Source organism: Diaphorina citri, unplaced genomic scaffold, assembly GCF_000475195.1.
Source record: "Diaphorina citri unplaced genomic scaffold, Diaci psyllid genome assembly version 1.1 scaffold357, whole genome shotgun sequence".
Classification (NCBI taxonomy): Eukaryota; Metazoa; Arthropoda; class Insecta; order Hemiptera; family Psyllidae; genus Diaphorina; species Diaphorina citri.
Window position 1 is genome coordinate 68379 of NW_007377792.1, and position 135783 is coordinate 204161.

At 35.9% G+C, this 135783-nt stretch overlaps 9 protein-coding genes across 15 annotated transcripts; 4 read left to right on the forward strand and 5 right to left on the reverse strand.

Moving 5' to 3' along the window:
* Nucleotides 1-40646: 40646 nt before the first annotated feature.
* Nucleotides 40647-48528, reverse strand: LOC103507990. Of its 3 annotated transcripts, XM_026822710.1 has the most exons (6): nt 48365-48528; nt 47750-47984; nt 44862-44971; nt 44377-44598; nt 43162-43674; nt 40647-42601 (listed from the first exon to the last, which is right to left on the reverse strand). In XM_026822710.1, exons 3-6 carry the CDS (start codon nt 44946-44948, stop codon nt 42371-42373), a joined length of 1053 nt encoding a protein of 350 aa, XP_026678511.1. In that variant the 5' UTR covers nt 44949-44971; nt 47750-47984; nt 48365-48528; the 3' UTR covers nt 40647-42370. The 3 variants fall into 3 exon arrangements, with proteins under 3 accessions (XP_026678511.1, XP_026678510.1, XP_026678512.1); XM_026822709.1 differs by lacking the exon at nt 47750-47984 and having other exon boundaries at nt 48365-48527; XM_026822711.1 differs by lacking the exons at nt 47750-47984; nt 48365-48528 and adding an exon at nt 47721-47742.
* A 1127-nt stretch (nt 48529-49655) lies between these two features.
* Nucleotides 49656-53814, forward strand: LOC103507993 (uncharacterized F-box/LRR-repeat protein C02F5.7). Its single transcript, XM_008472516.3, has 4 exons — nt 49656-50028; nt 50662-50854; nt 51686-51700; nt 52150-53814. Exons 2-4 carry the CDS (start codon nt 50708-50710, stop codon nt 52636-52638), a joined length of 651 nt encoding a protein of 216 aa, XP_008470738.1. The 5' UTR covers nt 49656-50028; nt 50662-50707; the 3' UTR covers nt 52639-53814.
* A 1116-nt stretch (nt 53815-54930) lies between these two features.
* On the reverse strand, nt 54931-59254 carry LOC103507989 (chondroitin sulfate synthase 2). The gene is made up of 3 exons (XM_008472511.3): nt 59050-59254; nt 58844-58938; nt 54931-57798 (listed from the first exon to the last, which is right to left on the reverse strand). Exon 3 carries the CDS (start codon nt 57562-57564, stop codon nt 55219-55221), a length of 2346 nt encoding a protein of 781 aa, XP_008470733.1. The 5' UTR covers nt 57565-57798; nt 58844-58938; nt 59050-59254; the 3' UTR covers nt 54931-55218.
* A 756-nt stretch (nt 59255-60010) lies between these two features.
* LOC103507988 (uncharacterized protein C9orf85 homolog) lies at nt 60011-61319 on the forward strand. The gene has a single exon (XM_008472510.3). It carries the CDS (start codon nt 60368-60370, stop codon nt 60863-60865), a length of 498 nt encoding a protein of 165 aa, XP_008470732.1. The 5' UTR covers nt 60011-60367; the 3' UTR covers nt 60866-61319.
* Nucleotides 61320-61516: 197 nt separating this feature from the next.
* LOC113466917 (tRNA-splicing endonuclease subunit Sen2-like) lies at nt 61517-65478 on the reverse strand. The gene is made up of 4 exons (XM_026822708.1): nt 65264-65478; nt 64372-65059; nt 63957-64093; nt 61517-61789 (listed from the first exon to the last, which is right to left on the reverse strand). Exons 1-4 carry the CDS (start codon nt 65474-65476, stop codon nt 61655-61657), a joined length of 1173 nt encoding a protein of 390 aa, XP_026678509.1. The 5' UTR covers nt 65477-65478; the 3' UTR covers nt 61517-61654.
* LOC103507987 (facilitated trehalose transporter Tret1-like) lies at nt 61984-71098 on the forward strand. 2 transcript variants are annotated; one of them, XM_008472508.3, is made up of 9 exons: nt 61984-62190; nt 62569-62629; nt 65863-65977; nt 67354-67545; nt 68028-68335; nt 68713-68869; nt 69171-69344; nt 69715-70000; nt 70299-71098. In XM_008472508.3, the coding sequence occupies exons 1-9, from the start codon at nt 62144-62146 to the stop codon at nt 70642-70644; spliced, it is 1686 nt and encodes a 561-aa protein (XP_008470730.1). In that variant the 5' UTR covers nt 61984-62143; the 3' UTR covers nt 70645-71098. The 2 variants fall into 2 exon arrangements, with proteins under 2 accessions (XP_008470730.1, XP_008470731.1); XM_008472509.3 differs by lacking the exons at nt 61984-62190; nt 62569-62629 and having other exon boundaries at nt 65860-65991.
* Nucleotides 70374-75305, reverse strand: LOC103507994 (2-oxoisovalerate dehydrogenase subunit beta, mitochondrial; the record flags this gene model as incomplete). Its single annotated transcript, XM_026822707.1, has 6 exons — nt 70374-71534; nt 71977-72063; nt 73025-73170; nt 73643-73814; nt 74239-74394; nt 75096-75305. Coding segments are annotated over 6 exons (912 nt in total), but the record flags the coding sequence as incomplete, so codon positions are not given.
* A 3008-nt stretch (nt 75306-78313) lies between these two features.
* LOC103507991 (GTP-binding protein Di-Ras2) lies at nt 78314-89629 on the reverse strand. Of its 4 annotated transcripts, none has more exons than XM_017443561.2 (4): nt 89288-89629; nt 80759-80988; nt 80244-80411; nt 78314-79979 (listed from the first exon to the last, which is right to left on the reverse strand). In XM_017443561.2, exons 2-4 carry the CDS (start codon nt 80894-80896, stop codon nt 79683-79685), a joined length of 603 nt encoding a protein of 200 aa, XP_017299050.1. In that variant the 5' UTR covers nt 80897-80988; nt 89288-89629; the 3' UTR covers nt 78314-79682. The 4 variants fall into 4 exon arrangements, with proteins under 4 accessions (XP_017299050.1, XP_008470736.1, XP_008470735.1 ...); XM_008472514.2 differs by lacking the exon at nt 89288-89629 and adding an exon at nt 84603-84684; XM_008472513.3 differs by lacking the exon at nt 89288-89629 and adding an exon at nt 84141-84586.
* Nucleotides 89622-121021, forward strand: LOC103507992 (zinc finger protein 628). The gene is made up of 4 exons (XM_017443560.2): nt 89622-89631; nt 92057-92673; nt 111262-111415; nt 119859-121021. Exons 2-4 carry the CDS (start codon nt 92057-92059, stop codon nt 120819-120821), a joined length of 1734 nt encoding a protein of 577 aa, XP_017299049.1. The 5' UTR covers nt 89622-89631; the 3' UTR covers nt 120822-121021.
* The last annotated feature ends 14762 nt before the right edge of the window (nt 121022-135783 follow it).

A 135783-nucleotide genomic window follows, 5' to 3' on the forward strand; every position in this document is an offset into this window, starting at 1 on the left:
ATCATTGAACACAATGTTCTTCAAGAAGCTGCTCTACATTCATTCTGTTGTTCATTTCATTCACTACATGCTCATTGAACACAATGTTCTTCAAGAAGCAGTGGCAACTACTTGGCTGTAAGCTTACATGCAAGTACTTGGGGAACTGCATTCACATCCTGTGGTGAGATACAAGATATTCCCAACAGTGCCAATACAGTGATGTGTTTGGAAGATTCATTAGTGTCAGTTGTGTCTAGAACTACGTTGACTATAAATATTACTATCGCGCTATTACTTCCACAGTGACTACTGAATTACAATGACCACTAGTGAAGCCTCTCTCTATGCAAATTTTATGCATAACGGTTGTAACTTTGCGCAATGAATGAAATTTATAGTGAGAACTTTGCTACGCGCGGGGTTTTGTTTCAAAAAAGTCAATGAGCAATAATCAATAATTGCTAGGCTGGTTATAATTGAGAGTAATTGATGTTAAGTCTGGCGTAACGGTGGGAACTCGGACACTTTTTGTGAGGAAAAAACCGTTCGTCATTCTAAAAACTAGTGTGAAAGCAATACTTGACAAGTAGTGCACGGAGCTTTACCATTACTTCAATTTCTTTAAATCCTTTACTAATCCAGTCATAAGCTGTGGGAAGTACCTGCAGAAAAGAGACTGACAAAAATTCAAAAGTTACTTTTCTCAGTTGTAAAGGATTATCTGAGACGTAAGGAAAGCGCTGAAAAATAAGAAGAAAGACATTTTGTATGTCAAAGAAACTATAGTGTGGAAGCAATACTTGACAAGTAGTGCACGGAGTTTTACCATTACTTCAATTTCTTTAAATCCTTTACTAATCCAGTCATAAGCTGTGGGAAGTACCTGCAGAAAAGAGACTGACAAAAATTTTTTTTTTTTTTTAGTTTTAGTTTTTACCTAAGCAGGGGAAAAGCCCCACTTTGGCCAATGGGCCATCTTTTCATCAAATCTTATGAGGAATATTTCGTATTCAATCCCCATAGCGTTCTTTGGACTGAATTCTTTAATTGGAGTAAGCAAAATGCTCATTAAAAATTATTTGTTTTTGGTTTTCGCGGAGTTTTGTATAAGTATAAGCACTCTCATTATTAACACCATACCCATTATGAAGAGCTTCTATTTTGTATTTTCTACATCAGTGCGAGATTTATCCTGTGCGTTGGCTTTCCTTTCCATTGTGGAAATGCAATCATATGTTAAACTCAAGCTCGTATATTATAACTCCCCTATATATGATATTTTACATCTTTAGCTAAATTACGCGATATTAGTGCTTTTTTGCTTCCCATGTCCTCGTTTGTACTAAACTTGATGGCAGCATCATTGGTGCTGAATAGATAAAGTTTCGATGTTCAATCTAGATTTACTTTGGTTTACTTCAAAAGCTGCAATCGAATGATTACATTGAGTCCAATGTTGCTGCTATTCACCACTACTCTCAATAAAAAAACCTTTGAATATCATCCATAACCTGGGGTGAGTGTTTTTATTCAAATGTATATTGCACCATCATAGAGTGGAGGTGCTACCCTTTTATTAAATAAAAATAAAAACATCCCTCCAAATATTTTTATTTCATTATAATTCAGCTTTGAGCCTTGCAGGGGTTGACGTTAGGAAATCCTCTCGTAATCCCCTAAAACTTGAAGTCTTGTATTATATCCTGCTCTCAATTCCCTCGGGTTATGCCTTATGCAGTATGCGTGTTCCTTATTATGACATACATGTGTCAGGAGGCTGCGGGATTCTTCTTATATGGAGGATGTGTCAGTGGTCCCTTACTTTGTTATGCTTTGGGGGAGGCTATTTTCTCTTTGCTTTAAGAAAACGACAAAGTAGCACACGAGCCTAAAATCAGCTTTTTTCCGAAAAATAAGCATAAACAAACTAATAGGCTGAATGGTTGAGAAATGAGGATGGACATACATTTAGGTTGAATATTTTGTTCTGATGTCATTATATCTTGGGCCTTGTTTAATTATGCGTAACAAATTTCATGAAGATCCTAATCATACCAATTAAAACACTTAAGGCGAGTAAAAGAATGTAAGAATATCACATTTGTGGAATGAATCTTGTGGCTCTCATAAATTTAGCTGGTCTAAAAGCTCATTAAAAACATTTAATTAAGCTTTTAAAAGAAACATTGTGATCAATTTAAATTAGAGATTTTAGAGCATCAGCATCGGAATGAAGTTATAAATCAATTTTAATAGGTACTCCTCTACATGTGTTTAAATAGCCACATAAATAATATTGGACAACAATGGAAAACCGTCATCAGCAGATAACGGTTGTTAGTTTATTGTGAAGCAGCCTTAAAAAAAAAATACACAAGGATTTAAAAACAATGCGTGAAATCCCTACCACATTGATCTCATTTTGGTTATCCTGTTTGACTAGAAACTTTGTTCGGCTAGGTATTCTGATAACAATCTTAGTGACAGTTCGATTTCAACTACCTTCATGTGTCTCTTATTGGAATCCTATAAAAATGACACACCTCTATTGAATAAATAGAAACAATTTAAATTAGAGATTTTAGAGCATCGGAATGAAGTTATAAATCAATTTTAATAGGTACTCCTCTACATGTGTTTAAATAGCCACATAAATAATATTGGACAACAATGCAGCACACGAGCCTAAAATCAGCTTTTTTCCGAAAAATAAGCATAAACAAAATAATAGGCTGAATGGTTGAGAAATGAGGATGGACATACATTTAGGTTGAATATTTTGTTCTGTCATTATATCTTGGGCCTTGTTTAATTATGCGTAACAAATTTCATGAAGATCCTAATCATACCAATTAAAACACTTAAAGCGAGTAAAAGAATGTAAGAATATCACATTTATGGAATGAATCTTGTGGCTCTCATAAATTTAGCTGGTCTAAAAGCTCATTAAACACATTTGTTCGGCTAGGTATTCTGATAACAATCTTAGTGACAGTTCGATTTCAACTACCTTCATGTGTCTCTTATTGGAATCCTATAAAAATGACACACCTCTATTGAATAAATAGAAACAAGTAGGTTGGTATATCATTCAAATTGTATATCAAAAGTTGAAAACACAATACACGCGTAACACTGAACATTTCGACTCTTGATTTTTAAAGACAACGGGTTAAAGAAACATTAGAAAATGGAATGGAAAAGATGAACTTGTTAGATAAAGCTTGAAATACTTCGAACTTCTCCTATCTCTTGTATAATATTCTAACTGGATACCTCTTTCTTCAACTTGTTCTTGAAAAGAATCAAACTTGGGACGTATGAAGTCATTAAACAAATGAAATACAAGAGCGAGCTCCAAACTGGAAGATGAAGAACACCAAAGCTATCCGAACCTGCTAGATGTTGGTTTTCTAACTAAAGAGATCAATCAGTATGACGTACTAATGGCTCTTACGTTGTAGTGAATATTTCTCTTGTCCATCAAATTGAAAGTAGTAAAAAAATCTCGAACACAATGCTTTTGAACGAACTGACGATACTGTTGATACTAGAATGCTCCATCTCAGAAGAAGTACCTATAAGAAAACAGACATGAAAGCAATTGATAAGAGAAGAAAAATAGAAATTTCATCAACAAGATGAAGAAAACAGCAAAAAAGAAAAAGAAGGAAGATTTTCCTAATCTTTTTTGTTCACTATAAAGTTTCTTGTTCTTTTTTCCTCATTTTTATCTGTCGAGAAAAGGAATAGGAGAAAATTAAAAATAAGAAACGAAAGAGGATTACGGGAAAATGTTCAGAACATCAAATTGTGTTGTAAAAAAAAAGTAAGTGAGAACTTCAACTTGTGAAGAACGTGACATGTACCTATACGTATCTCCTATCATTGTACTTACATTGTTTTCTTTAAACTGATGATCATTACTGAGTTGAGGACTAGAATATTGCTTGCTAGCATTGTCATACAATAGATTACAACTGTTTCCTCCTATCTTGTGTATTTTCACTTAGCTTACTTACTTTCGGTGTATTTACTTTCCGCTAAGCTAATATCTTCTTTCTTCTCCATATTTTCAGGACTTGCTGCCGAGCTTTTCTACGTCCGTGAAGGATTGGTCAATGAGTATGCTCTCAACTTTATTGTTCCTGTGCCTGCCCAGATTGGCAACCTCCATTTCACCTGGCAAAGTCTGGTTGGACGACCGGTAAGTTTATCAATTTCCAATTTCCACTCCTCAAAAGTTATCAGTATTGTTGTAGCGTACTAAGCCACCTGCAAACTGTCAGTTCTGAAACATAATTATGTATATGGATTTATGGATAACACCTACTTGTACATAAGATATGACCTTCAAAAAAATAAAAAAAGGCCTTAACAGCTACCTATTATTTTCTCAAGGTGCTCTTAATTTTGTCGTGCCAATACCAGGCCAATTTTCAAGCAAAGTGAACGTTAGCCAATGTTTGTAAAGGCCTTCGCTCGATATGAAATTACCTCGTGAGATATGCAAATCACGAAAAGAGCAGAACCCCCCTCCATTTACTCGTTCGTCTCTCCCCCCAAAATCCCCCATATGTATATTGATTTATGGATAACACCTACTTGTACATAAGATATGACCTTCAAAAAAATAAAAAAGGCCTTAACAGCTACCTAATATTTTCTCAAGGTGTTCTTAATTTTGTCGTGCCAATACCAGGCCAATTTTCAAGCAAAGTGAACGTTAGCCAATGTTTGTAAAGGCCTTCGCTCGATACGAAATTACCTCGTGAGATATGCAAATCACGAAAAGAGCAGAACCCCCTCCATTTACTCGTTCGTCTCTCCCCCCAAAATCCCCCATACATCACTGTTTTTGAAACACATTATGAGCGTTTAATGCAAATTTCCTATGTTTGGCAAACAATGGGAGCAGAGATATTCAAGCATACTTGTAAGACACTCGGAGGAGAAAAAAAACTGCAGCATAACAATACATGCCGGCATTGAAATTAACAGCAGCTTGAAGAAAAACGATGACGACAGTACTAGGAGAAACACATGTTTGTACCATACCATATTGCAATTCGTTTGTGACAATGGGCACTTATCTGGAAATCAATATAACTAATGATATCAAGGAAATTCAATGTAGGTATGTAGATTATAGCATTAATTTGATGTTGTTATCGATCATAATCAATTTCTTGATTGACTCTTGATTTTTTAAAGACATCGGGTTAAAAGAAACATTAGAAAATGGAATGGAAAAGATGAACTTGTTAGATAAAGCTTGAAATACTTCGAACTTCTCCTATCTCTTGCATTTTTTAAAGACAACGGGTTAAAAGAAACATTAGAAAATGGAATGGAAAAGATGAACTTGTTAGATAAAGCTTGAAATACTTCGAACTTCTCCTATCTCTTGTATAATATTCTAACTGGATACCTCTTTCTTCAACTTGTTCTTGAAAAGAATCAAACGTGGGACGTATGAAGTCATTAAACAAATGAAATACAAGAGCGAGCTCCAAACTGGAAGATGAAGAACACCAAAGCTATCCGAACCATTCCTGCTAGATGTTGGTTTTCTAACTAAAGAGATCAATCAGTGTGACGTACTAATGGCTCTTACGTTGTAGTGAATATTTCTCTTGTCCATCAAATTGAAAGTAGTAAAAAAATCTCGAACACAATGCTTTCGAAGTCATTAAACAAATGAAATACAAGAGCGAGCTCCAAACTAGAAGATGAAGAACACCAAAGCTATCCGAACCATTCCTGCTAGATGTTGGTTTTCTAACTAAAGAGATCAATCAGTTTGACGTACTAATGGCTCTTACGTTGTAGTGAATATTTCTCTTGTCCATCAAATTGAAAGTAGTAAAAAAATCTCGAACACAATGCTTTTGAACGAACTGACGATACTGTTGATACTAGAATGCTCCATCTCAGTAGAAGTACCTATAAGAAAACAGACATGAAAGCAATTGATAAGAGAAGAAAAATAGAAATTTCATCAACAAGATGAAGAAAACAGCAAAAAAGAAAAAGAAGGAAGATTTTCCTAATCTTTTTTGTTCACTATAAAGTTTCTTGTTCTTTTTTTCCCATTTTTATCTGTCGAGAGAAGGAAAAGGAGAAAATTAAAAATAAGAAAAGAAAGAGGATTACGGGAAAATGTTCAGAACATCAAATTGTGTTGTAAAAAAAAAGTAAGTGAGAACTTCAACTTGTGAAGAACATGATATGTACCTATATCTACGTATCTCCTATCATTGTACTTACATTGTTTTCTTTAAACTAATGATCATTACTGAGTTGAGGACTAGAATATTGCTTGCTAGCATTGTCATACAATAGATAACTAAGGAATAAGTAAATTGATATTTTATTTTATCTGTCGAGAAAAGGAATAGGAGAAAATTAAAAATAAGAAACGAAAGAGGATTACGGGAAAATGTTCAGAACATCAAATTGTGTTGTAAAATAGTAATAGAAAGTAAAAAAAGTAAGTGAGAACTTCAACTTGTGAAGAACGTGACATGTACCTATACGTATCTCCTATCATTGTACTTACATTGTTTTCTTTAAACTGATGATCATTACTGAGTTGAGGACTAGAATATTGCTGTAAGTGAGAACTTCAACTTGTGAAGAATATGATATGTACCTATACGTATCTCCTATCATTGTACTTACATTGTTTTCTTTAAACTGATGATCATTACTGAGTTGAGGACTAGAATATTGCTTGCTAGCATTGTCATACAATAGATAACTAAGGAATAAGTAAATTGATATTTTATTTAAATAAAGTAGGTATTACGTAGCTATTTCATTATTTTGAAATATCCTCTAATGAGAACAAAGAAATGTACTAATGAGTTTGAGGTAAAAATTTAATCAACAACAAAAGATCGATAAAATTTGTACAGACAATTCAAAAATAGAGAAAAATCCCCTTCTGCATCAATACCGTACCTATTTCAGTATTTCGAAATATCCTCTAATGAGAACAAAGAAATGCACTAATGAGTTGGAGGTAAAAATTTAATCAACAACAAAAGATCGATAAAATTTGTACAGACAATTCAAAAATAGAGAAAAATCCCCTTCTGCATCAATACCTAATCAACAACAAAAGATCGATAAAATTTGTAAAGACAATTCAAAAATAGAGAAAAATCCCCTTCTGCATCAATACAACACACAACCTTGATTGAAATCTGACATTCAATATTCTTGTCTATCAGCAGTTTGATATCAAAATAAAACGAAATACGAAACTATTCATTAAAAAACCTATATCTCTACCAAATGCGGTATAAACAGAACCTATGGAGATGGAATGAAAATAATTGTCCAAATCCAAAGGTTCTGTCAAAATAAATTTTATATAAAAATTAAATCCTATGGGTACAAAAAGATCAAAAAAAAAGCCTTGCTGATTTATTTTATTTTTGACAAAAGCGAATGTATAGGAAAAGGTGATACCTTGAAAATCCCCCGTGAATAACACAATTATTCCAACTCAATTGAATTGAATTAATCCGAGAAATCATTACAAACCCTGCCCTAGCAATTGCTTCTGCCTTTGATGTAATCATTTAGGAGCTTATTCATACAATAAAGAAGGAAGTAATTTTTTTCTTCAATATCTTTTGCGGCGATTTTTTACCCACCTTTCTTTTTTGTGCTGCCAAATTCAGCTTTAACATTTAAATGAGAAAAAAACCGTAAGTCTTTAGTGGAATAACTTCAGAACATTTAATAGTGTTAAGTTTCAAGCTGTTATGACAGATTGCTTGTTTGTCCTTAATACCTTGGCTAACTGTAAACTGCATCTTTTGCGGCGATTTTTTACCCACCTTTCTTTTTTGTGCTGCCAAATTCAGCTTTAACATTTAAATCAGAAAAAAGAGACATTACCGTAAGTCTTTTGTGAAATAACTTCAGAACATTAATAGTGTTAAGTTTCAAGCTGTTATGACAGATTGCTTGTTTGTCCTTAACACCTTGGCTAACTGTAAACTGTCATCACAACTAATGAGAAAAAAAGACATTACCGTAAGTCTTTTGTGGAATAACTTCAGAACATTTAATAGTGTTAAGTTTCAAGCTGTTATGACAGATTGCTTGTTTGTCCTTAACACCTTGGCTAACCCTGTTGGCAAAGATCATTTAGAAATGATGAGCAGTTTTGTATTACTTTTTAGTCTTTTGACCTTCATAATATCTAATTTTCTTTTATCAATAAAATCTTGTCAAAGATAATGTAAACTAAACTTTGTTTTCTAGAGATATAGGACTCCTATCACAGGAGAAAACTTCGCTCTGAAAGCATGAGGCAAGAAACCTGTGCAACAGTCCCATACTGAACACACTCAGAAGTTGTTATCAAAACAAAAGACAAAAAAGCTAAACTTTTGAATTAACTCAATGCTCTCTCGAGAAATTAGTTCTGTATTAGTTTCAAGAAGCAACAAAAGAAGATGAAAGACAGAAAACTTCGCTCTGAAAGCATGAGGCAAGAAACTTGTGCAACAGTCCCATGCTGAACACACTCAGAAGTTGTTATCAAAACAAAAGACGAAAAAGCTAAACTTTTGAATTAACTCAATGCTCTCTCGAGAAATTAGTTCTGTATTAGTTTCAAGAAGCAACAAAAGAAGATGAAAGACCTGACAAATAATCTGCATAATTTCTAGTATTTCTACATTCATCTCAGCCTATTCCACCATATCAAGTATCCCATCTTCTCTTATATCTCGTTTACCTTTCTCGAATGATAAATTAATGTTTATTATTATGTTTGTTGGTCTGTCCGCTTCTTCTTGTTCTTCGTCATTTATTTTTTTTGTACGTAGGTTAAAAACACGGAATGGTTTGGATAGAGATTGATTACTGTTGGTTTTCTTTTTCTTTTTTTGTCATGTTGGCAATAACCCAATGCATTACCATTCACTAAAGTTTGAGGGAACAACGAACAATACCAATGCAAAGTTGAAAGACTTTTTTAGCCCAGATTTTATTCTGAAATCAAGTTTTATTCAGATTGACCTCTGTATTCTGTGTCCTTTAATCCACTCAAAAAGATTTTTTGTACGTAGGTTAAAAACACGGAATGGTTTGGATAGAGATTGATTACTGTTGGTTTTCTTTTTCTTTTTTTGTCATGTTGGCATTTCTCCTTCTCAGTGTCTGATATGGAAGAAATAATCTATTATCATAATGATATCAAGATGAAATAATATGCTTAGGTTGAATATTTTTATTATTGTTTTGCATGCGTCTGTTTTTTGTTTTGATTATTACTGGAAGCATGTTATTTTACCTTATGTTTCTTGCTAATCATTTCTTGACTCCTACTGGTAGTTGTTGACTTCTTTTTCACAATTCCACACCCATTTCTAATTCCAGTTACAAGGCACTCTTCCTCCTCTACTTGACTTCTTGACTATATTCCATTCTCATCTTCATTTTGTCCCAGACATCATCATGTGTGAGATACACTACGCCATACATGCCATCAGAACATTTTTTGTAATATAAAATTAATTTTCTGATGATAAAAATAATATATTGTTACAAGTACAATAGTGCATGAAGTAGCCTGGACTTGAACCATATCATATTTCTTGTACGTTAACAATAGGGCACAATTATTATTATATGTATAGCCATAAATATGTTATTATTTGAGATGAAATGCTTTTCTTTGTTACGTACCAGTTGTATAGGGTGGTATGATAGCACCTATGAGACACTTTTCTCACATTAAAGGAGACTTAAAAATAATTTATGTACCTAAATACAAAAACTCCAAGAGATATAGGTACGATATGCTGTTGGCAAAGGTCATTTAGAAATGATGAGCAGTTTTGTATTACTTTTTAGTCTTTTGACCTTCATAACATCTAATTTTCTTTTATCAAAAAAATCTTGTCAAAGATAATGTAAACTAAACTTTGTTTTCCAGAGATATAGGACTCCTATCACAGGAGAAAACTTCGCTCTGAAAGCATGAGGCAAGAAACCTGTGCAACAGTCCCATGCTGAACACACTCAGAAGTTTTTATCAAAGCAAAAGACAAAAAAGCTTAACTTTTGAATTAACTCAATGCTCTCTCGAGAAATTAGTTCTGTATTAGTTTCAAGAAGCAACAAAAGAAGATGAAAGATAACCCAATAACTGCAGCATAACAATACATGCCGGCATTGAAATTAACAGCAGCTTGAAGAAAAACGATGACGACAGTACTAGGAGAAACAAAAACAATGAAACGGTACATGATGGGGCAGTTGACATCATCGGCAAATAGCTTGCAGATAACATGACTAGACTGAATACGCTCTGCTTTGGTAGTACTTGTGTTTTTGAGAGATGTAGGTAACATTTCAAAATCTTTTGCAGGGTTTGAAAATCGGCTGTTGGCATTTCAAGATTCCTATCTCAGATTATAACTGAACATAAATATCAAGATAGCTATCTCATGTATGCAGGATGCAAGTAGAACTTGGCTGTGAAAAAATTGATGTTGTGTCTTCTTGAACAGTTTTGGTCTTGGTTTACATTTCCCTCTGACAAAATAAATAATCTGCATAATTTCTAGTATTTCTACATTCATCTCAGCCTATTCCACCATATCAAGTATCCCATCTTCTCTTATATCTCGTTTACCTTTCTCGAATGATAAATTAATGTTTATTATTATGTTTGTGGGTCTGTCCGCTTCTTCTTGTTCTTCGTCATTTATTTAAAAGATTTTTTGTACGTAGGTTAAAAACACGGAATGGTTTGGATAGAGATTGATTACTGTTGGTTTTCTTTTTCTTTTTTTGTCATGTTGGCATTTCTCCTTCTCAGTGTCTGATATGGAAGAAATAATCTATTATCATAATGATATCAAGATGAAATAATATGCTTAGGTTGAATATTTTTATTATTGTTTTGCATGCATCTGTTTTTTTGTTTTGATTATTACTGGAAGCATGTTATTTTACCTTATATTTCTTGCTAATCATTTCTTGACTCCTACTGGTAGTTGTTGACTTCTTTTTCACAATTCCACACCCATTTCTAATTCCAGTTACAAGGCACTCTTCCTCCTCTACTTGACTTCTTGACTATATTCCATTCTCATCTTCATTTTGTCCCAGACATCATCATGTGTGAGATACACTACGCCAGACATGCCATCAGAACATTTTTTGTAATATAAAATTAATTTTCTGATGATAAAAATAATATATTGTTACAAGTACAATAGTGCATGAAGTAGCCTGGACTTGAACCATATCATATTTCTTGTACGTTAACAATAGGGCACAATTATTATTATATGTATAGCCATAAATATGTTATTATTTGAGATGAAATGCTTTTCTTTGTTACGTACCAGTTGTATAGGGTGGTATGATAGCACCTATGAGACACTTTTCTCACATTAAAGGAGACTTAAAAATAATTTATGTACCTAAATACAAAAACTCCAAGAGATATAGGTACGATATTATGGTACGAGGTTATGGTACGACCTTGCCATTTCTCTGTCATTTAAATATTTCTTCTGTTGTCGTGGAGAGGCTGAGTGTCCAAAAGCACCAATACATCAGAACAGAGAATATCCACCACAGCAAAGGCGTTTTCTACAACAATCGTGAAAATACAGGATTGCAGGATATTTTAATCATTCTAAAAAAAATCTGCTCACATGTCCATCATTCGGATAAAGGACATAAGAAGCGTGTTGTTTCTTCCAGGCAACACTGTAACTAAATAATAACAAAAACTACATTATGAAGGTGTGTGGTGTGTGTGATTCCATAACATTTATTATAAATAATGCAACATAGCGTGATATACATTCACACATTTCACTCCTCGTAAAACATTTTGGTCTGATCCAGGTACAAAGTATTGAAAAGAAAACGTCAGAGAGCAATGAATCTTCAGCATCATGTCTTGGAAAAAATCTATCGACATGGATTAGAACCCTTTCAATAATGGTAATATTTTATGGATAAAATACTCAGTTTTTTTACAATGCTCACGTTGATCATGTGTACCATAGACGGACAATAACCTGTGCAATGAAAAACGTAACGCTTTTGTATGCTGTAGCACCTAGACAGGACGTTTGGTAGTCTGCGAATGTGGTCTTCTACTGACAAAGTGAAGACTAAAAGACTCTTGGAAATCCATATCCTTCAAATGCTTACCAACACAATGTTTTCAAATCATATTGAATCATGTCTCCTTTCTCAGACTAAAATTCTCATTGTAGTATGGATTCAAATGTCCCGTTTCTCCTATAAAAACTTGAGCCTAGGTCTGTTCATGGAAGGCTTCATAGCCCCCCTCTACATTGCCAGTTCTTATGTTTGCAGTGTAATTAGGACTAGTAGTTAGTTACTTGGGTTCATATTTCTACAACTATACTCGAATGTGTGTTTTTGGTGAAACCATTATTTACCAACCTGGCTTTAAATGTTTACGTGTGTGTTGTCTTGCTCACCTCAACAAACCAATCGGTAGTATGGTGTTGTACTGTCTTCATTTCTTGTATTCGCTGTAGAATAGAACTCGAATACATATATGCAATTGCATACATTTTTTTAATTGTAAAATAAGTTACCTAATTATTTCTTTTCCCAACATTAGCTAAGTATCTTAGACGCAAAAAAGTGCCTCTATTTGCATCGCATATCAAAATTATTACTTCAGTCTACTGACGTAGACTAATCATGACGAAAGTGGTCACATAAATTCAATCATCAAAGGAGGTAGACTTCATAAAACCAATATCTGATGTTAAAGTTGAACTTTAGTTCTACACTGTAGATGAATAAATAAGAGAATGATCATATATTCTTTATCTCTCTCTTTCTCTCTTCAAAATATAAAAAACCAGTTTGAGATGAAAAAATACCAGAAGCCCTAGCAGATACCTTACATTTTTTTTAATTGTAAAATAAGTTACCTAATTATTTCTTTTCTCAACATTAGATAAGTATCTTAGACGCAAAAAAGTGCCTCTATTTGCATCGCATATCAAAATTATTACTTCATTCTACTAATGTAGACTAATCATGACGAAAGTGGTCATATAAATTCAATAATAATTATCAAAGTAGGTAGACTTTATAAAACCAATATCTGATGTTAAAGTTGAACTTTAGTTCTACACTGTAGATGAATAAATAAGAGAATGATCCATATATTCTTTATCTCTCTCTTTCTCTCTTCAAAATATAAAAAACCAGTTTGAGATGAAAAAATACCAGAAGCCCTAGCAGATACCTACAGAAAAATGTTAAACATTCTAACGAGACTGTGATATGGAACGTATTTATTATATTGTTTTGCACTGACTCAATTATGTCTGTTAGCGGCCACGTTCCTCATGTCAACCTAATGGCTAATGACAATGCTAAATGCTACCGTTTTGCAATTTATTGGCAAACTATTTGAAAATGACAAATTTTTATTGTGTTTTGCAATCAAATCCGGTGAACTCTGTCAAATTATTTTGAAAGGTGTGTGAATATGTTTTAGTGGTGGAATTCGAACACTGTGGGTGGGGTGCTCATTACTTTCCTAATGTTCAAGTGTAAATGTGGTTGTAAAGCAGTGCTTACGAATTACACACTGAAATTCCAAAGGAACTTGATTCTTGAGTCATCTTTTTCCCATGTAAATTCGAACACTGTGGACTGTGGGTGGGGTGCTCATTACTTTCCTAATGTTCCAGTGTAAATGTGGTTGTAAAGCAGTGCTTACGAATTACACACTGAAATTCCAAAGGAACTTGATTCTTGAGTCATCTTTTTCCCATGTAGAATATCGTGGATTGGGCTTTGATCGAATTTAATGTACCAGAATCATTCAGAGGGGAAACATGAATAACCCCTTGCACGTAAAAATGTTGTTCCTACCTGTGAAGTATTTTATTGCAGGAGAACATAGAATAAATCAGATATAAATTCGTTTAAAGTCTGCGTCTAAGTGGAAAAGAACAAGTTGGATAGAGGAACCCCCTATACAACTTGTTCCGGTATTCAAACAGTGTTTGCGTGCAAAATAGAGCAGAAATGACAAATGTGCTCTGTGATGTTGATAAGATCAATAAATAAAATAAATTGTGACATTCTTCTGTCATCACAGCTAATCATGACATCCTAACTCAATGAGATCGCTAATCAAAACTACAGCAAATCTCAAAGTTACTGATGACTGATGATGAATTTATTGCTCAAGTAAACACGATTATAACTTCAAGTAAACGAGGTTCCCATATCAGCACTCGGTAGATAGGCGGATAGTTTTCATCAGTATGATTCTTATGGCGGCCAATCAGACGGACATTCCAGCACGACTTCTAAAAACCACATTTATCAATAATAATCTCTTGCAAAGCAACCACACTACTGAAATTACCGCGCGCAATCTTTCGCTTGTGTTTCTGAGTCCCAAAAAAGTTACTTTCGGATTCAAGTCATGTACAATGTACATTAATAAAAAGTACAAACATCTGCCCTATATTACGTATTTTCCCTTCTAAGCTCTCTCGAGAGAAAATTTTCTCCAAAAATACACGGATGTACCTCAACCAACGTGTTTCTTCCTCTGAGCTGAATTTATTCTTGACGAAAATGTCGAGAAGGGATTTTCTATTTCAAGGAAGATGCCCCAAGACGTGTTTCTCGTGATATTTCGAAGAAAATATATTTTCCCGGATGTAAGAGATTTCATGGAATTTTTATATTTACCGACTTTTTTCTTGACGTACTTTAGAAAATATGTTCGACTACGTACACATATTTTTCCATCCCTTTTCTTCTTGGAAGTCCTTATCTGGTTTACACAGCCATATCTACTTTCCCAAACGAAAATCGAGGATTATCCTAGAATCCTGAAATCATGTTGATTCCTCGAATATCCTCTAGGATCTAGGAAAATGGATTGTTTCCTTCTATAACTTATAGGTATTTGACCAAGTTTTACAAATGTACAACAATTGGGTTTGTTGTAAGCCTTGTAAAGGTATACTAGCCTTGTACGATTCTGCAGGACTCCAGCAAGAGATATGATCATTTCGATTATAAAAAACATGGCAAGACATCATGGGGCTTCATATTTTTACTTTCTATTTTAGATTAATGATGGAACATTATTTCTTAGACATAGGGATAGTTGGGACAATAAATCAAATTTTACATTCAAATATAGAAATGTTGATATCATGCATAAGATAGCCTGTGACTGTTTGTACCATACCATATTGCAATTCGTTTGTGACAATGAGCACTTATCTGGAAATCAATGTAACTAATGATGTCAAGGAAATTCAATGTAGGTATGTAGATTATAGCATTAATTTGATGTTGTTATCGATCATAATCAATTTCTTGATTAGAATGAGGATAGCCATATGAGGAGAGCGGATCAATTTTCCGTCTACTATACTGATGATGATCGGTTTTGTAAGCTACCTTGCCATTTCTCTGTCATTTAAATATTTCTTCTGTTGTCGTGGAGAGGCTGAGTGTCCAAAAGCACCAATACATCAGAACAGAGACATAGGTACGATATTATGGTACGAGGTTAAAGCTACCTTGCCATTTCTCTGTCATTTAAATATTTCTTCTGTTGTCGTGTGGAGAGGCTGAGTGTCCAAAAGCACCATTACATCAGAACAGAGAATATCCACCACAGCAAAGGCGTTTTCTACAACAATCGTGAAAATACAGGATGGCAGGATATTTTAATCATTCCAACTCATCTGCTCACATGTCCATCATTCGGATAAAGGACATAAGAAGCGTGTTGTTTCTTCCAGGCAACACTGTAACTAAATAATAACAAAAACTCATCTGCTCACATGTCCATCATTCGGATAAAGGACATAAGAAGCGTGTTGTTTCTTCCAGGCAACACTGTAACTAAATAATAACAAAAACTACATTATGAAGGTGTGTGGTGTGTGTGATTCCATAACATTTATTATAAATAATGCAACATAGCGTGATATACATTCACACATTTCACTCCTCGTAAAACATTTTGGTCTGATCCAGGTACAAAGTATTGAAAAGAAAACGTCAGAGAGCAATGAATCTTCAGCATCATGTCTTGGAAAAAATCTATCGACATGGATTAGAACCCTTTCAATAATGGTAATATTTTATGGATAAAATACTCAGTTTTTTTACAATGCTCACGTTGATCATGTGTACCATAGACGGACAATAACCTGTGCAATGAAAAACGTAACGCTTTTGTATGCTGTAGCACCTAGACAGGACATTTGGTAGTCTGCGAATGTGGTCTTCTACTGAAAAAGTGAAGACTAAAAGACTCTTGGAAATCCATATCCTTCAAATGCTTACCAACACAATGTTTTCAAATCATATTGAATCATGTCTCCGTTTGGTAGTCTGCGAATGTGGTCTTCTACTGACAAAGTGAAGACTAAAAGACTCTTGGAAATCCATATCCTTCAAATGCTTACCAACACAATGTTTTCAAATCATATTGAATCATGTCTCCTTTCTCAGACTCTACATTGTAGTATGGATTCAAATGTCCCGTTTCTCCAAAAAACTTGAGCCTAGGTCTGTCTGTTCATGGAAGGCTTCATAGCCCCTCTCTACATTGCCAGTTCTTATGTTTGCAGTGTAATTAGGACTAGTAGTTAGTTACTTGGGTTCATATTTCTACAACTATACTCGAATGTGTGTTTTTGGTGAAACCATTATTTACCAACCTGGCTTTAAATGTTTACGTGTGTGTTGTCTTGCTCACCTCAACAAACCAATCGGTAGTATGGTGTTGTACTGTCTTCATTTCTTGTATTCGCTGTAGAATAGAACTCGAATATTTCTCCGATATTTTCTATAGTTTATTTCTCCCAATATCTGATCCTAGCTTTAAATGTTTACGTGTGTGTTGTCTTGCTTACCTCAACAACACAATCGGTAGTATGGTGTCTTCATTTCTTGTATTCGCTGTAGAATAGAACTCGAATATTTCTCCGATATTTTCTATAGTTTATTTCTCCCAATATCTGATCCTTCTTCCCAAAGCACATTTTATGAATTTTGCTGAAAATTGGAAATATTAAATTACATTTTTTGTTTGCAAACTTTTTACAAACTAGGGCAAATATTGGTTCAGCAAACTCTCAAACAGAAATGACTTTATCTTCAACAATTAAGGAGTAAGCATAGTAAATACGCCGCTGCTGTTGTTGTTGTTGTTGCTGCTGTTGATGTTGTTGTTGCTGCTGCTGCTGCTGCTTAGAATGAGGATAGCCATATGAGGAGAGCGGATCAATTTTCCGTCTACTATACTGATGATGATCGGTTTTGTGGACCTTTAGCCGCTGATTTTGCCGAGGGTCATCATGGTTTTTAGGTATCGTTTTTGGTCTTTGTTTGTTGTTATCACTTTGTTCTTTTTGCATAGCTATACAATTTATTTCATTACTACCTACCTACCTACTTTCCTTCTTTATTTTCATTATTACTTTCCTTATCTTTTTGAACTGTGTGATATTCAAAAAAATAGAAGAGTTGAAAAAGTATTTATAAGTATTTATATTTATAAACAAAATACAATTTGTAAACACCTTGACACCATGACATGGGGAACTTTGTACAAAATAGATCATAGGAGAGAGTAATACATAGAATATTTGTTTTTTGCAACAACCCAATCTTATATGCAAATTTGACTGGTAATTAAAGCCCAAAAACATATGCTCACACAATGTTCACTGATAGCCACTTGAAATAAAAAATAACGTTACTTGTTGAGCTTACACCCATACATTTGGTCTTTGTATAAAATACCAATTTAAGGAATAGGGATTTGAATCATGTTTTTGCTTATTTAAATTTTAAATCATTCAAGTTTAAATAAATAATGATGGTCGATCCTGACAAAGATAGTAGTAACACTGATGATAGCAAGGTCTCATATATTATTTTCTGTTTACATTTTAGATCGTCAAATTTAATTTTATCTTTCTCCTCGCCTCTTCCCTTCTTGTTTTATTAGATGCTTAGTTTTAATTAAATATTCAAAATAAATTTTCTAATTCGAAATGATATTTATGACTTTGTGTGGAAAGGTGGAAGTGAGATTCAAATTGAATGCACATTGGATTAAATTCAGAAGGGAGTGGCAAAGTTCAGTCAATTTGGCGACTCTTCCTGTCAAAAAGAGTTAAGTTTGCTAAATCTGTTCCTTAGTAGGTCAGATACTCAGATACCTTCGGGACAAAATCTAGGTATTGAACTATTCTCTGCATATCGGCAATTTAATGTGACCGTGTCTCGAACCGTCTTAAACAAATACTATTTTTAGAAATACATACATGCTGATTTCACAATTCATAGACATAAATGGTCACTTGCAGGTATTGAACTATTCTCTGCATATCGGCAATTTAATGTAACCGTGTCTCGAACCGTCTTAAACAAATACTATTTTTAGAAATACATACATGCTGATTTCACAATTCATAGACATAAATGGTCACTTGGGAGATCCTAAGATCAGCGAGGGTTCGCTGTTAGTGATGTACTGATAGATAGTTGACAGTTGTTCCATGTAGTATTGTGTCAGACATGGTTGATCTTGATCCATGCAAACATGTACAGGCTAAGTTGAAAAGCCTAACAGCAACATGACATTCACAAAGCTTGATTTTCTAAAGTGTCACTCAAAAGTGCTTGACGAAAAAATTAAACGACTCTTAAAGGCTTTCCAACTTTCTATTCTACTACTTGGGAGATACTAAGATCAGCGAGGGTTCGCTGTAAGTGATGTACTGATAGATATAGTTGACAGTTGTTCCATGTAGTATTGTGTTAGACATGGTTGATCTTGATCCATGCAAACATGTACAGGCTAAGTTGAAAAGCCTAACAGCAACATGACATTCAGAAAGCTTGATTTTCTAAAGTGTCACTCAAAAGTGATTGACGAAAAAATTAAACGACTCTTAAAGGCTTTCCAACTTTCTATTCTACTATTTATTAATTTTCTTATTTGAAAATAATTTGACGAAGGTTTAAAACAAGGAATTTGGAAGCACCCAATAAAAAATAAAGACTTCTCTTACCTATTAATCGGCTCTCAACGAGATTCTTCAAAGCAATATCTAGAATTCGGAGTAATATCTCCCCTAGTGAAATAACTGAAAGTCTCAAACCTATCTGATCACCCATTCCATTCTGTTTCGTATATATTCTAATTAAACATAGCCCATGGGTCATTGTGCCTAGTGCTCGCATGCTATCTAATTGTTTCCATCTATTACCTATTACCGCACTGTGTGGCTATTGTCCATTATTCATAGAAGTCACCACATGATTACTATTGTTTCATACCATGAATTACTCATGAAATGTCCATTATTCATAGAAGTCACCACATGATTACTATTGTTTCATACCATGAATTACTCATGAAATGTGGGTGTTTTTGGGCGAGCTGGAACAGAATTATACGGGCCTTTATGTTGAATGATTGTAGATTGTTGTATTAGGAAACAATTCGTGTATAAGTGTAGGATTCTCAGTCAAAATGAAAAGGAGCAGATGATTACATAATTCTATATATATTATATTTAATCATTAGATCATTACATTATATTCGATTATCTTCAATGCGGATTACTTCGTGCATACACTGTAGTTACCCATACATCAAGTATTTTCAGTTGGGTTGCATAGTTCAAATCATTACTAATACTATCAGTAGTTGATGTAGTTGGTTGTATTGGTAGAACAATTCTATTGGTATCTTGAGAAAGGGAAATATCAGGAACAAAGATCTCAACTTCCGGATCAAGTGGACATTCATTACATTAAATTCGATTATCTTCAATGCGGATTACTTTGTGCATACACTGTAGTTACCCATACAAAGTACGGACTACGAAGCCAGCTCATATATTTCCATACGGTTTAGAAATATGTTAAACAAACGATCATTACATTATATTCGATTATCTTCAATGCGGATTACTTCGTGCATACACTGTAGTTACCCATACAAAGTACGGACTACGAAGCCAGCTCATATATTTCCATACGGTTTAGAAATATGTTAAACAAACTTACAGACCTCTTGATTGGAATCGCCATCATTGCTTGTAAATGTTTCTTATTATTATTCAATACATAATTTATGTTGATTTCTTATTCCGGGCTCCGTCGAAAGTTGTCTTTCATAGTGTTATCTTACACACCTTTCTAATGACTGTCTTTGATGAGTCATCAAATCATCTTTCTTCTCAATGAAATTTGAAATGCAAGCTTTTTAGTGTTATCTTACACACCTTTCTAATGACTGTCTTTGATGAGTCATCAAATCATCTTTCTTCTCAATGAAATTTGAAATGCAAGCTTTTCCTTCTTGTCTTTCTTTCCCATATTCCTCATTTTGTTCTTCGAATAATCCACCTACTTTTCTTACTATGCCTTGTGAATAAGACCTCTCCAAACTTTAGACGTATATCCTCCTAGCTTGCTAAGAACGTGATAGAAAACCTTCTTATTGACGGAGGCCTTCAACTTGGTGTACATTGTACAATGTATTTCTTTGGATGCATATTTCACTGATTTTTATTATTACTCAAAATAATCCACCTACTTTTCTTACTATGTCTTGTAAATAAGACCTCTCCAAACTTTAGAAGTACATATATCCTCCTAGCTTGCTAAGAACGTGATAGAAAACCAAACATCTTCTTATTGACGGAGGCCTTCAACTTGGTGTACATTGTACAATGTATTTCTTTGGATGCATATTTCACTGATTTTTATTATTACTCAGTTTAACACATGCAATCTCGGCTGTGGCATGTTCTGTTGGGCTCTCTACAAGTATGTTTGGATCTTGATTTCAAAATAAACACACACGTCTGTTAACTAGACGTTCATGTGGAGTATCATGCACATGAAACATGTCATAGTGGTGTGCATGGTGCATCAACCGAGTGCAACTTGCAACAGAGAGTAAAGCTCACGTGTTCTGGGCTCTCTACAAGTATGTTTGGATCTTGATTTCAAAATAAACACACACGTCTGTTAACTAGACGTTCATGTTGAGTATCATGCACATGAAACATGTCATAGTGGTGTGCATGGTGCATCAACCGAGTGCAACTTGCAACAGAGAGTAAAGCTCACGTGTTTCTAGTCCCCCTGCAGATTGCAGTTTTTCCAAGTATTTCTGGACGTTCATAGGGAAAGAAGTGATGCTAAAGTGCAATACAGCACGTTTCAATTAGTGTTGACAGAAATTATCCCAAACCCATTGGATACGAATTACGAAATGCGTTTTAATGCAATACATGTTCACCCAAGCACGGAAAGTAAATTGATGTGGATTTGAAGAATGTAAGTTGGAAATGTCTATAGTTTCTAATGGATTGATACTTTTTGAATGATCTTTGTTTTCAAAGCAAACTCAGCTTACAAATGTTAGCGATTTTCATGAAAAAGTGAAAGAATCTTTAAACTAACTTTGAGCTTAGGACACTCTTTTTCTTGATTAGGTTTTCTTGATTAATATTATCTTGCTCTTTTAATTCTTTGACAGTTCATCCTTCTTGTTTCGAGTTACCACACAGTAAGAATTTCTCTGGCTATGCCGTCTAGATCTTCTAATGGATTGATACTTTTTGAATGATCTTTGTTTGGAAGGCAAACTCAGTTTACAAATGTTGGCGATTTTCATGAAATAGCGAAAGAATCTTAAAACTAACTTTGAGCTTAGGCTACTCTTCTTGATTAGGTTTATTAATATTATCTTGCTCTTTTAATTCTTTGACAGTTCATCCTTCTTGTTTCGAGTTACCACACAGTAAGAATTTCTCTGGCTATGCCTGTGAGAGTCTCCTTAGTTTTTCGAGTCGTGTAATGTTGTGTTCAGTATCATGACAGTGATCATTATTTAAGCTCAGGAAGTTGATAATAATGCTTGGAATCGTCTAGAACTGAAATTCTATCATATTAGTGGATGTGGCCAACGCACTTTTGACAACAACAAAAGCTCTTGCTGCCCGTATTATGCAATGCAAAGTTCAGTTCTACAATAATAAACATTAGGGCCCTTGTGTTTTGAACTTTTGCAGAGTATCAGAAACAGTTCGAAATATTCCTCAAAAGTTATCTTTTATTTGAACAAGTAAGTTCTCCCCTAATCTCTTACCCCTCCTATTCCCTCTCTTACTTTCCACAGTTCCCCTCTCTGTCCCCGGATGTAGAGGAAAAATGTAATTTTCAATTTAATATTCAAGGAAAACTACAAGATGTAAAAATCATTATCCAGATAATACTAGAATCCCTTGTTCTGAAAACTTATTGACTCCCTTGGGACCTGGGAAAGTTCCCACACCCCCAACCCGGTAAACAATCCCTTACACACTCTCATCCCCCGAGGTTTGTGTCCATCTACCCTTATTTCCCGTCTTGGGTCGGTGTGTGTTGTAAAGAAAATTCAAATCACTGGGGTTTGAGGGAAGTATTGCAAAACGCCATGTAAACTATGAAATTAACTCCCCAAAAGATATTGTTAGATCCTGCATTGATTTGCCAAACACATCACTTTTATTGATACAAAAGTTAGTGGATGTGGCCAATTCACTTTTTACAATATGATAGCTCTCATATTAATATCAGTTGGTGGATGTGCCGAACACCTTGAGTGAAACGAAAATTCGTGGATGTGCCAAATTCACTTTTGTTACGTAGTACGAATCTAATGTAACTTGGAAACGTAATCATTACCTATATTTTCATTCTATCGGATGTGTGGATATAATTGTCAGGTTATGGTGAGGAATCACACATAATATTCAAGTCTCTTATGACCATGGACTTGTAGATTGGTCCATGTGGTTTTGAAATAGATACATCGAATAACATATCGACTTCGGATCCATTGACATTATCGCTCGTTTATCCGTAATTTACGTCCTTTGTTTTCTGGTGTCATTTTCTAATCACATTTCCTATCATGCTGAGAACTATTTGCCCAACCCTTATTGTCCAAGAATACCCATCTCAACAAAAGTTTCCTCACTCATTTTTTCTCCAAACTACATATACTAATACCATGCTATCCACTATCCAGTCTATTGAATGAAACCACGAGACTGATTCACTGGCGTTGTACCTGTTGAAATGTTGGAACATCTCAATCCAACGCCCTGTCCTGACGTCCCCATTCATTCTCTGATTGAAAGAACAATAGCACTCAATTTGTGAGCTACCTTTTCAACCTGCACTCAAGCTTCTTTATTTCCAATGGTCTTTTCAAATCCCAGTGACAAATGATTCTCTTTGGTCACCATTGATTTATCTTGACAATTCGTTAACGCAGCTTTCCTATTTTGGGTCCTAATTGGAAGTGATTTTGTGTCAATCAATACTTTTTGACGTTTGAAAGACGGAGGAAATGTCAAAACAGTACTGACGGGCCAACTCATGCCCACACTTGAGAATATAACGAAAAGAATATTAATTTGTCAAAGTGGGCGAGAAAATGTGCATTTAATTAGTTGACGTTCTCTGTCCCTTTATTTGAATGACCATTGTTCAAGTTAATTCATTCATTTACTTACCAATATTTCTAATCGCTTGCACTGTCATTCTTCAAAGAGAATACCTATAGGTTCTACTCATTATTAAGTACTTATGGTCCTAATTTCATATCAGATTTCACAGAATTTTATACTTGAAGAATATTCTAAAGAATCTAAAGGATCTGATATCAAAAACTTCAAGAAATTCCAAATGAGTTGTAAAACGGATGATTGGTTCATATTGTTTTAAATCTAATATCCCACCAAATCAAAAGACATCTGGGGAGCTTGTCCCTTGCACCACATGGGGTATCTTGCTATTCATGACAGAAGATATGTGAACTTTTGAAAACCACTAATTAAGGGATCTTTGAAAAATGAATTCTGTTCTTACCTGTTCGCAAGCTTTCCTACAGGATCCCGAACTTTTTGTACAGCAGTTGAGTTCTGAAACACAGGAAAAACGGTACATATTAGATCGATTGGTTATCGTAGATTTAGTAGCCGAGGGATTGAATCAGAAAACGGTGATAGCAATGATGCTATAATTCAATTATTCCATGAATGATAAGGAGTATGATGATCGACGTCAATATTATGACATCGTTTGCATTCAAACGGGTTGTACAATAATTCTAGATGGTCCTACCTATAAAACGAAATTAATATTAATCACAAGACTTGTTCATTTCCGTGGGAATACGTGAAGAACTGGAAGGATTTACTTCATTGGAAACATTTCCATGTGTCTCCTGTTGTTCAGAAGTCTCCTGCTGAATATAAATGACTTCGTGGTATGGGTTTTTGGCACCAGCCACTAGTTCCCATTGGTGTCAATGATATCTTGATCACCAGATCTGAATGTTTTGGCACTTGAGTCCATATCCGATTCAATATCGAGGTCAGGACTATAATATCCCACCAAATCAAAAGACATCTGGGGAGCTTGTCCCTTGCACCACATGGGGTATCTTGCTATTCATGAGATTTTTGGGCTCTAAACTCTCTGGTTCTAATAAGGTTTGGATATTAGAACAATCCAGAGGTCTGGACTATGTTTCCAAATCCACTTCACATAATTTTATGGGCACCCTTTTAGGTAATATCTAGCTATTATATCTTTGAGTGGGTACTTTACTGTCAATTTTGTCTTTTTAAATACTGTACAAGTGGGTGGCTTGGTACCTACCATTTTTGTATTCTTTTAGACCCAAAGCTTTGATAAAAACTATAGTCTTATGACTTGGTCAGGATTTCTAGCATATTGGTATTGTATTATAATATCATTTTTTTTTATTTATATTTATTAGAGTGTGCATAATATCATTATTGGTTTAAAAGTAGAAGCCACCAAACAACTGTTCCACCTACTATCAATGGTTTGCTGGTTTCACAATTGTTTGTTACTTTGTTATCATTATTTCTCGGGTTTCCGTTTTTGGAATGCTTTTTTCGTCTCTTAGTCTCGGCATCATTTTAACGGCAACATACGACCAAAGTTTTCAATTTAAGGAGTGGGTTAACTTTGTGTATCCGTTTAGTATGTTCAATACCCACATTGGCCACTTGATACTCTCTCTCCTTCTCTCTCTCTCTCTCTCTCTCTCTCTCTCTCTCTCTCTCTCTCTCTCTCTCCACAGGGCTTCGTCTGTACAGTTTCCAGAAAGGGTTTCTTGATTTTTGTATTTTTCTGATGTTTTAAATCACTGTTGGATATTAAATATTAAAGTCCGACCTCTTCAATACCACTGTCTGTTGGAATAGAGATTATGGAGATAGATAGGGACCGAGTGGTCCTACCTGCCAGTGGAAAGCCGAAAGCAGGTTGTATGACCCTTGAGTTTCATGAAAATCAACAGATAAGCTGAAGAAAAAGTGATTTGTCAAATGTGAGAATAGAGAGTAAAATAAATTCTAATTTTAAAAAGATACCTAGTGGTTCAAAGATGGTCAAAGGCAATATTGCAATTTTCAAAAGAAAATATCAGTCCTTCGTTGTCAGCAAATGCTCTGAGCTTCTACTACTTCTTTGAAGATTTCCTTTTGAATGGAAACTAAACTATATTCGTGTTCAATATTTTTCAGGACCGAATAGGTCAATAGGGTTTATCATTTCATATTCATAAAATTCTAATGTAATATTTAATTTTATTTTTTTTTTGACATTTTTATTTTTTCATTACAGTTTTGTGTAAGGTCAAGTTTTCTATAGACACGAGATGAAATTTATGTAGGTGCATGCCATAATATTGTGTGGTCTAGGAAATTTGTCTCTCTTTTTCTTATACTGACACATGAAGGCAACTGCTGTTTTTTGAACACCTAATTTTTTAAGTGGAAAAAATTAATAATATGTATTTTATCGTCCATAAAAGTGCTAAACAACCTGCATGATTTTGGCTCAAAATTTGTTGTTTTTTTTTCTTTCTTTTCAAGGATGAGATAAGGGAAAAGGACATGAGGAGCAAGCTGGTTGGAATTCCAGCAAAAAAAAAAAAAAAAAAAAAAAAAAAAAAAAAAAAAAAAAAAAAAAAAAGAAAAAAAAATTTGCCCAAGACTTCGTTTTATCCAGAATAATAAATTTCCTTTGCTCAACGTGAGAATGCTGAATGTGTTAAGCTACCCTCCATAGAAGGACAACATGGATTTTATAAATTCATTTCTTCTTCAATGTTCATAAATTCATAGCCCAGTTAGAAAGGCCCATTTCAAATTTACAGTAGTAAAACGTCATATTCGTTAGGTACTCATTCTGCTCTTAGTCCCGCCCTTCTTCCTTCTCCTGTGAAAGTAAAACGGACCACGTGAATCTTATCGACTTTTCATTTTCACCAAATTTGAAAGCTTAGTATGAAGCCTAGTACATTTCATGAAGAATTTCCTACACATACCTGCACCTACATTCCATCTATTCTCTCTTTCTATTCCGATATGGTATTCTGTGGCAAACTTTTCAGTCGTTCCCAAGTAGCAGTCTACCACGTTGAATATTCAAGTATCTATTGAATATGATTAACCATCCCCGCACTTCAGGAGCACAATATTTTCAAATAGAAAAGCATCGAGCAATTCTTTATTGAAATTTACGATGAATACCAATCATGTCGGAATGAAAACAATGGCGAATTTATTAAATTGCCACCCCGTGTCGCCGCGCTGGGAGTGTGGAGGTTGCAGCACGACCGGGAGAAGTAATATCTTATGATAATCGTTATTTATGACTCGCGATGATGCAAAGCTGAAGACAGGGTGGTCCTGTTATATTTTGGTCAATTGTTATCAGCTATTGTCATTGGTATCTAGTCGTCTTTGTACTTGTCTATCCTATAGAGCAAACCTCAGCGGCTCATTGCATATTAGAACCATTCCATCAGTGTATACCAGGGTACGCTAGAAGCTCTTCTCCCCTCACTCGTAGAAAAGGGGTGTCTCAGTCTGCATGAATTTGTTGAGTGCAGGAGATAGAATAGATAAGCTCTGATAATTGTTGAGCTTTTCTTATCATAATATCATTATTTGTGCTCTAAAGTCTAAATTATCTTCACAGGGCATAAAGTGTACTATGTTTTGGCAGTTGCTACTTCATTGCATTACGCTTCACAAAATTGATCTATCTTTTACTTACTCGGTATACTTCTTTTAAAACTTACCTTCTTCTATGAAACACCCTTTACAAAGAAAGAGAATATTTCAGTAATTATTATTTTTACACCCCAAGCCAAGTCAGGCTGGCACACGGTTTTAATCCTGTCTCCCCCTGTATATCCTACATCCTAGGTCCTTGTCCCCCCTCTCCGAAACATCCTTGTTGTGTTTTGATTTATTGTCAATAATAAATATCTATTTATTTACTCAGGATAACGAATCTCTTTCTTTATTATATTATTGAAAAGTCGCACTGTGTGTTATTTTCGAAACTTTCCAAAAATAATTACTATTCCTGCAAATCTGAGTATTGTTATCACCATTTTGATTAAATCTGAGAGCAATTTTCTCAGTGTGAGATATTTGCTGTCCAAGTTGTGTGCGTGTGTTTGTAGGTGAGTCGCGTGTTGTTTATACTAAAATGTGTTGGAGGCAAGCCTCGGAGGCATTCCCAAAATTCTCATAATGAACGCAGCAGAACCGTTTTGTGTGTTTTGGTGAGAATGTCGTAAAGTCTGACGTCACACATATTTGAACTCTTTCATTAGAACGGAAAATAAAAATTGAATTTTAGACCTTTTACAGAAATATCTATTTATTTACTCAGGATAACGAATCTCTTTCTTTATTATATTATTGAAAAGTCGCACTGTGTGTTATTTTCGAAACTTTCCAAAAATAATTACTATTCCTGCAAATCTGAGTATATTGTTATCACCATTTTGATTAAATCTGAGAGCAATTTTCTCAGTGTGAGATATTTGCTGTCCAAGTTGTGTGCGTGTGTTTGTAGATGAGTCGCGTGTTGTTTATACCAAAATGTGTTGGAGGCAAGCCTCGGAGGCATTCCCAAAATTCTCATAATGAACGCAGCAGAACCGTTTTGTGTGTTTTGGTGAGAATGCTTTTCTTCTCATTTTCCTTGATTTTCCTTCTCTTTTACCTTCCCATCCTTCTACTCCTCCTCCCCCTCCTCCTTCTCTTCTTCTTCTCCTCGTCCTCCTCCTATTCTCCCCCTTCTTCTTTTTCTCCCCCGGTTTACCCTTCTGCTTCTCCCTTCTCCTCCTCCCCTTCTTTATTATTATTATTATTATTAATTAACTCTTTATTATTATTTCTTCTTTTCCCTTGGTGAGAATGGAGATAAACGCTTTGGCAAATCTTCAAACTGTTTTTCATTTTAATTAAAGAGATAATATGATTAAGATGTTGTTTTAATTATTGAAATGGAAATGAAATATGTTAGATTTAGATTGTCCCCTGATATTATCTGACTGGGAATTCTGTTTTGGTCTGTCCATGTATCTACAGTTTGTCCCAAAAAATGTTGTCTGCTTGAAGTTTTTAACTTGTGCTGAATTTTATTGTGTTTAATTTACATAAAATGTTAGAGCGAACTTCAACATTATTTTATCTGAAATCTTTAGCTTCCAGATTTACTCTTTGTAAACTTTTTTCTGAACGATAAAAAAAACGGAAGAAAATTTAAACTCTTCTTTATTCATTAACATATCATTTATTTTAATTATCTTTGGATTTGTTTGTTTATTTTTTCGATTCTGAAAAGTCCCAAAAAATGTCTGCTTGAAGTTTTTAACTTGTGCTGAATTTTATTGTGTTTAATTTACATAAAATGTTAGAGCTAACTTCAACATTATTTTATCTAAAATCTTTAGCTTCCAGATTTACTCTTTGTAAACTTTTTTTCTGAACGATAAAAAAAGCGGAAGAAAATTTAAACTCTTATTTATTCATTAACATATCATTTATTTTAATTATCTTTGGATTTGTTTGTTTATTTTTTCGATTCTGAAATTTATCAAGCCTACCGAATGTTTCTCTGGTGCCTATTATCTCAAACTCTTTAGTTGCTTCAATGGATTCATTGTAAGCTCTTCTCAGAGGGACCAAGTGTTTAGGTTTCTCTTTAGTGATTAATGACAAAGTCTCATTCAAAACATCATTTCTTTATTTCATAAGTTTAGTCTGCTGTGGTGTCTGTACTTTTTAGTGTCGGACAAAGTACTATTGAAATGTCCTGCGTTGTATACTGACCAACAGATCCTGTGAGTGACTCGTTTCAAAACAAAGAATAAGCATAATTTCGAGATACCTTCAATCTTTTTGAAGTAAATGAGAGATCAAATGTGGGTAAAGAAATCCTGAAAAACATCAATGCCTATACACCTTTTGCCCTTAGTAATATCTGGTCTTTAGTCTGCTGTGGTGTCTGTACTTTTTAGTGTCGGACAAAGTACTATTGAAATGTCCTGTGTTGTATACTGACCAACAGATCCTGTGAGTGACTCGTTTCAAAACAAAGGATAAGCATTATTTCGAGATACCTTCAATCTCTTTGAAGTAAATGAGAGATCAAATGTGGGTAAAGAAATCCTGAAAAACATCAATGCCTATACACCTTTTGCCCTTAGTAATATCTGGTAAATTTCAAGAAAAGGATTTAGGTAACATTTCTGATTATACATCTTATGACTACGGAGACTTCCTGGATCGAAGTCAGTATGAGTGTTACCTTCTTCAAGTTCGCTTTTGGTGTCTAACTTACTCTTTGCCTCAATCATCTTCTCTATTCTATCACACCAAGTCTCATAATACAAGTCTTATGACTACGGAGACTTCCTGGATCGAAGTCTGTATGAGTGTTGCCTTCTTCAAGTTCGCTTTTGGTGTCTAACTTACTCTTTGCCTCAATCATCTTCTCTATTCTATCACACCAAGTCTCATAATACAAGTATTTTCCACATAATTAATGACATCAGATTTATAATGGTAGATTTCATGTGTTTTGATTAATATTTCTTTCTGGTCTTTTGTTAAACCTTCCATGTTTGTACACCGGAGGGTTAGTTACTTCAGTTTTGTCTTCTTCTTTTATAAATGACTTCATTTTTCTTCTTTTCTTTAATTTTTAATCTTCTCTTTTTCGCTCCTATATTACCTTTTTTTTCTTGTGACAATTTTTCTTACTTTTTTTCTCTTAAAATTTTCCGACAATGGCTTTCCCGCCCTTCTTCCTTCTCCTGTGAAAGTAAAACGGACCACGTGACTTTTATCGACTTTTCATTTTCACCAAATTTGAAAGCTTAGTATGAAGCCTAGTACATTTCATGAAGAATTTCCTTCACATACCTGCACCTATATTCCATCTATTCTCTCTTTCTATTCCGATATGGTATTCTGTGGCAAACATTTCAGTCGTTCCCAAGTAGCAGTCTACCACGTTGAATATTCAAGTATCTATTGAATATGATTAACCATCCCCGCACTTCAGGAGCACCATTCCATCTATTCTCTCTTTCTATTCCGATATGGTATTCTGTGGCAAACTTTTCAGTCGTTCCCAAGTAGCAGTCTACCACGTTGAATATTCAAGTATCTATTGAATATGATTAACCATCCCCGCACTTCAGGAGCACAATATTTTCAAATAGAAAAGCGTCGAGCAATTCTTTATTGAAATTTACGATGAATACCAATCATGTCGGAATGAAAACAATGGCGAATTTATTAAATTGCCACCCCGTGTCGCCGCGCTGGGAGTGTGGAGGTTGCAGCACGACCGGGAGAAGTAATATCTTATGATAATCGTTATTTATGACTCGCGATGATGCAAAGCTGAAGACAGGGTGGTCCTGTTATATTTTGGTCAATTGTTATCAGCTATTGTCATTGGTATCTAGTCGTCATTGTACTTGTCTATTCTATAGAGCAAACCTCAGCGGCTCATTGCATATTAGAACCATTCCAGTGTATACCAGGGTGCCGCGCTAGAAGTCCGGGATTCCAGGTTATTGAGTGTGATTCCCCAAACAATCGAAGAATCACAATTTTGCACTGTGTTTGGATTACAATTTGCTCTCAGACACAAGTTGTCTTCACATTAAAATTACTGAAATTAGCACTCCGTGAATTCGAACCTTGAACGGAAATTTCTATATCTTTTGCGGCGATTTTTTACCCAGCTTTCTTTTTTGTGCTGCCAAATTCAGCTTTAACATTTAAATGAGAAAAAAAAAAAGACATTACCGTAAGTCTTTTGTGGAATAACTTCAGAACATTTAATAGTGTTAAGTTTCAAGCTGTTATGACAGATTGCTTGTTTGTCCTTAACACCTTGGCTAACTGTAAACTGTCATCACAACTAATCATGACATCCTAACTCAATGAGATCGCTAATCAAAACTACAGCAAATCTCAAAGTTACTGATGACTAATGATGAATTTATTGCTCAAGTAAACACGATTATAACTTCAAGTAAACGAGGTTCCCATAACAGCACTCAGTAGATAGGTGGATAGTTTTCATCAGTATGATTCTTATGGCGGCCAATCAGACGGACATTCCAGCACGACTTCTAAAAACCACATTTATCAATAATAATGCTTATCAAAACTACAGCAAATCTCAAAGTTACTGATGATGAATTCATTGCTCAAGTAAACACGATTATAACTTCAAGTAAACGAGGTTCTCATAACAGCACTCAGTAGATAGGTGGATAGTTTTCATCAGTATGATTCTTATGAACCGACGGCCAATCAGACGGACATTCCAGCACGACTTATAAAAACCACATTTATCAATAATAATCTCTTGCAAAGCAACCACACTACTGAAATTACCGCGCGCAATCTTTCGCTTGTGTTTCTGAGTGATGGTTCTTCCAATAGGAAATCCAAGTATTGAACCATCATTCGGACTGTTTCCCTCAAGTTCTAATCTATATTGAAGTGGTCGTTGTGGAAATTACCTCAGCTCTAGTTTGTAATGAGAATACTCGTACCTGACCTACTTCTACAATGGAATTAAATAAAACACAGTATATAGCCATATAGTTATTACCTACAATAGTTTTGACGCTATTGCTCATAAAATTAATAACATATAGGATAACCATGCCGCGCTAGAAGTCCGGGATTTTAGGTTATTGAGTATGATTCCCCAAACAATCGAAGAATTACAATTTTGAACTGTGTTTGGATCACAATTTGCTCTCAGACACAAGTTGTCTTAACATTAAAATTACTGAAATTAGCACTCCGTGAATTCGAACCTTGAACGGAAAATTCTAAACCACCCTGTTGTTTACTATAAAAAGCTCTCTACTATCTCTTTAGCACTACACTGTACATAACAATGGGAATACTGTCATTACCTAGGATAACCATTATTCTCTCCACTTTATTTCGAACATTATTGATCATAAAAATCACCTATTATTGTCCAATCATGGTTACTTGGTAGCTCATTCGCGAATTTGACTTTTCAAGGCTACCTAACTCTAGCATGTTGAAATCTTCAAAAAATTGAAAATCTCATCACTCTTGTTCATTATTCTAGAAGAATCAACTTCTGATACAACATGATGGGACATTGTTAGGCTACATTTGAGTATTTCTGTACGCATAGTCCGTTTAGTTCCAACATATAGGATAACCATTATTCTCTCCACTTTATTTCGAACATTATTGATCATAAAAATCACCTATTATTGTCCAATCATGGTTACTTGGTAGCTCATTCGCGAATTTGACTTTTCAAGGCTACCTAACTCTAGCATGTTGAAATCTTCAAAAAATTGAAAATCTCATCACTCTTGTTCATTATTCTAGAAATCTAGAAGAATCAACTTCTGATACAACATGATGGGACATTGTTAGGCTACATTTGAGTATTTCTGTACGCATAGTCCGTTTAGTTCCACATACTAGAAGTGATCATCACACTATTCTCAGTTAGGCTCAGGCATAGAGCATTATGAGGAACCATGTAACAAGTAACATGTTCAATGTTCATAATAAGAAGACATGTTCGTCCGATTTGTTTCACTTATCACACGATGTGCTTCTTGTTAGAGTCGTCAACTATTGTATGATCTATTAAAGCATTATGAGGAACCATGTAACAAGTAACATGTTCAATGTTCATATAATAAGAAGACATGTTCGTCCGATTTGTTTCACTTATCACACGATGTGCTTCTTGTTAGAGTCGTCAACTATTGTATGATCTATTATGAGGAGAGGTGTTATTATAGTAATGGTGCTGCTATGGCCCAACACTATATGCCAGTAATGCGTGTATGAAACCCAAGATGTTACTCTTATGAAACATAGGAAAAATAAGGAGACTTGCAGATTATTCTGTAATTCTGGGAACTTCTATGACTATATGAACTAGATTCATGCAAATGTCATGATTTGAGGTGAATGGAACGGTACAGTGTGTAATCCAATTTATGTATATCTGGCTAATAGCTACCCTTTTACTGACCTGAGTAACAACTGTTTCCTTCTGTCTTGTGTACATATTTTCACTTAGCTTACTTATATGTACTTTCGGTGTTCTTTTCACTAAACTAATATCTTGATTCTTCTCTATTTTCAGGACTTGCTGCCGAGCTGTTCTACGTCCGTGAAGGTTTGGTCAATGAGTATGCTCTCAACTTTATTGTTCCTGTGCCTGCCCAGATTGGCAACCTCCATTTCACCTGGCAAAGTCTGGTTGGACCTGTTACTCTTATGAAACATTGGAAAAATAAGGAGACTTGCAGATTATTCTGTAATTCTGGGAACTTCTTTGGTGAACCAGATTCGTGCAAATGTCATGATTTGCGGTGAATGGAACGGTACAGTGTGTAATCTGATTTATACCTAGCTATAGCTCCGTAGCTACCCTTTTACTGACCTACAAAAAGTGCCAACTGTTTCCTCCTGTCTTGTGTATTTTCACTCAGCTTACTTACTTTCGGTGTATTTACTTTCCGCTAAGCTAATATCTTCTTTCTTCTCCATATTTTCAGGACTTGCTGCCGAGCTTTTCATTTCTTGATTCTGGCAGACCATTCCTTCAGCTTAACCCCACACACAAAAAGCCCAAACTGAGGCTTAGGTTTAGGGGCTGGTCAGCCCCAAAGGACGGGTTGAGCTTCTACGAATCTACGAAGACCATTCCTTAGAAAAAGAAAGTCTATTTGTCTCCTTGTCATTAACAGTACTCTAGGCAAAGTCTGCTGATATAGTAAATACACGATGCTCATTTTTATCTCCAATTTCCAGAGAGATGTAGGTGGTAGAGTATTTGGTCTGAATCACTATTTTTCAATTTTTATGGGCAGTAAATTCCTAAAGTCTGCTGATATAGTAAATACACGATGCTTATTTTTATCTCCAATTTCCAGAGAGATGTAGGTGGTAGAGTATTTGGTCTGAATCACTATTTTTCAATTTTTATGGGCAGTAAATTCCACGTAACGACTGTGCACATAGAAAAATTCAAGATTCCTATCTCAGATTATAACTGAACATAAATATCAAGATAGTTATCTCATGTATGCAGGATGCAAGTAGAACTTGGCTGTGAAAAAATTGATGTTGTGTCTTCTTGAACAGTTTTGGTCTTGGTTTACATAAAGAAGACGTGTCTGAATTATCCTTTATCATCAGTAGAATGTAGACTTTCAAGACCGCGGAAAATAATATGCTCATTTACAAGATTGACGGAACATATTGCAGAAGATATTATACCCAGGTAATGACTGTAATACCACCCAATTAAACAGTATTAAATATGAATCCAATCAGAATGTTTTCAATTCACAAAATTCAACGATGAAACTTTTTTTTTTTTCCGGTAAGGCGCTTTAACACTAGCTACGGGGAGTAGTAGGTCGTTCGCGCCGACTCCTTGCGTGGACTAGATCATGTTGAACAGGTTGGTAGATTTGAGGTAGCTGATTAAGGAGTCGACGCTCTCCGGACTGTCGTTCAGTGCCGGAGGGTTAGGTAGGGAGGAGCGGATGTTAGCATGCAGATGACAGGACATATGTGAACTTTTGAAAACCACTAATTAAGGGATCTTTGAAAAATGAATTCTGTTCTTACCTGTTCGCAAGCTTTCCTACAGGATCCCGAACTTTTTGTACAGCAGTTGAGTTCTGAAACACAGGAAAAACGGTACATATTAGATCAATTGGTTATCGTAGATTTAGTAGCCGAGGGATTGAATCAGAAAATGGTGATAGCAATGATGCTATAATTCCATGAATGATAAGGAGTATGATGATCGACGTCAATATTATGACATCGTTTGCATTCAAACGGGTTGTACAATAATTCTAGATGGATTAAAGAATCTTTTGGGAAAACATTGCCTCTACATCAGATAAAGCTATGCTCAATATTCATCCCATAGGACAAACCAGACTCCTAAAGTAAAAGGACTCGTTCAAATCTTAAAATATATTAAATTTTTGCCAATTTGAAATGTAAACAAAGCATTGGTTCTTGGCTGAATGGTATTGAAAGGGATTCAGAACGCGTACATTATGCAGTTTATTTATATTGCATATATTTTTGTACATTTATTTTCTCCATCCTAGCTCGTTGCGATAGGTAACGTTTAATTGTTTTCAATACTTTCAATACCAAGATAAAAACTAAGTACCTTTAGTACATTTTTCACGATTTCAATTTCTACAGGGTGGATTTATTTCAATGAGTTCAAAGAACTTAACATTCTGATTTCGGATTCGTTTAGCGTCACAGTCTCACAGTTTTGGGATGGAAAACGCGTACCCTGTTTTTTGCCACTGAAAAGAAATTTACCCTTAAGATTTTAGGCCCGATCATACCTCAGGATGGGACCTTTCTTGCGACTGATTTATACGAATGAAAAGTGTACAGTTACTACAATTAGTTACCTACATTACCATTTGACCAAAAAGATCACCTAATTACTTTAGCCTATAAATTTGTCATCAGTTCAATACATTGCTCCCATAATCCTATAAAACTACATGCATACATCATAGGTAGAGAGTAAAAACTAAGTACCTTTAGTACATTTTTCACGATTTCAATTTCTACAGGGTGGATTTATTTCAGTGAGTTCAAAGAACTCAACATTCTGATTTCGGATTCGTTTAGCGTCACAGTCTCACAGTTTTGGGATGGAAAACGCGTACCCTGTTTTTTGCTACTGAAAAGAAATTTACCCTTACGATTTTAGGCGATCATACCTTGGATGGGACCTTTCTTGCGACTGATTTATACGAATGAAAATTGTACAATTACTACAATTAGTTACCTAGATTCCTAGGCCATGTTACATACCATTTAACCAAAAACTTCACCTAATTATAATTACTTAATTACCCTACCTATAAATTTGTCATACATAATTATTTTTCAGTCCAATACATTGCTCCCATAATCCTATAAAACTACCCTAATCCTATAAAACTACATGCATACATCATAGGTAGAGATACATTCGATTAAGTGCCCACCTTACACGATACTTGTTATTTTTTTACTCATTACTTTTTTCTTCATGCTAGTACGATAATAAGGGTCCCCTATTACACAAACATATAGACGCCTCTACATTATACATAGTAGTGCGAATGTCAAGACATCCACAATATTAATTGGGACAGAAATAGAACGACGCTCATGAAATGTGTTAAGACACACAGCCTCTCCATACCATTCCTTGTTAATTTACTCTTTCACACATGAAACTTCGTGTATTGGGTCCCATCATAGGGAACTGAAACTTGTATCAGTCAGAGATACGGTGTCCCTAATGAGTCTGACTCATTTATTTGAGATCGTTATCCTTCCTATTTCCCGCCCCCCTCATGTAGTAAAAGTGGTGGATTAGGTACATTAAAATCCATTACACATTTACAAACAAATAGGGGTCTTTTCGTACAAAATTCTGGTCTCATACAGTCCAGTATTTAAGAGTTTTGTACCCCTGAATATTGGGGATGGCTGCATTACGTTTGTTATCATTTAGTCATCTCTGTACTCTGTACTTCTCCGTTGAATGGGTCTAGGAAAGTTCCAATCCAGAAGTACATAGTTATTTAAGTTTGTCTTCATGCTTCAGAGCTCGTAAGTGAAGTACACCCAAACGTGGCATTGTTTATATTGTCATTGATAGGTAGATATGTTTTATTCAATATTTTTGATATTTTGCTATTCGTGATGTGACACGATTTAGCTTCACATATTCTTCAGCAATATTACCTACCTTCAAATCAACACGTTTATTTGACAGAGAAACTCGGAAAGAAGCTACCGGTAACACTTTTCCACGTAAATCAGTAACTCATCTGGTCTTGTGTTGAAAAACATTTGAATTCCTCTCACATGTCTCCACATCCTGTGTCACACATCCTCTATTATTTTTCAAATACTCTCCACACTTACACTTTACAAGTGACAATATATTTTCATAATTCTGAGTGCAGACGTACGCAGACACTATTTTCGTTCAAGTATTGTTTTGGTTATGTTGGGTTTGACGAGAATCCCTAATTTTCATTACTGCAAAGAAATCCTATTTTAGTTGATATGTTTCAGATATGGAGCTTACTAGCTTCACAAAGTTACAGAGTTTCCAGACGATATTTTCTTCGTAGTTACAGGGTTTCCAGACATATTCGTTAAAGTTTGTAAATATTTGAACTCCAATTGCTTCAAACTTGGTAAGATTTCAGCGAATAACCTCTTGAAAAACGCTACTAGTTCCTATGTCCAAAGTATACTGCGATGAGCTCCACATGACCACATGTCAAACAAAATGAGGAATCATACGTCAAAGCAAACTATTTGTTATACTTTCAACGGAGGTACTCATTAGAAATAACAAGGAACTCGGCCATAGTTATTTTACTAATTTAAGTTGAGTCTATCGTCTCATAAATAACGCAGTTCAACATGTTTGGAGTCAAAGAAGACGCCTTCATTGTATTTTAGTTGGTGTTGGAAAAAAAAGTACCTAAAAAATGAACTTTCTTCCTGTTATTATCTTTTTAAAAGATAAAAAGAAATAAATTTTCAAATCTAAGATGAGGGTCAGTAAATTGTTTTCTTAAAGATTTGTATTAGACAAAAGATTGTGTAAATATTAAAAGATAAGAAGGAAACCCTGATAAGACTTATGATCCCTTGAGTTAGTTTTCCTATTTAAAGCCTAAAATAAAGTAAAAACTTAAGGTAAAAAAATATTAAAATAAATTGAAACTTACCTTTCAAATTAACACTGGACACTTGGGAAATAAAGAGCACTAAAAAATAAATATAGAAATTAAAAACACGAGTCCTTAAAAATACAAGAAAATTACTTCGCACTTCGTTGTTCATTTTGAAAGATTTTTATTTCGCTGAAGGAAAGATTCTACACCATCCCGTCTGCTTGGTTCAGGCTCACGTGACCCAATGTAAACAAACACTGAAGATTCCTCTGCTAGAATCCCATGAGAATTGAATATGGATATTAGGTGCACTATTAAACATGATAAGTAACCCCGCCCCTGCCCCCCCCCCTTGCCTCTGTCACGGGAGCCCACTTGCCCACCCACCCGGACCCTAGTGTCACGCTGTGTTGGTATTGTCCATATACCGGGTCCGGATTAAACCCACGAGGGCTTAACCATTGTATGCATTGTTATTGTTGGGTTGATCTGATTCGAATGAGATTAAGGTGATTGCCTCTTCAACTTTAGAGCTCACTGCACGCGAACAGATAAATGAACGGACGAGACAGATTGAATTGAGTAGATGAAAAAACTGCCAGGACTCTCGGTTCTTTCTCTCAATATACACGTACTATTAGTGTCTGTCTTTCGTTACTTTCGATTGGTAATTAAAATAAACAAAAGGGCAGCAAAATAATAAATATGGTATTACTTTTTTGACATAGCCTAATAATGGTAAAAGTATTGCCACCGGCTCTAATCTAATGAATCACAAAAGTCTAATCTAATAAATCACAAAAAGAGAAGAGAAATGTTACATAGGTACTTGAATATTTGGAACAAATTCCCAAGTTGGAATTCACTTGAACATTATTCCTTGATTACACAATCTTGAACTTAAGTTACTCGTGAATGATGGGCAAAGATTTCGACGCACCCTGAACTGCACAACAAAATACATACACAAAGCGCACAGAAATAAATTGCCATAGGATTAACAAACTTTGACACAGGGGGACTTTGCCCGCAGGCAAACACGATATCAGTAGGTATCGATCTTCACAAGCAAATGCTGAAACACTAGTTGCTGATGCGAAGGATATTGTACCAGCACGAACTACACGATGTGACCAATACTAACCAAGTACTAGCGTCTGATATCTACAAGGAAAAATTAAGGGAAGAGGAAGGGAGATTTACTGATATATTGAAGATAGGATTTCAGAATTGCCTGGGGCACATGACCCAGGAAATCTTGCACATCCTTCGATAATTCTGTACGCAGCCTATTCCCTAAATGAGAGTATTAGCACATCCACTAATAATATTATTTTCCCAATATACGACTATCTTCAATTTGATAAATCAACTAATAATTCTATATCTCTAATATTCCATACGTGAGAAATCTGACACATCCACTAATAATGAAATTCTGTGTTTTCTACGTCATACATACATGGTAGATCAGGCACATCCACTAATTTATTTATTTAGACTCTTTATTGGTTTTAATCTATAATTCATTGTTATCAAAAGGTACAAACAAAGGGCGAAATTATTGCCTAGCAGGCAATCTCTACCATTCAACCCTGTTTACCGCAAAGTTTTATTTCTAACGAAAGTTCCAAGTTCAAAGTATATGAAGAGGTAAAGCACCAGACTCCCTCGAAAACGTTGACCACTCGTACTGCCGAGAAATAATATAATTATTCACCTATTTAAAAAAAGAGGTTTAAAACGTGTGCTTTTTTTCTACATTATTTCTTATCAGGGGATTGGCTGAGACATGCAATGTAACATGAGGAATACCAATAACTATACGGGCTGAGCACTTGACCATTCATTTAGGTATTTATTTGTTTGTATGTAGATTTGTAGATATTTATTTTTTTGTAGATATGTAAGGCGATAGTGCACTTGTATTTGCGTTCCACACGTTTCAATCCGGAATATTTAATATTAATTTTTTTTCTTGTTTTAAAATAAATAATTGTGAAAAAAATCTTTTCACAATTGGTTGTTTTCAATGAAGGAGTAAGGAGGTAGAAGGAAATGAATGGGAGGAAAAGACGATAATTTGCAATAGACTGAGAATTGTAATATGCACACAATTAGAAGAAATCCACATTGGTCGTTCTGGCTCATCCACTAAATTTTTAAAACCTTTAATTTTCATAATTTATTTGGTTAACAATCAATACAATTTATCCAATACGGTTAGGATCCCGCGACCAAATCCAGGACAGATAGTCCAAGAAAGATTAGAAATAAAGAGCAGTGGATAATCTCAGTAGATTAAGAAACTGAAAAAGAAGATGACACTTGTATAGTGAAAGGGTACGAACTCTTGTTAAAGAGTGAGAAGAAATTTAATGTGAAGTAAATGTTACATTGCGTGAAATTTTCGTTTGATGTCCCTCTCTCACTCGCTCTATCTTGAAGTCTCTCTTCATTTGGAATGAGAACAATTTTTGGCAGATTGGACTAGAGAGATGTTTTATACGTTTGTAGATGTTGGGCGAAAATTCAAATCGGAATAAAAGCAGGATGGTACATTACAAGTACGGTATGTACTATAATCTACTACATAGGTGAAATCAGAGCAAGATTTAGGGTGAAAATTCAAATTGGAATAAAAGCAGGCTGTTACATTACAAGTATGTACTACAATCTACTATATAGATGAAATCAGAGCAAGATTTAGGGTGAAAATTCAATTTGGAAGAAAAGCAGGATGGCACATTTCAAGGACGGTATGTACTACAATCTACTACATATTATGTAGATGAAATCAGAGCAAGATTTAGGGCGAAAATTCAAATTGGAAGAAAAGCAAGATGGTACATTACGAGTATGTACTACAATCTACTACACATGGGGAAATTGAAATCAGAGCGAGATATCCCATTGGCAGTAAAGAAATTAAAGAAATAAAATTATTGTAGTGTTAATACGCAATATACCTAATTCGGTAATATGTTTAAGATTCCTCCTGTAATTCGATGCCTACCTAATCACCCCCTGTGTCAAACGTATTGTTAGAATTAAATTGAGCTGTGCGAGAAAAAATGAGATATTAGAAGCCGGTGTCAAAATTTTAGGTGACAAGGGTATCTGCAAAAATTATTTTGATATGCTGGTGTCAGATGTAGTTTGGGGCTAGATATTTCCTGGAATTGTCTGTAATATCTGTAGATTTGATAATACTCATGTTCAGTAAATATGAAGTTGAAGACCCTAGGTAGCTCGTAGCTCTCGTAGGTAGGTCTGATTTTGATTTTCTTTCCTTGATTCATACGAGGTATCAGTTGTCCTGTCAGTTTTGTGTATAGTACTCGTAGAAACTCTTCCACCTGCCCTGTTGATTTAGGAATTTGGACTATACATTTATTGAGCCATAAGCCCCTAAGAAAAACAATGGAAAATTTGTCTAGTAAACTTCCATACCAAATTTTACCAGTAAACATCCATACCAAAGTTCACTGAAATTGGATGACTAAGTCATCTTGTTAGGTAGAGTGATAGACTAATAGTTCAAAGAGGACCCCTAAACCTACTGGTCCGTCCATCGCGCCGTTGTGTCTTGGTGTAGGTATAACCACGAACATGTTGTAGACTGACATATACAAATACAATCACAAAATAATCAAGGGGATATTTTCTTTTCTTGTTATCTTAGAACCCTTAAAATAACAGGACGTCCTAAGAAAATAACTAAATCCTTAATCATCTGAGGAAATGGAGAGACCTAAAATAATATTTTTACAATCCATGCCAGTCTTAACATGGCGTGGTATTTATTTTAGCACCATAGATATAACATTTATAGGTTCACAAGATACACATTTGACACATTCATTTGCGTTATTGAATCAAAATAAGACGTATAGCTCCTATTTAAAGTAGATATGAAAGTCTTACCTGTGCAGTTACTTGCACGGCCTAAAGCCCTGCCCTTCCCCAGGCTTGGTACAATACCTTGCCCTCTCGTAAAAATCTGGGAGGGCTGCCCCCCCCCCTCCTTGGTGTAACCGCCCGTGAGTGGAAACCCTCTTTTATCCCCAATTAGACGCTGAACGTTTTACGCTGAAACCCTCCATTTTCAGTTCTTTCAGAGACACTTCTCAGAACCATTGTTCATCTGTGTTCCTCCACATTACTGTCTGGTTTATCCTTCAGTGATTTGTCTTCTGGTGGAGAGAAGATGAGATTGTCTTGAAGATTGATTTCGATCCCCTCATGTGGTCTGAAGTGGGGTTGTTGGTCATTGGTAGTGGTCGAAACTTCGGACCCTGATGCTTTGGTTTTGGTCTTTTCCGACTTTTCGTACAGCTCTTCTGCGATGTCAATAGAATACGCGGGATAAACCTGAACATACAAAAAAAAAAAAAAAAAAAAAAAAAAAAAATAACAAAATGCTAAGAAGCACCACTGATGTGCTGACCCCCAAAAAAAAAAAAAAAAAAAAAAAAAAAAAAATATTACCACAAACAAGCAAAGAAACAAGCAAAGAAACAAGCAAAAAAGTTATAGGAAAATCATAGAAGCACATACCTAATATACTTCTCCATTTGTTATCACGACGCCTCGAACCATAGATATGAAAGCAATATGTAATGCCTGTATGGCATCCATAAATAACATTTTATTCACGGCGTTTCTTGTAGTCGCTGTGTTTATGATACCCGAATACCCGATGGATTTATATTGCCTGACTGATGAGGATTGTTATTTGTTTCGAAAAGTTGCCTTTAAACAGAATCTACATGTTTGTATAGGCTGTTCCTAGTTCCTACTATACCACCTTATCTAGCTACCTAAGAGGTAGGAACCCACCTAGATCATCCTATTCTTGAAAAATGCCATATAGTTTCGTGGAATGAGGCCCAGGTCTACTAACTGAGGCCCGGGTTTACTGGAATACTCACCATGGAATGATGTGGTCCAGGTACCCGGTGATGTCTCGAATGATTTTGCGCATGCGCATGTTCTAAACTACTCAGTGTAGACTTTAGCTTCTCCGTATGGACGCGATCGGTCTCAGATTTCCCGAGAAAAGTCGAGGGATCCAACTCGTCAGTTTTATGGTCTTCCGAGTCGGTCACTCCAGTTTCTAATGAAGCTGTGACAGGCTGGTCTTGCTTTGACTGATCAGCGTGATCTTGCCTGGACTCTCCAGCGGGATCTTGCTTGTACTGACTAGCAGGATCTTGCTTGGACTGACTAGCGGGATCTTGCTTGGACTGTCTTGTGTGGGTTTCCAGCATCAGACTCATCAGTTCTGGAACATCCAGAGTCGAGGCACTCGTGGTAACTGTGGATTGGGGGGATTTGGAGTGCATTTCAGTGCAGGATGTGCATGCACACCCGTCTATCATTTCCACACGCTTGGTCATGACATTGTCTTCCTCGTAGTCACTGTCAGGACACTCCAGAGTAACCTGGCGGGGAAATCACGAAAAACAATTTTATTCATTAGCACTTACTTTGGACGTGAAAGTACTTTCCGAGAATGGATTCGTGGAAATTAGACGCCTATTAGGGGTTTATCAGATACCCTTGGGACCAACATAGTTAGCTTGGAGGGTGGCATGTACCTGTGGTAAATTCCTTAAGGCCAGCCACTCACTCTCAGGCAGATCAGATAGGTGTACCTGATCAGGTCCGCCTGCCAGGTCTACCATATTGTTTCTGCTCATCGGGCATACCTGACAGGCGGACCTTTTCAGCCATACCTGTCAGGTCTACCTGACAGTGTTTGTACTCATCAGGTAGACCTGACAAGTAGAGTGGCTGGCCTAACACACGGAATTATGGAGAAGGCTTACATGGAAGGTAACTACTAACATGGAAGGTACCTTCTTACATGGAAGGTACCTACTTACATGGAAGGTACCTACTTACATGGAAGGTACCTACTTACATGGAAGGTACCTACTTAGATGGAACGGAACGAAATGGAAGGTACAACTTACGTACATGAACTTACATGAAAGGTACCTACTTACATGGAACGGAACGAAATGGAAGGTACAACTTACATGAAATGGAACGGAATGGAAGGTACCTACTTACATGAAACGGAACGGAATGGAAGGTACCTACTTACATGAAATGGAACGGAATGGAAGGTACCTACTTACATGCTTCCATTTGATGTGGGAAGGCTGACAGGAGTCGCAGTAGGGTAGAACTTCTCCCTGGGTCTCAGGTTCGGTTCTGGGGATGCTATAACTGAAACAGGCGCCCACACATACATTGTTGTCTATCTCCACGGACTTACAGCCGGGATGGGTGATGACTTGCTTGATGGGTGTGGTTTTACACCAGGAGTGTTTGTCTGGGTAGAGGACGATGTTGTGAACCTGCGGGGGAAAGGGATAGGAAATGAGAGGGATTCGAATTAGAATTACATTAGTATAAGTGACCGACATTAGCTTTGTCCATTGTCTATGTCTGTATAACTTTCAGCTTTGTTTATTCTCATGTCTTCTTTTCGTAGGTCAATAGCTCGTAGCACAAGGCACATAACGCGTGCATTTTTGGCTTTATCCTAAATAGGGGTGCCAAATTCTGTAACGTAAGTAGTGTACATTGTCCCAATTTGAATTTCAATACATGATTTTACCTTGTGTTCTTTGTGTGTTACAGAGGATATCACGTGACCGATGGCATGCTGAGAAGTTAAACACAGGAGAATCACCAGCTCCTTCATTTTCTTCACAAGACAACGAACACCTGTGAAGTAAGTATAAAATAACAGATAATTAACGTTTTATTCGCATAAAGTAGCGATTTCGAGGGAGAAAAATGCTGTAGTCTTGTACCTGTATCCGGGGGTAAAGGGACTTTTCAGTCCTATTCCAGCAGGATAAACAAGGTATATTCTAGGTATTCTATTTTAGTCACGAAGAAATACACTCTACTTATGTAGGTATTTCTTCAGCAATAGTTTTCCAGCTTTAAATTTTCTTCTATCATTGCCACCCCTTCAAACATAACTACTTACTGTATCTACCTCGTACTTCTGTTTGCAATGTTGTAGCGGATATCCAAGCAGCTTACTGCTTGTATTCACACAACTGATGGATAAAAAGTTGAGCGTATTTATCATAATGACCTTCAGAGCCCGATATTGTTCTATCTATCGTAGTACAGAACAGACCACAATAGGAAAACCCTTCTCTATACTTGAAATACTTTTACTTGATGCCAATATGTAGAGATACGTATAACTAAATAGATGCTCAGTAGATCTAACTGGTCGTGAAAACTCGAGAGATGTCTTGTGAGGCCAGCCTAGGCCTACCAGCGCTAGGTCGCGGGCTCGGTTCGCCCCCGGGGCGAACTTTACCAGATAAGGTTCGTTTTCAGAATGTCTCTTCTATCCTGTCCTACTCTCCTCGATATCAGGACGATAAGACCTCCGTTTTTACAGATCCCTCTATCAAGGGGAGGTATGTACCTCATAATTGAATTATGACTATCCATAAAGCAACCTTCTTCTTTTTCTTTGCCTTTTCCCGTGTACGGACGGAGTCGGCGTCTTTCGTCAGCCTCTCAATCAGCCCTAACTAGGGTGATTACTTTGGGCTGACATTTGGTTTTTGCTACAAATTTTACGAGTGGACTTCGCACTCAACCTTGGCTATTACTTTAGCAAGGGAAATTCAGGCTGGTATACTCCCTGTAGTCCCCCAGCCAGACTGTCCATAAAGCAATGTATATCACTACGTCATAAAGGAAAATGTACACTTGGGTCATTAGGTACACTATGTTCTATGTTGATCAGTTATGTATCGTCAAGACTGCAATGTGGACCACCTTGGATCTTTGATTACTCTTCTGATCTCTGACTCTGGTTTTACCGAGGTGTATGATGCAAGTACCTCGATGTAATTCTATGCAGGCCCTTTGTTTCCATGGAAACAGAACAGAGTTGCTCAGATTCCAATGGAAATGTACACACCTATGTGACAAAGGCAGAAAATTCCCTCTTTCGTTGTGATAGCGCCTGTACGAAACCATAGGAAATTCAAGAGAGCGCGCCATCAGAACCCGTGCCGTTCCATTTCCGAAAGTTTCCCGAAAGGAAAATACGCCTCTTACCTCAGGCATTTATAACTTTCAAAAGCCGTGGGATGGTACCATGCCCATCTCACGGAAGTGCCGACCTGCTTTATTAATAATTTAATGTCAAGTTTGTACCAAAACAAATACATATGTACATATGTATACGTATATACCCATAATACCTTGTATACGTATACCCAATATAATAAATATTTACCTATGTGTAGGTATTAAGTAAATACGCCCAACCTCGTCCAGTGACCACTGCATCCTATGGTGTTTGCTTGCCTGCCATTGCCAATGAATGAAAGATCAGGTGGTCATTGACCTTACAGAAGTTACTGATAGTATCAGAAGGAGAGTAAGTATATAGGGATTCCATCCAGATCTTTATGAACACTATGAGAGCCCGAAGAAGAAGTCGATGTTTAAGGAGAAAAAGTTCAGACGGATACCAAACTCACTCGACGTCGCTCAACTTTCATGTCCTCAGCCTCTGAAGGAGAAATAAGCATTTTGTCATAATGTCATATCGGTTTAGATAAAATGGTTTAGCGGCGTATCACTTAACGTTAGACCCATCATGAATCTGTTATAAGCTGAATGGTTGGTAAGTTCTAGCTACTAGCTGACTTATTATAATTTCAAATAGCTAACAAGTTTACTCCATGGGTAATATTAACGTGCCTAGATGTAAATACAAGAACCCACGTACTGTACCTCTCCTGCATTGGCAGAAATACTCTATCAAGAGTTCACCTTTATAGGAGAAAAAAACTGCTGGACGTATATTAAGCATATTAACATGAATCTGACTTCCGGCACTTTGTTATGAGTACTAAACAGTTTAACCCCTCATACATAGGTGACTTGTACCGAGATTACCGAGGGAAGAGTTGGTCCAGTGATGAGATTTTCGATTAGGTACTTATTTCTAACTGTGACTGGGGGGGTGGGGACCCTTACGAAGGCCTGGCTTGAAGACATTAAACAGGGAGAATTTCAGCCTGAAATTTCCCTGGCTGAAGAAATAGCAAAGGTTGAGTGTGAAGGGCATCCACTCGTGAAAATTTTGTAACCAAAACTTAATGTCAAAGTAAACAAACTACATCATTGCATCAGTTTTCGTCAGACCTTGGAACAGAAATCACTGAGCTGACGACTCATTACACTTTTCTCAGGTGCTCGTGAAAAGAAAAATAAATACCTCATTCTTAAAGGAATGTTTTAGCTCAAAATAAGCCACACATGTCTCAAGTTTAGACTATAGGAAAGCAAACTATTAAATCAGATCGGAACGATATCCATGCTATGTCGGGCTGATAAAGTTAAGTTTGGTACATGTCAGAGCCCAGAACTATGCATCTCCCAACCAAGATCTACCTCTTTATTTAGTTATAGCAAATACACGTACCTGTGTGTATAAATTAAATTCTTCCTTACCATCCTAGTGGCCACCGTTACATTTTGCGGCGCAGTTGATTTCAAGGTTGGTTAAGACTGATTGGTGCTACCAGTGATTAGTAGGAAATTCCCGGATCTTGTCTTAGGATAAGGAGCTTAGCCAAGATAGGCAATGGGTATGTTTTAGTTTTCTTTATGAAGAGGATACAAGAAAATCCCGCAAGCTCCTACCATGACCTAACAAATTATTATTGGTACCTAAAGAATGCTGGTGCTAAAGAAATAGCAAAGGTTGAGTGCGAAGGGCATGCACTCGTAAAATTTTTGTGGCCAAAACCAAATGTCAGCCCAAAGCAATCACCGTGGTTAGGGCTGATTGAGAGGCTGACAAAAAACGCCGACCCCGACTGAACACAGGAAAAGGCGAAGAAGAAAACGACCTAAAAACCTCTGTAAAAGGTCCAGAATCTAACCCGTCTCATAAAGGGGACTGATAACTTCTTAGGACAAAGGCCACAATGATCCGGATTCAAAGGATTTTTTTTTTTTTTTTTTTAAGCAAAATTTATTCAAGTTTATAATTATGTATATTGAAACTAAACAATTAACGTATAAGGAAATTTATCTTTTTGACTACATTAGTGAGCTACCTACCAGAGGAAAAGTGCCGATTTGAAAGATTTTTTCACCTAAAAAAAGTAAAAAAGGGAAAAAATCACAACCCGACAGCGTATTTGAAATGTCCGACTAGTTGTTTACTATTTATTACGCGAGCACATGACTATTCGCAACTGATAGGGGGGAAAACGAATGAATGAATGGGAGTTGCCAGGATATGAAGAGTGGGAGACAACCAGTCCTTGAGCATCACTGACCTAACACCTGATAACCAGTCACTTTTATCTTGTCACTGGTTTGGCCTGACTCGTGCCTGCATTACGTGCTTCCTAGAAGAGATTTTAACTACTTATTGTTTGCCAGCAAACGAATTTACTCTCAATTCTCGATTTATAGGCTTTACCACTTAGGCAGGATATATCTTGTCACTGGTGTGGCCTGACTCGTGTCTGCATATACGAGTATACGTGCTTCTTAGAACAGATTTCAACTTAACTTATTGTTGCCAATTTTAAACAAATCTACGAGCGATTTTTAGGCTTCACCACTTATGTATAATAGGACGTGGTATAACTAACCTATGGACGAACGATTTTTATTTTATTTTTTATTAATTTATTTTTTAAAGAGGTTTGATAGAGGGAACTGTACCTAAGTTACCTAACTGCTAAGGTCTTATCGTCCCGAAATAGAGGAGAGAACAAAGACAGGATAGGAGAAAGCCAGCCGTTCCGAGTACGAACATTATCCGTTAAGGATAAAATCCGCCCCGGGCGGGAATCGAACCAGCGGTCTAGCGCGTACAAGGCAGACGCCCTACCAACCAAGCTAACTAGGCGGGCGCCAATGAACAAATATAGGTACTCTCAATTTTTAGGCTTTACCTTTTAGGTAGGTATAATAAGTACCTGTAGACGAACGAATAAAGGTACAAGTTTTAGAACTTAGATTGGTAAACTCCGGTCTTGACAAACTTTAAGTAGATATCTAGTAGGTATCTAGGTATCTGTAGTGTGTGGTCAACTCCTGTTATTAGATACACGTTGCATTGGTGCTTAATTTATTCAAAAAACAAGTTGTCAACAAGGTCATATTGGTAGATATCGGAAAAAAATACATGCTAGAATAGATAGAAGATGCCAACATTCCAAACCATCAGGCACCTCTAGAAGAAATGAAGATAACTTTACTAATCATTTCTGGAATAGGTAGGTTAGGTAGGTATCTTGGCAGATTGATAGCTAGTTTTTTTTTATAATAAAGTAGGTACCTAGTGACCTTTTGAATCGAATCTATTTGGACTACAAAGAATGTACAAGTCACCTAGTCAGAGCCAAATCGACTCATCATGAGAGGTATAACTCTGGTATAGTGGCCTTTAGAGATTTTTTTCTTCCCTCCGACTCGTTTTCATCGCACATCGCATCATGTGTACGAACCTTTATCGGAATGTGTCACTATTGACGCGGTAAAATTCAAAAAATACAATAATTTTTCAAATTGATTTGAAAGTGAAATTTGCGAACAGTAGAGTACTGATAAGGACTGTTGATAACGTTTTTAATTTAATTAATAGCTAATAATTAGTCGATTTATTTCGCGAGTGCTACATTCTGTCATTTCGTCATTGGTGACAAACATGACAGTTAGGTTGATGTGGTCATTGCTCCGGAGTAGGAATATAGAATTCATATTGCAAGGTAAGAAAGTGGACTTGATGGAACTTACGTTTTAACTAGGTATACAACTGAAGACTGTTTTCCCCCTCTTTTGAGGACTAAATTGTTTTCATAGTAAGGATTGTAATATTTTTATGTTCTCATTGTCACTTTATGAGATATGCTATACTGCTTTAGGCTGGTAATGGTCCAGAACAGCCCTGGGCATTTGCTGTTCTCTCATTCATTTGCAGGGATTACTTGGTCTGAAGCTGTGTACCCAACAGCAGTCCATGTTTCTTCTCACTTTAAATTTTATGTACAAGCAAAAGAACAACTGTGCTCTTGTAATATGTATGAAGAATCCAGCAATTGTAATTTGTCATGTTTGATTTTATAGGCAGAATATTATAAATAGGTTTATACCTACCTACCTATCTTGATAATATTGATTTCTTGCCCAGGAAAAATAAACAAGCAATACACTACGTTTTTATTTATTTATTTAAGAAAGTTAATTTGCCTAGCTTTGGTGCCTATGTAATATTGATTGAGTTTAGACATCATATCCTAATTTAAGTAGCTGTCTGGAATGGTCTCTTTCTTTTAAGCATAACCACCTACTTGGGTAGGTATCTATCTAATTATTCTATTTTGTCTTGTCTATTTTTTCAGATGACAAGAAGTTATAAGTGATCAGTCCTGTCCAATCAAATTCACCATGGAGCCCAAATCCCCTCAACTTGTAGACTTGTTGTGGAATGACATCATATTTCAGTACATCTTTCCTCTGTTATCCATCCGAGATTTGTATCGGCTGAGAGCCACTAGCAAGAGCTACAAGGAGCTCGTTGAGGCATACTTCTTTTGATACATAATTTAAAAAAGTACAAATTGTTTTATAACAACCTTAACCTCTACGTAAAGACAACAGACATTGAAACTTTCCAAGTTTCTTTTCCTAAATAAATAATAAAAAATTAAATTTAAGTAATACCCAAGTCTGAAATGTATCACAGAAAAACTGAATTATTTTCTCATAATGCTGAAGAACCTATAAAAATATACTAAAGTGTTACCCTGTAATCTAATGTCATTAAATTGTAAAAAAGTAGAGTAGGTACAAAAAAATAATAAATAAATAAAATAATTCGGGATTCGAACCCGAAAAAAGTATTTTAGAATTTATCAGAAGAAGGAAAAAGAGAGAGTTGAATAAATAATTATTATTAATAATAATATTAATAGAGAAAAAAATTGCGAGAGTTTTTTTCAAGCTTCCCAGACTGACTAGCAGCAAGGTCCCCACCCGAATGCCCTCCCAAAGTACCTAACTTTGTCAGCATAGTGAAAAGTTCAGAAAGAGGAGGAGCCAAGTCAGAGTGGGGGAACCAATCCACGCATGCTTCAGAACTAGCTATGTAGAAGAAGTTTTCCCCTAGCATTATGACTGGCCTCCTCTTTCTAATCTTTTCTGATATGGTAATACTAGACAGGAAAAAGACACCTTTGCTACTAGCCAAACAAACCTGTCTCTCTCTCTTCTTTTTTTTTTTTCTTTGAACATACTCCATCCTGGAATCATTAATATCATTATACATACATAGTTAAAACTAGTGGTTGACCCGTCCTTTGTACGGGACCACCACACACACACAAATACACCCCCCACACACACCACACCCATCACACACATCTTATTGTACATGCAAAGGTATGTGCCACAGCCCACAGCAGGAAAAAAACGTCCTCTTCTGTTTTTATTATTAAAGAAGGTGAACTCTTTTTGGTGTCCATCAACCCAAATTGGTGTACTCATGTAGAGTACAGGGGTAAAAAATAATAGCTCATCCCAAAGTAAATTTAACTAAAAATGTACCTAGATAGGACAGATCAAAATTTAATGAAATTTGGTAAAAGTGTTTAGCACAATGGAAAGTTACTTATTATTTTTTTGAGCCTTTGGAGGTCCAGTGTTGGTCCGTTTTCTCAATAAAAATCTCAACAGTTCACCCTATTAGTACTTGAGTATTTATATCAATGTAAATTACCAGGAACAAAAATGTTGGTATAATGAACAACTTGTTCTAAGCTGACAGTCTATCAGTCTAAAATTCTAAATAAAGCACTACTTGTACTTATATTAAACTGTCTGTATTATAGAACCTGCGAGTTTTGAAACTGAACAATTGTACCTGGTTTACTTCTGGCTGTCTGGAAGCTCTTACCCTCCATCAACATCATCTGGAGAACATAGACTTCTCCAACACCTGCATCGGGGACCACAACACCATGAACATGTTTCTCAAGAAGAGCAAACACCTGAGCAAGATCCATGTGGAAAATGTCCAAATCATTACAGATGAGAGTCTCTTCTACATTGGACAACATTGTCCTTTGCTGAGGAAGATCAACATTCGACAAAACTTCCATGTGACAGAGAAAGGTATTCGGTTGCTTCTCAATGCTTGTAAGAAGTTGGATATGGTGTATTTGAGATTATGCCCGTCATTAAGTTACAACTTCATTCAGGAGATTAGTAAGCAGGTTCGTGTTGACAAGTGCAATGTTACTAATGAGTTCTTTACCATTGTCAAGTTTCCTACCAGACAGCACAATCTTTTCCCTGCTGATGATATCTTTGAGGTGTAATATGTTTGAAGTTTAAAGTATTATGTATATGTATTGGATATAAGTTTTTCTCCTTCTATGAAAAAGGTTTTTCACGTCCCGGCAAGAGTCAAATTTTGGTTTCCATTCATATGCAGAATCTCGTAATTAGAATATTATACGTAAGGAGAAATATAAGACGTATCTATTAGGAATACTTAAATTCTTTTAATTTTAAGATATCTACGAAGTGCTATATTTTTTTTAAAATTCCCACTTATTATTTTACTGCTTTTAATAAAAGTTTCAAGTGGCCATAGTTTCGGAACCGCTTCAGAACATGTGGGGCTTTAACCCCAAAGTTTAAGGTTTATTTCGATTGTGACACTAAATTTTGGGTTTTAAGCCCATTATGTTCTGAAGCGGTTCCGAAACTATGGTCACTATGGAGTAAAAATTTTAAATTCTCAAATTTGAGTTGCATACATCTCAAACTTTGTCGATCGAGATCGTCATAGAAAAATCTCATAGGATTGACTATTTACATGCCTATTCATAAAAAAAAGTAGTAAAATCCCTTCACACAGGGTAGTCGGACTGAGTGCTATATTTTTTCCAAAATTCCCACTTGTTTGACTCCTGTTTTTTTCCTTTGAGTCTCATGTTGTCTTCTGCGCTATAACCTAATTTATCTTGCCCTTTTTCTTTCTTTAAAAATAGCTATTATAGTGTAAGTACATTTAAATATTATTTATTTCAGTTATCCCTGTCATATTTTTAATTGACCCTTTAATTAACCAGTTGAAAATGTTACTGTAAAAATTAGAATAGAATATTATATTTTAAAAAATTAAAACAAAATTAAAAAAAAAAAAAAAAAATAGAATAGGAAACATGTAAATTTATTGAATATAAAGCAAAAACTATACATAAAAAATAACCTCTGATACATAATTTAAAAAAGTACAAATTGTTTTATAACAACCTTAACCTCTACGTAAAGACAACAGACATTGAAACTTTCCAAGTTTCTTTTCCTAAATAAATAATAAAAAATTAAATTTAAGTAATACCCAAGTCTGAAATGTATCACAGAAAAACTGAATTATTTTCTCATAATGCTGAAGAACCTATAAAAATATACTAAAGTGTTACCCTGTAATCTAATGTCATTAAATTGTAAAAAAGTAGAGTAGGTACAAAAAAATAATAAATAAATAAAATAATTCGGGATTCGAACCCGAAAAAAGTATTTTAGAATTTATCAGAAGAAGGAAAAAGAGAGAGTTGAATAAATAATTATTATTAATAATAATATTAATAGAGAAAAAAATTGCGAGAGTTTTTTTCAAGCTTCCCAGACTGACTAGCAGCAAGGTCCCCACCCGAATGCCCTCCCAAAGTACCTAACTTTGTCAGCATAGTGAAAAGTTCAGAAAGAGGAGGAGCCAAGTCAGAGTGGGGGAACCAATCCACGCATGCTTCAGAACTAGCTATGTAGAAGAAGTTTTCCCCTAGCATTATGACTGGCCTCCTCTTTCTAATCTTTTCTGATATGGTAATACTAGACAGGAAAAAGACACCTTTGCTACTAGCCAAACAAACCTGTCTCTCTCTCTTCTTTTTTTTTTTCTTTGAACATACTCCATCCTGGAATCATTAATATCATTATACATACATAGTTAAAACTAGTGGTTGACCCGTCCTTTGTACGGGACCACCACACACACACAAATACACCCCCCACACACACCACACCCATCACACACATCCCATCACACCACACCCACCACCACACACCACATCCACCACACACCAAATCACCACACACACACACCACACACACACACACACCACACCCACCACACACACACCACCCCCCACACACACATCCCACCCACACACCCACACACACAATCAAAATCGGTTGAGCCGTTTTCTCGTGAAAAGAGGACAAAAACGGGTGTATTAGGCCTTTTTCTTCACGTTTTTGAACCGCCGCCATTTTGAATCAGGATGGAATGTGAAAATTTCAAGTAGCCTATGTCACCCGGAGTACTTTTCTTAACAACCACAAAAAATTTCATCAAAATCGGTCGAACCGTTTTCTCGTGAAAAGAGGACAACCAAAGGTCTATTTAGCGTAACAGACAGACATACACACATACAGACAGACAGACAGACAGACAGACAGACAGAAAGACAGACAGACAGACAGAAATTTTTCTAATGTGATTTTTGGAATCGTGGATGCATAAGGAGTAAGAATAACTAAAAATTTCACGATTCCAAGCAATGTACAGACAAATCTACAATTTTATTTATATAGATTACTTTTGTGTTTGAAAATGATGTTTTATACTCATACTCAATTATAAACCTAATAAATATACATACCCATTTTCTAAATTTACAAATCAAACAAAACCAACTGTTGTCATTAATATTTCATTTTAGGTACACTTTTATATAATTTAGGTACAACTCCAGATTCCAATTAAAGTGTAGGATTAATCTAATTTCAGTCCGATTTCACAAGAAAATCAGCAGGAAGTGATTGATTTCAGAGCTGTCTGACACCAAATGAAATTTTGATGTCAGAACTCTTTAAAACAGGTCGTATCAAAATATTTTCGATATGTACTGTAATACACTCTTTGAAAGTTGAGACCTGGATCCTAAGTTGTAGTTTCTTAGAAGTATACAGTGTTCATATAAGTCTTTACTCAAAGTGTCACGTCCATGATTTTCACATGGCTCATGGTGATAATAAAGTCGTAAGTTAGGTTCAGTACCCTTCAGTATGTGTAGCGTGGGTGCATGTACTCGAAACATGTATAGAATATTATCAGATAGTATTTGGATAGCTTCGGTATGTGCTATGTTTGAGTGTATGTGTTGAGTTAGGTTCAAAATATCTTTATCTATGTGAACCAGAGGTATGAGATGATCAATTCTATCACGTGCTCTCATGTAATCTTTCACATAGAAGCTGATATGTTCATTATTGTACACGTTGAATTGACCCATGTTCTTATTGATATCAATGCTAGGTGACATACGTTGTGTAATGTTAGGACTATACTCACTGAATGGTAAAGGACTAAACACTTGATATCCTTGGATTGTATTCATCCTAATCCTGTTCAAAAAGTCATTGAAAAATTCTGTATAGGGACTCGTAAAGAAAATGAGAGAGTCAGAAGAAAATTTCTTTACAGCTAAATCCAGAATGGCAAAATTGATGAGGTAATCATGGAAGTGCGTGTATCGATTAGAATTCTTAGGCAACTTGATAGAGAGCCAGGTAACTTTATTGTTCTCCCTCCTAAAGTCTTTACTCAAGCTGAGAGCTTTGTCTTTAATTTTCTTATAAATATCATGCTTGGAATCTTTACCAGGGAGATGTGGTTCATACAGAAGTACCAACATGAGGAAACTCTTCTCTTTTTTATCCATGCAGATCTTCCTATACTGCTGTAAGTAACGTAATGTAGCGTCCACGTCATGAGGCTGTACTCGTAGAATCATATTGATTCGAGAATTCTCAGTCACATAGGGAAGCTTCAGAATATCAATCTTACCTAGAGGTTTGCACACCTGAATTCTTTTCTGAACCATCTCATTGTGTTGATTTCGAAATTCTAAATCCAAAATATAATCCATACCTCGTGACAGATCAAATTTCTTGTAGCCACTGATCAGTTGTTCATATCTGAAATTGCCTGGATACTTGGAGTGTATGAATTGAATAGAGGAGTTAAGTACAAGTTGGATATCTTGCAGTTCTACCTTGCTATGATTGGCCACCGTGGTGAAATCATCTCTCAAGTAGAGGCTTGTGTTAGTAAAGTATTTCCAGTAGAGGACATCAAATCTAGAGTGTGGTGTATTACCTGGCTGGTTACCAATTGGCCAGGTAAGGTTTTGTAACAAATTTGGAAATTTACTTGATGTTATTTCAATAGATTTTCTTAGGTCTTTAATTGTATTGAGGTCTCTTTCTAAGCCTTTTTTAGTGAAGTATGTGTGTAAGATATAAAAGTAATCTTGTTTGATAACAGGATAAATGGTGACTGCGTTATTGAATTCTGTTCGATTCCTGAGGTATTGTAACTCAATCTTGACATTGGTGTTCTGTAAGATATTGAAACTAGAATAAGTTTGACCCATGCTATCAGATATGCATTGAACATTAGCAGAATGCAAGATACACCTGCCTATGTTGATATCATTCGAGTCACTATCAATATTACGAATGCACCAATCAATGTTAGTGGAAATTAATTTCAGGACACTATTACTCAACACAATGCCAGCATTTAAATTACAGAACAATGAGTTCTGATCTATTCTCTCCCCATAGTACAATTTTTCTCTCACGCTGATTTTACTCACAATGTTGTACAACTTTCGAAAATTAATGTAACTTGAATCATTCACTAGAAAGAAATAATCAAACTCTTGTAGATAATTGTCAATAAGATATTTGAAGATATGGAATGGTTTCAGAATATGTCTGGAATCAATGAACGCTACAATGTCCGGCATATTCAGTTTGGAAATGTTCAATTTACTCGAGGTATCCATGAAGTAAATGATTTTCTCAGACAGATGAGCTACTGTCTTGTTGATAGCTATGGCATTACTTTCTATCGAGTTGGAACTGGACAAGACACTCACCAACAGTTTTTGTTTGATTCCCAACTCCGTGGAAAAATATCGTGGTCGTACAAAAGACTGTGGCACTTTCTGAGCTTTCAAGGGTTTTCCTGCCAAGTTAATCTGAGGTTCATATTCATCCTGTATTTTCTTAATTACTTTTTGTTTGATGTCATTGACATCACCCAGCACATTTACATTTGAATTACTTTCCAACACAGGAATGAGAACTAAACTTGAAAGTAAACCTATGGTTAAACCTAGGAGGAAGTAGGTGTTTTGTCTTATAAAATTGAGAATTATCATTTTGGAAGCTTCTTGAGGAAAATAAAATTGCTAAATTATTACAGTCAAATAACATCACTTCTGTTCACAGAAATGGCAAAAAAATTACTTGGCACATTTTTCACATATCAATATCACATACCTAATAAGAACAATCAGATTAATGCTGAATGTTTGAGGATCACCTTGCTGACAAACAACTTGATATGGAATGATCTTGAACAAACAGACTTGTACAGAATTCACACTTTGAACCTGAAACATATAAACCAATATTTTACATTAGAATCCTGAAGCAGTAGATTCCAAGTAAAAGAAACAACATTTGATGAGAACCAACCATAGTAAATTCTTAGTTCAGCATACTGATATGCATGTACATACCTACAAAATGACAATATTAATAAAATGTTAATGGGCTTATCATGCCAAGATTATATTCTGTAGGCTTACACACTTATTGCTGGTAAGTATCAAATAATGTAGGCAATATAAACTTTGGCAGCAAAACTAAGGTGTCAATAAAACAAATTTTGACTGATGACTAACACTTAATTGGAATTCAGTTGATTTACCAAATACATTGTAAGTAGGTAGACAGATTGAGAATTGAATGTATAGAGATAGAGGTAGGTACAGAAAAAATACCTTTACTAAAGTAAGTTGGTCCTAAACTGATACTTCTGTTTATGAAAAAAAAAAAAAAAAAAAAAAAAAAAAAAAAAAGTATCACAATTAAAGCACCATGAAATTTCCATATTAATGGTTTAATAGCTGACATTTTATTTGAAGAGCAGCCCTTTAAACTGTTAAAGTCATATTTGGCTTTCATCACTTTCATGCCATTTCACCTCTTTTGCTCTAGCTTAAAGCAACCCCTCAAGAATGGTCTTCAGAAGACTGAAACCAAAAATAGCTAAGAGCACATTGTCCCACACAGTCAGCCATTAATATACAAATCATACTCAATGTTGTTTAACCTTTATTTATTAATATTTAACCACATAATTGTTTCAGTACATTTAGGGTGATTCAAAACCTTGTCAGCCCTCAGCCCTTCTATCAGCACAAGATAAGTAGGTACCTACTATGTCTGACAAACAGGCATAAAAAGTAGTGATATAGAAGAAAAAAACAATGAAGAGGAATAGTAATAATAGAGTGAGTGAATAACTCCTAGCATTGATACACTAGGTAATTAATGTCCTGCTATACTGTACAGTACACATGTTACCGCAAAGAACAATGTCTTATTAGAATGTAAGTAAAGAATGAATAGTAAAAAAAAAGTGCAACTTACTTGATCCTGAAATCCAAGACATTTTGCTGAATAGAGCCTTTGGATAGTTCTCTGTAGAGACCTGTTGAATACCAAATCTGTTCTGAGTCTGGAAACTGGAAGCAAAAAGCCATACAGATACTTGTTAGAATTTGGCCAAAAAGAGAACTGTTGGAGAGATATTTATAACCAAGAGTTAGAGAGAGAAAAATCATTGAGTTACCTACCTCCTTCTTTGACAACTTTTAGTTAGGTACCATTCCCATTGAAATTTGAGATTCAGAGACAAAAGTACCTATGTACCATAAACTCTTGCAATTCACACTATTCACTGGAAGCCTCTATGCAGTTACTAGCTGAATTCCGTCGCTTCGCTCCGGAATCCCGCTAGTTCATCCCGAGGCATGGCCAAACTTGTGGAAAAGGCATGGCCGAAGTATCATGAATGAATTTCATTTACATTTGAGTGGACATAGAACACACTCTTAATAATCATGGTAACATATGGTACTCATCACAAGCACACATGCAAGACACTGGCTTCTTAGAATCCTCTTCATATAAATGGTCCAACAATATGTTGTACAGAAAAAAAAGTATCACAATAGCACCATGAAATTTCCATATTAATGGTTTAATAGCTGACATTTTATTTGAAGAGCAGCCCTTTAACTGTTAAAGTTCATATTTGGCTTTCATCACTTTCATGCCATTTCACCTCTTTTGCTCTAGCTTAAAGCAACCCCTCAAGAATGGTCTTCAGAAGACTGAAACCAAAAATAGCTAAGAGCACATTGTCCCACACAGTCAGCCATTAATATACAAATCATACTCAATGTTGTTTAACCTTTATTTATTAATATTTAACCACATAATTGTTTCAGTACATTTAGGGTGATTCAAAACCTTGTCAGCCCTCAGCCCTTCTATCAGCACAAGATAAGTAGGTACCTACTATGTCTGACAAACAGGCATAAAAAGTAGTGATATAGAAGAAAAAAACAATGAAGAGGAATAGTAATAATAGAGTGAGTGAATAACTCCTAGCATTGATACACTAGGTAATTAATGTCCTGCTATACTGTACAGTACACATGTTACCGCAAAGAACAATGTCTTATTAGAATGTAAGTAAAGAATGAATAGTAAAAAAAAAGTGCAACTTACTTGATCCTGGGCAGGGCAGGGCCATGGGCCAATTACTAGCAGAACCTTGATCGTGATTATTTAATGATCGAATAAAATTTTGGCCTATCTCCAGTCTCCTATCCTGATTTCCTGAAAATCCCAAAATTCAAAATTTCGCGCTGAACGGCTGAAATTAGTTTACAATGTTGCCAGATTTCACCTTTTTCATTTTCTACCGATGTAAACGGTCCTTTTTCGCGCGGCGCGAAATATTTGAAAAAGTAAACAAGATTGAAATTAATTCTGGGCCCTAAAATTTTGAATTTTCCCAATTTTTTCTAATCTTTGAAGTCTGTGAACTGTTAACGAAGCCAAACTGGCTCCCTTTCATGTGTAACTATTCCTAGTGTAATCAATATGAGCTCTCAAAGAGGAAACCTGAACAGAACAAGGCCTCAAAAGCATCGGAATGTCACAGCATTCAAGAACAATTTGCACGACACAAGTAAGAAAATCAAAGCTCTCAATGCCTTACAGTTTGATAATGTTTGTGCAAAGTGTAAAGCTATCCTGGAGTGGAAGGTGAAGTACAAGAAATACAAGCCTCTCAAATCTGCCAAGACTTGTGTTAAATGCAATGAGAAAACTATCAAGGAAGCATACCACACAATGTGTGAGAAATGTGCTCTAGCAAACAAAGTATGTCCCAAATGTGGCAAAGACAAAAATGACACCAGTATTGAAGTGAATAACTCTTCTATGTCAGAGAAATTCAATGAACTTGTGCTAGAAAAATCCAAAGCTACAAAGCAAGAGAGCTCTGATGAAAGTTATGACAGAGAATCAAGTTCAGACTATGATCATGACTCTGAATCTCTCATTTCTTCAGACTGTGATAATAGTAAAACCAAATAATAATAGATAGCTAATGTCTGAGAATTATTTGTAATAATTTGGTGTATTTACTTTTGTGAATTGCCATACACATTTCCTTTAGAAAAAAATACAAATACTTTTTTCTTTCTTCCCCCATGGAAAATGCAGTAAAAATGTTTCATCAAAATTTACAGCAGTAAAAATACCAAATAATTACCTTATTATTTTACATCTTCACATATGAGACCATGAAAGAGTAGGTACCTATACTCACATAATAATAGTTATTTGATTTACTTTGGTACAATGATAAGAATAACATTTTTGTATTTTGTGGTATGACCCTTGGATTCAAATCTCATTCCAATAGCTGATAAAATAATTACAGTACAAACTTTATCTAAAGTTAGGAAAAGCTTCATTGAGGTACCTATTTAGCACCAGGTGATGCAATCTTAGGAGCAGAATTATGCAGACAACCTATTCAAAAATACAAAAGCAAATAAAAACTACTCTGTATTTCTTTTTAATTTATTGGTGGTGAATTATGTAGGTTTTTATTATTATTTTTCCTTGAGATGTCTTTATTTTTATTGTAAGGTACTTATATGAATATTTAAATATAATTATTATTCTAATTTAAAATTTTCTAATCATCTTTTTATTTATTTTTTGGTTCTGGATTCAACAGCTCTAATTGGTTACAAAATTGTTCTTAGAACAAGCTCTAATGGACTAGTAAGAGTTCCAGACATTCCTATCATTTTCAAGTAAAAGAAGATGTGAAAACTTCAGTGTAAAAAGTGAAGTTACCTGATTTCTTCATAATTATGTCTCTCTATGTTCAGAGGCAGTCCACCTCTGTAAAATTTTGTGAGCAACACTGAACTTGCTTATGTCATTGACATTGCAAGAGTTTCTGGTTGTGTCCATTGGCCATGTAACTTCACACACTACAAAATCCTGGGAAAATGAGAAGAAATTTAATTACAATGATAATACAAAAAAAAAAAAAAAAAAAAGATCAATAGATATCTAATACAAAGCACATGATGTGTGTGAGTAAGATAACGAATTTCGTTACTGAAGCACTCTCTGTAGGACTAGTAGGTTACCTACTTATGTGTGTAGGAAATAATCTATTCAGTAATATCAGTAATCAGTAGACTCTCTTGTTCACAGAGGGGAACACTGCAAGTCTCTCAAAAATGAATAAAGAAATATCATCTGAGTGCATTTTATAGTGTTTTTAGTTGATTTTTATTTTTAAATTTTGTTCCATGCTCCCCTCTGTTTTTGTTCCAGCACAAGAACAATATGTCGACATCCCGTGGTGAAAGGAATTCGGAGGAGATTCTGCAACAGTTAAGTCCTTTAAAATAAATAGACTAGAATAGGTAAGTGGCGTAGGAGTAGGTAGGTATCTACATTGTATCTTGGTTCTACACAGTTGGGATGAATGCCCACACCTACGCTACGTAAAGAATTTTCAAAGTGCTTATATTATTAACCCAGATAACTAGGTAGCTATTATTACTTTTTTCTATTCACAATCTAATTTATTAGCTCCTCAACAATTTCGAAAGACATTTCAAAGTGACTTTTCTTTACTGTACGTCTTTTGATTATTATCATTATCATTATTATTATTATTATTATTATTATTATTATTATTATTATTTTACTATTTACTTTATTTTAATCTTCTTCTGCTATATCGATCATTTTCTACTGTTTTATAGGAAACAGAATTCACAGGCAAACAAATCTGCAAAGCCAACATGGATAGACGTTTTACCTCAGGTAAGTGTTACATCCGTACGTTACAATAATACCCCAATAACGTTCATAGGATATGCCTTAAACACCCTAATTTTAACGGGGTATTTTTCCCCCTTCAATAAATTTTTTTGCAGGGCTGAGAAAGGCGCCGTCTTGAAAGCAAAAGATTCCTGTTTAGGGGAAAAAGTATGGAGGGTAAAAGCTTCAGATGAGGGTAAATTTAAGTCTGAAATTTCTATGTGCAATTTTGTACCTAGGAAAAAAATCTTGTACCCAACAAAGCACTTCCTGTTTATTAGGCACAAAAAATGTAGTACCTACCTACCTTTAATTTGTTAATATTTTCTGTGCATTGGAGGACTTTGTTCATAGAACAGGTCAAAGGTCTACAGTTTAGGACATATTTGGATGTTTTTTTAGAAACCCTAAATGTCCTGTCAACATGAAAGTAATGACTTACCTTTAGTAGAATACTAGGCACTTAAATTACCTACATTTCTTATCACTTACCATTATCACTCTTTTTCCATTTCAGAAATCAGAATGAATTTTTATTTACAAATTTTGAATTTTCGCGCTTTGCCGGTTTGTTTACAAAATGTAAAATGGCCAAAAAATGGCCACCACAAGAAAACAGATGATATCCACTGTCTTCTGACCTCCTTGTTCGACCTTGAATGGAATGCGCAAAATCACAGAGGTCATTGACCTGGGGTGAGTGGTGCATGTTGCATACTCTGATTTTTACAGGCTACCCCTATGTAAGCTCATTCTCCATGTGATTTTAATGGAGGTAGGCTATTTTAAATTTAATCGAAGGAAATGAGTTTTGAGTTTTAACTTGACTTTACCTTTAATTTTTGTCCGTTTGTTCCGTGAACGGTTGGTTTAATTTTGATGGTATTGGTCCTAATGAGGTAGGTAACGTTTCTTCAGGAAATAGAGGTAATTTAGTGGTTCTTGTGTCTCATAATATTAGTTCACTGAGTTTCTTTTTCTCAGTGAGTTCTAAGATTCATTCAATTACCAAGTACCTACCTATTTATGTTGGTGTAGGTACCTATTCAGTGGTACCTAAGGTACCTCGGTAGGTACTCCCATGACAATCCCCCTAGCCTTCAGTTCAGTAGATCTGATTTGTCAAGACTAGGCCTAAACCCTGAACTTTATCACGGTTGTTTATTTTTTTATTTTAACCTTCACTCTTCTCCAACATCCTCTCTCTGCTCTCTCACGCCTCCATTAAAATAATAATAATAATAATAATAATAATAATAATAATAACTATTACTCTTGCAGTTAGAGTCCCGTGTCTTAGTAAGTGTCCAATAGCAGGTAGATACCTTACCTTCTTGGCAGCTTCTGAGACTCTGCAGTACCCCATCATATGCTCCCATGATAGTTTTGGTTTGTCCTGATGATTAAGGTTCCTTATTTTGACCAGACAAGAAGCATGATAGTAGGCAGGTCCTCTCTTGTACAATGCTGCAATTAGAAATTTATTATAGAACTTTTTTCTACTTTATAGACACCTATAACTTTTATTTTAGAAACCTCACACATGGTCATCGTACTGGTCTAGTCTAGGTTAGGAATTAATTCTTCCTGGAGGCATTTTCAAGCAGCTAGCTGTTGAAGTTTCATTAATAAAATTCCATCCTCAGTAGGGATTTGAACCCACACTATACAAAGTTCTTGGTTATTTGCTATTGGGGTGATAAATAAAGGATTTTCTGTAACAACTTTGCTTTCAATAATCTTACCAAAATCACAGCCAAAATTTAATCCTGATTTGACAATCCATCCTTTACTTCTGAAATAATGATATGTGACATATTTTTCCACAAAGTTAGGATCATTATTTATGAATATCTTCCAAAGATCATTTAGATAAAGCACTTGTTTGGTGCTCATGTGTTTGATGGTGATACAATGTAGAGCAAAACTCAGGAAGAATGCTTCTTCAAATGTCAGACATAGAGTTTCCTGTACAGTTAAAATGGGTTCTGCATGCCATGTAGGATTTAGTTTATTAACAAAAGTTCTAGCATCCATACATTCATCATCTGAGTCATTAACTACTATGACTTCACTTTGAGTTTCATTGGCAGTGTACTTGGGCATAGTTTGCTCATAGGTAAGATTACTTTCTTGTTTGGATTTAGGAAATATTTTATCACAACAGTCCAGACTAGTAGATCTATCTCTTTGTAAATGATTACTACTTCCAGGTGTATTTTCCTCAGTTTCCTCTTCTTTGTAAGTTTGTTGATGATCTTCAGTATTGCAATCTAGACATGGAATATTGTTTTCACAAAGTACATTATTCTTTTTTGAATACATCCACTCTGATTGCCATTGTTTTCTCCTTTTCCACTGACGTTTTCTGAGAATGGAATACTTTTCAAACCCTGAACGGCCTCTAGTGAAGGAACTTTTACCAAAACAGCCCTGAAAAAAATAAATTAAAATAGGTAGGTATACTCATTAGAAATCTGAGAGACAGTCTGAAGGGATAAAGAAACTGCAAATCTGTACCATAGAAACATGTGAGTACCTACCTATAATCATCCATGTTTTAATCAATGTAAATGGATACTGTACCTACATCACATTTTTCTTTTCAGGAAAATACTGGGCTTGAAGTATACTTACATGATTCAAAAGCAGGGCAGCATCTTGAGTGTTTTCAACTATCACAGAGGTTCCTACAAATATCCCGCTAAACTTTGGCCATGGTGCCACTGAGTTCCCTATAGGAATGGGTACATTGACTTCAGTGATCCTGCTTGAAATGTGCTCTTTTATTTTTGACTGAGGGTTTTGTAGATACATTGTCTGGAAAGGAGAGGAAAAATTAAGAAACATTGATAGCACCTGTGGAGGTTTTTTTTTTTTTTTTTTTTTTTTTGATAGGAAAAAAATCTTGTACCTATGTACGTTATCTACACATGTATACCCAGCGTTGGTCAGGCTTATTCTACTATCTGGTCTACTTGAAGTACTTGACGCGACGTAGCTTAAAATAAGTGACCACGGATTAGCGTCTAAATCTCCTAGTTAGATTCATTAAATTAATGCAAATTCAAAGTAACGTTTGGGTGCCAACTTACCTCCAAAATCATTATTTTATTCGAAGTAGTGTGCCAACATACATATTATGTTTTTTATTTGCTCATAAATTCACACATGGCCTCGCTGCTAAGCGTTTAAATAAAATAGGTATCAAATAAATTATTGAATTTTCCTTCCAGATTATATCGTCATGTTTGGCTCACACTTTGGTCCTACAAGTGGGAATCCACATGACTTATTCAACTGTCCAGATCCCATATCTCAACCTCACTATAGACCAAACCTCCTGGCTAGGTAAACATAACCAGGTAACATAGTCATTAGGCCCGGACAAGATACACCATTTTATATATTTTTTTTTGTACCTCGAAATCGCGTTCGCATCAAAGAACAGAAAAGTTTGTTTAGAAAATTTCCGCTCTGACCGGGATTCGAACCCAGAACCTTTGGGTAGCCAGCAGTAGGTACCCTCCTCGTGTTGTCTTAACCACAACCACGCACAACGTTACTTAACTTTAGTGATTCGCGAGGACCTATTGTATAAAAACATTCAAAGTCCAATACTTGCCGAAGGCTAGACAAAATTGTGTAGGTATCAGAAATATAGATAGGCACCAATAGAAACCCATTTAGAATTTGATAGATGAAAGATTTAGGTGTACAGACGTGAGTATCTTGTTTTGTTTAATTACATGATAACAAATACAATGTGTCCCTTATGATGGGTGTTCATAGTTACGCTGATAACATAATGTGTGGGTTCTTTATCGCCCTATGCTAGCAAATGACTCTTAAAAACAAGTAGGCTGATTTTACATTGACAATTTAATTTAATTTGACAATATTAATTTACTCAACTTCATTTGAAAATTTGACCACAATAATAGTACGTAGTAGTCTACTGCTGGAGTTTTCAGTCCTATTCGAGCAGTATAAATAAGCACTATTATTATTGCTGACAAAACTCTCGGCACAATAAAATTAGACCAATTTGGAAACAGTAAAGGTAAAAACACACTACTATCACATCACGTCACGTGTTAGTAGAGTGTGTTTCTACCTTAAGATTTGTCTAGCCACTGGGGAATCTTGAGAATTATGCTGATAGTCTTGGCAAGAAATCTGTTGAAGACACGCATTATCAATTAGGTAATCACTTGCACAGGTTCCTACATATGTAAATAATGGTCAAATTTTAGAATCAGGCCCAACATTAGAGATTTAAAAAGAGCCCGTGATACCTTTGTATGTATCAAGGTTATGGTATGACAATGTGCTTCATCATATCATTTTGCATCATCAGTTATGAATCGAAAATCAGAATAGAATGCAATGTAAAGAACTTCTTTTTTGTGTTATGTCACACATTAATAAATCGAGAATGAGACGTATGTAGTAGGGCATTAGTAGCGTTAGACATAAAAATACATACTTACCTAGACAAGTAGACACGTGCAAGAGAAAATAATTAAAAACTTTTTATACTTAGGTATAGATCACTAGATGATGGTAGGTAAATGATAACACACTTGTAATGCCAGCCACTCACTATCAGGTAGACCTGACAGGCGGACCTGATCAGGTCTACCTGATAAATAAGTGGGTGCCTGTCCTAATAAAATAAGGTCTAATGAATAACCTCCCTCTCCCTACCCCGTTTCTGTTTTCAGCCAGTTTCGTAATCATCACTAGCCCAGTTGGCTCGACCGTTATAGGCCCCATCATGGACTACATAGGCCGCAAATGGTCCTTAATCCTCGTGTGTGTCCCATATATTATCTCGTCCCTACTCACTATATTGGCTGATCCCGGGAATATAGAGCTACTGTATTTGTCCAAGATATGTGCTGGCATAGGCGGCGGTAAGATATATGTATCTTCTTTCAACAGTCTGTTTTTTTTTTCTTTTTCAATCAACCTTCTGTTAGAGAGAGGGTCTTTCAATCCAGTACCAGTTATCTCATATGATGGGCGAGAAGAGATGCGATACTGCCCTTTGGCGTACATGAAAGGCCCAGGAAGAAATAAAACGCCATGATTAGTTTACACTGGTACCGCAGACTAAGCGGAACGATTTAGGTTTTGTGGAGGGCCATTCTAACTATTGGATTGTGGTCAAAAGAATTTTATTGCTATTTCACTTTGTTTCCATGTATTCATTCTTCTTCTTCATCGCCTTTTCCCGTGTACAGACGGGGTCGGAGTTTTTCGTCAACCTCTCAATCAGCCCTAGGGTAATTGCTTTGGGCTGACATTTGGTTTTGGTTACAAATTTTACGTGTGGATGCCCTTCGCACTCAACCTTTGCTATTTCTTTTGCTTCCAACTTGCTTTTGTTTCCCAGGAATGTCAACAGTGGCCATGGTGTACGTTTCGGAGATATGCCATGAGAATTTCCGTCCGGCAATCCTATGTCTCAACAGCGTCTTCATTTCCTGTGGCATCCTGCTGACTACAATTCTCAATCTGTATCTCGACTGGAGGTCTCTCAGCTATTGTTTCCTCGCGCTGGTTCTGATCAGCGGATTGGTGCTGATTTGTTTTGCTCCCGAATCACCGCATTGGCTGATCAATATGGATCGAACCGCTAATGTCAATAAGAGAATGGCCAAGGCTGAAAAATCGCTTAAATTTTTGAATCGGAATCCAGAGGTAACTTCTTTCCCAAACCAATGAATTTTGTCCCTCGTTATATCTATCTCCAGAACAGGAATAAAAAGGTATTATGGAGGCAGACCCGAACCAATAATAGTGGTTTGGATAGAAGAGGTATTAGTTATGTGAGAAAGCTCCTCCAGAAAAATCCTGCTATTTAAAACCCTAAACAAGTTGTACCTATAATATGGTATTCTATACATCAAAGGGATGGATAGCCAGGATAGTTAGCCTCGATTCCCATTCGGGGCGAACTTTATCCTGAAAGGATAAGGCTTGTTCTCGGAACGGCTGGCTTTCTTCTATATTCTCCTTTCTTCTTCTTCGATTTCGGGATGACAGCGGACTAATTATTTATTACCTCCTCAATTCAGATATTTGAGAAGGAATGGCGTGTGCTATGCCAGGTTCGTACGAGGTATGATGAGACCAGGAATAAGAAGGCATTATGGAGGCAGATATTAACTACAAGAGAATGCTACAAGCCGTTGATTCTGCTAGTTATCTTGTTCACCCTTCAGCAATTCACAGGTAAGAGGAAATATGATGCTTATATGGAAAAGTGCCTATGGAACTAAAAACGACATGTTGAAAACGCAGAGTGAAATAAAGCCAAAAATTAAGACTATTATGAAGATTTTTTTTCTTTTACAAATAAAAAGGATGTAAAGATGAGCATTTTTTTGTATTTATTAAAGAGTTTCAATTTATTTATTTAGTAATATGGAATATGGGTATAAAAAAAATACTGACATAAAGTTTCCAAGGCTTGAAATGGTTGGGTTCATGTTGATATGTGTCATTTACGATGAACGATCTATTGTCATTTCAGGAGTCTACCCCGTCATTTTCTACGCCATGCAACTGTTCAAGGAGGTGGGCACTGAGATAGATGAATCTCACGCTCTGGTATTTCTCGGTATCATACGGTTTGGTATGAGTGTGGTTACTACTGTTTTGGCCAGGGGGTTTGGCAGGAAACAACTCTTGATAGTATCCGCTGCAGGTATGAATACAACACCTCAGGGGTGAAGTAGTAAGTACGGTAGTTTTCGGATCTGGAGATTGATGGTTCAAGTCCAAGTCAAGTCGTAAAATTTGTTGAGCTGTGTTTGTGTTAACACAGTAAAAATTCCTTTGGATTAGGTAATACCCATGAATGCTGCACACTCGACAAATTGCCGTGGCGTGGAAGCTAGCAGTGATATTGTAGGAAAATAGTGGGACGCGCTTAGGAAAATGGCCTAATAGGACATTAAATTCCTTCGGATTTGTAAAGACCAACAGGTAAATAGGTATGGCATAAAATCATAATGAACCGATTTATCTGCAGTAATCATATTTCTATGTTTGTTCCCATCCTATATTCCTTCCAGGTCTAGGTGTTTCCAGCATCCTCCTGTCAAGTAATTTACTCATGAAGTCCACATTCACAAACTGTGCCATCCAATCTAACGAGTACCTGGTCACTCCGAATGAATCTATGCGTCTAGATCACTCTACATGGCATAACGAGATGCAAGTACCACCGTCAGCGTTCAATACGTCGTATACATATCAAATGGCAAGCAATATGTCAACACATGAGTACAATTCGTCAGAGCATGATGCACCACATAGGTTGAAACGGCACAGGCAAAACTGGAATGTTCCACGTAGCAAGTGAGTTTTTTACTTTCCTGATTCTATTAGGAAGGAAAGTAATGTAGATAGTCGGTTTTGTTACATGCAATTAGGTATAATGAAATGAACCAATCAGATTGCTTAATTTGAGAGTTAAAACTTAAAGCGAGTTTAATTTAATCTGAGATTGTGGACTTGGCCATTAGACAATGTCTTAAAAGTATAGATTAAGCTTAGGATAAGAATCTCTTGTTAAAGTTCATTGGGTTTCGAATGAGATGATGAAATATATTAAAAAAGTTATTCTTACATTGGTCATCTTTTTTTCCCCTTCCAGATCATGCGTGGATCACTCGTCACTTTCCAGTGACTGGCTTTCCCTCCTGTTCATTCTTCTGTACGTTTTCTTCTCGGCTGTCGGCGTGATAGTCATTCCATGGACCATGATCAGCGAGCTCTTGCCTAGCTATGCCCGCGGAGTATGCTCTGGCCTAATGATATCCTATGGCTACGTGTGTATGTTCTTCATGGTGAAGGCGTTTCCTTTTGCTATCCATTCGAGTGTGATAGGAACGTTCAATGTGTTTGGCCTGGTGTCGTTCACACTGGTTGGGTTTGTGTACTTCTATCTGCCCGAGACCAAAGGCAAGACGTTCGTTGAGATAGAGAAATATTTCTCCTGATATTAAGGACCGCGGTAGCGCTCCGCCCGCCAAATCAAGAAAGTTTGACAGCGCTTCTAGAGATGTTTTTTTCTACTGAGGATGAGTATCGGCTGTGTTTTGTACGGAAGAAATATAAAGTCTGAGTTTGTTATGTGTGTACATTGTAGATAATGTAGATATAAGATTTTATAATATTTATAGTAAGACTGGGTGCAATAGTCCTACATACTGGACTCCGCACACAGGAATTTCGTCAGAAAAGACCCCCATTTCAATGTAATGTAATAGTAAGGCTAGATTGCTATAAAGACGTCTTTATTCCCTGTCCCGAGCGGGAATCGAACCCGTGACTTAGCGCTTACAAGGCAGGCCCGCTACCCTAGGAAGGAACTAGGAAGGCCTTCCTTTGCCAATACAAGTCGACTTCACAGAAAAAAAGCTATGTACTTCATAATCTTCGTATTATTCCAAAGAGAGTTTCACGTTTCTAAAGGTAAACTTTCAATTGGACATCAGTAGGAGCCTGTTCACACTTGTCGTGAGAGTTTCATCCGATTTTTTCCGAATGTCCTGTAGGCAATGTAATTTAAATGAGAGTGTTCACACTACACACGACACGATTTTTTTTTCTTTTTTTCGAACAAGTGTGATCGGGCTAAGCAGAAAGGAACCATCCGTAAGGGGAATTGCCTTATGGATGGTTCTTTTCTGTTTAAAGCTGTCTAATTTTCAAACCTGCGGGGATTCGAACCCAGGCCGCACCATAATCAATATCTGGTGATTTGCTTGACGGCTTCCAAGCATCGCCACTTGTCTGGTATGTAGAAGGGTTCGAATATATGAGGGAACGGTGTGTCATAGCCAGTCACTCGTCGGATCGGAGCTTCCAAACTTAGGAAGCATTTGTCCTGCAAAACACAAAGAGAAACGAAAATTGATAAGTACCCGGTGAAAAGTTTTAAGTGACCAATATCTTAATAATGTTAGAACACTTGATAGAGAAATTGTACATAAAATTCACAAAAGGAAACTTAAACAAAACACAACGCCTTGGGAAATAAACCGAATAGGTACGTTAGCTTGGAAGGTAGCACACCTTATTTGTAAGCTCTAAGCTGCGGGTTCCATTCCTGCCTGGAGGGAAATTCTTTCTCCTATCCTGCCTTCCTTCTCTCGGAACAATAAGTTACAGTTCCCTCTATCAAACCTCTTAAAAAAAGTTTTCACAGTTTCTTTCTTTCTTTGATTTTTTTTTTTTTTTTTTTTTTTCCAAGTTTTCTTTTTACCTGACAGTTTCTTTCTTTCTTTGTTTTTTTTTTTTTTTTTTTTTTGTCCAAGTTTCCTTGTTACCTGAATGGAAGCGGCTAGTTCAGCACCAAATCCTGAGGTGAGCGGAGCTTCATGTGCTATGATAACACGACCTGTCTTTCTTGCAGACTGAAATTTAAACAAACAATGAAAACACAACTTTATTACTTTAATAAGTATCGGGTGCTTCAAAAAGAACGCCGAATTTAAAAATGCCGCCATTTTCGTTTTTTTTTTTTTTTTTTTTTTTTTTTTTTTCGGGTGCTTCAAAAAGAACGCCAAATTTAAAAATGCCGCCATTTTTGTTTTTTTGTGTTGGCATCATTGTTTTAGCAATTTTCGTGATCTGTTATCATTGAGGTTATGTTGTCATAAGGAATGTTTTTGGTTTCTTTTACAGAGTTCTTTTAATGAGGGTTTTGCTAAGCGGATAATTTTCAGCGATGAAGCCCATTTCCATTTAAACGGATTTGTTAATAAGCAAAATTGCCGAATATGGAGATCTGAGAACCCAAGGGTGATCCAAGAAAGAGAAATGCACCCTCAGAGAGTTACGGTTTGGTGCGGGATTTGGAGCGGCGGTTTCTTCAAAAAAGAAAGGACCGAAGAAGGGAATGCTGTCACAGTAAATGGAGTTCGCTACCGTGCGATGCTGTCTAATTTCCTTTGGCCTCGTTTGGACGAAACCTCAAGGTCTCCTGAAGAGAATAGAATGTTTTTCCTCTATTTTTGTCAAAATAAATTGCATTTTATAGTGCTTTTAAATTCGGCGTTCTTTTTGAATCACCCCTTAGATTATTAAATAAAATACCCACATGTAAATAATAAATATGTACCGATTAATAGTGTTTATTTAGAAGTACCTACAAAAATGTAAAAACACAAATTGTGCAATTACCAACTTAAATACTGTAGTTAGCGCGGTGGCCTTCGGATCTGAAGGTTGGTGGTTCGAGTCCAAGTCATGAAATTTAGCACAAGGTATTAAACGATCATTAATACATCTGTGACGATCATTAATGCTTCATAAATTTTTGAACCCACGCCTTCCCGCTTTCCGGGCGAGTGTTTTATCAGATGTTTAACTTACTTGAAAGACTGTTTCACGATCCCAGGGTAGGATGGACACGAGATCTATCACTTCACATGATACTCCTAGCTGTTCCTTAGCCAGCCCTGCTACTTCCCTTAGAACGTGAACCTGAGTGCCCCAGCCTATCAGAGTCACGTCCGTGCCTGCAAATATAAACAAGAAGTTAGGCATACATTATCTATCTGTTGAAATTGTATCCATGCCTGAAAACCTATCATGGTAGCGTTAAATACCAACTTAATAAACATTATTTATAGTTATATTGTCTGCATTAAAGTGCAAAATTATTTTTACATCAATATTTTTTGTAATAAATTAAAATAAAAATAAAATAAATAAAAATTAAAAAAAAAAAAAATGGGAGGCTGACGAAAAACGCCGACCCCGTCGTACACGGGAAAAGGCGAAGAAAAAGAAGAAGGTTGATTTTGAAAAAAATATTAAAAATACGTATCCTCGAAATATCAAAGTTTTACAGGATTAAAAATGTGTCTACCTCTTTCTTTTCCTCCTTTTGTTCTTTCTTTCGTTGCGTCGGGACCAATATTTCCCCAACATAATTCTTATCTATCCCTAAAAAACGAATAATTATCTATTACTAAGATAAGAGATTACCTGCTACCAAAATGTCCGCCTTGTCTAATGGCAACTCGTAATAATCTTCAGGTACATCTTCTACGGCTGCCCGGTACAGAACTTTAGGCTCGAAGAAGATACAGGGATCTTTATCTTTAATGCAGGACAACAGGAGGCCTTTGGCTTTGTAAGGACCTCTGGGTATAACGACCTGGAAATAGAATTAGAACGCGATTAGGTGGAGTAGTGGTCAAGGTGCTCGCCTGGTAAACAGGAGGGCGCGGGTTCGATCCCAGCCGAGGAATAGAATTTTGGAAAGGTTCCGGCATTAACTTCGCCAAGTGGTTACCTTCCACTTTAAAAGTCTTGTTTATACTAGCACGTTTCGCCACAGAATATTGAGAACTCGAGATCAGTTTAGATTTCGGCAAAATCCTCTCCTATTGCACATCTAGAATATATTAGGAGTATTCCTACCAAATTTTAGCTTTTTAGGTGTTTGGGTTCTGGAGATAGAGCGATCAGTGTGTGAATGTACGTACAAAGAGACAGATTATTAGGGACAGTCTTCCCAAATATTTGTTAAGTAGGTACACTTTTTCAGTCTTCCATATACAAAGCCTCAATTTCCTTACCTTAATACCAGGAGTGTGAGCAAAATAAGCCTCAGGAGACTGAGAGTGATAGAGTGCCCCATGTCCTACCGCCATACAGGGTGCGCGAATAGTTAGGTTACCACACGAAAACTGATTGCCACTCCGATACCGATACTTGGCTGCTTCGTTCACGATCTAAAACCAACAAACATATAGGTAGGTAGGAAAGTAAATAAATTAATAAAATGAATGTCCTTCGAACTTAACCTTTGCCATTTCTTTAGCAAACGGAATTACAGGCTGGTATCTTCACTGTTTAAACTCCCCCAGTCAGATTAAACTGGTCTACTCCCTATTTAAGGTTCCCCAGCCAGTTTTTTTTTTTTTTTTTTTTTTTTACTTTTGTAAGTAAGTACTTTATCACAATAGTAAGCTCTTTTTTCGAAGAGGTTTGATAGAGAAAACTAGAACTATCGTCTGAAATCGAAGAGAGGTGGACAAGATAGGAGAGAGCCGTTCCAAGAACGAACCCTATCTATTTAGGATAAAGTTCGCCCCGGGTGGGAATCGAACGCAGGCGCGCTACGCTCCAAGCTAACTACGCTGGCAATAAGGTTACATAATCCAATTGGATTTTTTTTTTTTTTTTGAAGAGGTATTGATAGAGGAAAACTGTAACTGCTAAGGTCTTATCGTCCCGAAATTGAAGAAAGAAGGAAGACAGGATAGGAGAAAGCCAGCCGTTCTGAGAACGAATATTATCCGTTCAGGATAAAATACGTCCCGGGCGGGAATCAAACCCGTGGCCTAGCGCTTAAAAGGCAGACGCACTACCAACCAAGCTAACTAGGCTGGCTTGGACCAATTTTAATTTCAAAATTTGCATGAAGACGCACCTGATCAAAGGCGGGGAAGATATAATCGGCAAACTGAATCTCAGCAATGGCCGTGGCTCCTGAAACAGCTAGTCCAATGCCAAAGCCCACTATGCCTTGCTCAGATAGAGGCGTATTGAATACACGATGTTTGCCATACTTCTCTTGCAGACCTAAGGAGCAACGGAACACGCCACCAAAGCCTACGTCCTCACCAAACAGAACTGAAATAAGATAAAGAAGTGATATTTATGCCTCAAAAATTATATGAAATAAAAGATATTGAATACAGAAAATAGATAAAGAAGTTCACAAATTCATTGAAAAATGTAAATCAGTGTTGAGTATCCAATAAAATATAACAAGACCGACCGCGTAATTGCAGAAATGTATTTCTGCGTGTGGCGGGTCTATACCAAGATTGAAAAATTCCCAGAGGGACGGGCCCCACTTGTTTCTTCTTCAATAATAAGCCCTGGTTCTGTGAGCTATATCAATATGTTGACAACTCATACTTACCCAATTACGTAGGTGTTCTTGTCCTATGATCTTGGATTTCAACCTATCAAGTCTGTCCTCCAATGTTAAAGTTCTCTATGGGGTCTGGCTTTCTCAATAATTCATCTCCCTCTCTTTAATTTGACAGGCTGCTCCCTGAATTTCCATTTCCTGGCAATCTTCATTTCAATATTGGTGTTCCCTTTGATCAGCTAGATTGAAATATTGACCTAGGGAGGAATAGGTTGTACCATTTTAATTAAATTACATTCAGTGAAACAGAGTCTTCAAGAACTAATCAGCAAAATTTTGAGTGTAATTTTGTTAAACTGGACCAACCATTCAAGAGTTTTCAGTTTTACAAATTTACAGACATGCTCTATATGCAATCAAGTTGAAAATTTTCACAACAGAGCTCTTCTCACTTCAGGATAAAACACCCTCATATTCAATAATAAGCTACTCACCACTCACCTCCACCCTGAGAGCTGAGTAGCTGAGAGGGACTGGACTGGAAAAATCCAGTCCAGTAACCTTGATCACCCATCCAAATACCAACCATGAACAGAGTCGCTTAACTTCAGTACAGAATTATTATTATTATTAAGAGGTTTGACAGAGGGAACTGTAACTGCTATGGTCTTATCGTCCCGAAATCGAAGAGAGAAGGAAGACAGGATATATGACTATGTGAAGCAATATTGCAGAGGTAGGTATGAAGGTAGAGAGGTTGAGCAATTATTTCGTTGAATTTTCACCTCGTTTTGTAAAGTTTATTTCGCAGAACTTGATATTTCTGGGAGAAAAGGGTATTTTGAGCTTTCCAAAGCAACGTGGAATGATGGTGTTCAATGTGTAATTCTAGGAACAAGTGGGAAAGTGAATGGAAATAACAAACCTACATAAATAGTTTCCGCTACCTGAATGCAAATGATTTGAAATAAAATAGATAACTCTCTCATTACATTATGATGAGTAGTGAGTACCTGTCATCCTACCATTATCAACAGGGTTCCAAAAGAAGGAAAATTTCCGATTTTTTTTTCTGCTACATATTACGTAAAATCATGCATGCCTTTTTTCATTGTATAAAATGTTATAAATTGTTTTTATTAATATTTGTGTAATGTGTTCAAGATAAAAGTAATAATATCTAAGTGAAAAAGGAAAATCCGATGTACCTACTATTGGAAAAAAAGGTTTATAAAAATAAAATATTGAAAAATTAAATGTATTGAACCAGTTGGAAATATTACAGCATCTGGGTTTTGTTCTAAGTGCTATAGTACCTACTAGGTACCTACATTGCATTTCTAATAACATCTAAACGTACTAAAATGTCAGATAATCCAGATACCTATTTTCAACTTACACCTTCTTTAATTCCTAGCACAAGACTTCATCTGTCAATGACTTATAATAGGTTCCTAATATTTCAATATTGTACAGTCAAAATGTTCTTTTATGTCTGCGAATGGGATACCTACTCGAACTCATTCCAACTGTCTTATTACGTAGACTACCAATATTTTCAACATAAAATAGACTGCATAAATAATGACGTAAAATTGGAAACACATACTAATATTGTTAATGTCCTTTAACTTAGATTCATTTCACTGTCCTTTTAGCAATATTTGTCTGCAAAAAACGTCACATTTAGGCAGTCGATAAAAGTTTTAAATAATGTATAGGTACATTAAGGAATACAAAAATGGCGGATCTTGAAGAGTCGTAAATATTCAAAGATCACTGTCCTCATCAACATACGCAATAAATAAATAAATAGGTTGTACAGTTTTTCTAAAGTCCTTTGGCCATCTTTACCACCTTATGTTGTGAAATAAAAAAATTTAAAAGGTCATAATGATCAGCTAAAATGTATGATTTTCCAATATGTACGTATAGATTCCTTAATGTTCCTCTAAAAAGAACAAAAACTAAATGAATTTTTGAGTAACTTTTGATTCTAAAGACTAAATAACATGTTTAAATAGACTATGCAATAAATAAACCATGTCAAAAACATTCTGCAGAGATGTAAGATGTAACCTTACGCATACGTTGTTGTTTAAAACTGTTTAGAGAAGAGGTGAGTTTTTCTTCCCTATGCTCCCCAGTAGAGCAGAGCAAAGCAGGCACAAAGTAAAAGCTGCCAGGAAATGGCTACTTGTTCAACTACCTACTGAAGGGATAATTAAAGGATCTATATTGCCAGAAATAATATTATCATTTTATTAATATTTAGGTAAAGTTACTTATGCAAAATCGGTTGCAAATATTATGTATGTATATCTATTATTGAATGTAATGAAAAATACAAAATAATATTTTATCTTTTAGGTACAATAATAAAATAACTATCAATAATATTTTCCTACAAATTTAAAGTTATATTTTTTTTTACAAATAAATTATTATTATTAAAAAAATAATAACAAAGTTGCCATGAAATTATAAAATTAAAATTACTCATAGATATTTCATAATAAACAATAATATCATCTATCACTTTAAACAGCATAATAATTTGAAATATTTTAATAATAATAAAAACTTCATTACAAAGAAGGTAGAATTAAAGGTGTACCTACCTACTACCTACTATTCTAAACGTGATAAAATTGGACAGTTAAATTACCTCCTAGTTGGGCATAAAATTCGCAAATAGTATCTTCCAACACCTGCGACCAAATTAAATAGCCCCAAAATGAGTAGGACCGATTTGAGGTAAAATGGGAGGGAGGATATGAAATGAAAGTTTTTGTAATGAAATAAATGAAATTAGAGGGAATGGAAATGAAAAAAAAAAAATATTGAAAGAATAGGTAAGTAGGTAAAAGTTATGTAATCAAAACAAAGGTAAGTAACCTATGTATGTAGGGACCCAGGAAATTATACAGTTATAAGATAGGAATCTTTTAATAAAAGGAAAAGTTTTAAACGACAAGTTTATTATTGTTTTATGGAAATATCTCATTGTAAGAAATTAGTTTTTTTTTTTTTTTTTTTTTTTTTTTTTTTTTTTTTTTTTTTTTTTAGAAGACAGCGGGTAAGTAGGTACCTACCTCTATCTAAACGAAGACTATCTTTCTTTTGTTAGTCAACAAAAATAATTCCATCGACTTGTAGGTATAACTACATACTTCTCATATATTCTCCATCTCTACCCCCCAAAAAATGCCGCTAAAATCTAGCAAAAAATATAAAATAAGTATGTGCTACAGGTTATAATACGTAGTCTAAATAATGAAAATGTGAACGATTCATAGAAATACACAAAGGGCCACTAAACTTTACTTCCTGTGTCCAGTTTTCACATCACCACAAACAGCATTTTAAAGTACCAGTAAATGTAATGTACGTATTGTACCTACTTTCTTGTCTATTGAGGAAAAAGCAGACCTAAAATTTCAGAAAGGGCTAGATAAGTGATTAGTTTGTTCTATCTAAATAGGTACATTTCCCTTGGCATTTCATACAAGATCCAAGATTTTTCCTTCATGATAATAAATTATACATATAGGTACGAGTATTATCCGTATATGGCCATGCTGGCTTTTACTTTTCAAAGTAGGCAAAACTTTTCTTCATGAACTTCACAAAATGGTGTTCTACGCTTATAAATACTAAGTTGGATTGGATATTTTGTTTGTAAGGTAGCACCATGGATTATCAACCTACATAATATGAATTTATCGACTCGATTCAATGTTTCAGAAGAACATTTCATTCTGAAAAATACTGAATGCATTTTTCCGTGTAAAATAAGTTATCTTTCTAAATTGTTCCAGAATTCTAATTCCTTTCACCTATCTTCAATACCTATACCTACCATCCTGTACAACCTAATGTGCGAATGTGCAGTACCTACCAATCAAAGTCTCAATTTACAAAAATTTACAAAACAGCATTGTACAGGCTAAATACAGTTCAACTAGATTACTTTTTGATAAGTCTATGTTGAGGGGGAAAACGAACACAATGTATCACACTACTGAGTTTTTTGAACCCTTTTTCGAAGTTCTTTTTCCCCTATCGGTAGAAAGTTTTGATATGTCCCTAAAAAAAAGGAAAAAATATGAAAAAATCAAAGCTGAGTTTAGCACCTTACATGACGCTGCACTTTTCCTTCAGCTTTCTTGTTCCTTTGAGTTGGCCTTTCTTTTCCAGCTGTAGCGAGATGTTCCTATTCTTTTCGAGATTGAGCAGTTCTGCAAACAGTTCTTTCACATTGTGATTGGTCTTGGCGGATGTCTCCATGAAGTGACAGCCCCACATTTTCGCCTCGGCTTCCCCCTCTGCGGCGCTCACCTCTCGGTTTTCCGTCTCATCACATTTGTTCCCTACTAACATGATTGGTATTGATGCTAACTCGTTTGCACCGCCCTTGGTTTCACGTATGACCTGTCAGAGAAAATGTAACGTATGTATAAGATCAGACCGTATTTAGGGGGGCCGAGGGGGCCCGCCCGCCGCGGGTTCGATTCCCGCCCGCGGCGGATTTTATCCTGAAGGGATAACGTCTGTTCTCGGAACGGCTGATTTTCTCCTATCCTGTCTTCCTCCTCTCTTCGATTTCGGGACGATAAGACCCTGGCAGTTACCGTTCCCTTTATCAAACGTCTTTAAAATAATAATAATAAATTTCCCTAACTCTTTGCTACTCACCTCCCATATTGGTCGAAGTTCTTCTAACGACTGTCGCGATGTACACGAGTATACCAATATGAAAGCATGGCCTTTGGATATGGAGAGCCTTTGCATTGCTGGAAACTGGTGCGATCCCGTTGTGTCTGTTATTTGGAGTGTGCAGATGTTCTTATTGCAACTAATGACCTGGGGAACAAAAAGGAGCATGTACTTCTATACTTTAGTAGGAATTATATTAACATAGGTGCTTACCTAATTGTTGTTCTCAAAGCAATAAATGAAAAAACACCAAGTATATTTATCAGGGCCATATCCAGGATTTTGTAAGGGGGGGTGGATGCTCCCAATTTTCGGGCCTAGCCTACAGTAAAGGAGAAAATTTGAGGAGGAGGAGGGACCCTCGCCCCCCTCCCTAAGTACGGCCCTGATATTTATTGAGGGGAGTTCAATAAAACTTTGAAAATTTTAAACAAACTGCCAGAAAATCTAACCAATATTCTACCAAATCTAGGGAGCTGAGAAAAATCTCTTACCTGCCGATAGGTATCTTCGATGGTGGGTATGTACGACTCTCGGAATGTGCCTTTGACAAATCGCAGTACCAGCGAGCTTTTGCCCACACCTCCAGCTCCAAACACGACCACCCTGTAGTCGTTACTCTGTTCTGGCATGATTCGGCGTTAGGATTTGGTGATGAGGAGTTTGATACTCCTTAGGTGACTTTCAGCTAATCCTCAAAGTCCTCCAAGTGTGGATGAGAGTTCTGCGGAAATTGAATGGAAATAAATGTCTCATTCTGGCAGTATGTCTCACCACTTTCGGTCTCATTATGGCAGGATAAACAAGGTATATTGTATTCTATTCTAAATGTTTATGGTTTTACTAGCAGGTTGCCGTGTTTAGATTTCGCCAAAATCCTCTCTTAGTGCAAAGCTAGAACATACTAGCAAAATTCCTACCAATTTTCAATTTTCTAGGTGCTGGGGTTCTGGAGATAGGGCGATCAGTGTGTGAATGAGTAAATGGATCTCGCTTTTGTACATATGTATTTAATAGTAAAGATTTGACCAACGTCATCGTCAGTACCTACTAATGTAGGATGTTTCTGTCGAATATCGAATGATGAAGTTTCAAGATTTAGGATCTAGGTAGGCACATTTTGTAAATTGTAATATGTACAAATATTACTATCATTATCTTCAAAACATCGGCTTCTAATCTCAACTCAATTCCCAACAAGCTCTGAAAGCACACACACAGTCCAAGTTTCCTTGCAAGTTAATTGCAAGTGACACCGTTCAGCAATCAGCACACTGAAACATCCACTCCAAGTTTCGTTGGTAGGGGGGAAACTCAAAGCGAAGGCAAGGAAAGCAAAAGCAGAACAAGTTTTCAGTATTATAAATGAAAATGGCAGAACTTTCCTTCGAGTCGACAGTCGAGTATTTTGTCCTTGCACAAGTTTCATAAGTTTTTCCTGCAGAGATGAGAAGAAGAGAAAAACTATGCAAATATTTTGCAAAGTTTCATTCGCCTCCTTCCTTCTCATCTTATCAGCCATGGAGGGAGTGTCCCTCCCCTCGGCTGATCTCTTTTCTGCCCCATATTTAACTCTCTCTCTCTTTCTTTCATCTCTTCCTGTCCTTCTCTTGTCCTTTATTCTCTCTTCTCTTCCATGTTCTCTTTTTCATTCAAAACACTTTCTGTTATTCCTTCTAGGTACCTAATTCTAATCTTTCTCATTTTATCCAAAGAGATGAGTTTAAGGAAATTGATAATGGTCCAACGTAATTTTATTCATAGTAGGTGTGTGATTACGATTTCATTACCTTTGTATTACATCGGTATTCATTACATTACCTTCAACCATTACATCGGTAATACTAAAAACTACATACGTCGCTCAATGCAAATTACCTCGTGTAAGTGTTCATTCTTTTTTCCTTCTTGTAAATTCTTATCCTTAGTCCTTTCTGCCTCTCCCTTCATAGCATTTAAGCTTAATTAACTATGTAATAATTAAGTAGTAATTACCGTGAATTTTCCTGAAAGTTTCAAGGTAAAATGGTCCAAACTTTTTTCAATTAAGTATTATGTTATGAAGTTTTCACTAAATACAATCTATGATTGTATTTTTTGGATAGCTATGTACGTGCTATGTAATGAGACTAGTATAGGTTCAAGGGGAAATTTACTAATAATAATACAAATTACAAGTAATACGAGTATGTTTGTACTTTTGTAGCTGTACTCTGTTGTAGAAAGCGGAGGGAGAATACTATTGGTTTTCCCATTTCAGGGTTAGGTAACACCTGAAACTACCTCAACACTTTTAGCCTTTTGGGTGTGTATCCTTTTTTCATAACCATGCAAGAAGGGAGGGAGAGGGAAAGGAGAATGCCAGAGGGAAGAGGGAAATGTCAGGAAGAAAAGGAGGGAAGGAGGAATGTCAGGAGGGAGGAGAGGGAGAGAGGAATGTCAGAAGGGAAGGGAGGGAGAGGGAAATGCAAGGAAAGAAGGAAGGGAGAGTAGCTAGCGTGACTTATTTCTTGTTCACTTCCCTCTAATGTTTCTAGTGAAATGTTGCTTATGCTTTTGTATTTGTGTATGCTTTTGTATTTGTTTTATGAGCACAGCATAATTGTACATAACTACAGAGTTATTAGAGGAGGTGCCAAATGTCCCATGGAACATAGGAAGCTTAGAGTTCTTAGAAATTGAGGACAGCAAATTTCACATAACTACAGAGTTATTAATGGATGTGATAAATGTCCCGTGGAACATAGGAAGCTTAGAATTCTTAGAACACCAAGGGCCAAATTGCACACAATAGTTCAGAAGAGTTGAGATGGTAGATGGTAGGAACTAATTTGGTACATTTTATTGGTATTAAGTAGAATTTGGTATGGTAATTTGATATTTAATGTTGCGACGATGAAGGTGAGAAGTCCTTTTTATGAAATCCTTTTACCACATAGGTACCTTTTACCCTTGAAAACATAAAATACATGAGACCTTGTTTAGACTGCTGGGGTAAAGGGGCTTTTCAGGCTTTTGTATCATTCGAGCAGGATAAACAAGGTATTCTATTTTCTATTCTACTCTATCTTTAAAGCATAAAACAAGTAAACTCGTGTGATTTACATGATTGCAATCATTAGATATTGATTTTATCTACCTACCTAGGTAAAAAGGGTAGAAATTACGCACATCCACTACTTAATTCTTATGATAGGAGTTCGTCTAACAGTCTAAGCCTAAACCGGAAGCTTCAAACACAATGCTTTAATAATGCAACGAAGCAATCGCAATAATTTAACAGTGATAAGTCGTACATACGTAGGTAAAGGAGTATCTTGATGGGTAATAATGTAGGTAATGTGATACCTGATAATGCTCCGATGTATTCAGGAGATATGGAGGAGGAGGAGGGAGGGGGAGGCGTGCAAACGTCACATCCATTGACAAAATAACAAGGATAAGGAGGAAGAAGAAATGTCATGGAAATATACGCACATCCACTAATTCTTCAATATTAGCTAATGGAATCAGGTGAAACATTAGGAAATTTAGCAGCAATATTAATTTTCATGCTTTAAAATTTGAATTGCAAGTTAAAAAAGTTTTATAATTATCCGGTAATTCGTTAATAATTTGTACACAAATATGATATCCATACCTATGTAGAATAGTAGATATTGACCGACTAGAGACCATCTTTGAAGCAAATGACTGCCATTACGAACTTACGACTTTTCACCTTTAGATAGGTTGCTACCTACATGATTTTAAACTTGGATGATATAAAACTCTAGGTATCTCGCAAATGCTGAATTAAATAGATAGCTAAGCTACTATTAATATTAAATTTTTCATTTCAAAAATCTGTCAGCAAAATTGAAGAAATATACTTACAGGGGAAGAATTCTTATCGACTGTGTCGTATCATGATGACTCAAAAGTTAACTACGTGAAATAAAGCACCAAAAATAAAGTAGGTATTATTCTAAAAAATGAATTTATTAAAAAATATTTTAAAAAATCTAGCAAAAATTATATTAAATTCATAATATTTTTAAAAGAAAATAAACGATATGATAAAAATGAAACAGTTGTTTGATATTATCAGCTAAACAAATTAATTAATAAGGCTATTCTAAATAAACTTTCAAAGCATTCTATTTAGTTCTTGGTTTTATTGAGCATTACAAAAATATTTACAAAATTAAAGATCAAAAATAAAATTTAATAAACATCTATTTAGTGAAAAGAGAAGAGAAAAATCCAGTTAAAAAACGATTTTCTAGTATGGAAAATTATTGAAAATAAATTTGGAAAGAGAAGAAAATAATTTTCTCCTTTGAGATAGAACGCTACCTGATTTCATGCTGGAAATGGCGCTGGCGGCACTCGTTTCTACATTTCTGATCAATAGACTTTACCGTGACGTCACTGTACCACCCACTGCGCGACTTTTATTCAAAAGCTGCTGTACTTGTGTGGGAATTATTACTAGTTGTCTTACTTCTCATTCTCACCCACCTATCTCTCCCACATACACATCACACCTATACGTCGCGCTTTCATAGAAAAAATATTCGAAATATTTATTACCTACACATTATTATTTTATTTTTCCTCTACATATTCAAATGTTGTACCTTGTCAAAATATTTAATTTTTGCTCCCCAAAAGGTACGCACCAACGAATATAAGTTTGTCTCTTTTTTTAGAATTTCTGTTGGTAAATAACAGTTATAATGTAGGTGTAAGTACTTGGTACTATCTAAGTACCAATGATGTTTCAAAACAAATTGGCTTGTCTGATATCGCATCATAAATATGTGTGTACAATGTTTATTGTAATTTGTAAATCTAATTTTATAAGTAGGTACCCATGTACCTCAGTAGGTAGTAGGTATTTTCGCAAGTGAATTACTCCAGCCATCAGTTAGAAAGAGTGGAAGAATGAATGGCCTTTATTTCTACAGTCCATTTGCTAATAGGTACCTACATTAGCTATCTATCACAAAGAATAGAAAGAAAATGGACGTGAAAAACCAAAATGAAAGGAAACGAGAAAATTCAGCATCATATATGAACGAGAAAATTCAGCAGATAATGGAAAATCCTGATTCAATTTATAGTTGTAAAAGAAAGTGATAAAAACAATTATCGGAACAATGGAGGAAAATTGAACAAAAACGTTTACGAAGTTGAAAACTCTTACCGGGGAGGAAAAAGAAGCTAAAGATGAGAAGTTAAATCATATGAGAGAAAACACTTTAGGAAATCCTATTGCCTCGATATAAGAAGGTATGAAAGAAAACGCATTAGAGTTAGGATTACCTAATTCCAAAAATATAGATTAATGCATTATTTTCCTATTGAACCAAGTTCTAATATTTTGTATTGTTCCGGCCATTTTGAATTAATAAATCTCTTTCTTTGTAATTTTAAGCGTTTTGCAAGTTGCATGTTGCATCCTTTAATACAATTTAAATAACGTGTACTCCTTAACTTCTTTCCATTTGAAGCAGCTAACCAATCTGCTTATTATGCATGATATTTTCCTTTCTCTCTTGTTTACTAAATTCTGAATCTTTACAGACCATAAATTGATTTATGGTTTACCATGGTATTCTCTACTTGGTAGGTACACAAGTTAGTATTCAATAACTAAACATGCATGTATGATTCCTTTGCTCCAACAAGAAACTTGAAGCAAGCATCAAAGATCATTCAAGTTGTTCTTCACTTAGTAGTTGCGGTCAACTCCATTAAGTCCAGTTTAACTTTGTATGGAATTTTTCTCTCTAGCATGGGAAGGTTACTGGTAGAGAAGTTACCTACTCCTCCTACATCCTACATGACTAGAGTCATCATCTAGATTTTAGATTCTAGATCTTCATCTGATAATTATGGTTTATAGGATGGATGCTGATGCTGAGTAGATATTCGGTGGATTCAATAATAACATTTGGTAATCTGTTCCAAACTCGAGTATCTTACCGTACAGGGTAATCTGAGTGTCCTGTAAGTCTATAAGATATTTCGAATACGTCGTGTAGGTATTTTTTTCAAGAGTTTCAAAAACTTCTTGTGAATACTGTATGAATAGTAGTTACCTATTAGACTAGAGTCATCATCTAGATTTTAGATTCTAGATCTTCATCTGATAATTATGGTTTATACCTAGGATGGATGCTGATGCTGAGTAGATATTCGGTGGATTCAATAATAACATTTGGTAATCTGTTCCAAACTCGAGTATCTTACCGTACAGGGTGATCTGAGTGTCCTGTAAGTCTACAAGATATTTCGTATACGTCATGTAGGTATTTTTTTCAAGAGTTTCAAAAACTTCTTGTGAATACTGTATGAATAGTAGTTACCTATTATGGACATAGATAAAGTGGAGATAGCTTTAAACTATGATCTAAAAGAATGTAACTCTGGAATCCAAGTTTGGGGCATGACGCATTTTAAAGTAGAACACCAAATGCTATAATATTGTATGTATTTTGTTAAATGTTTGACATATCGGTCACAGACCATGAGACTACCCATGTGTATTCTCCTCTTCAGTTACGCTGAATAAATTCTAAAGTGGAGATAGCTTTAAACTATGATCTAACTAAAAGAATGTAACTCTGGAATCCAAGTTTGGGGCATGATGCATTTTAAAGTAGAACAGCAAATGCTATAATATTGCATGTATTTTGTTAAATGTTTGACATATCGGTCACAGACCATGAGACTACCCATGTGTATTCTCCTCTTCAGTTACGCTGAATAAATTCCGCCTGGGAACATCTGGTGAAAGGCTCAATTACTTCTTCAGCCATAATGTTTATAATTAAATAGGTTGCTACCTATTACAGGAGTAATTAAATAATTAAAATGCGAATAGGCGCACATAAAGTTGGAAAATATAAACCCGATGTTGGTAATTATATTTATAATTATTCAAGACATGAATATTTTGCTCAGAGAAAAACTTGAGAAATAAAATACCGGGAACAGTTTCCGTTCTCACTGAACTTTTCAACTATAATATTGCCGAGTGCTAATTATTCATAAATGAATTAATAAAATATAATATCTTGATTGCGCTATAATAATAGAGAATACCGGAAGATTAGCATTACTAACATTTGCTACTGTCGCTACTGGAATAGTAATGGACGAAAATGAGGTAGTGCTAGGTCAACATGTAAATAAATACCTGGATGAAGTAACTGATGGGATTCTTTGAGAGTATAATCCACAATATTCTAAACTATTACACCTGCCGTTATCTTTCAATCAATTCAGCAATAGTAGGTTGAATTTTAGTTCGAGTTCTACTTATTTAAGTTTACACATCTACCTTTGTTTTCCTAGAGAGAATTGATACTCTGATGTATGCAGTAAATAATTCACAAGAATACTTACAAAGCTCTTACAAAGTGTGGTTTTCCTCGTGGTTGAAAGGGGTAGAGAGTATCCAATTTCAACACCGAGGGTGACAGTGCTCCTCAATTGCTATATCGAAAAGAAAGCAATCAACCCTACACAAATAGATGCCCTACACACCTACCCTATACATTCAAATAGAAGTTATAGGGTTGATTGAAACTAATAGGAACGAAAGAAGAGTATCAAATATCCCGAGATGGACAACCAAGAGCTTCTTCAGTAGACCAGTGATCCCCTCCCTATAGGTTACAGATGCCTATTAAAATAATTATTTTGTTTTTGAATACCCGTGGTACTATGGGTAGACAGACCAATCCATCTACCACTGCTTAGCTCAGAAAGCGTTTTGAGAACGAACTTTTCTGGAAAATTTCTATTGTTGATACCTAACTATCCTCTAAGATTATGGAAGCTATTATAAGAAAGTACCTATGTACCTATCATTAAATTTGTCCTGTATGCCATTTATTTCATATCATTTCCAATGTTCAATAGAAATTAGAAATGGTTCCTCAAGAAGGAAACTTTGATGTTCTTTTGGCTTTGTGCTTACAAAGTGATTCATAATTCATTTGAACCTTTAACAAAGCATCTCTGAAAGTCTGGAACAATCCAATTTTAAATATAGAAAAAATTGTTTTTCTAAATTATTTTACAAGATAACCATTAGAAAGAGCATTTCAAAGGGTCATAATGAAACTGGTTGCCTACCATTCGAAACCATGATTCTATTGATCTCAAGCAGGGTGTATTGCTCCAGTCGGAAACGATAGAAAATCCCAAACTAGCTCAGAATTGAAGGTATTCCTCTCAGAAATCTAGAAGTCACGATATGGAGTCAGCTAGTGGCGAAGGTGTTGGTGTTATTCCAGGTTTGATTGTGATGATATTTTCACTAAATATTTTGATTGGGTATTGAAAATCTACCAAGATTATGACTGTGTTTAACGCTATTTGCTGTCTTCTAAAATAAGGATGTACAAAGACTGAAGGCAGAAACCTGTGGATAGTGTGGCTCCTGTTTCTTTCTTTTACTATGATACCTGAAAAGGTACAGAGCTACATAAGTACATAATTATCTGTCTTCTTATAATCATGGCTAATTTAGATGAGATATAACTGATTTTATTATTATTTGTCCAGTATACCTGTGTACACTATGGAAATTTGTCTGATTTATTAGATGCAAATCAGACAATTAAACCATTTCTTCCTGACTCATATACGTACTTACATAAGCCCATACACAACGCCACTGTTGAAACCTTACGATGAAATTATAACGCACCATTAAGTTTTGTGTGTGAGTTTGGTTATAATAAAACGAAAACCTTGCACCTGGACCAGGTAGCTGTTGAGTGGGGGCTTATGCTAGGTAGCCCCACTACCATCGCTACCAAACCTTCCAGGTTCCAACAAACCAGCAACCTCTACCATGGCTTCAATCAAATCAGAACATACCGTTTGGAATGATCCCGCGCTCCGTGTGTTTCGTGTTTTTGTGATGTCTACCAACTTTCCTAACTTCTGTGCTTGTTTTCAAGTGATTTTCATTAATTTAAATATGTTTTAGTGCAATAAATAAGATAAATAATACTTACTTTCATGTAGTTTTGACTTTCCATTGATGAAACGTAAACTAAAACGTAGGTTTAAACACCTAACTTTTAATTTTTGATTACATTTTCAGTTGGGAGATGAATATTTTTTCCATTAAATAACTAATAAGTTAAATTTAATATTAATTCAAATACTTTTTAATTTTAATTTTAACATGTAACTCGATTTTTTCTCGATATTTCTGTTTTGTGATTTAATTAATTTGTGAATTTGGTGTGAGAGTGTTTTGTGCACGATTTCGGATTGGATATTGATTACGACGCTAAATACTCGTTTCTTTGACGTGACAATGGTTTGAGCTGTATACAGGCGAATCGACAGAAAGGTGAGTTCGTAAACAGATCTCTGTTTTTTTTTTTTTTTTTTTTTTTTTTTTTTTTCTCCCTTCCTTTTATATTCCGTACAGGGTGATCTGAGTGTCCTGTAAGTCTACAAGATATTTCGTATACGTCATGTAGGTATTTTTTTCAAGAGTTTCAAAAACTTCTTGTGAATACTGTATGAATAGTAGTTACCTATTATGGACATAGATAAAGTGGAGATAGCTTTAAAATCCCAAACGGGTTAAAGCTGTATTGCCCCAGTCGGAAACGATAGACAATCCAGAATGGGTTAAAGCTAATTATTCACTTCTATGGCTGAGGCAGAGGCAGAAGTAGAGGTAGACCAACCGCACAGGCTCACTGTCACCTGGACCAGGTAGCTGTTGAGTGGGGGCTTATGCTAGGTAGCCCCACTACCATCGCTACCAAACCTTCCAGGTTCCAACAAACCAGCAACCTCTACCATGGCTTCAATCAAATCAGAACATACCGTTTGGAATGATCCCGCGCTCCGTGTGTTTCGTGTTTTTGTGATGTCTACCAACTTTCCTAACTTCTGTGCTTGTTTTCAAGTGATTTTCATTAATTTAAATATGTTTTAGTGCAATAAATAAGATAAATAATACTTACTTTCATGTAGTTTTGACTTTCCATTGATGAAACGTAAACTAAAACGTAGGTTTAAACACCTAACTTTTAATTTTTGATTACATTTTCAGTTGGGAGATGAATATTTTTTCCATTAAATAACTAATAAGTTAAATTTAATATTAATTCAAATACTTTTTAATTTTAATTTTAACATGTAACTCGATTTTTTCTCGATATTTCTGTTTTGTGATTTAATTAATTTGTGAATTTGGTGTGAGAGTGTTTTGTGCACGATTTCGGATTGGATATTGATTACGACGCTAAATACTCGTTTCTTTGACGTGACAATGGTTTGAGCTGTATACAGGCGAATCGACAGAAAGGTGAGTTCGTAAACAGATCTCTGGTGTTTTTTCACTCCTGACATTCGATATCCATTGATTGAACGCAATAGGTATTATCTCGTACATAGATATTAACCATAGTACCTATGTAGAGCCACGCTGTTTGTTTGCTTTTAAATTGGATTACCATTGCCAGTATTATCCCTATGCACTCCATATGCGTGGAGATTATTAGATTAACTAGTGTCTCCTGACTCCTGAGTTGAAAAATGTTTAATTACGATGGAATTCCTGGAAAATCCATATGACCCCGTTTCGAATGTGTTCATTAGATACGTGTGTATTAACTTACTCCCTTTGTCCGCTCCCTTAATTATATTAGCTGGATTCTCTTTGGGGATGAGCTTTTAATTTTTGACTTCTTCCTGGTTCCTGGGAATCCTGGGGCCACATTTCGAGCTACTCCGTTTGTCAACCTAGCAAAAAAGTACATTTGAGTTAACCAAGGGTCTCTCGACAGCGGAGGTATATAGTTATGTATATAGATACGAGTACAGGACGTATCACGAATATAGAAAATTATGTCATTAGAGGTAGCAAACGTATGAGATGTTAATTTAAATTTTGATCAAAGGTGATTTATTTTCTAGTTTAGTACTAGTACTTTCTCATCAAGTTGATTTTTACCGATGTCAGCGATTCATCAAAGTGTTTAGAGACTTTAGAGTCGAAAGCACGCGATCCATAATTTTGTATCATCGAGAACAGCGCATAAATATCAGACATAATTTCCAACTTAAAATAATAATATACGAGCATAATTATTCATGTTAGAATTTAATAGGTACCTACTTGCATCTAGAAGTAACAAGCTCCAGAGCGTACATGAAAGTTTAGATCGGCCATAACTCAGCTTTATTGTACACTCATACCCACGTCTTGTTATGAAAGATCGTTCTAATATCTACTGAGACATTTGCATTGCAACCTGTAGCTTCAGGCTTGAAGAATAGGAGCTTTGCAAGTCTGAAAATATATAGGCACAAACATACTTCATTAGCCACAACTGGTTTCATGAACTCAAGTACAGGGTTACTTGTTCATAGACTTCCTAGATCAAATTGATCCTTGTATTAGTTCTGTACTTCCATGGCGGTGAGATTAAATTAGTCAAGTGTGAGGTAGGTAAGAAATACACGAAGATGAATGTTGAATCCTCTACCTGTGATTTATGTATTTACTTACACATGTAGATATCGCCTTAAAGTTCTTTTTCTCGATCCTGCCTGGTTGGGGCACCAAGGATATTAGGAAACAGTGAGAGCAAGCACTGTACCAATGCGGAAAATTTCAGGTTGTTCAAAATTACATGAAAGCAACTGCCGTGCACTTAGATACCTAGCTATTTGTCTTCCATCAAATAGGTAGATCTCAAGAATACACAAGTCCGGAAAGAATGTGAAGTTTGATGAAAATGTTTGTTGTGTTTCAGATGCCGAGCAGTGGAGGAGATGAGGCAGGACCTGCCACATCACGTGATGACAGGTCCCTGCAGATGTCCAACTCTCCCTACCATTTGCTTCACCGTGAGAGTTCTGCCTTCGTCCCTGTGGTTCCCACAAGATCTATCCACATGTACCAAGGTGATGAACTAATGGCCATGATGGCAGATAAGCGCAAGGAGTTGGCGCTGAGGGAAGAAGCGGCTTGTGTCGCTGCAGCGCATGCCGCTGCTGCCGCTGCAATGTTACTTCCTCACCCTACGCCGCCACACTCTCTACTCGACGGACTTCCCAATACTTCCTCACCGTATGGATTCCCACCTGGATCTAATCCTTCTACTTCTTCAAGCTTTCCATTCCCTGGCAGCTCGTCCAGTCTATTTCCTGGAACTTCCTCCACTCACTCTCACTTAGATAGACGATTGCTCCGTGCGCCGGGCCGTGCGTCGCGTCCTAAGAAGCAGTTCATCTGCAAGTTTTGTAACAGACAGTTCACGAAATCGTACAACCTTCTCATTCACGAGCGTACGCATACCGATGAGAGGCCTTACTCCTGTGACATTTGTGGCAAAGCTTTCAGACGCCAGGATCATCTTAGAGACCACAGGTAAGACCTACGTTCACATTAACTTTAAGTTGCATGTTGCAATGTTGCATCCTTTAATACAATTTAAATAACGTGTACTCCTTAACTTCTTTCCATTTGAAGCAGCTAACCAATCTGCTTATTATGCATCGACTCCCAAAGAACCTTATCTTGAAAATACAAAGAAGTCATTTTATACCTATTAGATGTTGATGACACCTATGGCTTCAGAAAGGAGTTGTGGTTTTTGTCAATTTTAAGAAAGCGTCTGGGCCTGGAGGGATGTGATTGCAAAGTGTAGCTAGAAAACTTGGTTATCGAATTGGAGCAGAAACCTAGTTTCGTTCTCGAATACCTACAGATATCTCCGTAAAATATAAATATGTATGGCCGGTAACGTGTGAAAATATGTGATCAAGTTCTTAGTGGATGCGCCGAATCTCTTATGTATTACTCGTAGTAGAAACAAAACTTTTAGTGGATGTGCCAACCAAGCAGACTCTGACTGCAATCTACTCCATTTAGCTATAAATGCTGAGGATAATAGGTAAAGGATTAAGGAAAGTGGAGAGCAAAGAACAAAGAATTGAGAAAGATGTAGACATGAGATAACCCTATGGCGCTCATGGTGTTAATGTTAGAAACAATCAGGTTTCTGGTTTTGCTTTAATAAATAAAGCTTTTCTTTCCTTGCCTGTGTCTTGGTTCCATCCCCCTCTGTACTGCAGGATTTATGATAATTGACTTTTTATATTAAACTTGGGCCGTTAATTAAAAGGAGTATAAATTGTAAAAATCCTATACATGTGAGATCAGATGGGCTTGCAAATTATAATACTGGTGCACACTAGATTGTTTATAGGACTTTAGAAACGTGATTGCAATTAGCTTCAGTCTATTAAAATACTTACAGGGTGTCAATAATCGGATCACCTCAATTTTGACGTCTCAGTTCTGACACCTACCTACATAGTAGATATTTTGTTTGAACTATGAATTTTGGAATCCATCTTTTAGCAATCCCATAAATCTTAATCTCTCCATTTGGCAGAAATTAAAATGTAATTTTTGAGATACTCAGGCACTAATGGATCAAGAAAACCAAAAGGTTTTCACAGCAAATATTCGTAAATCTCATAGCAAATACAGCTCAAACTCGGAGTAAATACGTAAATATGATGTAGCTATCAGGTTTAGAAGATACAATGATGCCATGGCATTCCATTCTTTATAGCAGTGTTTCTTAATTAGTTTGGCCCGCGGAACCCTTTTCAAAAGGGAAACATCTTTGCGGAACCCTGAACTTTCAAGATTGCACCCCCCCCCACCCCCACAGTTCCCTCTATCAAACCTCTAAAAAAAAAGCTGTAAGATGAAATACCTAGTCTAAGATGGTCGTTTTGAAACTGCATTTTATCTAGTGTATGATTTTTCCAAAATATCTCGCGGAACCCTCTTCTGATTTTATGCATTTTTACATTACCTCCTAGCTACTTCAGATCCTGGTCTATAAAAAATATCTTGATTATACAGTCATAATAGATGTTATCATGACAGAAGCAGATGTAGTTTATTAGTTAGGATTGGTATCTGTATACATACATAGTAACGTAAGTTACTTATCAAGTTATCATGCCCAGATGGTAGTCAATGCCAATTTACCACTGTGCCAGCTACGGCAAGAGTTCAAGAAAAGATAAATTCTAAGAATTGAAGTTTAGGATCATACGTATAGGTACTCGTATAGCATGTTTTAGCATCAAAGATAGATTTTCCCAAGTTTCCTTCTTCTTTTTATCTCACTCATCTTTCCTTATTGAAAATTTTGGTACTCGTAAGTCGCCATCACCAAGGAAGCAAACAAAAGTTGAGCGAGGGCTGAGATTTCTTCCTTTGCTGCTACTCGTAAATGTACATCGGGCATTTTGAGGAGTAAAGTTTCTATTTCTTCGTCGTGTGTCTTTGATTTGAGCCCTCCTTTCTACTTGTTTTACGAGGTTCCCTGGGCGTTTTTTCACATATCTCATATTTTGAGCGACCCCTCCAAGCGGGCCTTAAAACGGATATAGTTCCATCAAGATCTCGACATCAAAAAATCGGACCGAAATCAATACTATCTTATATTTCGTATAGGATAAGGAAAGTAACAATGGGCCTTCCCATATTAGGAGTATTATCTTCATAAGAGTTTAGCAGGAATTAGTAAATGTAATATCCTATCTTGCCCGGAGCTATTTGTCTTGAACATAGCTTGATCCTGTTATTGCGTTTTTTTTTCTTCTCCTTCAGCGTAGGTACCTTATGATGTCATCAATTTGCCTTGTCTATCCTCTAGCTGAGTGTAGATCTTCTTACTCGCATCCTCTTAGGTAGTCTTCAATCTTCATGCTATGTGTACCTTATCATGTGGAGTTCAGTATTTTTCCATTCTTCTAAGAGCAGAAACAGAGAGTACCGTCTATACACATTGTATGAACCTAAAAGAGCGTTTGGTGTAAATAAAAATTGAGAAAATAGGTACTCTTTATTTATTTACCTTATTTCGCGGGAATCTTCATTTTTTTGTCGATTTTTTTTTTCTACTTCAAGGAAAAATATTTGTCAGAAAAAATACCTTTACTGCTTTACTTGAAACAATTTAACAACTTCTCTTGCCATAAACAACGGAGGCAGCAAACCATCTTGTGCCAAAATGTTGTCTTCAATTTCCCCATGTTTTCTCGCAACATTCTTGCTAACTCCATCAACTTGTCTACTCGTCACAATATTGTCGGTCTCTAACAAGTTCATCTCGTGACCATTGTCTAAAATTGTCCATTCGCTCATATCGTGCCCGGATTGGTTTGTCAAAACCTACGTGTGGTTAACGTAAGATGTAGGTCTCTTTTCTTTTGAATAGGTACCCATATTGATGGTGTATGATGTTCTTCACAAAGCCCCGAGTCTGGTTAAGTTTGATACCTAGTCCATTAGTTAGACATCAAATATTTATGTATGTCTTATGATTATTTTACATTATGTAGAGCCCCGAGTCTGGTTAAGTTTGATACCTAGTCCATTAGTTAGACGTCAAATATTTATGTATGTCTTATGATTATTTTACATTATGTACTTAATAACATGACATGGACCATTATCTCTTGTTTGATCCATTAGTCCTTCCATCTCTGCGAAGTCAACATAGAAACAAAATGGCTTCCCAATAACACAGACCGTGTATGCAAATTAAAAGCTCAACAAAATGTAGAACTTACTCTAACATTTATAACAATATAGTAAATAGCTATACCTTGACTAACATTTACTCCTATTAGGCTAACAATAAAAGGTAGTCTAAAGATACTAGCAGCAGAAAATACGCTGTGAGTACATTGCCCTGCTAGACTATGTTATTATTTGTATGAAGGAAAAAGTAGGTTGCATTCTGCAACTGTAAATTTTACTATCGTAAAACTATAACTATTAATTGCAAAACCTGTCATTTCAAGCTTTAATAATTAATCCAAGGTTGCTTATCTTCTAGCCGGGTTAAAAGGTTTCAACTACACAAACTGCAAATAGGTAGGGAAGTACCTACCTACTTATCAATGGGGACGTTTTTAATGGTTCAGGAGGTACAATAATAATTAATCCAAGGTTGCTTATCTTCTAGCCGGGTTATTAAAGGTTTCAACTACACAAACTGCAAATAGGTAGGGAAGTACCTACCTACTTATCAATGGGGACGTTTTTAATGGTTCAGGAGGTACAGGTAATTTTACCCAAGTGCCTATTAAATTTGTTTATCAATGGTTACGTCACAGGTACCACTCGACAGCTGCTTCAGAGTTAAGTGAGCAAAAAAGTAAGCATTTTTTGCTTACTTAATTGTTGTTACTTGTAAAAGAATTGATCAGTAACCTACACCTACAGCAAAAAAGTATACCATTCTTGAAGTATTCAGAAAGCTGTGGTCAGTATTGAAGAGTTAAGTGTACTAATGTCTTTCTTTTTCTTCTAAATAATCTGACCTTCTCACTAAATAACTTCTCAACTTCTCACAAAATAATCTTAATCTTACCAAGTTGTTCTCTTCTACAATGCCCTGTAAGTCATGTGCTCGTAGAGTACTGGTAGGTACTTCTACTTCTGCATTCCAATCTCTAATCCAAATCCCAGCTCTTGCATTTTTTTCTTGCTCTCGTCTTTCTCTCTATTTCTTTATTTGTATTTTATGTGTTTATTTTCTAATACATACTCTGTTCATCTTCCCATTTTTTTTTTCTGAAACAACGTGAACTGTTTTAAAACAGAGAATTGTGATATTTATTATTATCACCTATGTATTTTTTTTTTTACCTATGTATTATTCATGAATTCAAGAATAGAATAAAATGAAACCTTGCTCTCGTCTTTCTCTCTATTTCTTTATTTGTATTTATGTGTTTATTTTCTAATACATACTCTGTTCATCTTCCCATTTTTTCTGAAACAACGTGAACTGTTTTAAAACAGAGAATTGTGATATTTATTATTATCACCTATGTATTTTTTTTACCTATGTATTATTCATGAATTCAAGAATAGAATAAAATGAAACTTTACCCTTTGTTCAAGTTGTTCATAAGTGGGTATAATACACGATTTATGTGCTTCAATATTGCATGAAACCTTAGCTGGAGCTTCAGTATTAGGCATGGTCTGGGTGTTTTCTGGTGTTTTGCGTTTTGCCCTGGTATATTATGTTCACAATAGATATCTAAATCCATACAGTAGGGAACAGACGTTATAGCTAGGTAGGTACATCGCCATATTTATTAGCGCTATTCATTCATGTATTCACAATACTTCATTAAGGTTTTTTATTAGTGAGTTTTCCAAGGCTGCAACAAAAAAACTATTGTTTCATATGATGCCTAGAGCTAAATTTTATTATTCAACAATTTCGCTATTATTCGCAACGTTTTTGAATCGGATGTGTTGTTTTAATGAATGAAATCTCAAGAGTTACCGTATCTTATTGATTGAAAAAAAAAAGAATTCATCAGCGCTGTTTGATATTTCAAATTTAAAATTATACAATTAAAACTCGACAAAGGAGGTTGGTGAACTTTGCAATGCGAATGCACTTGTAACTTTAGAAACCCACTGATTGGATAAACAAGAAGATTGAATTAAGTTTGTGGCAAAGATTAGGTACATAAATTCATAATATCTATTTATATGCAACCGAATCAACGTTTTTAATGTAGGTTTTAAAATCCACATTTGCGTTTTTAAAACTTCTATAGACGTTTAGAATACATAGTACGTATATAGATATAGTCATGTACAGAAAGCATTAATTTAAATTTCCAAGTCTAATCAAGTCTGAGAACAGGTTATACTCTAACTTCTTCATTTTGTTCTTGTGAATTTTTTGCTTGCCAAATTTGAATCCGTTCATCTTGTTTGTGTGATTAAGTAGTTCTAAGGTATCTGTGTAAAAGTAAGTGTAGATACCGGACTTGAACGAATACTTAACTTTGATATTTACCGCCGCATTATTAATAAATTGAAATAATAAAAACCCTTGTCAAACTCACTTGACATGACTGTTACACAGGTATGCACTGTAACAAGAAACATTACTCAAACAGTAGAGGGACATCTAAGATAATACAATATCTTGTGTGTACTGTGTACTGTGTATACTCGTATACATAGGTGCCTAAAAGGACACTGGAGAAATTCAAACTTCAGTTAAGCAAGTATTAGAAGAAAGTATGTCTGCTGCGATCGGAATGTGCCCTAAAAATGGTTTATAAGTTAGAAGATACATAAGCCACAAGGAACAAGAGTAGTTATTGGAATTTTCAAAATTATGTGTGTAAAACCTACATACCTCTTGATATTATTTTCACTAAACGACAGTGTTTGTATCCTTAATGATGTCCATGTGTATAGATTAGGGATCGTCGATAGCGAATCCACAACAAACCACTGTCATTGTGCAACCAAACGGAATTTACATTGAAATAATAAAAACCCTTGTCAAACTCACTTGACATGACTGTAACATTACGTTACACAGGTATGCACTGTAACAAGAAACATTACTCAAACAGTAGAGGGGCATCCAAGATAATACAATATCTTGTGTGTATACTCGTATACATAGGTGCCTAAAAGGACACTGGAGAAATTCAAACTTCAGTTAAGAAATTATGTCTGCTGCGATCGGAATGTGCCCTAAAAATGGTTTATAAGTTAGAAGATACATAAGCCACAAGGAACAAGAGTAGTTATTGGAATTTTCAAAATTATGTGTGTAAAACCTACATACCTCTTGATATTATTTTCACTAAACGAAAAGAATGTTGGTAGAAATCTCATGTAATCGACTTATGATCATATTCATAACCATAGATTAACAGCTAAGTACTATCTAATGAGCTGAAATTATCTGGCATTCGTACCAGAAATTCAGATAAACAGATTAAGGTGAAAACACGAGATCATCTCTTTGGTACACATGTGAAATGGATGAAACTTATTAAACGAAAAGAATGTTGGTAGAAATCTCATGTAATCGACTTATGATCATAACCATAGATCAACAGCTAAGTACTATCTAATAAGCTGAAATTAACTGGCATTCGTACCAGAAATTCAGATAAACAGATTAAGGTGAAAACACGAGATCATCTCTTTGGTACACATGTGAAATGGATGAAACTGATTAGCCATTCAGAGTACCAACTTCTGATGCTGGTTGGTTAACCAGAAAACCAGATGGTAGATGTTGGTAAACTTTGGTACTCACGTCTTTTTAGCGTGCGTGCTCAACAAAAATAATTCTTTTTTTTTTTCATGTTGTGTTTTTTAACCAAAGATGTGAATAAAATATTCTTCCATGCCGTGCAAGCCAAACAAGAAGAACGTCGTACGTAAGAGTTAAACTACACAGTAATACCTACAGTGGAACACTTGGAAATGATCGAACAATAGGTAAAGGTAAATCTATCTACCACTATTGACTCCAAATTAGTGGATGTGCTGAATCTTCATTATTCTGCTCTCCAAGCTTGGTGTTTTGTCCTGGGAAAGTTTTTCATACAGGGTGGCTCTGAGTCAGTGGAAACACTCTTCGACACCTAAGGTGAGATGTTGTTTTCAGAAAACACTTTGACTTAGAGTATCACCAGAAAAGAATTCAGTTTGACATAAATTTCACTTAATTTGGTTTCTGCAAAGGTAGACTATTTCTCACAGCCTACACTTCTTTCAACATTTCTACACTCTCCCCAACTGAATACCTATACATAAGTAACAGGTCCTTTTTTTTCATGTTGTGTTTTTTAACCAAAGATGTGAATAAAATATTCTTCCATGCCGTGCAAGCCAAACAGGAAGAACGTCGTACGTAAGAGTTAAACTACACAGTAATACCTATAGTGGAACACTTGGAAATGATCGAACAATAGGTAAAGGTAAATCTTTTGGGTAGTTACATTAGTTTTTACCAATAATTATCTACCACTATTGACTCCAAATTAGTGGATGTGCTGAATCTTCCTCGTCGATATAGTGATCAATACACTCGCCTGTGTTTTCCTAAAAATTAGTATATCAAATTAGTGGATGTGTCTTCGATGAAGTAGCTTGAGATGTCAGTATATCTCTCCATTGCCTACGTCTTTCCTGTAGTCTATTTACATAGGTTCAGTACATTACATTGAAATGGGGGTCTTTTCTGACGAAATTCCTGTGTGCGGAGTCCAGTATGTAGGACTATTGCACCTTTTAGCTTCAGTAAGTGAAGTTTTACTAAGTGAAGGAGCTTGAGATGTCAGTATATCTCTCCATCGCCTACGTCTTTCCTGTAGTCTATTTACACAGGATCAGTACATTACATTGAAATAGGGGTCTTTTCTGACGAAATTCCTGTGTGCGGAGTCCAGTATGTAGGACTATTGCACCTTTTAGCTTCAGTAAGTGAAGTTTTACTAACAAGCGAGTCACATTTACGGGTAACTTGTTCGTTCAAAGTACTGGAGAGCCAGCAACCAGTAATACTTTGGTGAACGTTCTCCTTTGTATTCCAGATAATATATTTTATTTTTATTCCTATTTAATATTGTTCTCTTTATTCAAGAGAATTTCTCCTTCGTCGTTTCCTCAGATGTAGAACGATATTATTTCACTTAATTTGGTTTATGCAAAGGTAGACTATTTCTCACAGCCTACACTTCTTTCAACATTTCTACACTCTCCCCAACTGAATACCTATACATAAGTAACAGGTGATCAGGGAGTTCAGTTATCAGATGCATCTCGTATTAGAATGGAGATAAAGATAAAATACTAATCCACTTGTTACCTTTAGATGTACAAAAGGAACCATCGTAGAAGTTCTATTGAGAACAATATGTTTCTAGCTTCTCAAGAAGTCAACAGGTGGTGGAGACTACTGTCAGAAAACTCTCCAGAGAGAGGACCAAGAGAAGAACCCTTTGTATGTAAATCAAAACATACAAGATAACAATAATATTCAGCTCCAGTACGATGACTATTACTATTTATTATTTCGTCTATTGTGTTCTCATGGTCTAGTAGTATTGTTATTACTCTGGTGATGCCCACGTTTCCTACTGAACTTCTCATGTCATTTCCACATCTATCTACTGTTCCATGTTGTGATTAATCATTTCATTGTGTAGGAAACCTGTTGTCCTCTTCCAGGAATTTTTTCAACTTCCCAAGTTTATAAGCAGGTTTACAAAAATATGTGGATTCCACAGTAGCATCTTGCTTATGATATTTTTCAAACACAGCTTAGGTAGGTATACAAAAATATTGATTTTAGACAGTTTTATAAGTAATACAGATTTACAAATAGGTCTTAAAATATGACGATGTATTAGTATTACTTAACCACTTTAATACTCATTTACCTACCATATTAGCAGGTTCACAAAAATATGTGGATTCCACAGTAGCATCTTGCTTATGATATTTTTTAAACACAGCTTAGGTAGGTATACAAAAATATTGATTTTAGACAGTTTTTATAAGTAATACAGATTTACAAATAGGTCTTAAAATATGACGATGTATTAGTATTACTTAACCACTTTAATACTCATTTACCTACCTATAAATTGAAATGTACAATTTCTGAGATGTCCTGAGACAATAACCCTAAATCATGTTCATGAGGTAATTACCTATTTAATTTCAGCAAGTAGCAATGTTGTGACTTTTATATCCATAGGGACTTACCCAAAACGTTTCGAATTTCAGAGTACCTACTTACTCTGAAGATTTTATTTCATTACTTTTACTACCATCGCATTTACAACCAGTTGGCAGCATCTCACTGAATTCACCTACTTACTTAATTTGGATAATAAAAGTCGTAAAATTCGCCCATATATTTTGTTTAGTGCGGTTGGTTGCTCAACCTCATTTCTAGGGCCAAACCATAGTTATAGTTTTACGATAGTAAAATTTACAGTTGCAGAATGCAACCTACTTTTTCCTTCATACAAATAATAACATAGTCTAGCAGGGCAATGTACTCACAGCGTATTTTCTGCTGCTAGTATCTTTAGACTACCTTTTATTGTTAGCCTAATAGGAGTAAATGTTAGTCAAGGTATAGCTATTTACTATATTGTTATAAATGTTAGAGTAAGTTCTACATTTTGTTGAGCTTTTAATTTGCATACACGGTCTGTGTTATTGGGAAGCCATTTTGTTTCTATGTTGACTTCGCAGAGATGGAAGGACTAATGGATCAAACAAGAGATAATGGTCCATGTCATGTTATTAAGTACATAATGTAAAATAATCATAAGACATACATAAATATTTGATGTCTAACTAATGGACTAGGTATCAAACTTAACCAGACTCGGGGCTTGGAATAGAAAGAAGAAATTCGCATCAAACATTAGATAGGTATATTATGTAGTTATAATATTGTATCATTAATATTATTATCTACTTAATTTCCATATTAAATATCAAAAGTGCCTCTCTGATATGGGAGAAGAAGATACATTTAACAATGAGTACTTAGTATGGCGTAAAAACCCAATGAAGAATCCAGAAGGACCTTGTAAATTTGTGCCAAAGACGCCAAAATTACACTAATGTTAGGGAGGAATCAGAAAGCAGCCTCTGACAGACCTTTGTTTCTGTTTTCCAATTCCCTTTTAAATTGACGATGAGGTGAACTCTTTTTCTTTTCATTCATCCTTTTCAGAGTGTCAGACATCTTTAATTATTTCGAGTCTCTGCAGGCAATCAGCCAATACAGAAAAGTTCGCTGGTTATCAGAAGTACGAGACAAGAAGTGTCACTTGTCACAGGTAACTAATAAACTTGACTAATTTATGTTTGAACCATACGAGAGCGCAACACTGTAGTTTGTGTACACTGTACAGTTAGCAGAATTCAATGCATCGAGTGTGTCTGCATGTAAAAACAACTATGGCTGAAGAATGAACAGACAGGGCATTGTACGTAGTCTGCCAGGTCCCAGGTCTGTCCCAGTCGATTGAATTTATCAGTAAGTTACGCCAGCCCGGGGACCTTATCATCTAGAACAGTCGGACTTTATAGACATAGATTACATATTTGAGCCCGTTTTGTATCCTTATAATGATGTCCATGTGTATAGATTAGGGATCGTCGATAGCGAATCCACAACAAACCACTGTCATTGTGCAACCAAACGGAATTTACATACAATACTCCTCGAGCTGGGCATCTGAATAGGGGATTCCTGTCCTCACTCTACATAAGTACAATATAAAGCATAATTATTTCAATAGTGAGCTTTGTGTAGGAAGTTTAGCGTCTGACCTTGCATTATTCTGCTTTTAAGCCCTTTCTTTTGATGAAATTGCATCTTGAAAAAGTTCGTCCAGTTCAGACTTATGTGGCGTATGGTACAGGTGGGCCAATAAATGGTACGTTTTTTAGGTCAACCAAACGGAATTTACATACAATACTCCTCGAGCTGGGCATCTGAATAGGGGATTCCTGTCCTCACTCTACATAAGTACAATATAAAGCATAATTATTTCAATAGTGAGCTTTGTGTAGGAAGTTTAGCGTCTGACCTTGCATTATTCTGCATCTCCCATCCCAATATTTATCGACTTCTCTATCACGAATTCACGCTTCAAGAATAAATCTAACTTCAGCATTAACTATCTTGGCTATCGCATAAAACAAGATAACGTCAACCGCATCCTGTTCGTATATTTGAGAAGCAATATGTAATAAAATGCAAATTATAAAACTATTTACACGTTTTTTTTTTATCCGGAATTTATGCAGTTTTAAACTGCCTCATTATGCAGCACTTCGGTGGAACGCATTATGTCCTATCGAGTTAATATATCCGGAATTTATGCAGTTTTAAACTGCCTCATTATGCAGCACTTCGGTGGAACGCATTATGTCCTATCGAGTTAATATAAATAAGAATGACAATCGCCTTTCAATTTCAACCCTTTCTCTCCAATATCCTTATCTATGACGGTCGGTCAGATTATTTGTTTCATATTATGATAGGTCATGTACATTGGTCAGATCAATCCAGAATTGAAGCCAACTCTGACTTCGTAAATGCGGCTGTACAATCTGTACATGAGCCAAGTGCCAAAATTTCAAAACTTTCTTGCATATGTAAATATTAAGTCTATGTGCGTTGCGTGTTGGTTCATTTTGGACTTTCATGGAGCTCAACTTGTGGAGAGGCCCAGTGTCCATTCCAACCTGACGCCGTAGTACACAATAGATCACCTGTCAATAAGCCACAATATCAATGCCACAAGAACTGAAATTTTGATAAAACAACACAGATAAAAGCCTACAATTTTGATAGAACACTTCTTTTTCGTTCTCTCCATTAAAACTTCTTAGCTTGACCGGTTCGGACTGACAGGGCCAAGTTCAATCTCGACTCCACTGTCTTGCGTTCTGTCTCGGACTTTGCAAACTTGATCCACAGTCTTACCGGAGAACTGCATTTCTTCATCCTCTGTAAAAGGAAACATCAAGTGGGCGTTATGTTTTGAGACCACTGGAGCTGTTTACTAGTTTATGTAAATAACCCTTGTTCAATTTTTATAAAACCTCAGAGTTGTCTTCTTCTGTTCTTGTACTGGTGTTTCGTCTTGCATTTTAAATAGAACATGTTCCGGCCAACTTTATTCCTTCAGGTACGCAAGATGGTGGGGTGTTCAATTGTGAATGGACATGACAAGGTTTGTCAAAAGACTGAACAACTCTATCTGTGTAGAAAATTATAATTGGAACAATTATTTTTACTTACCTAGGTACCTACTATGTAATAATTTTTATAACGGCCTCTGTACACTTTCTTTCTATGAGATCTGCAAGAAGTACCTAGGTACCTTTGAAGTTGCTTCAGAGGAAAACGAGGATTCATCTCGGCTTTCGATCCTAAATTTTAGCACGGATGCTTTTCACAAATTTTGACACTTGCAAATGGACTGATCACTTTCTAAATATCATTTCCACATTACAATGAACGTCTTTCTTTCGGGGGATTCAGCATGCCACATGCTTTGTATCTAAAATCAGCAGTTTGATTTACTGGAGGCCAAAACATGGGGTCACCTATATTGGAAGAGTGAGAAGATGCAAGATTAGAGTGACATTACTCTTGGCTTTGGCACAGCTCAAACCTCATGGACTAGCTCGCATGTTATGGACTTATTTTTTTACTGATTGACTAATGGTATACTCTGTGAAATATTGTGAGAACGTTGGACAAGATTTATCTTAAATCTACAGGGTCGCTAGGTCCTCAGTGTACATGTACAGATCGAAAACATACCCAGAGAGTAAATCTTAATCTCTCCATTTGGCAGAAATTATAATGTAATTTCCAGATACCCATGCACTAATGGATCAAGAAAATCAAAAGGTTTTCATAGCAAATACTCGTAAACCTCATAGCAAATACAGCTCAAACTTGGAGTAAATACGTAAATAATATATGATGTAGCTATCAGGTTTAGAAGATACAATGATGCCATGGCATTCCATTCTTTATAGCATGTTTTAGCATCAAAGATAGATTTTCCCAAGTTTCCTTCTTCTTTTTATCTCACTCATCTTTCCTTATTGAAAATTTTCTTTTCCCTTTCGGCTACACTTTACTGAGAATATATTTCTCAATTATGTAAGTATTTAAACATAAATACGTAACATAGGTACTTATAACAGTAAAGAAGCTTTTATCTTTTGAAGTTTAGGACGAATTATAGGTAAGTAAGGGTCTACTAAGTATAATCTTACATAGCTATTCAAAATTTCAAACTAGGTATATCCTTCACCGTTTCATCAATGGAAAGTAAAAGTTTAAAGGAAAAAACAGGAAAAACTTAAAAAGAATAATAAATAAAAGGTAGGTACCTACACCACTACATACATATCTCCATCTCTACAAAAGAAAATTCAAAGTGGAAGGAAGTTTTCTACAGCCAAACAAAGAATAATAAGTTTCAACTCTGAACCATTTTGATGCTACCATCATTTATTTTGGTAGGATTTAATTGAATTAAAATAATCTGATGTACTTAGTATAGCTATTCCTACGTACAAGTACACTATTTTATTGCATGACAGGTAAAGGTATCTACCTATGCATATCTACTGCCTAATCTTTGGTATAGGCACTTTACACACGTATGTATGTACATTGCTACATTTTACACCGATAATTTTCATCAAGTCCGTCCATTTTCCAAGTCTCGTAACTAAATACTTTTTTTCTTATAAATTCAGAAATAAACTTGAAACCTCTTTCAGAAACGTCCAATTTTAAACGTTCTGAAGTACCTACATTCCCGCACCGCGGAATAATTGTGGCAAAACATGTCACCCTGTAGAAACAGTGTTCAAGTCTGTCTTAGTTTGATTTACCTGTTCTTGATCCACCCTGTCATTCTCGAGTCTTGACTTACAACTTTGAACACTGTATACAGGTGTTCATGTGGTTGTACGCGATGGAATGTGGTATTAGGTTCAGTGGTGTAAATATTAGTCATGAAAAGTTTTGGTTCATTCTCTTCCATGCATCGGGGGACTGTAGTTGAATATTCAAAATACAAAGAATTAGATATACGAGTACTTCCGTAACTACTTACTGATAATTATTTTCCCTCATTGTTACTTTTTTAGGGGGCTCAAATACCTACTTTTAAATCTCTTCTTGGTGGCACTTAAAAATTGTATTTAATTCTGTATGGTCTCACATTTAGCATTAGGAAATACCTAAATCATTTTGCTCATCCACTAAAAATTCCATAAAATCTCCTAAAAATTAAATAATTCTGTCTCATTCGGTGTTTTGGCACATCCACTAAATTAAAATCTCCGTTTCGTCCAATATTGGACAGTTGAGTAATTTTTGGCATATCGAGTAAATTAAAATAAAAACCTCCGTTTCGTCCAGTATAAGACAATTTAGTAATTTTGGCACATCCACTAAAAAGATGATAAATCTTACCTTCCCCTTCCTCTTCCATGGTAATCAACCACAGGGGGTCCTCGTGCTCTAGGTTCGACACTGGTTTACCTCAAGACTGGTTCAAGTTGTAAGTTCCACTCTCGGCTCTCGGGTGTCTTGTAGATTCTGCTCCAAGCTATATCTGTGCTGCTCCTGAGTCCTGTGCATAATCACAGCATCTATGTGGAGTCTTATTTATGCACACTTTTACAACATTTGGAGGAGATCCTTTGGGTTGGGGTTTTGTGGTAAGCTGTGACAGAAAATTATCAAATTATCGATTGATTAAATTGTTCGATTAATCGATTCCATAAGATGGTTTTCTTATACCGTTCCATTTTGTGTGTGTGTGTTGACTTTGTGCTATTTAAATTTGCTAGTGTTGGTACATACCTAGTACATACGTCTTCTTCTTTTTAGCTATAATAATTTTTGCTTCGAAAAAATAATAATAATAAAAAATAATAATAACAATAATTAATAATAATTTTTCAGCCTTACCAAGGACACATTATTCCCCCCCCCCCCCGAGTACCGTCCATACACATTGTATGAACCTAAAAGAGCGTTTGGTGTAAATAAAAATTGAGAAAATAGGTACTCTTTATTTATTTACCATATTTCGCGGGAATCTTCATTTTTTTTTGTCGATTTTTTTTTTCTACTTCAAGGAAAAATATTTGTCAGAAAAAATACCTTTACTTGAAACAATTTAACAACTTCTCTTGCCATAAACAACGGAAGGCATCAAACCATCTTGTGCCAAGATGTTGTCTTCAATTTCCCCATGTTTTCTCGCAACATTCTAACTAACTCCATCAACTTGTCTACTCGTCACAATATTGTCGGTCTCTAACAAGTTCATCTCGTGACCATTGTCTAAAATTGTCCATTCGCGGCATCAAACCATCTTATTGTGCCAAGATGTTGTCTTCAATTTCCCCATGTTTTCTCGCAACATTCTAACTAACTCCATCAACTTGTCTACTTGTCACAATATTGTCGGTCTCTAACAAGTTCATCTCGTGACCATTGTCTAAAATTGTTCATTTGCTCATATCGTGCCCGGATTGGTTCGTCAAAACCTACGTGTGGTTAACGTAAGATGTAGGTCTCTTTTCTTTTGAATAGGTACCCATATTGATGGTGTATGATGTTCTTCACATCTTCACAATGGGTTAACATAATGAGAAAACCACGAAGTGTCTACTTTAAGTACCCTCACCACCATGATTCTAGTTCTTTGTTGTTTTATCTACTTGGGCTGGGCCTTCTCTTGACTTAAGAGTTTAAGTTAGTTCTTCTTTGCCTCCTATGAATTGATACAGGGTTATTCTGAAACCAAGAACTAAAATTTATTTATGGTAAAAGCATTAAGGAGTAGCATCCAGCTAGTGGAAAACCCTTTTTGTGAAAACCTGCATTGAAAATCCTATAGTCATGATACTGGTAGGCAATTGCTCCAAAAAGGAACAAAAACTCAATTTTAAATATTATCTTGGTAATAATAAACATTTTTTTTTTTTTTTTTTTTTTTTACACTAATCTCTTCAAGAAGTACCCTCACCACCATGATTCTAGTTCTTTGTTGTTTTATCTACTTGGGCTGGGCCTTCTCTTGACTAGAGTTTAAGTTCTTCTTTGCCTCCTATGAATTGATACAGGATTATTCCAAAACCATGGGCTGAAATTTCTTTATGACAACAAAACTTCAAGTTGTAAGTAGTAGCATCTAGCTAGCGGAATACTCTCTCTGTGAAAACCTATAATAAAATCCTATTCTCATAACCCTGGTAGACAATTGCTCCAAAAAGGAATTAAAACTTAAATTTAAATACAATTTTGGTAAAAAGATAAACAAAGAAATTTTATGACACTATCTCTTCAAACGTATCTGTTGCGTTCATAGTGTCTAGCTGTCTAATATGCTTCTTATTCTCTTTCATAAGTTAGGTGTACCTGAAGTTTGTCTTTCTTCAGTTCTCGTCCTCTCACTAATCTTACCAAGTTGTTCTCTTCTACAATGCCCTGTAAGTCATGTGCTCGTAGAGTACTGGTAGGTACTTCTACTTCTGCATTCCAAATAGGAAAAGTTGCCTAAGTAGGTAAACCAAATTATGTGCTTCGATTGTTTCCAAAAGTTTCTGGTTTAACTTTTTCTCTTCATTTCCTCCAATAAAGAGCATTAAATTTATTGACGGGGTCTCCTGAGACGACTTAACTTTGTAAAGTCTTTATTACAGAGTACCGATAACTGGTTCTGACAATGGAAATTGAAATGAGTTCCACGACACATTTTTACATAGGTACGTGTATATTAGATCATTAATATAGGTATAAATACCCTTTTTATGCTCGCCAAATACATACCTAAGGTCTGCCTCCATTAAACTCTTTTGTCAATTGCTGGATATAACCTTCGCTTATTACTTTGTGCTTTTTCAGTAGGTACCTACCTGAGTGTGTACGTACATTTTTCTCTGCATCACCCCCAAGCTATTAAATTCGTTCACAAATGCAGATACATATGTAATAAACTTTTTCTCGTTCTCATTTCGACCAAAAGGTCTCCTGACCATAGCAACAATAAGACGCTGAAAACACATCTGCAGAAACCACTGGCCTGTTTACTTTCGATTACATTATGTTTAGGGAACCTATACAATGTAATGAGAAAGTCTCGGAATAGGGTCGAATTTACAAAAACGGGTGGTAAATTGGAAATATACATATGTTTCCCTGGTCGAAAAAAGTGACTTCTGCCCATGGTCAGTACACACATATGTACAATCCTACATGTTCTCCAAAAAATCAGTTCAGGGTCAAAAATATTTGACATTATAACTTTCAGTGCATACATAACATAACTTAATAGAAAGTTGTGTGATGGTCACACAAGATTTTTGCAACCTCTGTACATACCTGGTCTTAGGCTGATTTTTTTAGTGCTCCATGAACGGCTTCAAATTCCAAAGGATGTCAGGTACACTGTGTGGATGACATACGACCTAAAATTGACAATCAATTTGGAATTAATATAGGTTTTTACAGTTAACTTTCTGGAAGGAATGTGGCATTCTTGATGACATACGACCTAAAATTGACAATCAATTTGGAATTAATATAGGTTTTTACAGTTAACTTTCTGGAAGGAATGTGGCATTCTTTTCTCTTGGAGAACTTGATTTTTGGTTTTCAGGAGTTGTCTTGCTTTTGCCTTTTCAATTTAAAACTTGGAGGTTTTTTTCATTTTACTTTCTTTATTACTGTACGCAAAAGGTTCACTGTCATGATTACGTGACAATGCTGATGGTAGCCCTATACGACTTTACGCACGTACTTCTACATTGAACCAGTTAATTACATCATCATTACTAAGTATCTTCTGAAGATCTTATACACACAGCATTTGTACTGGTTATTGTCATGATTACGTGACAATGCTGATGGTAGCACTATACGACTTTACCCACGTACTTCTACATTAATTACATCATCATTACTAAGTATCTTCTGAAGATCTTATACACACAGCATTTGTACTGGTTAATTATTGTTAATTGTCTTTTTCAAATGAATATCTAAATCGCTCGGTGATTGCTATTAATGGGCGAGTGAACTTGACGCAATCTCTAGAATATTTATAGTCTCAGAGATTAATAATGTATGAGAGAGAAATTCAATTTATCAGATTTAGAAGCTGAGCTCCAGTTGGGTTCAAGGAGTCATGGACCGGTTTTATATTTTATTCCACGTCACAGCGTTGCCGCGTCTTGCTATGTCTCTTTCTCCTTCTATCTCTACTAACGTTGCTATGTCTCCTTCTCCTTCTACTCAACTATAACTTTGCTTTGCTTATATCTTGTACTTTGTTCTTATGCTTATCTTACTATGTTTTCTGTATCCGATTTAAATTATAGCCTGAAGTATACCAAGTACTTATTTTTACGTTGAACCTGTTATTAAAAAAGGCAACTTAAATTGGCACATTTGAAATTGTTTCTGACGCAGACTATAACCTATACAGATGTACAAAGACCCGCAATAATCAATAATCATTTCTAATTTGATTTTACTTTTGTTTGTTTCAGGTATATCCACTCCAAGGAAAAACCATTCAAATGTGGGGAATGTGGCAAAGGATTCTGTCAATCCAGGACTCTCGCTGTACACAAAATCCTTCACTTGGAAGAATCTCCTCACAAATGTCCTGTATGTAGTCGTAGTTTCAATCAGAGATCGAATCTGACAGAACGATAATAGAAGTTGAATCTATGAAATATCATACCCGACCAATGTCACATGCATGTATACAGGATCCTCTTTACTATTCAGGGTCCTCTATTCTTTTAATTTACTTTCTGTGTCCGCTTTGAGAAAAAAACATGTCAGATACTCTTCTTTCCATACTCTGCAACATGTCGCATCATTTGCCAACACCAGGGCTACTTCAATGCAGGTAGCAGCACCTACATTTAATTTGGACAGTAGAACGATAATAGAAGTTGAATCTATGAAATATCATACCCGACCAATGTCACATGCATGTATACAGGATCATTTTTACTATTCAGGGTCCTCTATTCCTTTACTTTACTTTCTGTGTCCGCTTTGAGAAAAAAACATGTCAGATACTCTCCTTTCCATACTCTGCAACATGTCGCATCATTTGCCAACACCAGGGCTACTTCAATGCAGGTAGCAGCACCTACATTTAATTTGGACAGACGAGAATTGTGTCAGGAATTCTAAAGTTCCTTTATGATAGCTTTGTATCATTAAAATGGCCTGCTAATCTTTGGTTCGAGCCCCACGTTCGGCGTCAAATTTTAAATGTTATAGCCCGTTTCAACATACGAGCAATATTTTAAGTTAGTACGTGCTTATACCGAGATATTGTCATTTCTATCTCTACACCCTATTACGTATCTATGTATTTATATCTACCTCTATTTCAACTAGGTAGTTCTACAAATTGAAAAGTTCTTATGACACAAAATAAGTGCCTATCATTAGATATGTATATGTAATTAGCTCTATTCATTGGTATATCCTTGATATGGTTAGCAATGTCTAGTAACCGTGCAGCATATATGTACAATCGTAGCTAATTTCATATCGGTCTTGTTTTGGACCATTTATGTGTTGGGCTGAATAGAAATCTGCGGAATATAACGGGATTTTGAAAGTGTAGTGTGTACTACTGTTATAGGTATCTACTGTCAAGCACTTGAATTTCGTTATGCTGTAGAGCCCGGTACAAATGTTACTATATTGTTTCTCCCAACTTGGTCTTCTAACCAGGTCTTTCTACAGATGATCATGCAACCTGATGGTCTTACGACAAATCGTGACGCGTTTATGCAAAATTTGCACAAATTTCAGGTTTAAACGAATGAGATTTGCTCAAATATCCCGGACACATGCAACGATTTGACGAAAGACCAGGTTACAAGACCATCTCTCCAAAGACCAATTTACAATGTTGGCAGACTTGTAGTAGCTTGTGTAACGGGCTCAAATATGTAATCTATGTCTATAAAGTCCGACTGTTCTAGATGATAAGGTCCCCGGGCTGGCGTAACTTACTGATAAATTTATTCGACTGGGACAGACCTGGGACCTGGCAGACTACGTACATCGTACAATGCCATGTCTGTTCATTCTTCAGCCATAGTTGTTTTTACATGCAGACACACTCGATGCATTGAATTCTGCTAACTGTACAGTGTACACAAACTACAGTGTTGCGCTCTCGTATGGTTCAAACATAAATTAGTCAAGTTTATTAGTTACCTGTGACAAGTGACGCTTCTTGTCTCGTACTTCTGATCACCAGCGAACTTTTCTGTATTAGCTGATTGCCTGCAGAGACTCGAAATAATTAAAGATGTCTGACACTCTGAAAAGGATGAATGAAAAGAAAAAGAGTTCACCTCATCGTCAATTTAAAAGGGAATTGGAAAACAGAAACAAAGGTCTGTCAGAGGCTGCTTTCTGATTCCTCCCTAACATTAGTGTAATTTTGGCGTCTTTGGCACAAATTTACAAGGTCCTTCTGGATTCTTCATTGGGTTTTTACGCCATACTAAGTACTCATTGTTAAATGTATCTTCTTCTCCCATATCAGAGAGGCACTTTTGATATTTAATATGGAAATTAAGTAGATAATAATATTAATGATACATTAAAGCATTAAAGAAAATAGTCGCTCTTAATAACATACATCCATCCGAACGTTTTTTCAATCGGATCAAGTTGCTGGTATTAATTTAGAACCTTGACCAAATGAATTATAATATTTTATCCGGCAAAATTTCCGCCAAACTCTAGCAGACAAGATGATCTGTGACGGTAAATTAATAATAATCTTATAAAATAGAATTAAAATCGGGGATTAATTTTTGAAGCGAGAAGGTTTAATGTCACTCGAGTGGAAGATAAATGTTGCCTTAACGAACCTTCTTAAGAAGATCAAGTTCCTTTATAAAGTTTACAAGTACATTAGTTATGAGATCTTTGCAGCGACTGAAAAATCAAAATTTCTTACGGCTTATACAAGCTGTATTGTTGGCACACCCAATTTAGAATTTATCATGTAGATATGCACATTGTTCACTCTAAATTAGATATGGGGGAAAGGATCACAAAACTAGGACCTGCTTTACTTGAAGTAGTAAAAACCAAATAATGCAAGTGTACACCACTAAACTTATATTCTGGGAAAGGAATATTACCAATAGTTAACTGAGTAAACTATTTAGCAAAGTTTCAAGTGTTCTAGTTTTTGTGAGTAAATAAAACTCCGGATGGGAGACATCAACATTCGTGAAATTCGTCAGGAGCTTCAAATATTTGTGTTTCCATTCCAAAAGAATTTCTCAGCGTTGTTTCAAATTAATTTGTTGCTGGGGTTTTTGATGCCAATTATGGTCCGAATAAGGTTTCCAGTTTTGTATTTGTATCATTAAAAATATATATTGTGTTCGAAAACAACAGACTTGCCAGGATCCTTGTCAATCACACTTCCGTCATCATGATGAATATGATGAGAATGACTGCTAGAAATCAGGGACGGTGGACAGATGGCACCTGATGGAGAATTTTTAGCTTTAAATGTGCGGTATCTTGGTACCTATGTTTTGTTTCAATTGTGTGGAAAAAAAACTTTGATCATCTACTTTTATATGTAGGTATAGGAAATGAACCATCAAGAATATTCTAATCCAGAGAAAAAGGCTGTAGTTGTAGGCAATCCTTAGGTGGGTACTTCTCCAAAATTCCCTAATTCAATGCCTGAAGTCAGAAAACATGTAGGTACCTACATAGTAAATTCTTTTCTTGCCATTTTGCTTGCCCAGTTTTTTTAGCCCGTCCTTCCTTTATTACTACGATAGTAATAAAAAAAGGTATAAGGCTATTGTATTCGCTTCGGTGTCGTCTGTCTGTCGGTCTGTCCCTATAGAAGGACTTATTCAAACCTGGTCGACGTATATATCAAATTAAAGGTCTTTTTACCAGGTAATGGATGGATGACTTAAACTATTGTGTGAGTGTAATGTTGTTGGGTCGACACTGAGTTTATCCATTCATAATGAAAACCAAGATTGAACACTGAGCGCTCAGATGAGATCACTGTATTACTGATACACTCGAGTTGAAACCCATTCGACTGACATCACTGTTTTTACTGCTACAGAAGTTTCTTTGATTGTGTGAGTGTAATGTTGTTGGGTCGACACTGAGTTTATCAATTCATAATGAAAACCAAGATTGAACACTGAGCTCTCAGATGAGATCACTGTATTACTGATACACTCGAGTTGAAACCCATTCGACTGACATCACTGTTTTTACTGCTACAGAAGTTTCTTTATCTTGTTCCAAACATGTTTCATGTCTCTGAAATCTTCAATTCTTTCTCCATAAATAATTAAGATTAATCCTGATTGGTTGCATGCAGTGTCAGTGTTTGTCCAATAGATTCAACCTTTAGCTCTTAGTAAAAACATCAAAGGCACCATTACCACTGGGCCCCAATTTAAGAGCAGATATAAGAGCATTCATCTGTGTACAAGCTCCACCACTGGCATTGTCTAAATCTAACTTGTTGCTCATTATTTTAATTTTGAAAGTTTACAATACAGTAAACGGTTGATTTTTGGACATGGACATTTACCTACGTATATATGTAGGTATATAAAGTCAAATATTTTTTCATAAGGAGATTTAGAGGTAATTAATCTCTATTTGGGAATGATAAATGTACTTATAGTGTTTCCCAAGTGATCTCATCAGTTTTGACTTAATCAAGAGAACACCTTCCTCATCATTTTGTTGATGGGTAGGGTCGTTTCTTAGGTTAGATTATGTAGGTCTTCAATACTGACCACAGCTTTCTGAATACTTCAAGAATGGTATACTTTTTTGCTGTAGGTGTAGGTTACTGATCAATTCTTTTACAAGGAACAACAATTAGGTAAGCAAAAAATGCTTACTTTTTTGCTCACTTAACTCTGAAGCAGCTGTTGAGTGGTACCTGTGACGTAACAATTGATAAACAAATTTAATAGGCACTTGGGTAAAATTACCTGTACCTCCTGAACCATTAAAAACGTCCCCATTGATAAGTAGGTAGGTACTTCCCTACCTATACACAAACTACAGTGTTGCGCTCTCGTATGGTTCAAACATAAATTAGTCAAGTTTATTAGTTACCTGTGACAAGTGACGCTTCTTGTCTCGTACTTCTGATCACCAGCGAACTTTTCTGTATTAGCTGATTGCCTGCAGAGACTCGAAATAATTAAAGATGTCTGACACTCTGAAAAGGATGAATGAAAAGAAAAAGAGTTCACCTCATCGTAGGATGGATGACTTAAACCTTATATTGGGAATAAAGGGAGAACGGGCTCTAGTCTTGATTTTAAATCATTGCATGAAAGTAAAATCGAAAAATCAAATCAAGAATAATAATAAACTGAATATTAAACAAATTAGGTAGGTACAAGGTACATAAGTACTGATTTTCTTTTATCACGATCGAATAAACTATGGGCTAAAAAAATCTCGGAGGGACGGGCCCAGCTTGTTCCTCCCAGAGTTGAATTCTGAAATGATATACATACCTAGTTAGATACATAAGTATAGGTAGCTATAAAAAATACGTTTTCGTTCATTTATATCTTTCTGCCATTGTTGTTTTAAAAACTTCCATTGTTCTTTTTTGTAAAAAAATTGCTAAAAGTTTTTAAAAAAATATTGAGAGTAGATTTTATTTAACTCTTTGTTATTATTATTTTTATTACCTACCATCTACAAGGGTACGTACTATTCGTAGTCTTGTTTTGTTGTTTTCAATTTGAAGTTATCTTCTTCTGCTCCTTCTTCATGACTTCCAAACTGAACGTGAGAAAGAATTTTTCACTGCTATAAATTTCAAAATTATTATACAATCGAACTAAAAAACGTCCAAGTTGATGTTTAACTATAATTATATAATATGTACATCTACTGTTTACCTTATTTAGAGGCAAAGCACTTACCTACCTAACTGATGTCTGATGTGGAGTTCGCTACTCATTAATGTTTAACTATAATATGTACATCTACTGTTTACCTTATTTAGAGGCAAAGCACTTACCTACCTAACTGATGTCTGATGTGGAGTTCGCTACTCATTCCACAAATTGCTTTGTCGATTTATTACACTGAAGAAATATGCTGTAAGTGATTTCATTGCCATCAAGTGACTCAGTGAGAATTGGCCGTATTGACCAATGTGGGTGAGGTTGTAGGGTAAGTGTACCATTTATTCGCCCACTTAAAAAACGTACCATTTATTGGCCCACCTGCCCACATTTATTTTTCTAATTTTTGTGAAGTGATTTCATTGCCATCAAGTGACTCAGTGAGAATTGGCCGTATTGACCAATGTGGGTGAGGTTGTATACAACCTGAGCACTGGCACATTTAATGTTTTTGGTGATAAACCAGGAGAGTTATTTCTTGCTTTTTTTCGTTGGATTCAGAGCATTGGCTTTTATTACGCCAAAATGACTGCCAGTTACTAATTTAATATCATAAATTAATTTTTTCAAGAAGAGCATATTACAACTGAGATGGACCGCGACACATTGAAATATGACACACTTATTATTCTGAAGGATCCTGTTGATAAACTCACATAGACACAGAGGGCACATAGAAGCAAACGTATATACCTGAGCACTGGCACATTTAATGTTTTTGGTGATAAACCAGGAGAGTTATTTCTTGCTTTTTTTCGTTGGGTTCAGAGCATTGGCTTTTATTATGCCAAAATGACTGCCAGTTACTAATTTAATATAATAAATTTTTTCAAGAAGAGCATATTACAACTGAGATGGACCGCGATACATTGAAATATGACACACTTATTATTCTGAAGGATCCTGTTGATAAACTCACATAGACACAGAGGGCACATAGAAGCAAACGTATATGGCTACATTTTAAAACCTTTCAATGGTGTTGAATGCGTGAGACTCAGCGCTTTGAATGCCAGCATTACAGTGGAGATACATGCTTTTTAATAATACCCAACAACTTTCAGAGAGAAATTCAATAGTGTTCATAATAGAACGAAGAACCTGAAAGAACAAAACGACCTCCAAAAATTCTTTGAATGCCCCACGCCCCCGTTCAAAGATAAAGTGTTGTAACATTCTCATATCCGGAATCTGACTCTATCACGGACCTTGTTTAAAGCTTCTTTAGAAAAAACTCATAAAACACATAAAATTCCAAATTTAATGAAACTGGAAGCATACCTGTTATAGTTGAGAGTACCAGTAGACTCTGGTAGCCAGATCAGGAGCCAGATTATGTATACTATTAGACCTATAAACCTATTAGGCTTCTAAGCCTATCAACCAAACTAAAGAATTTCCAGAGGCTATTTTTAAAAACCTACTACCTATTCTTTTTCATTAAGTCGCTGCGCTGCGTTGGATGCAATGAACATTTTTGTTGTAAGTAAAACTGAAATTAAAGAAGATACCGCAAGGCTCAGATCCTAATTGCACAGTTTACAACTCAAACTTTATAGTTGGCGCTTTTTAGGAACGCGGATTTTTATGTCCATCTTCATAACTATACCTACCCATCATGTCCAAACATGGCTAAATCTATCTACAGTAAAATCAAAGAACAATGTTTCTGCTTGCTAAGATCTTTTTAGAAACAATCTTGGAGGGCAGAACTTTGAAAAGGACTCCATAACTGCGACCAATAGAAAGTAGAAAGCAATATAGCGAAAGCAATTTGCACGAATAAAATGATAATTTCTTACTATCACCAACACAAAAAGCGGTGTTGTTTTCGTTCTTGTAGCCTACAAGATGTTAATCAAGGATCAATTTTGAAATGCAAGAAACACTCAGAATGTAGATAATTAAAACTATAACAGGTTGGCAAAATTTCAAAGCAAAGAAGGCTTAGGGCAGTAATAGCATCAGCTATAATGAATCTACTCAATTAGTCTGGAAATTAATAACTAAACTAAACTGAAGCTATACGTATAATTATTACGAGTATGTAGGTACTAAAAGTTTTATCATGAGAGCTTAAATGTTCAAATGGTATTTTCTGTAGTAATTATTATTTGCAAAAGGGGCTTAGATGTGTACCTTCCCATTCTAAAACAACTTTATACTCAGGTTCTGTGGAAGTATGTACGGATATGCCTCATGGAAACATATGTTTACGTATTCCCCTCATGTTCAGAGAAGCTTGTGTAATGTTTAGAAACATGCTCTGTGTAGAAACATGTTCATTACTTAGGGCTATTAGTGCACACCTATATCAAGTTCATTTTCCTTCGATATAAAACATCTATTCATGAATAAAGTGATTGGTTATGTTAATGTTATTGGTGAAACGCCTTCACCATATAATTGTGTCATAAAGGCATTTGGAAAGATAATTAAAACTATAACAGGTTGGCAAAATTTCAAAGCAAAGAAGGCTTAGGGCAGTAATAGCATCAGCTATAATGAATCTACTCAATTAGTCTGGAAATTAATAACTAAACTAAACTGAAGCTATACGTATAATTATTACGAGTATGTAGGTACTAAAAGTTTTATCATGAGAGCTTAAATGTTCAAATGGTATTTTCTGTAGTAATTATTATTTGCAAAAGGGGCTTAGATGTGTACCTTCCCATTCTAAAACAACTTTATACTCAGGTTCTGTGGAAGTATGTACGGATATGCCTCATGGAAACATATGTTTACGTATTCCCCTCATGTTCAGAGAAGCTCGTGTAATGTTTAGAAACATGCTCTGTGTAGAAACATGTTCATTACTTAGGGCTATTAGTGCACACCTATATCAAGTTCATTTTCCTTCGATATAAAATATCTATCTATTCATGAATAAAGTGATTGGTTATGTTAATGTTATTGGTGAAACGCCTTCACCATATAATTGTGTCATAAAGGCATTTGGAAACCATCATCTACGATAGTTCAATCATATTCCTATGGAACATCTTTTGAACTTGCGAATTGTTTGACTACTATTAGGCACTTCTCAAAATAAATCTCTTTTGCTATTTCGTTTACTTTGATAAATTAATGTACAGCTTCTATTCATATTTAAATTGAGCATCGTACCTATCTTAGTTTATACTAGAACCTCGAATCTGAAGACACATCTCCTGACACACACAGATCATAAACCATACGAGTGCAATTCTTGTGGCAAAGTTTTCCGTCGTAATTGTGACCTGCGACGTCATGCATTGACCCATGCCGTGGGAGATGTTCCTCCTGAGAGTAGCTTGGCAGAGTCTATCGGCTCCTTGAAGAGAGATAACCTCCCTCCTGCCCCTTCACCCACCGGTAGTCAATCCTCTGAGGACATTGAGATAGAGAGAACGCCGTCTGAGGAGCGCAGTCTAGAGCCAAGTGATATGCTAGGACGTCGGTCACGTTCCCGTACGCCTTCACCTCCACTAAGATCACACTCTCCTATTTCTATCTTCCGCAGACATCAGTCTCCTTCTCCTATTGGAATTTACCGGCGACATTCTCAATCCCCCCAGCCGGCACATAGCTCCTCCATACCATTCCGACATCACTCCCCTATGTATCGACAAGCGTCCCCCTCTCCCCTTCCTCTTTATCGTAATCAATCCCATTCCCCTGTCCGTATTTATCGCCATCACTCGCCATCCCCTGTTCCCATCTTTAGACGACAGTCACCCTCCACACAAAGACGTCGTAGTCCTTCTCCTAACTCTACGAAATGTCATCATCAAGATAACATTTCTAATATACCCATCTCATATACGATGCGACCTCCTGATCTTCAACCCAAACTCAAAGTTCGGCGTGATTTAATAGCGCAAGCTGCGGCAGCAGCCAGTGATCAAAATAGTTCCATCGGTATATTCCAAAGAAGAATTCCTGAGCCGCCCGACATTCGATCTAGCACTCTGTTTTCTTCCGAGAGCAAAGTATCTCCGGTATCTTGTGTCAAGTCAGAACTGCCACGCTTATCAAGCCATGACCAAGAGGAAGAAGAAACCCCTCCCACCCCTGTGCCGCCTCCACCACCGCCGAAAAAGCATGGTTTTAGCATCGAAGATATCATGCGACGCTAGTTAAGTGTGGGGCTTGTGATCTCAGTAATTTGTGATTCAATTTTTAGTAAATTTTAATTCAACTTTGGCGAAAAGGACTGAGCGTCCACCCTTGGTATTGCAACCTCAGTCTCCAATCTGTCGTTCTGTAGGCGCTGGGCCTTACGCTTCTGATACCTACTTACTAAATAAGAAAATAAATAATACATTTGTAAGCATTATTTCATGTATTTTGTACAGGTTCTGTGGAAGTATGTACGGATATGCCTCATGGAAACATATGTTTACGTATTCCCCTCATGTTCAGAGAAGCTCGTGTAATGTTTAGAAACATGCTCTGTGTAGAAACATGTTCATTACTTAGGGCTATTAGTGCACACCTATATCAAGTTCATTTTCCTTCGATATAAAATATCTATCTATTCATGAATAAAGTGATTGGTTATGTTAATGTTATTGGTGAAACGCCTTCACCATATAATTGTGTCATAAAGGCATTTGGAAACCTTAGGTACAGCTTATATAGGCTGTATTGTTGGCACACCTAATTTATCATGTAGATATGCACATTGTTCACTCTATATTAGATATAGGGGAAAGGATCACAAAACTAGGACCTGCTTTACTTGAAGTAGTAAAAACCAAATAATTAAACTGAGGTAGTGAATGTTGAAATTTCCATGCATACCGACGGAAAGCAAGTGTACACCATTTATATTTTGGGAAAGGAATATTACCAATAGTTAACTAAGTAAACTATTTAGCAAAGTTTCAAGTGTTCTAATTTTTCTGATTAAATAAAACTCCGGATGAACTAGAACCAAACCTCTTGTCTTTGAATCATGGGACGTACGTATGTAGATTTGTGTCCTTTAATTCTCTATTCATACAAGTTCTGAAAAGAGCTTAAATTTTATGATAGGTACATATCTGTCATATACTAATGAATATTTCTTCAGAGTCGAAAAACCTCCTAGGTGGCATAGCTACGAAATCTCTGTTGGACCACGTGCATCAAAAATGTTTAACCTGAGGCTGAAATTAGTTCATTAATTTGGCAACACCCAACCCTAAATTATTCAAAACAGTATGAATGAATTGAAAGAGAATGGCAACTCTCCACAACACTGCATCTACTATTCAGAACATAATAAAATCAAAATATTAGATACCTACATATTGAAATCTTGTTCTACCATATTATTAATATTTTAAAATGATAAAAAAAAAAAAAAACTTGGACAAGTTCCAGCCAGTCCTTTACATGTTGTTTTATATGTCCGATTTCCGGTCTTCAAAACTTCAAATCAATGTTTAGAAAGAGGTAGGTACTTAGCTACAGCTTTAGAGATGGTTATGATGAATATGATGAATATTTAATCATTTCGAGGAACGATAGGTAAGAGTCTGATGTTGAGGATCAATGTTGATCAATAAGTAGCTTTAAAAGAAGTCAAGTCTTCACACTAAAAACATTCGTAAAACCTAATGATATGACCTGAAATAAAGTTTTACTTATGGAGGGTAGGTATTAAATCAAAGGCAACAGGTACACATTCCTACATATTATTATGAGTAGGTAAGCACCGAAAACAAATACTATCTTGTATGTTGAGGCAATATATCAATGTCAAAAGTCCTCTGTTTCTACAAATGAATTTCCATGTTCACATCACCAACACGACCATTTTGGTCCAATGCTACATTGTCCCGATACCCATTCCATTTCTATTGTGAACTTTCAGATCCTGATTGACTTTCCAATGTTCTAGAATCGGTCTGTGACTCAGATTCCGGATCTCCTAATGGCTGACCATGCGTGCTAATGGTTCATAAGCTTCAGGGCATGGAATTTTATTAAAAGAACATTTCTGTCCTGCGGTCATGATATTATTTTATAGTTCTGTCTCAGTTCATCTAGATTCTGGATCTAGTTCCTCCATATTGAATATTAGATCAGCTTAGAACACTGCTTTGAAAAGCGAAGCAGTGTTTTTTTTTTTATGCCTTTTGCACACTTATACATATTATACTGAAGGTAGATAGTTAGGTCCAGTATATTTTCGCCTAAAACACTGCTCCACATGTGCGTGTAAACTTAAGATGAATTGAGGCAATATATCAATGTCAAAAGTCCTCTGTTTCTACAAATGAATTTCCATGTTCACATCACCAACACAGCCATTTTGGTCCAATGCTACATTGTCCCGATACCCGTTCCATTTCTATTGTAAACTTTCAGATCCTGATTGACTTTCTAATGTTCTAGAATCGGTCTGTGACTCAGATTCCGGATCTCTTAATGGCTGACCATGCGTGCTAATGGTTCATAAGCTTCAGGGCATGGAATTTTATCAAAAGAACATTTCTGTCCTGCGGTCATGATATTATTTTATAGTTCTGTCTCAGTTCATCTAGATTCTGGATCTAGCTCCTCCATATTGAATATTAGATCAGCTTAGAACACTACTTTGAAAAGCGAAGCAGTGTTTTTTTCATATTATCTTTTGCACACTTATGTATACATATTATACTGAAGGTAGATAGTTAGGTCCAGTATATTTTCGCCTAAAACACTGCTCCACATGTGCGTGTAAACTTAAGATGAAACTTGTTTATATTTGGAAATATAATATTTGTGTGAACCTATGTCCACTGTGCACCTATCGTTTCAAACGACTGTATTTTAGTAAGTAGGTAAACCAAATTATGTGCTTCGATTGTTTCCAAAAGTTTCTGGTTTAACTTTTTCTCTTCATTTCCCTCAATAAAGAGCATTAAATTTATTGACGGGGTTTCCTGAGACGACTTAACTTTGTAAAGTCTTTATTACAGAGTGCCGATAACTGGTTCTGACAATGGAAATTGAAATGAGTTCCACGACACATTTTTACATACCTAGGTACGTGTATATTAGATCATTAATATAGGTATAAATACCCTTTTTATGCTCGCCAAATACATACCTAAGGTCTGCTTCCATTAAACTCTTTTGTCAATTGCTTGATATAACCTTCGCTTATTACTTTGTGCTTTTTTAGTAGGTACCTGAGTGTGTACATTTTTACTTTCGATTACATTATGTTTAAGGAACCTATACAATGTAGTGAGAAAGTCTCGGAATAGGGTCAAATTTACAAAAACGGGTGGTAAATTGGAAATATATGTTTCCCTGGTCGAAAAAAGTGACTTCTGCCCATGGTCAGTACACACATAATATGTACAATCGTACATGTTCTTCAAAAAAAAAAAAAAAAAAAAAAAGTTCAAGGTACTGCTAAAAGTTTAATAGTAAGCAAATAGATCAGCACGACTCAATGTTGAAGCAAAAGTCGTGAATTATTAATTTTTATAGCGAATAATCTCTTGTGTTCTCGAGCATCTCGAGTTCTAGAGGTTGATGTACTTGTGTACGTACTTTGACCACTGTTAGAACAAACTTTGCATCTGTCACGATGCAAAGTTTTGCCTCTAATGAAACTGTTAAATCTTTACTTACACTCATAAATCCATCTGATGGTGACTGGAGGAAAGATGATAATTCACAGGATTTAAGTAGTAGGTACTCGTAAATACTAAAGATTCAAGTAGGTAGGTAGTTTATTAGAGGCAAAAAGTTTGACATTAGGACCATTTCTTGGTTAGACTCAATAACGGCCACCTAGTTAGACCTGCCCTTACTGACCGAGTGGTAAAGAGTATAATTTTTTATTTTGTCTTGTGTGGGAGGTGGTATTTAATTATTATGGACAAGTTTTCATTCTTTGTGACCTTAGTTTCCATCTAGTGCTTGAAAAATATCATTTTACCTAGGTATATACTCTTTAAATCTGATATAATTGTTAACATCAGAAAATGTATTACCACCTAAACTACGAGATTTTTAAATAAATAAATGATCATTAATCTGTAGAATTACCTACTTTATTATTGCTTCTTTATAAGATATTTTATTCTTAAGTTTTTTTTCCTTTTTTATAAAATTGTATAATTATTTTTTATTTATTTGTTATTTATGATTGATTGAAAATTTGTATTTTTTTATATTATATATAAAAAATATAATAAAGTGCATTTCTTTTGCGAGTAGATTTTATATTTGACAATTTGCTGGCGTTATTTTTCATCAATTCTACTTCTTTCATCAAAAATATTCGGTAGACTTAAGAAATGCTTGCAGCTACCCCTGTTTCCTTACAAAGGACGGGTAACCTCACTCATGAAGAATTAAAAAAATAATTTTGAAATGGTCCATTCCAATATAATTGGGTTTCAAGGCTAGATTAATAAAACAATAATTGCTCCAGAATCTATGTATCTGATGCTTACTACAGAGATAGAAATTAACAATTTATTATTATTTTTTGATACGACGCGACGTGTGTGTTCTTCAAGTTTGAAAACTTGTCAACTTGATAAACGAGAGGCTGAAACTTTGTGAACTTTCAATTAATTTTAACATGAACTTTTTGACACCCTCCCATGTCATGAAAAGTGAACAGACGGAGGTGTAAGTAAAGTTATGAGAGTTTGCCCTTTTCTTTAATGGTAGTTTTGTAAGTTTTCATAGGTATGTGTAAATGAAAAATAGGAGTTCTACCTAAGCTTATAAGACGGGATATAACTAGGCTTGCCAAATATCCAAAATGTCGATTCGGGACGCGAATCCGCGAACATAATTGCCAAATCCGCGAACATAATCGCGTCGATTCGGGACGCGAATCCGCGAACATAATTGCCAAATCCGCGAACATAATCGCAAAATCCGCGAACAAAATCGCCATCCGCGACCATAATCGCCAAATCCGCGAACAAAATCGCCAAATCCGCGAACAAAATCGCCATATCCGCGAACATAATCGCGAAATCCGCGAACATAATCGCGAAACTCGCGAACATAATCGCGAAATCCGCGAACAAAATCACCAAATCCGCGAACATAATTGCCAAATCCGCGAACATAATCGCTAAATCCGCGAACAAAATCGCCATATCCGCGAACATAATCGCGAAATCCGCGAACATAATCGCGAAACTCGCGAACATAATCGCGAAATCCGCGAACAAAATCACCAAATCCGCGAACATAATTGCCAAATCCGCGAACATAATCGCTAAATCCGCGAACAAAATCGCCATATCCGCGAACATAATCGCGAAATCCGCGAACATAATCGCAAAATCCGCGAACAAAATCGCGAAATCCGCGAACATAATCGCGAAATCCGCGAACAAAATTGCCACATCCGCGAACATAATCACGAAATCCGCGAACATAATCGCGAAATCCGCGAACATAATCACCAAATCCGCGAACATAATCGCGAAATCCGCGAAAAAAATCACCAAATCCGCGAACATAATCGCGAAATCCGCGAAAAAAATCACCAAATCCGCGAACATAATCGCGAAATCCGCGAAAAAAATCACCAAATCCGCGAACATAATCGCGAAATCCGCGAAAAAAATCACCAAATCCGCGAACATAATCGCGAAATCCGCGAAAAAAATCACCAAATCCGCGAACATAATCGCGAAATCCGCGAAAAAAATCACCAAATCCGCGAACATAATCGCGAAATCCGCGAAAAAAATCACCAAATCCGCGAACATAATCGCGAAATCCGCGAAAAAAATCACCAAATCCGCGAACATAATCGCGAAATCCGCGAAAATAATCGCGAAATCCGCGAACATAATCGCAACGGAAATTCGGGACAAAACGCCCCAAAATGAAAAACTGAACGGGACGCCGGGACACCCCCTGAAATTCGGGACTGTCCCGGCCAATTCGGGACATTTGGCAAGCCTAGATATAACTAGCTAGCTACAGTTGTAAGTTCTGGAAATACCAACGTGCAAACAACCTCAACTCAAGAAAGCTTACTCAATACATAAAGCCTAGAACAGCCAACCCCCATCATCGTATTGGCAAATTGGCACTCTAACCTTGGATCGATTAGCCTAGTCTTGATAATGGCAAAAACTAAATGAACCATATTAATAAATACCTACTTGTACAAGTGGTCATAACGTAGCATGCATATTGCACATGGTACAATGGTCTGCTCTAATCAACTCTAATGCTATAAAGGCAATGGTTCAGGCTAGGCTAAAAGCTGATTTTATTTCTTCACTGGGGTTTAAACCCGAATAAAGTTTGGGTGCAAAAACAGGGTTTAAACTCGGTTTAAAGATTAACTAACGGATTAAGCAATCTATTGGCTAAAAAAAAAACTTGTAATCAACTAATTAGATTGATTAATCCGAGAGTTGAACTTGAACTCCGGTCATAAGTTATTCTACACGGGCGCTATACATTTTGAAAAGTTTCAAAACCTGAACGTTTCCCCTCCACGCTAAGCCGGGATCAAAAGATAAATAAACAATGTGATATTACATAGAGCGCGTAACGACTGAAAGTGCCCAACTTTCTATTTACAAAGGCCAACAGGGTTATTGACCTCCCCCCTCCCCTACTCCTCAACATTCAAGATGTGATATTTGTTCAGAGGAAAGCGTCTAAACTGCCAAAGAATACACTGTACACATAACTTTGCTATTGTATTGGACTGTGGAAGAAAAGCCAGGCTATTATCTTTTGATACGTTATTATATTTATGTTGATAGAACAAATTGTTCTTTCAGCAGGCTGAATGGTAGAGCATTCCGTTGCTTACCCCACTACCACACACCTCTAGATTGTAACAAATGGTAGCTAGATATTGTCTACAATCTACGACGTACAATGGTGGGTCGAGACTTCTCTTTTCGTCAGAGTCAATGGCTAGGTGAGATAGGTCCGACAATTTACACATGACGGGGGATTTTGTAGGATTTCTTCACACAGACTCCGAAGATGTGAGCAGAATAATTTCCTATCGACTCTCTGTCTGAATGCCAGACACGTTCCGGCCATCAGATGTGCCTGCTAGGAGAAGTATTAGTCATTTTTGAGTAGCGACAGAACGATTTGACAGCTGGGAACAAAACGCTGGTATTCCTTGAGGTTGATTTGCTTTGGGTTTTCGTTTCTTAAAAGAGAAGCGTTGGGATTGTTCATCCATTATTTAGATTTGATCAGGTGTTTTTCAAGAAAGGGCAACCAAAGTTATTTACACAAAAATGTCCGAGGGCAAAACACTTGACTATTTCAACCCTCTTGAAGAGATCTCTAATCTTGCTCTTGTAAGTTACTTTGTCTACTTAGGTATGTTTATCAGAATCTGCAGTGGATGTTTTCTATTAGATCACAGATGGAACTTATACACGGTGTCATAATAAGTAAGGATACCTGGATACCATTCCTTAGGTACTACATAGGTTCAATTTTATATAGAGATATAATTATTTATGCTGTGCTGATTGATTGTAATGGCACTAACGTTTGTCCTGTGGTCAGCGGTCATTATGTTTGTGGTGTGTTGTCAAACTGTTTATTTCTTACCATTATAGTCTAATGAACTGCAGTGTCGTGGCTGCTCCACTCACTTAAGTGAAGCAGCTACACTTACCTCACTGCAACTTTGGATGGATCTCCATATTTCTAGTTTCTCCATTTCTGGTTAAGCAAGGTCTTTTTACTGAACTGTTACTTTTATGTATTATTCTTTAACCCATCAAATATACGAGACCTTGTTTAGACTGCTGGGGTAAAGGGACTTTTCAGTCCTATTCGGGCAGGATAAACAAGATATATTCTATTCTATTCTATTTATATGCTAATTTCCTCATAATTTGAATTTCTTTAACAGATTATCTATCAGTAATAAACACTGTAATAGCAAGAAGACCTGAAGCCAATTTTTTGGAAGCCCAGAAAATCTTGTCTTCCTCAATCAATCCGTTTGGTGCTATCTTCTATTTATAACTGTCTTTATACTATGAGTATAAAGCGCCAAATGTAGCTAGCTACAGCTGTAAGTTCTGGAAATACCAACGTGCAAACAACCTCAACTCAAGAAAGCTTACTCAACACAATACATAAAGCCTAGAACAGCCAACCCCCATCATCGTATTGGCAAATTGGCACTCTAACCTTGGATCGATTAGCCTAGTCTTGATAATATAACTAGCTAGCTACAGTTGTAAGTTCTGGAAATACCAACGTGCAAACAACCTCAACTCAAGAAAGCTTACTCAATACATAAAGCCTAGAACAGCCAACCCCCATCATCGTATTGGCAAATTGGCACTCTAACCTTGGATCGATTAGCCTAGTCTTGATAATGGCAAAAACTAAATGAACCATATTAATAAATACCTACTTGTACAAGTGGTCATAACGTAGCATGCATATTGCACATGGTACAATGGTCTGCTCTAATCAACTCTAATGCTATAAAGGCAATGGTTCAGGCTAGGCTAAAAGCTGATTTTATTTCTTCACTGGGGTTTAAACCCGAATAAAGTTTGGGTGCAAAAACAGGGTTTAAACTCGGTTTAAAGATTAACTAACGGATTAAGCAATCTATTCGCAAAAAAATTGTAATCAATTAATTAGATTGATTAATCCGAGAGTTAAACTCCGGTCATAAGTTATTTAACACGGGCGCTATACATTTTGAAAAGTTTCAAAACCTGAACGTTTCCCCTCCACGCTAAGCCGGGATCAAAAGATAAATAAACAATGTGAAATTACATAGAGCGCGTAACGACTGAAAGTGCCCAACTTTCTATTTACAAAGGCCAACAGGGTCATTGACCTCCCCCCTCCCCTACTCCTGAACATTCAAGATGTGATATTTGTTCAGAGGAAAGCGTCTAAACTGCCAAAGTATACACTGTACACATAACTTTGCTATTGTATTGGACTGTGGAAGAAAAGCCAAGCTATTATCTTTTGATACGTTATTATATTTATGTTGATAGAACAAATTGTTCTTTCAGCAGGCTGAATGGTAGAGCATTCCGTTGTTTACCCCACTACCACACACCTCTACATTGTAACAAATGGTAGCTAGATATTGTCTACAATCTACGACGTACAATGGTGGGTCGAGACTTCTCTTTTCGTCAGGGTCAATGGCTAGGTGAGATAGGTCCGACAATATTTACACATGACGGGGGATTTTGTAGGATTTCTTCACACAGACTCCGAAGATGTGAGCAGAATAGTTTCCTATCGACTCTCTGTCTGAATGCCAGACACGTTCCGGCCATCAGATGTGCGGATGTGCCTGCTAGGAGAAGTATTAGTCATTTTTGAGTAGCGACAGAACGATTTGACAGCTGGGAACAAAACGCTGGTATTCCTTGAGTACTAGAACCAAACCTCTTGTCTTTGAATCATGGGACGTATGTAGATTTGTGTCCTTTAATTCTCTATTCATACAAGTTCTGAAAAGAGCTTAGATTTCATGATAGGTACATATCTGTCATATACTAATGAATATTTCTTCAGAGTCGAAAAACCTCCTAGGTGGCATAGCTACGAAATCTCTGTTGATGGTCTTAGGTCACCAGAAGTAGGCATTTCAAAGAGGTTTTTCATGCTTTTAGTTGCTTATTGTTCAATGGTCGTGAAAAATGTAGGATCAACTTGTAAAAACCTTGTCCCTGTGGTATTGCTTACTAGGTTTTCCCAGTCTAGCTCTCTCTGCATCACCCCCAAGCTATTAAATTCGTTCACAAATGCATATATGTAATAAACTTTTTCTCGTTCTCGTTCTCATTTCTACCGAAAGGTCTCACTCAACCTGACCATAGCAACAATAAGACGCTGAAAACACATCTGCAGAAACCACTGGCCTGTGCTATTCCAAGAATGTGCAGTACTGCTAAAAGTATTTTGTAAATCCTTTTTTGTAAATTTTGTACTGAAAATTAAGTATTTTTAAGCCAAATTTTTATCAATACCACCCATCCAAATTAGGTAGTTTATTATTGTCTGGATTATTTGTTGAAAATTTTCAAAAGTGTTCAACTCATGAGCAATACTTAACTATGGAAAATCCAACATTATATCGGGTTCATTTTGTTAGGTCTAAAACGTAATCCGTAGAGATTTTAATTTGAAATCACTGTTAATCCGGCTAAAAAAAAAACTTGTAATCAACTAATTAGATTGATTAATCCGAGAGTTGAACTTGAACTCCGGTCATAAGTTATTCTACACGGGCGCTATACATTTTGAAAAGTTTCAAAACCTGAACGTTTCCCCTCCACGCTAAGCCGGGATCAAAAGATAAATAAACAATGTGATATTACATAGAGCGCGTAACGACTGAAAGTGCCCAACTTTCTATTTACAAAGGCCAACAGGGTTATTGACCTCCCCCCTCCCCTACTCCTCAACATTCAAGATGTGATATTTGTTCAGAGGAAAGCGTCTAAACTGCCAAAGAATACACTGTACACATAACTTTGCTATTGTATTGGACTGTGGAAGAAAAGCCAGGCTATTATCTTTTGATACGTTATTATATTTATGTTGATAGAACAAATTGTTCTTTCAGCAGGCTGAATGGTAGAGCATTCCGTTGCTTACCCCACTACCACACACCTCTAGATTGTAACAAATGGTAGCTAGATATTGTCTACAATCTACGACGTAAGTATTTTGTAAATCCTTTTTTGTAAATTTTGTACTGAAAATTAAATATTTTTAAGCCAAATTTTTATCAATACCACCCATCCAAATTAGGTAGTTTATTATTGTCTCGATTATTTGTTGAAAATTTTCAAAAGTGTTCAACTCATGAGCAATACTTAATTATGGAAAATCCAACATTATATCGGGTTCATTTTGTTAGGTCTAAAACGTAATCCGTAGAGATTTTAATTTGAAATCACTGTTAATCCCATCTACCTACTAACTTGTTTTTATGTGTCTAGGACTAGCAGCTCTATTAGGTTTATTGACTCTCAGGCCATGGAAGCTTTACATGTCAGTAGTAATCTCCTGTCTACCAGATTCTACTACTCTAAAACATGCTCCCTTTTAATTTCTTCCAAATTGATTTGCTCTGGGTTTTCGTTTCTTCAAAGAAGAGAAGCGTTGGGTTTGTTCATCCATTATTTAGATTTGATCAGGTGTTTTTCAAGAAAGGGCAACCAAAGTTATTTACACAAAAATGTCCGAGGGCAAAACACTTGACTATTTCAACCCTCTTGAAGAGATCTCTAATCTTGCTCTTGTAAGTTACTTTGTCTACTTAGGTAGGTATGTTTATCAGAATCTGCAGTGGATGTTTTCTATTAGATCACAGATGGAACTTATACACCGTGTCATAATAAGTAAGGATACCATTCCTTAGGTACTACATAGGTTCAATTTTATATAGATATAATTATTTATGCTGCGCTGATTGATTGTAATGGCACTAACGTTTGTCCTGTGGTCAGCGGTCATTATGTTTGTGGTGTGTTGTCAAATTGTTTATTTCTTACCATTATAGTCTAATGCTCTAATGGACTGCAGTGTCGTGGCTGCTCCACTCACTTAAGTGAAGCAGCTACACTTATCTCACTGCAACTTTGGATGGATCTCCGTATTTATATGCAAATTTACTCATACTTTGAATTTCTTTAACAGATTTTCTATCAGTAATAAACACTGTAATAGCAAGAAGACCTGAAGCCAATTTTTGGAAGCTCAGAAAATCTTGTCTTCCTCAATCAATCCGTTTGGTGCTATCTTCTATTTATAACTGTCTTTATACTATGAGTATAAAGCGCCAAATGAAACTTGATTTGATCTTCCAAGTAGTATGTGGTGTACAATGTCATAAATAATAAGTATGTATTTGAGTTGAGAATAATTTATGTCCATTTATTATTAGGTAGCTTGAATATAATCAATGTAGGATGAGACAAGACAAGGCGGTGAATAGTATCAGGTTGGATTCAGACATGAATATCATGCTTGATTATAACTTATACTTGTCCCACACTCCAGCCAGGCATTGGAGGACATATTAGGCAAACCTAATATGGTCTTAGGTCACCAGAAGTAGGCATTTCAAAGAGGTTTTTCATGCTTTTAGTTGCTTATTGTTCAATGGTCGTGAAAAATGTAGGATCAACTTGTAAAAACCTTGTCCCTGTTGTATTGCTTACTAGGTTTTCCCAGTCTAGCTTTATCTGCATCACCCCCAAGCTATTAAATTCGTTCACAAATGCAGATATGTAATAAACTTTTTTCTCGTTCTCATTTCGACCAAAAGGTCTCCTGACCATAGCAACAATAAGACGCTGAAAACACATCTGCAGAAACCACTGGCCTGTGCCAAAGTTATTACCTATGTATCAAGCTTTATCATGGGTTAAAACAATGAGGAATTAATGATAGGTACCTACTTAGAAGATACATAGGCGTGTTGAAAAAGATAAGGCACTTGAAAAATGTTTCATATTCATACTCGCACATCAAAGATAAATCAATTGATTGCGACTTTGAAAAGATGCTTGAGGATGAGTATTAAATTTAGAAGTCTTCATTTTATAAGTGAGACTTTCAGTCATGGCCAAGTTTGAAAAAAGATCGAAAAATTCCACATTTTTCTCAGGACTTTACCTTTCGGCCCAAGTCGATCAAACTTTGCAGATAGGTTTGTTTTAGGATGTAGGCCAACATTATCCTTGGACTGAGGCTCGAGAAAAGTACGGTTCAGCCGCTATTGGTATTTAATTTCATAGATATTTCAATGTTCCTCTATCCCGAAGTTTCCCTTGTTCTAACTCTTCATGTCACACTAACTTCTCCTCATGTCACACTAAAAATCGTGTGGACTCCTCAAGGAAGCCTTCATGATGAATTGAGGCCTTAAAAAGAACTTCTCTAGGACTTACAAAGGACTCCTCAATATTGGATTATTCCTTGAGTGGAATATTTTATGTAGATACTGCCTACTGGACTACGAACACTTAACCCTTGATAATCTTTGGTGGATGTGTCAAAGATAGGTATTCTTTTTGGTGGGTACCTATACCAAAACGTGCAATACATGAGGCCCTCTCTTCTTTACACAGCCTACTATTCTTTGTTTATTTAACACCAGACAAGGTCTTTTATGCGCCAAAGTTATTACCTATGTATCAAGCTTTATCATGGGTTAAACCTATGAGGAATTAATGATACCTACTTAGAAGATACATAGGCGTGTTGAAAAAGATAAGGCACTTGAAAAATGTTTCATATTCATACTCGCACATCAAAGATAAATCAATTGATTGCGACTTTGAAAAGATGCTTGAGGATGAGTATTAAGTTTAGAAGTCTTCATTTTATAAGTGAGACTTTCAGTCATGGCCAAGTTTGAAAAAAGATCGAAAAATTCCACATTTTTCTCAGGACTTTACCTTTCGGCCCAAGTCGATCAAACTTTGCAGATAGGTTTGTTTTAGGATGTAGGCCAACATTATCCTTGGACTGAGGCTCGAGAAAAGTACGGTTCAGCCGCTATTGGTATTTAATTTCATAGATATTTCAATGTTCCTCTATCCCGAAGTTTCCCTTGTTCTAACTCTTCATGTCACACTAACTTCTCCTCATGTCACACTAAAAATCGTGTGGACTCCTCAAGGAAGCCTTCATGATGAATTGAGGCCTTAAAAAGAACTTCTCTAGGACTTACAAAGGACTCCTCAATATTGGATTACCTTCATGCCTGATGGGACCGTGACGCTTTTATCACCAAGGTACGAGAAATAGTCAGGTAGGAAGAAACAAAGTAAACAAAACACATCTTGTGTTTATCTTTACTTTAGTGATTAGCACTATGATGGGAACATCGAATAGGTAATAGAGACTTGTGAATTCCAAATACCGATTACACAGAGAATGAAGGATATTCAGAAAAGTTTTACACCTAGATGAGTTTCTACGTGGCTCGTGTGAATCTCAGCAGTCAATTTTCAGATTTGTCTCTGAAAAACTTCGACTCTGCCGGAAATCAAACCCGGGATCTCCGGCGTGCAAGACTAGTGTGATATCCACTCGGCCACGGATGTTGCTTTAGAATCGGATTATTTATTGTATGTAGATATAGAGTAAAGCTTTTTTTTTCATCAATGAGGTATGAACAACGAAACAAGACACGGATTTTGTCTCGTCTCTATATTATAGTTTTAAAATGAGAAAAATCAACAGAGAACAACTATTCTATTGTTTCTAATCTCTCCTATATGCTGCCCTAGTTTTTCCACATGAAGTTTCTGTGGTGTGCCAAGATTAATATCCCTTGTATCCCTTCTGTTTGGATTTTCTTGGACGAAACTCAAATTCCTCTTTTCTAGGACAGGGTTTGTGTGGACCGCGTTCCGAGTTCCATTTTCTCCAGATTCATAGATTTATAGTTATACCTTATAACTTACAAGTCTTATAACCATGACACCCATGTAGAATGTCCAACCACTCATGACAGGTAGAGACATAGATAGGTAGGGTGAATGGCCGTTCCTTGGGCATAACGTACCTCGGTTCATTTTTAATAACTATTTTGTGGTGCTACCTAGCGCCCAGCGGGTGATACTAGTCGATGCCATTTGCATTAAAGGCCATTCTAATAACTTGGCTAAAACTTGAGCCAGGCTGCCAGGCTTAGGTCTCTTCCGTGTGTGGTGTTCCATATTCTGATGTTCTGAAAGAGAAAAACAAGAGACTTTAGAACTGGTTCTGAAAGGCAAGAGAAACACAATAGAATTTAGAACTAGTTCTGAAAGGCAAGAGAAAATGGAATTTACAAGTTGGGTTCTGTAGAAATAGTCAAGTAGGGAAGGGACACGACGGGACAAGAAAAAACGGGACAAGTCGGGGTTCCATTCCCGTTTTGGGCAAAATTTATCCGAAACAAATAAAATTCGTTCTCGGAACAGCTGGCGATTTCGGGCCGATAAGACCTCCATTTAAGTTCCCCCTATACAAAAAGGAAAGTAAAAAGGGATAATGGAGGGAGAAGAGGGAGGGAGGGAGAGAAAGAGAGAGAGAGAGAGAGAGAGAGAGAGAGAGAGAGAGAGAGAGAGAGAGAGAGAGAGAGAGAGA

Excerpts from the sequence above, each read along its gene's own strand:
- LOC103507992 (XM_017443560.2), top strand. The coding sequence starts at position 92,057 with ATGCCGAGCAGTGGAGGAGATGAGGCAGGACCTGCCACATCACGTGAT. Across the intron at positions 92,674-111,261 it reads GATCATCTTAGAGACCACAG|GTATATCCACTCCAAGGAAA; the intron begins GTAAGACCTACG and ends TGTTTGTTTCAG. Across the intron at positions 111,416-119,858 it reads GTTTCAATCAGAGATCGAAT|CTGAAGACACATCTCCTGAC; the intron begins CTGACAGAACGA and ends AGAACCTCGAAT.
- LOC103507989 (XM_008472511.3), bottom strand. The coding sequence starts at position 57,564 with ATGATAATTCTCAATTTTATAAGACAAAACACCTACTTCCTCCTAGGT.
- LOC113466917 (XM_026822708.1), bottom strand. The coding sequence starts at position 65,476 with ATGTTTCTTAATTTTTCCTCTCCTTTCCAGACAATGTATCTACAAAAC. Across the intron at positions 64,094-64,371 it reads AAATTTTGGCTGTGATTTTG|CATTGTACAAGAGAGGACCT; the intron begins GTAAGATTATTG and ends TTCTAATTGCAG. Across the intron at positions 61,790-63,956 it reads TCTCAGAAGCTGCCAAGAAG|GATTTTGTAGTGTGTGAAGT; the intron begins GTAAGGTATCTA and ends TCATTTTCCCAG.
- LOC103507990 (XM_026822710.1), bottom strand. The coding sequence starts at position 44,948 with ATGAAGGAGCTGGTGATTCTCCTGTGTTTAACTTCTCAGCATGCCATC. Across the intron at positions 43,675-44,376 it reads CCCACATCAAATGGAAGCAT|GTTACTCTGGAGTGTCCTGA; the intron begins GTAAGTAGGTAC and ends TTTCCCCGCCAG. Across the intron at positions 42,602-43,161 it reads CTGGACCACATCATTCCATG|GTTTATCCCGCGTATTCTAT; the intron begins GTGAGTATTCCA and ends TTGTATGTTCAG.
- LOC103507988 (XM_008472510.3), top strand. The coding sequence starts at position 60,368 with ATGAGCTCTCAAAGAGGAAACCTGAACAGAACAAGGCCTCAAAAGCAT.
- LOC103507987 (XM_008472508.3), top strand. The coding sequence starts at position 62,144 with ATGTCGACATCCCGTGGTGAAAGGAATTCGGAGGAGATTCTGCAACA. Across the intron at positions 65,978-67,353 it reads AGACCAAACCTCCTGGCTAG|CCAGTTTCGTAATCATCACT; the intron begins GTAAACATAACC and ends TTCTGTTTTCAG. Across the intron at positions 68,870-69,170 it reads CACCCTTCAGCAATTCACAG|GAGTCTACCCCGTCATTTTC; the intron begins GTAAGAGGAAAT and ends TTGTCATTTCAG.
- LOC103507993 (XM_008472516.3), top strand. The coding sequence starts at position 50,708 with ATGGAGCCCAAATCCCCTCAACTTGTAGACTTGTTGTGGAATGACATC.
- LOC103507991 (XM_017443561.2), bottom strand. The coding sequence starts at position 80,896 with ATGCCAGAACAGAGTAACGACTACAGGGTGGTCGTGTTTGGAGCTGGA. Across the intron at positions 80,412-80,758 it reads TCGAAGATACCTATCGGCAG|GTCATTAGTTGCAATAAGAA; the intron begins GTAAGAGATTTT and ends TTTGTTCCCCAG. Across the intron at positions 79,980-80,243 it reads AACTTCGACCAATATGGGAG|GTCATACGTGAAACCAAGGG; the intron begins GTGAGTAGCAAA and ends TTTCTCTGACAG.